The sequence below is a fragment of the Agelaius phoeniceus genome, chromosome 10 (assembly GCF_051311805.1).
Source record: "Agelaius phoeniceus isolate bAgePho1 chromosome 10, bAgePho1.hap1, whole genome shotgun sequence".
NCBI lineage: Eukaryota > Metazoa > Chordata > Aves > Passeriformes > Icteridae > Agelaius > Agelaius phoeniceus.
The window spans coordinates 10,144,112-10,288,290 of record NC_135274.1 but is presented as its reverse complement, the minus strand read 5'-3'; the positions used below and the strand labels follow the sequence as shown (position 1 = coordinate 10,288,290).

Here is a 144,179-nt window from a genome sequence, read left to right as displayed (position 1 = left end):
CCTCCCAAGCAAAGCAAATGCTTTTGAAGGAACACCTTGTGCAGCCTGCATTCCTGTAGCAGCAGGCAGGGTGAGGAAGGTTGGGTTTGGTGTTGTGTCATTCACAGGTCACTACTGACATACTCTGCAATTTATTATTGCTGCAAGTCATGCTGAGGCTGCAGTCAGGTCATGTCCCTGCAGCTCATTTACCTTCAGCACTAACATCAAAAGGTGCTTTGGGAAATCTTTCCCCACAGCCCTTTTCCTCTGACTGCTGCTATTGCACTTGCTCAGGTGACTGATGTGACATTGCCACCTGTGCTCCCAGTGCCCTCTCTCACCCCAGCATGTCAGTTCTGACAGACACTGACTGAAAAGGGGCTGTGCTCAGGAGGGGATGAATCTGAGGTTGCTGGACGTGCTCTCAGAAGAGGGCAGACATTCAGGGGAAGGAGAGAGCAATTCCTCTGCAAGGGCTGAGCACCCCAGAGTGAGGATCCCAGGCACCCCAGCCCTGCTGGCAGTCCTGGCAGTGTCTGTGCAGCCCAGCTTACACAGCTGGGCCCTGCCTGGAGCTATGAAAGGGCCTTTTTTCCCTTGGTTGGTTGGCTGGTTGTTTTACTTTCAGATCACTTCACAAACAGGAAATGAAGAGGACATCAAACAAAAGGGCAAGCAGAGCTCCACACATTTCACTGCTCAGGCTGGGAAACTCAGAGTGAGTTCTACTGAGGGCTGGGAGTTCCAGGGCTTGTGCATCCCTAGCTGTGACCTGCTTCTTCTCAGCTCTTCTCTTTTATACTGAGACCATGAAAGGACTTTTTGTTTAACCAGCATGGGGAATCCTTTGTTTCAGCTGCCCAAAAGCCAGACAACTACTTAATTTAAAACATAAATGGAAAGAGAAGAAAGCAAAAGAGAGTTAATGAGAGAAATACAGCCTTCACTGCCTCTGGGGACCACGACAACAGGTAATTTTCAGAATACTGCTCCCATTGCAATTAGGAGCCCAAACCAACTGAAGATTTTCTGCAATTTAGGACAGAGATCAGATTTAAGGACGTGTGTTCATCTTGGGTTACTTTGGAAAGGATATTTCTGTAACAAGCCCCAGGAATCCACACAAGCCACTGATGTTTCCCCTGCACCTCTCTCACTAACCCAACTTTCTAACAGTGCAGTCAGACAGACTTGGAAACCAGCGAAGAAGAAAAGGCAGTGCTCACACAAATGCCAGACCAACTGGAAATGAGATGGGTCATAAACATCAAGAAAAATCTGTTCCCAGGAGATCTCAGCAGTCCCACAATTTCCTATTGCTCCCTACATTTCAGACTCACAGCATGCAACATGCAATAATGCTGATGAAAGGAGCTGATACAAGCCCTGCCTGTCTGTGGTGCCCTGAGCAGACAGGCATGTCCCTGTATGCCAACACTGGCACTCCATGCTAGGAAATTGCTTTCCCTTCTCCAGTTCTGTTTTCCCATTCTGAAACCAATGTAAGGTCACAAGCACATTTGTTAATGTAGGGAAAAGCAGAGTGCATGGAAATATATTCTTACTTTTCAGACTGGTTGCCACATCTTTTGAATTAGTTTTAAATTTCAAGTTAAGGTTAGTGATTAAACAAACCAGTCCTATTGCAAGTGCACCATCTTAAATTCTATTAAATTAATAAAGATATATTTAACATTATTGCTTAGTCATAAATATATATATTTGCATTTTAAACACATAAAGTACAATTCCATGGCAGGACTGCATTAATGTTCATCACCATCAGAGTAAAAAGCAGAGTAGGGTGTGATGCCAGGCTTTAGTCTTCTCTTCTACCTGAACTGCAGCATGTGGAGCCAGAATTTGGGACAAGCTTTTCTAAACTTCTGAGCAGTAAATACAGTAACAGCATCTCTGAGAACAGGGGCAAACATGAGCCCAGAGTAAATACAGCACAGCAGATGGGCAACAGAGAGTATGCACAGCCTTACCTGTGCTTATTAACAACACCAGAAAACTTCAAGGGTGCTTTTAGAAGGCCTGGAACACCCCAGGCTGCAGAGCTGATGCTTCCTTGGATGTGTTCAGCTCTCCCTTCTCTGAACACAGGCTGGCTTTCCAATCCAGCTCCATGTCAGGGTGGCCAAGGCCCCTGGGTGTGGGCAAAAGCAGACTTTGCCTCACTGGACAAGATGTGTAGCCTCTGTAGCACAAGAACACAACAAAGATTTCTGAAAAGCCTTTGTTATGCTGCTCCATCCTCATGGCAATGTGGCTGGAGCAGACAGCCCTTCTTTACAATCCATTATGTGCTCCAGGCTAGTTATCAATGTCACAGCATTTGTGACATCCCTGAGGGATTCTGCAGCACTCAGACTAGTAATGAGGGGAACTGGGAACAGAAAAATGATACATCTGAGAAATAGATCCCAGTTAATATTTGTTCTGGGCTTGATAAACCATAATATACACTACAGAAAGCACTGAAGTTAGAGATCACAGTGCTGACCTCCCCAGTAAATCATATGTAATATTTGATAGCCTAAAGATCAATAACCTAAGTTCACAGATCTATACCATTATTAATTATTTCTTACAGGGTTTTGATTAAGCATTCAGATCTGTCATCAGCATAAATGATGGACAAAACCACATTATACCACAGCATTCTTGCCTGTGAATGGTATTTGCCTTCAATGGAGCCAAGCCTGAGCCCAAGCTCTGATGTCTCTCTCTGGTAGTACAGTTTTAGGTTTGAATCTGATGAAGATTTCTTCAGGTGAGTAACCCTCTTAAAATTAATGGAGTTACTTAACTCAGTAGAGAAGGATACTTAATACATAGTCCTGGTTGGCAGGACTATGGGACAGCCCCTGTGAATGTCCCCATCTCCTCTGTTCAATGTCAGGTGGAACAATTATTAGAATTTAAAGGAAAATAAGGCCAATCCTCCAGTATGAGCTCTTGGTGGTGTAAGTAAACTAATTAGGTATAACTGACGTTTCTTTGGCAGACAAAGCCCAAGAGTACAGAATTTGAAAGTCTTTTTGCTGGTCTGGCTTATTTCACTCAACAGAACTGGTGAACTTTAATAGCAAATGCACTTTCCCTTCAGTAAAAGATGGGTCTACACAAGGACTGTTTTGTTAGCATGGCTGTGCTGGCAAATCTCTCAGCAGGGACTGAGCTCCACAGAACTGCAGAGGAAGGCCAAAGTTCAGAGTCATAAACCAGAAACCACCGGGTACCAGCTGAGACCTGAGTGTGCTTTTGACCTTAGACAACAGCTTTAACATCTTTTACTGCAGCTTAAACTGGCTTGTATTTCTGTGAACTAAGTAAACATTCACAGGTAACCTGTGAATACTGCATTGTAACTTATTGAACCAAAGTGAAGTGGCCCAAGCACCTGTGGAGCAGTCAGGGGAAGGGAATACTGATCTTCCCTCTTCTCAAACCTGACACAAAACCCAAAAAACTCAACACTAGCACGTTCTGACGCTGACTGAAGTACAAGTTCCATTCTCCATCACTCCAGTGTCCATCACTCACCACATCGTCAGAGCAAGAGGGTTTTGCCTTTTGTTGGGGGATTTTAAGCCAAAGCTCTTGGAGCCTACATTTGGTCTGATTTGCAATGCCAGATCTGATTGTAACTCTCAGATGATGAGACTGAGTCTTCCCCAATGTTTGTATCTAACCAAGCAGACTGAAGACAATCAATAAAGCAGAGATCATCTCAATAAAAGTTTGTATACATTTCATTAAGTCATTTAAGTGCATCTGTAAGTAACTGCATGAACAGCTTCCAAGTGGAGCACTGTGAAACTCCATAGCAACACTAATGACATCAGGGAAAAGAATGAGCCTTTGAAAAAACAGAAAGCTGGAGAGGTCATGGCTTTCAGCCACACTTGATCCCTCAACATTCAACATAAAACATCCTGTTAATTCCCTCAGCTGGTGAAGAACCGAATACAGGAGATGGGGGTGATGCTCTCCTCCACACTGATGCCATTTTTAACCACACAACTGCTTGGGCTCTTCACCTGTGGTAACTCTTGGAAAAATCCTGGGCAAGGCCTTGGCTGGCTCCTCTTAGAAGCAGTGATTAGGACAGCCAGTAACAATGGTCAAAGAAAACACAGTATGTGATGTTGGAAACAAATTCCTACTCCAGAGAATCACTCTGTGCAAAAGCTCTTTTCATACAACAGCACCAATTATTTCAGAGTTCAAAGCCACAGCTTTGAACTTTAGGGGGAAAAAACCCACCCAAACATCTTTAAATCCCTCCTGGCTCTTGTCATCTTCACATCTGTAGCACGAGCACCTTCTGCCCTGTATGGTGCAGGTATCACCTCACAGCTGTGTGAAAGCTCTGGTTGGGTCCAGATGTGCAGAGCAACTGAGAGGATGCGGATTCCCAGGATGAAGCAAGGCCCAAGCTCTGGGCAGCCCGAGGCTGTTTGCTCTTGTGTGGACAGCAGAAAGAAGGATGTGCATAACCCAGCCTTCCCTGGGCTGCAGGTGGGCTTGGGAGGGAGCCCTTGGGTGGCTGCTTTGCAGGGAAGATGAGGGCCCTACACTGCACTGCAACACACAGGGAAGCACAGAGGATTGAAGTGTCACTGCTGTGGACTGGGGATGACAAACCCAAAGTATTCAGAGCACAAGGGACAGAGTGTGCACAACAGGCACTGTGCTCCAGCCAGCTCAGGAAAGGAGAGAACAACTCAGCCAGGAAAACACTCTGAAAAATCCTTCAGACATTTGAAACAGTGCTTACTATTTTTAATATCTGCATTTCAGATTTTCCTGGGGTTATTGTTATTCCTATCCTTTAACAAGTAGAAAGAGACATGGAAGAGCTAAGATATTTCCTGATCTATTTTGTTTGCCTTTAGATAAATAAACCTGCAAACGTTTCAAAAGATGCTCTGAGTTCTGTTTCCAATACACATGACCCACGTCATTTCCTCTCAGAAATATCTTTGTGGGAATGCTCAACCAGTTCTTGTGTTGACATCCATAATAGTCAACTTCTGATTTCAAATTAAAGCAGTCAAGCACCAGCACTTCTGCACATGGCTGGGCCTCATTGGCATGTGGGGGACACTTCTAAAGTCACTGCTCTAAATTCACATCCTTCTCTTCTGCAGGTTGTGATACTTTCCTGCATTACTGGAGCCCCTTACAGACATTGTTTTGCCCTGATGTAGAAAATCCCAGAGTACAGACTGAGTTCTGTTGGCAAAAGAGTTTTCCTGGTGGCTCTTTTTGCCTCAGAACAAACAAGTAGCAACAGCACAAGTGATTGTGATCTTCGGGACTGATTTCATTCGAATGGAGTAAGTACAACAACAGCAGCAAAGCAAAAAGCTCTTTTAACCCCTTGCCAGCTGGATGCAAAGAATCAATTCCAGCTTTTTCTGCATTGCAACACCTTCCAAGTGGCTTTCCCAAGACCCCCACAGTTAACAGCCAGTGCAATCCTCAGCCCAGCAATAAAGCTAACATTGCTCATCAGAGCCATCACCCAAAGGTTATGGAACAAACACCCACCCCTCCCTTCATCCTGCCTTCTACTGATGTTAAAAAAGCCCTTATCACCTTGGAAAGAGAGCCAGCATGCAGGATTTGAAGTGTGGATCCTGCAGGCTGAAAGGCTGCTGTTCAATGTCTTTCTGTTATTCCATGGCATGTCAAAGGAGGGGATGCAAGGCCATTGGTCCATTACATTTTAGCTACTGACAGCTTGACTGAAGAAACCAGGCTCTATTGCAATGGAATGCTACCTGCTTCTGTTCAGTACAATACCAGGTTTGATATATATTGGGATCATTTTCCTTTATAAGAGAAGGATTCCTTCATAAAGGACAGAAAAAAAACCCCAAAAACCCAAACCCTCACTTCTAATTTGAAGAGTCTGAGTGTTTTGGCGTTTTTTAAAGTCTTCTATAAAACAAAAGCTGGGGAGGAAAGGTCTCTAGTGCTCATAGGACGTGAAGGTAACCTTCAAAATGTGAGTCAAATATAACCTGTGCAGTAACGCCTACTTGAGTTGCAAAGAGCTCGAAGCAACAACACATTAACTGTCCAGTTCTGCTTCTAGAATAATTATCCACACCAGCTATTTCACTGCTCAGCCAAGACAGGTAAAAGGAACATGGTCATTACTCCAGGGATCTGTAAAATACAGTGTTGTCAACCTCAAATACTGAAAACTCCCACATCAATTCCCCTTCCCCAAAAAGACAAAGGACCAAGTAAAAGAATTTAAATTAAATTCTTGTGGGTATTGTTTTATGCCTTTATAATTTCATATCTCTTGTGTACACTGAGGCCAAAGTTTCAGGCTTTTATCCACATTCAGAAATGTAAGAAAAAAAAATTAAAGTCATAATGTAGCCATTTGGCTTTTAAGGGCAGAGAGAAATGCATCATTCTTAAGCTCACATTTAACCCATGAGAGAGCTGACAAGGTCAGCAGCCACATGTGACCAGTCTCTCTTTTCTGGTGCTGAAGACAGCAGATTCTGATGGATCAGCCTTACATCAGCATATGATAAACTGGTCCTGAAAGGTTAAAGCCTTCTGAAGAAAGGTGAGCATGTTTTCATGGCTCCATTTATACATCACATTTATTCACTTACTCTGGTAAAGACTCACCCCTTTAGCCCAGTCTGTTAAAGATGAAATCATTACTGTAAGTCATCACCTCCTCCTTCACACCAAAGGACCTCATTCTTGTCACCATATATTTATGTTGCTGAAAACCAATGACAAATGTGTTCTGTGTGAATAAATCTAAAATGCAGTCCTGATAACAGTGTAGGGAGAAATATAATCACCACAACACAAAAGAGAACCACCCCACTAGTCCATGAGACAATGCAATGAAGAAGCCCATTTCCAAGATCACTTCAATGAGAAATAAAAACCAAGCCTGTCAAAACACAGATTGCACCTCTTAGCCTTTCAGCCCAAGGGAATGAATGCCAGAAATAAATAGCAAAAGCAGAAGTGCCAGCAACCACAGGCATATTACAGGCTGCTTTTAAAGGCAAGCTTTGATCCTGTGGTGGTGTGGGGAGATGAGGATGGGTGGGCTCCCATTTCTGAAGTACCACATGGTGCAAGCTTCCTTTGCTCTAAGCAAGCTCCAGATTTGTGTCCAGCACAACCCACTGCATTGCTCAGGAGAAGGAAGAGAATTGTACAGGTTTCCCCCAATTCTCCCCCAAAGTGCCTTTTGCCTCAGAGAGACCCTTGAATCCACAAACACAAGCAAGGGCAAGGCAGTCTTTTTGGTTCCTCTGCAAGATTTCCTCCAAGTCAGAGCCTGTTTTAATTTCCTTCACAATAAAACAATATATGTCTGTCCCTAGTTACTAGGAGTTTAGGAAAGGGAGAGGCAGAAGTGCAAGACGCCTTACAAGCAATGCTCTGAGCAATGTTCCTTACTATCCTTCTGTAGCATCAGACATTCATTAAAAAAGTCTTGGCTGTTCTCTCTTCCTTGTTAATAAAGCTGTGTGGAGCTGTAGAGTCCTGCTCCAGGCACAATCCCTACTACAGATCATCTTTATTGAATTCAGTTCCATTCAGTACTTATATTTTCTTTGCACAAGGACTCCTGCAACTTCCAACCCAAAACTTGTTGTAGCATTTGTAACATTGTGGGTCTCTTTTCCCTTTCCTGAGTTATCCAAGTTCAAGTTGGACAGACTTGAGACACTTCCTATCTGGTTGCAAATTGTCATGTGTTCTCCATTGGAACAGATCCCAGTGGAAAAATTTTAGCTGGGATTCAACAGCCTGTTGCAATTTCCCCTTGATTTTATGGCCAAAAAGATGAAGGAACCAAGCTCTTCTATTTTTCCACAAAGGCTTCTTACCATTGGGACTGTGCTCATCATTAAAACAACAGCAGTGCAGTAAAGGCCTTTGAGGCTCACAGAAATTCATTTTAAACTAACCAGGAGTGGAGAAGACTGCTGCAGAAAAGCTGCCACCACTGCCTTCCTGTCCCTGTGCATTCCTTCTGCCAAACCTTTGCACAATCCTTGAAGAGAAGGGAGCCATAGGCCAGGCTGTCACCATCCTGGCAGAGCCCTCCTGCCCACCCTCTCCCACAGCAATGGGAGCTGTTGGCTTCTTCTCAGACCCCAGACACCAAAGCTGTGCTCACAGCAAGAGCTGGATTCTGCCTCAAGCACCAGCTCTAACTAAAAAGGAAAGTAAAGAGCACATTACCCTGCTGTTTCACAGAGAACCAAGGCTAGCACAATATATCATCTCTAGATGAAATGTTTGCAACCAGCAGATCCATCCATCTTCCCTGGGTGCAGTCATTTTTGCCAGTCTTACTTGTGTTGGTAAAAAGGGGCAGCAAAGAGCCTTTTATCTGAAAGCACGTTTCCCAGGAGATCAAAAGTATATTCTTTAGTTTTCAAATCTTCCCTCTTTATCCTCACAGTTCCCATATAGGGGAAAAAAATGGCAAAATGTTAGTGAGAGTATATATAAATCACACCAACCCCTGATCCTCTTATCCAGTAACCATAACACATCATACATTGAAAGTCTTTCTCTGAGAGAGTAAAATAAATTACATTTTCCTTGCCAGCATACTGAACCTTATGTTGGTTATTGTAAATTACTGAAAGCACAAAGGTATAGTCTTTTTGTGCTCTTCTTGGAATATGGAATATGAACATCAAAGGCAGCAGTTATCAGAAACTGCTCTTTCTCTGCCTCTGCTTTTGACAATGGGCTGAGCTTCTTCTAGCCATTACCAAGTTAAAAGAAACAGAATTAGACAAACCATTAGAAAAAACAATTGTTACCAAAAATAACAAATTATCTGTGGTATAAATATCACCATAACCAAATAGTCAGCATTCAAACAATTAATTATAGCATAAAAGCATAGACTATCAAAAAAAAGAGGTGAAAAAAAGATATATTCCTTATAATTTTTTTCAACATTCAAGTTTTTTAAAATGCTACCACCTCTACAGCTGTTGAAAGGAATCATTGCTATCACCAAAATTTCATTTTTAAACAGTAGAAGATCATCCTTTTGCATGTGACAACTTTAGCCAATGTGCCATAATCATCCTAGCCTAATTTTTTTGCCAGTCAGTTTTCAGAGTCAAGGTGAGCTTGGCTCTTACTCTGAAAAAGGACACAGCAAGACACAGAGTTTTTTATCTAGGCATTCTAGAACAAAATTGCACTTTTTTGCATTCTTTACCACAACTTAAGAATTTGTCTCTTTTTTAACTTAAGAATTTGTCTCTTTTTAATAAGAAAAATATCACAAGCATCACCACCACATGCATTTGTCCCATTCAAACTCACAAATCTATTTTAATTCCAGGGGTAACACAAAGCTGCCCACAGCTGTACCCCACCTATAGCTCTAGGGTGGCCTCAGAAATGATGCTCCTGACTTGTACCACTTGGACTCAGGTAAGAAAGCAAAGCAACCCAAAGTTACTTCATTAATTAACTTGTATGGATTTTCTGTAACAGAACAGAGGATGCTTGCGGGTTTCCTGAGCAGCTGTACTTTCACTTGCAGGTCTCAATCTTTTCCCAACAGATTAATTAGAGCCAGTGATAGCCGAGATTCTCCATCACATTAAAACCTTGCCTTCTTTCAAGCAACCTACATGACTCATCAGCTCAATAATTACAACAAACAAACCAAATTTCCCATCTGTCTCACTCTAGGTAGAGCCCACTTAACATCAGTGCCTGCAGATGCTGCTTTGGACACGCTGCAGATGCTGGAGGAATGAGGAGCCACAGCCACCCTGATCTCGTGGTGCAGAGTGGGACTGCTCCCTTCACTCCCTGTGCACTCCACAGGGAGAGAGCAGATAGGAAAGTCAGTCAAATGGGAAGAGAATATTGCTTCTCCTTATCAAGAAGGCATTTTAATTATGTTTCTCAGTTTTAAAATGCACCATGATGACTTTGTTTTATAAATGCTATGGAGCCTGAGGCACACATTTGTATTACAGTTGAGTGCTTTTATTGCATATTGTATTTTTAATTGTTCCTTAGAAGATCAAGCATCTTTCCACTGAGAAATCTAATACATTATTATTATTATTTCTGATTCCACAATTATTTGGATCACTGTGGTGCATGTCAGCCACATGACTCCTGTGTATCTTTCTTTTTCTTCCTCTCTCAAAGGATTCAGTTGTTTGGATTATGCAATCATTTTGTTAATACCAGGACAGATGGCCACAATGAAAACACACAGGGTACTCTCTCTGATAGATACTTGCCAATATCAACAGGAAAGAACAGAATTAAATTCATGAACTTAAGAGAGAAAGCACAAACTTTTTCTTGAGCAGCAAATGGCACAATGCTTTAATGTACAGAGAAACAGCTACTGCCTGTCCACAGATATGCAGGTTGAGAAACTTGAATAATTCAAAACAGGGTCTGAAGTGACCTGCAGAGGTCATATCACAGAGAGTGCAAATGTCCTGTTTGTCACAAATGGCACAAGGCCAGGTGTGGAGAGGATGCAGGATAAGAATCCAGTGCTTTGGCACCCACAAGCTTTCCTGGCACCAAAGCTAAACTGTCACCTTCCTGCTGCAATTGAAACCCACACCTCTCACTCTGCCTGCCCACTATTTATTCACCTAATTCTTCAGTCTGGAAAACTCTTCCTTTATCTGCCTGCTGCCAGCTCTAAAGCAGGACAAACCAAGCACCTGTGATTTACCTCCAGCAGCACCATCAGTAACATCCAATGACTTTGGCACCAAGCCTGTAACTGCTGGGGGAGCTGGGGGCACACACAGCTAAACACACATGTCCCACCATGTGCTCTGAGCAGGGGAGAAGGTTTCCTACCCAGGAATCCAGATTTCAGCTTGAAAACTTGCAGATTTGGCTGCTAAACTCACCAGACCCCAGTTGCTGAAAGGAAGTCTAAGACATCTGGAAAATTTCCATCCTCCTGCTACTGCCTGTTCCCATGACGTCGTTGCTAGCTCTCAACCAAGAGAGAGGACTCTCAGATGTCACTCAGTAACACCAGGAAATCCATCTCTCTCCACACACAAAGGGCTTTTGCATGTGAGAACCTTAGCCAGAAAGTTCCACAGAAAGAGCTTGTGGCACAGAAGGTCACTAAGGAGCAAGGAGATTTAACAAGAGAATGCCCCCAACCAATGAAAAAAATTCTTTTAAAGATTAAAAAAAACTAAACATTAAAACATCTGACACTTTTTTACCAGCAAAATGATGTTAAATAAGACACTGCTGACACAAGAAAGCTAGATGAAGGAAAAAGACAATTTGCTTTCTTAAGCATATGGTCTCAGACACCTGGTAAAATTTTGTTAGAGCTTGGTAAATCCAGAAGCCTCAAAATAATTAATTAGAGCAAAGTATGAGAGGAGAGTTGGGCATCATTGCTAGAGAACCATGTATTTCTTTAAACCAAGTGACAAAGACCAGATCCTGCTCAAGCCAATATTCCTTGTCTTTACAATCAAAATGCAGACTCCTACACTAAGCAGACACTCCACCAAAGCTTACACCTCTATATTCTGTGAGCCTAAACCTCAAGATGAGACATGCTATTTCCAATACCTCCAAAATCTCAATTTAGATGTGTCTGGTTTCCAGCCTAGGGCTCACACACCCTTGCAAGAGCACTAGGATACAGTATTGGCTCATATGTCTGCATTGCTCTCAGGCAGAAATGGGAAATACATATTTGGGCCTAATGGAAGCAAGCCAACATTGTATAAGTTATCATTCAGGGAACTGTCTTTGCACTTTTGTCTTCAAAGTTTTTCCTTGTACTCATTAGCAGTTAAAGCAGAAGGATAAAGAGGAAACTCTACCTCAATTTCTTTATTAGCTGGATCAAGATGTGCATACATTCTTCTGCAACCATATTTCAAGGAAAAAATCTTCAGCTGTAAATAGCAAAAGGTAGGTTGGGTATGGTGGGATACACAACAAGGACCCCTTTGCAAATATGATTGTACATCCCACATATACATCCAAGACCCAATGTAAAAACTGTTTTTTGTCTGAACCTAAAGTAGGACAAGGGAATAAGTCTGTGTTCATTGAAGTGAAGCACATTAACGAATGTCAGCTTTTCATGAACCTGACCTTCTACTGGAGAAATTTAGACACTGGCTTTTGCTATCCAGAAATAAGGTAGATTTTGGAGAACAAGTGAAACTAACTTCTGGAAATATCTGGGTTGATCAACACCTTTCCTCTGAGAAACTGGGAACAATGAAGGCTGTGTCCATCTCAGCAGATATCTTTCAGAACAGAATTCTAGATAACGCTGTGGTAAACTGATACAGAGAAAGGTAAAGTCCTGAATTTACATACCATGCTCTCAAAAGAGCTCAGGCAACTTCCCAACAGATCTGAAGTACTTGTCCTGTGCTGATTTAGTTCCAAGCAAGATTATTTTTTCCCATATTGCCATTTTAAAACAGGGGGTTTTATACTAATTTCCATGCCTTTACAAAGAAAATGTCACAAACTAAAACTTAAGTAACCTTGAGAAAGAATCATTCCGAGTCCTCATTTCAGTACTTGCGTTCCCTCACTTATTCTAGCTGTCACCCCATTGTTTGGTTCATTTTTCATTAAAAATGGTTTTGACAAATGCACATTTGTAGTGAAAACAGTTGCAAAAAAGAACACAGCAGTATTTTTATTCATAATAGTTCTAAAGACTATTGAATAAAACAGAAGGATGACACTTCATGTGAGTTTATTTACTCCATCTGACTTAGAAGTATTATCTTCGAGTTCTTTAGTGGAAGCACATGAAAAATTAAGACAATGGATGTGACTAGCAGTGATACTTTTCCTAAATGGAGCACTTCATCACAGCTGTTGAGCACTGGCAGAATCCCACTCATTTCATTTGCACAAGCAACTCCAAACTCTTCCATCATACACATGAAAACTGCCATAAGGCTTTACCACACACCCACAACACCACTGCTGGCAGTAGAAGTGCAATTTCCTGCTGATCACACAATGTTTTCTCCCTCAAATCTATCAAGTGAAGCTTCCCATAAAAGTACTTTCTAGCACTGGGTCTCATCTCCCTTCAGCAAGTTATAAGTAGGGCAAAATGAAGATGCATTTCCCACGTAAATTAAAATTGTTCTTATGATTGCAATATTTGTGTCCCCAAGAGAAGAAGAGTGTTTGAGGTGGGTGGATAAACAAATATTCTAATCACATTCTTCTGAATGCTGCAATTTGATTTCAACATCAGTTAAATTTTTTCCTTTTTAATTTCTCCTCTTAGCTCAGTGGGAACTATAAAAAAAAAACCAACAGAAACATGTCCTTGTAACTTACTGCTTTTCGATCTGTTATGATTTATTTGCATGTTTATTTTCCTTGTTATAACGATTGGCTTAATGTATTTTCCTTTTTTTATTCCTGTTTTCACAGTGCATTTCAGGGATCAGCTCCACTTGATTTCTAGCTGCTGAGTGATTAACCCAGGGGGAGCCCATCTGGGTTACATTCCCTCGTGCTTCCAGCTCCACTGGCTGTATTTGCACCATGCTGCCAGGCTGGGTTCCAGCTGCTCACCCCAGAGCTCTGGTGGTGAGGAAGATGGGCTCAGGTTCACGTGGCTCTGTGCTGGGAGAACACCGAGCACAGGTCACAGCTGCTCTGGACATGGGTCAGGCCCCACATCCTCCCTGAATCTGCCTCTGGGCCAGCTTCATGCAGCCAGGGAAGGACAGAATAGTCAGCTTTCCAGAAGATACCAAGATCTGGAGTGTGGGAAGGGTGAGGAGGCTGTCCATGGGACACAGCATGCAGGCTAAAATCCACCTCAGCAGCTGCTTGGTGGAAATGCCTCAAGGATGCTGCAAGAAACCACCTGCTTTTCTGGTTTACCAAGCTATCTTCATTGATTCCAGGGGACTAAATGCAAAGGGACTAAGGAAAAAAAAGCCTTTAGGAAAATTAAAGAAAAAGTCTTAAAGCAGGGTTGTCACTGTCATATTTTCTGAAAAATCCTCTTTGCCCAGGATTTCTCTCCTGGGAAGCTGAGAAGCCTCAGAGAAAAAGGAAAACAATATTATCCCATTTGCTTCTCCTGTGTTTTGCTGCTTTGGAATGTGGTTGGAGATTGTTTATCCAACAGGTGCTTGTTTCATTGTAATTGTGAATTGTTTTAACTTAAAGACCAATCACAGTCAGGCTGTGTCTGGACTCTAGGAGGAGTCATGAGTTTCTCATTATCATTCTTTTAGCATTCTGTCTCTATCCTTTCTCTATTCTTTAGTATAGTTTAGTATAGCATTCTTTAATATAATATAATGTATTAGCCTTCTAAGAACATGGAGTCAGATTCAATCATTTCCTCCCTTCATCCAGGGGACCCTGAAAGTACCACACTGTCAACATGCATCCATTGTGCATGCTGCACTTACATGAGGGAAGTGCTAAGGGGTTAATTTGTGAATATTAAAGTCATTAAAACAGCAGCTCTGGAATTATCTTCCTATGTAGTGGAGTACTTTAAATAACATCCCTTTTGCGTGGGCAATTGTCACTTCCTGCAGTGACATGTTCATAGCTTTTAGTGGCAGCAGAGGCAATCTCTGAAGTCCTTTAACTAACAGGGCTCTATTCATTTATTGGATTCATGGCTTAGCCATGCAATTGTTTACATTCTACAAAAAAAAAAAAACATTACATTTTGCCATCTACAGAATCCAAGTGTCTGATGTCTTCCTAGTGTTTCCCTCTATCAGTCAGTGATAGAAAAAACTCAAGAGAATTTGAGTGGAGCAGGGTCCTGGATCAGAGCTGGAGAGAAGGCAGCCAAGGGAGAGAAGTAAAGGAGCAGTGGGACATGGGGGGACTGTGTGACACTACTGCTTGTAGCAAGGTTTACAAGGTTTGGAAGAGAAGAACTCCTAAAAAAACTACTTTGGGGACCATGGGAATGCCAGTAAGAGCAGCAGTCCAAGGAGAGCAAGACCAAAACTACAGAAATTAACTGAGACAAAAGCACTCGAATCATCAGAGGTAAATGCACAGTAAATAAGCAATAAGTAATGCTAAGGTGACAGTTCACTCTGCATATTTATATTTCTCTTCACTTCGTATTCACAGAGCTCTTTGAAATGCAGGAGTAAGTTTCTGGGAGGCTTAAAGGATTTAGCCATCTAGCTAAAATAAACAAAACACTCCTGTCTACTGGAGAAGCAGTAGATAAGCCTAGTTACAAGAAATGCTTTAACTAGTTGTTACAAAAAGAAAAACAATCTAATAGAAACAACAAAAAAACCTCAAACCCCAAGCCCAATTAAAAAAAACAAACAGCAACAAAAACAAAAAAACAAAAAAACAAAAAAACAACCCAAACCCTAACATTCATCTGTGCCTTCCTTGTTAATTTTAAGTATGTGACTGTTGCTGCCACTCCACCTGTTCTGTGGGGCTTGGTGTCCCAACAGCAGAAAAGAAACACTTGAAAGATGGAAACACAAGAAGGACTTGGGAGAAACCATTGAAAAGGGTATTTCTGATTATTCAAGCTGTCCCTTGCAGTCACTTTCTTTGTGCTCTTGCTCCTGGAAATGATCAGCTGCAGCTTTGAAACACACAGGAGTGCTCAACATCAAACAGCCAGACCACATGGACACGTCCCAGATATTACCACATCGCTATATTACACAAAAAGTCAAAAAAGTTTATTGCCCCTCCTCACTTAGACCATTATCTCTGCCCTCCATGTTTCCAAAAAAGGGTTGGTGGAAAAGATTAGCTGTGCCAAAAATATTCCTCATCCAGAAAATACAGAAGAGAGCAGACAATCCCCACTTGATATTTTTGCTTGCTATGAGCTTGCAAGTATCTGAAATTTTAGATGGCAAAAACCCAAGAGATATTTGGAAATTAATCAATACAATGAATTCCTCACATGAGAAGGTTGAAGAATGGGGAGAAATAGATGCTATATAAGCAGAGCCAAGAGAATAATGACCTGGATGAGGTAGAAGTCTCTCCTGTACTTCTGTGAACAGATTATTTGCTGCACTATTGCCTGGTCTCTAACAGAAGGAACACATCTATTCTTCAAAATTGTGCCTAGGAGTATGAAGAAAAACCATAATGGGCAAGGCCCACATGATAGTGATTGGAACTTCCCATTCTGAAGTATGAGGAGGCTCCAAGCACACAGGCAGATTTCATTATTTCATTTCCCCTGCCATATCTGAGCTGTGCCTAGTTCTCTCTTTTGTGTAAAAGAACAAAAATGTCCATTTGAAACACACTAATATTTGAAGACATTGTCTCTGCAATGTTTAAGGGCACACAGAATGAAATCTGGATGCAAGCCTGTTTTACAGTGGCAAAATCATTCACTAGGAAATGTCCATTCCTCACCTGAGCATTGCCTGGGCTGCTCACCCATGCTCTGACCTGCAGTTCTGTGTGGGCAGCCTTGTGCAGCTGCTCTGCTTTCTCAACATGTCTGAAAGCTCCACTTGCTAACAGACCTTTGACAGCTTGCACACATTCCTTTTTTGAGGCAATGGAAGGACAATTTATTTTCAAGACACATAGTTATCCACCTTCCCCCTGGCCATTCTCCCAGAGGTCACCCAATAATTCCATTTCAACACAATGTGTTTGCATGCTGGCCTTATCTAAAAGTTCTCCCTGTGTGTTTTAAAGACCTGTTTTCTGTGGTTACTGAAATTGGGCAAGTGTCACATGAGTGACTGAAGAAAGCAAGCAGTGCACAAAGCCAAGGAAGAGTGACATTCAGACTGGTTGTGTACACTCTTTTAAGGTATTCATCCTAAATACACACCTCTGTCAGTTATTTACTAATCTCATCTCCACTAGGATCTGTTTACAAAGCTCTAAACATAAAGAAATGCAGTAAGTTCCCATTTCCCAAGCAGAGGATAAGAACTTGTGTTGTTTTCTCCTTGAAATGGAATACTAGGAATGAATGTTACAGCCCTTCAAAATGTTTTTGACATGACATTTTTCATTAAGTAAAATGGTATTTAATGACATCTGGAGTTCAGTTCAGGTAGGTATCTAGGATCTCAACTGAAGTCACAAAGATCCCAAATTTTAAAAAAGTCTGACTTGAGAATCTGAAAATGGATGTTTCAACAGCTCTACTTCACAGACAGAAAAGGTTTGATCTGGTTCCAGTGGGGAATTTCAAAACCTTAGAGGCTGCTGCAAGACAGAATTTCTTGTTGCTCAGCCAGCTCTTGTTAGCATAGTCATAATAACCATAATCAGAGATTTATGTAGTCTTTCATCCCTATAGAACTTAAAGCAGTTTGCAAGTGACTGTAATCATAAAAAGCATGTATGAAACAGGCACACTCATACTCCCCACCAAGTTAAAGAGGTTAGTCTGCACTGAAGTATGACAGCTGTTGAAGAAACTGCAGAGTTATGGTTTAAGAATAAGTGTGAGGTAAATACAGCAACTAATTGAACAGCAAGAGGGATTTAAGTAAGCAACCTAAAATTATTATAACTGAATTTAGCTATAAGATGAAAGCAAGCAAGCAGGTTTTACTGAGAGGGTTTGCAAAATGTGCATAATTTTTTGTCTCAATAAAGGCTCCTCCCACCTGTGGTTGCCCCTGAAAGCCCAGTTTTAGTCCCTAAGCTAAGTACCATGAGCCTGCTTTCACCTGATGCAGCAAAACCAGAGTCAGACATGTTTGTGAACAAAGTTTACCAGTGTCTAGAGAAGCTACTACATCACTGCAAACAGCTTCTCCAAGACCACCAAACCAGAAGTGGAATGTCATGGGAAATCATTTACATACTACTGGATTAAAAAACAAAAAAAATGATTCCAATCTGTGCAGTTACATGCACAAAATTTGAGGCACACTTATCACATCTATAAAGTTAAGAATAGAAGATGAAGACAGTTGACATGATTCCAAATAGGCCAAAAAGGCATTTCTCATTCACACAATTTTAGAAGCTCCACATGCCAATCTCAAACCGCTTGGGGCTTAAATTCATAAAATATTCCTGTGATATGCTTTAAAGGTGACTGTGTCAAAGAGCAAAGCAGAAAGCTCTGACAGGGAAGAAATTTCCAGGAGTTTCCTGAGACAAGCTCAGCAGAACACATGGCTGCTGAAGGAGAGTTTCTGCTGAGGGAAAACCAGCTACCTCTGTTAAAAGCAAAGACAAGAAACTTGTGCAGTTCTGCACTGGAGAAATACTCACTAAATGCAAAGAACACTGACAGAAACCTTGCCATTATCATGGCTGTGGGATGTCATTATCACTGCAGTGAATGCTTGTGCACCAAAGGCAAAAGAGACCAAAAAAAGTAGTGTAAATATTGTAGGATTGTTGAATGAGATGCTGCTCTTCAAATTCAAACAGATTCAATCAGAAATAAAACTATTTTTTCTTTTTGAAGAATGATTGATCGAATCTTCTCACATCAGGTTTAATTGCAATTATGAAGTCATACGTAAACTAATAAATAAAAGCTACTAAAAAGACTAATTATGTCGACATTTTAGCCCTTTTTGTTATACATATCTGTTTTGCTATACCAGAATAAATGGGACAAATCAGTTTGATTTGACCATCTCCTCATGTCCTCAACCGAAGTGGAATTTTTGAGATATTTAAAAGCTTATCAAACAGTGGGGTCATTACAGAGACAAGAAGCCCCTTTTGCTCCCTAACTGAGCCTTCAAGGTATCTCTTGGCAGGCCTGAGCCCCTCCTGGGGGGCTGTTCTCTGTGCCCCTTGCCATGCAGTCTGGGTCCAAAGGACACCAGTTTGCCATGGTTTCCTCATAGCCTACTTTGCTAAACATAACCAGCAAAGATTAGTGTGATCCAGGTGTGCTTGGACTCACTCAAAATCATCACACACCTGAAATGGAGTGAAAATGAAACAGCTTAACCAAAACTGAGTCCTGACAGAACTGGTAATCTGTGAACCCAAGCAGGTTCTGGAGAAGGGTTCCTAGGCAAAAAGGGAGCACAGAGTATAGCAAAGGGATTTCAAAGTTCTTGATACAACTTAAAGGAAAAGAGAAATTGAACAAAGGACCTGAACAAAATTTAAAATGCTTCTTTTTTCAATGAAAGGCCTCTCAGAGAAAGGAGCACAAGCATGCCTCTGCTCATGAAATGATGCTCTCTCTCTCCCTGTGGTCTCTCCCATATGAAGTTGGGAAGATCCAACATCAATTGTGGAGCCTGCCTAGTGTTCCTCATTAGGTTCTTAAGAAGTCCTTGCTATGAAATCCCCAAGGGAAAATGAATAAGGCTGGGTTTGGGCACACAGAAAAATTGAATTGAAATGGGTATTTCTGTGGTGGACAACGAGGCCTCTTTGACTGCAGTGAAGTTCTGTTCATGGTACACCCTGCAGACTATACCAAACCCTTTCCAGATATCTCAGCAAAGACTGGCTAGAAAAAAATGGCATTGTGCCACTAGGGAGCTGAAGACAGCTGGGCTAGCAAGGTGATGGAGCTGGCCTTAACACTGATAACAATTTCTGTTGCTTTGTCTTCAAAAGCACTGTAGCTTGTCTGTTCACATCTGAGGAAAGGTCTCTCTTCTGTTCTTCCTGCAACTCCTGTGGCACTGTCCTTGTCCACAAAAGCAGAGGGATCTCTGTCAGACAACAAAGCTCTTGCTGGTCCCACAGACCAGGTCAAACCCCAGTTCCATGGACACACAGGAATGCCAGGAAGCACAAGGAACCCAATGGAACGTGGACTTAAGGCTTCACAGTCTTGGGGGCTTGACTTTTAAACTTGACAAAGTTAAGACAGCACTTAAAAGGACTGACCCCTAGAGAATTTGTTCAAGTTTCATGAACACTTCAGCTTATATGAATTAACTTCTACTGAATATTTTGCCCACAGAAAAACATGTAGTCCAGGCACTGTTAAAGCTCCATCCAAAGCACTTCCAATGTCATTTATTATTCTCTTTCAACTAATGGGTACTAGAGCTACATAGTAACTCTTGAGAACAGGAGAAACTTACCCCTTTGCCTGAGGAATGGGCATCAAAACAAGCTCACTGCCTTTCCCTCACTGACAGACAACTTGCCCCCAATTTCAAATCCCTACTGAAGCCTGAGCTTCAAGTGTGGAAAGAAAATAAAACAAGAACACCCCTATTAAAGGAAGACTTCAGGGAGAACCTGTGTTGGAGTCCTGGATGCTGAGCATTTTAGACTTTCTGTGCATACAGACTCTAACTGTAACTGGCCTTGGAACAAAAATGGGACATGAGGACATTCACCCTCCACGGGCTGCCACAGTGATATTTCTGACTTTACAGCTACTTATTTTCAGAGCAGCTTTTCCAGTTTTGCATCTTAATGTGGGGTGAATGTGGGTTTGGCTTTTACTTCATTAGAGATTTTGCTCTTCTGTCAAAAGAATAAAAAAAGCAGTAAAAAGAAATAACAACCCCCAGTCTAATTTTGATTTCAAGGCTGCCTTCAGACTTGTTTTACATAGGGTTTATGATGCAGCATTAAACTTTGTTTGGACAAGAATCCTATCCTTGCAACAATAAAGAACTCTGCAGTAGACCCTACGTACTCTTCCCTGTGGAAATGTTAACACCCAAGTAGTTTCCACCCTGATCATTCTGTTTTCTTCCTATTTCTTTCTATTTTCCAATGCACCAGTGCACAGTGAATAGTACACAGGAATCTGTCTCCTTGCCAGTAGATAAGTGAATTATAATCACCCTCAACAAATAAAGCAGCCTAAATTTAGGTGCATAAACACAAACTTGCAGTGAAGTAATTGACTTGCAAGCTACAAGACCAAGATTAAACAAGCTACAAGATTAAACAATAAACAGAAGAGAATGCATGGTTGTGAAAATGATTTCTTTAAAAGCTTAAAAAGGATTTGGGCTGAGTTGGAAACAGTGATTCTCATGTGAAAATCTTAATTAGTTTGTAAAAGTGTCCTTATTTAGACTTGCTATATCCTAAGAACTTCTCTTTGTGATTTTTTTTTCTTTTTTAAACTAGAAAACATTAAATGGTAATTTTTTACAATGGTGTGGAAGATTAAGATGGCAGTTCTATAACTGCACTCTCTTTGGCTGGATAAGTAGTTTTCCATCTCAGGATTTTTTTTCCCTGCTCACAAAAAGACTTCTTCACAGTTGAAAATAATAAGTCAAATATAATACAAGACAATACAACATAAGGCAAATATAATACATCTCCTGCAAGGCTACATATTTCAAAAAATTTTTAGGTTGCCTAGTTTGATAAAAATGTGTCAGAATTGCAAACCTGTTCCCCTAGAGGAGAAAGTCAGGTATCACTCAACAAAATACATGTATATTCAAGACTTCTTCATTGTTTTTTCCATGGTATTTAGATTTAAAACAGATTAAAATCTTAAACCTAAAATGAGGCAATTAGGAGAGTCCAGGTGAATCATAGCTGTTCTTTAATTTGAAGGTCCAGGTGAGTCATTACTTTTTATAAATTTCCTGATTGCTAAGCTCCCCAACATACAGATAAGCACCCTGGAATAATTATGAATAACAGCAGAAGCACAGGAGAAATATCACCCACTTGTGTCTGAGCTGAGGGAAAAAAATAAGGTTCCTGACAAAACCACCCCCAGCACAATGCAGAATGGCTGGAGGTTCTTTAATAATACTATTGGGTGTGATTTGAGTTCAGATGAAGGCAGGAGAGGAAAAAAAATCAAAATATTAAATAGAAAACAATTTTCTTTACAGACTTACTCCATCTTGTGTGTGTATATGGGTTTTTCCCTGGCAGTCTTTTAACACAATCCTGTTCTTCACATTGTCTGGTTGGAATTACATTCAAAAGTCTTTAAACCAAACAGTGCATATGAACTAAAATTATTAAACCTTCTCTATTATTGCTGCTTATACTATATATGAGTATCCTATGTCTGCTACAAGAATAAAAATGTCTTTTCTTTGCACACAGTAAGTTCTTTATCCACCCTAACATCTCCATGATTCAGGGACAGGGCTTGGGGTGTCCAAACAATGACAAGCCCTTGATTTCATGCTCCACTTCAGCTGATTTAGGCTGTATCACTGTGTGTCAGACCTGCAGCTCATCCATGTGAATTCCATGAAGCCAAACCACTTTAGGACCTGACAGTCTTGGTTATTTTTCCCTTCACATCAGTGCTACAGTATGGAATTAACTACCAGGGCAGTAGTACTGAATTCTATCCTTTTCTGCTTAATATTGCATAGCAAGGGACTGGTCTCTGATTGCAACATTAACCACAATTTCACACAATGAGGATGTGCAGAGCTTAAAGACACTGCTTGCTGTTGCTTGAACCTCACATGGCACTGAGGAGATGCAATAACCTTCAATTGCCTTGTGCTAATAAACAATTTAACAACAACAACAAAAAAAGCTAAAGAAAAGCCCATACCTGGCCTAGCCAAAAGAAGCACAAAGAGCACCATGCTGTAAGCAGCTGTAAGAAATGTAAATATTCTGTGCAGAAAAGCGCTGCCCTCTGGCTCTGCTGCAGGATGACAGATGCCCAGGAGTGCCCCTGCCAGGATCCTGACAGGCTCTCCTGAGTCAGGGGCAGAGATCAGCTGGGCAGGGGGGCACAGGCTGGGGCACCCTGGGGCCTCTTGCTGCCTCCACTGACTGTGTGTGGGACCAGGAATTCCTGCCTCAAGGCTCAGCACCTCCCTCAAGGCAGCCCAGGCAGTTCTCCTTCCCCACTGGCAGACACTGAAATGATCCTGCTCAGAGCCAGCCCAGAGCTGCTTCACTGCAGCTCTCTTGGTGCTGAGCTCTGTCCCATCTGACTCACTCAGCACTATGCAGATCTCAAAGATAGCTGAGAAACCAAAAGATGAGATTTTTAACCCTTTCAACTTTTCTTCCCCAGAACCCTGTACACAGAAACACCCGAGTCTGCAGGGAGCAGTGCAGACAAACAGAACCATTATCAGCTGGCCATGAGCACAGATCCCCTGCCCTGAGCACGAGGTGGGTGCAGAGCTCTGACAACAAAGCACCCACAGCACAGGGGAGCAGCACTGAGACCCTCATCTGCTTCCTGACTAAAGGAAATCACAGACAGGGGTGCAGAGAGTCCAGAGAATTGTATTAACCTTAATAAGACCCCTCTCTAAATATATTAAATGATCTCCTGTTCTTAGAGAAAGCAGCTTTGAATTTCTAAGCCAGCTGCTGTATATACTCCAGGGAATAGAGCCACATATACATTTGCAGAGCTGAGTCTCAGCACAGCACTTTTCTGTCTGGGGGGACTCAGCAGTTAAAAGGCAATCAAAATGCAGAGTCCCAAGGAGCAGTGTGGAAAGGAGCATTGTCACCTGGCAGGTGGCCTCCTGCAGGACAGCTGATGTACCAAGCAGTGTTCTCTGCATGAGCACGTGAGGATGATGGAGATGGAACAGAGGAGGGGAAGAAAAAGCTGCAGCTTGTGATCAAGTCATTGTAAATCACTGCTTCACACTGAGAAAAAAACCACATGGATTAGAACATGCCAATATTTTGTTGTAGGGATCAGACCAGCATAACATCAAAGCTCTACAGCAAAGACTTGGTCCTGTTTCTCTGAAATGCCTGTGCTTTCCTTCCCCCCTTCTCCCTTCCTTCTGATGTTCTTTTCCAATGCATGCAAAAAACCAGAGGCATCCACAGAGAGCCTGCTTATCTCAAAGCCTGACTGTCTTCTGCCCAGAATGATACCAGAGCCCTAGACAATCTCTGTGGCAGCTGTGGAGCAGAACATCTAAAGATATCAGCAGAAGGAGGTGAACTGAGGTTGTATAGACATGGTTATAAGAAAGTAAAGTATTCAGCAATCATTGATTTCTATCATGAACTCTTGCCTAACTTTCATCCTATTTCCTACTTGCAAACTTGCCACTCTTCAGAGAGGGTAATTAACATCATTTTATTGTGGGGAAACGGAGAAACAAAGCAAGAAAAAGATTTGTCCATAATAATCCAAAAGACCCAGAACCTGGCCCTTTGGATAAATGTAGACAGGTACCCCAGCAATGCTCTGGGTCTCTGTGCACTGCCAGACCCAGTGCCCCCAGCAGCCACACCACAGGGCTCCACTGCCACCAGAGAAGGATGAAAGCAGCTCCTCAGGAGCTGCAGGGCAACCACGTGGCCACCTCCAACACAACACACCCCAAGTAAGCAAATATTGCAAATAATACCCAATTAAAGGAGAAGAAAGTTAAAAAGAAAAGAAAAAAGAAGTGACATTTTCCTCCACTTGTTGCCAGCCAAGGGCTGCTGTTCACCCAGGTAAAAGTATTACTTATGTCTACAGGATGGTAGAAATATACTTTATTATTAGCAGTTGCTGAGAGGCAGCTGTGTAAACTTTCTCCTGATTCCTGCTGGTGGGTTGAGCAACAATTTGATTTACTACATTCAGATTTCCTTTTGGTTGTTCACTCCATTACATATACACATCAGAGGACACCACAGAGAAATTCTGGCCCATCTTCAGTTTAAACTACTAATGTAATACTTTGACTCATCCATCTCTCACACTATAAATGTTTTGTTAATATGATACAGTACTCAAGATGAGGATAAATCATGGCTGTAAAAAGAATTTGCTTTCCACTTCCAGAAGCACCCTTTGAGTACCCACATAGAATATTGACCTATGACACAATGAAAGCCTAATAAAAACTAATTTAATAAATGCAAATCTATTAATACACCCAGCCAAAATATGGAATGAGGACATTCACCTTCTCCTTAGTTTTTTCATTGTGCCAGGGACAGAACAGGGGATTAAGGCTATGATTACTTTTCTTCTGGTCTCTATACCAGCTCATTTCACCAAAGGGACACTGAGACTTTAAACACTCTTGGAATAATAATCATCAACTGATTATTAGTGATTTAAATACAAAATTGAAGCAGTAGCAAACCACTGAAAAGCTCAAGCCACTATTCAAAGCTCAGTCTGTGTCCATTCTGAACTGAATCAAAAAAGACAGCTGGTTCTGGGACCAATTCAAGATAGTTTGGCCTAAAATGGAGCTGGAAGTAGGACCTGGCTTGCTAACAAAGCAATTTTTTTTTCAAGAATAAATTGTAGAAAATTTTCCAAAACTTCTGCATGCATTGCTAGAATAGCTGAATTGCTCTAAACCATTTCTATTATTAACAAACTTTCATTAGTTTCAGAAAACAAAATACTTTCCAAGGTATTTAACAACTATATGTATATATGAGAGAAAAATATTTGTCCCCCCTTAGATACTTATTATCCAATCATAAGCTAAATTTCCCTCCCCAAGTTCCCTTCCTGAGTAGTGTAATTTTTCTGCAAGAAAGGAAAATACTGGTGCCTGATCACAAGTTGGGATCTTGATAACAGCAGAAGTCAGCATTAAATCATCTGAAAGCAGTTCAAGTGACCCAGGTTCAACATATTCATTAAAGATTTATATAAAGCCATCTGCATTAAAACCCTGAGCCAAAGGTTCCATTACACTGGAAAAAACCCAAAATGTGAGTTTGATGAAAGTTACTGCAGAAAAGCAATTTGAATGATTGCTTAGGAGCAGTGAATGTGGGTCCTTTCAGACCCCAGGTAACACCCTGAGCTAGGAATACCTGCAGTATTTGCAGCCTAGAATAAATAAAAAGAACCTGGTGGATTACAATTTAGGCACCTTGGATTAATTTTAAGAACACCTATATTCATACAAAATTATTACAACATCAATTTGTTACAAAAGTAATTATATATGTTAGTTTGCTTATTTAGTATGTTGATTGCTTAAGAAGTCTGAAATGTTTTTAGCTCTTTGGAAAAACCAGCAGTAAACTTTCAGCTCAAGCTTCAACTTAGGCATCAAAATGCTACAGGCTAACATGTCCTGCAAATTACCCAGCCCACTGTGCATATGCTGAACCAGTGCTTTCCAAACCATCAAAGTCTTCACAAGATCAGCCCAACGAGCTGATCTCACCCACATCAAAGATTTGGAAAGAACTTTGCACCCCATAGATCAGCTCAAATTGTGCTTTCAGCCAGAAGACAGGCTCCTTTTCAGTCTAAATAGGAGAAAAGTAAACTCAGTCTTAACTCTGGAAATGTTTCCACTAATACTGGGTTCCTTCTGCTCCCTAAAAGGCAAAAGAACTTAATCTGTGTTTAAAGAATGCAGAGTACAGAATTTTTGAGCAGCCTCTTGAGGCAGGTGCACTTTCACAATAAATCTGTAGTGGTCCAGCCAAAGAGGAACCCCATCCTCTTGTGGCCCTGTGTTCTTCTGTCACTGCTGTGGCTTGGGACAGCTAAACCCTGCTCCTTGAGCTCCTTTAGCAGGGTGCTCACTTCTAAACTCACAGGGAGCTGTCTTCCCAGCCAGGATCTCAAGTCACCCAACAGTCACATATTCAACTCAGGGATCTTTTGAGCTCAGCTAAAGCTGAATCAGCTTCTTTGATGAAGTCCATGCTACAAATGCCAAGTCTCTGAGGAAATGGAGTACTGGTTTTGGCACTGAAAGTAAGGTCTTTAAATTATATTCTGCGTGGCTGCTACATAGGGAAAAAGTCAGGTTTAGCTCTGTCAGCATAAAGTCTTCTAAGTAGATGAGTCTCCAATTAGAGAAGGATAGAAATCATTTGTTCTGAATCTAAACATGCTTGGGCTTTGGATCACACTGATTGGAAATTAGTGCCTCAGATTTATTTCCAGTTAAATTAGGCTAACTAAATTCCACAATTCATGATGTTTATTCTTTCCAGATCTACATACAGTCAGCAAACAGCTACTTAAAAATTTCCAAGTAGCTCTGCTGTATTTGTGATTGCCTTCTGCAGCTCAGAACCATAAAAGGTACAATACACAATTTTTTCCTCTTTCTAGTTCTCTTTGTTTTCCTCTCTTTTTGGCAGATGTCAAATAAAGGGATTTTATCTTTCTGTTGCTTTTCCTCATTTTTCAGCTGCATCTCTGATCTCATCACAATTAGCTAGAGTGTTCCTCTGCCTCCACACAGCACAAACAACAGGGCAGACCCAGCAGGAACCAAACAGCATTAGCAACAAGCTCTTTTAAATGTACTAAGAGATAAGGTCTTACCTGCTGCAGAAGTCTCCTCTGAGGGCACTGCTGGTTAGAAGGGGGGTGAAATCCTGCCCCTCCAGAAGTCCTCTCAGCAGACTCAGCCAGCCATTAACTGCACTGCCATTGGAACACAGGATTTGTGAGTGGCAGAGCCTGTGTGGACACAGACCAGCTCACCCCAGCTCCAGCCTACCTGCAATTCCACACTCCTCAGTCACAAACCATGCCCCCTGCAGGGACATCTCCAATGTAGGGGCAAGATGAGGGTTTTTTCCCACAGGAGGATCTCTTTTCACAGGATGACACAACTATCAAGTTGCATTGCCTTCTTTGCCTACAATAAGAATGGCAGAAGCAAAAATTGGTCTCTGAATTGCAACTTAAATGATGAGGTTTTCCCTCCTTTATTTTTTTTTAATTTATAGCTTTATTCAGAGAGAGAGGATCTTCAGCTCATCCTTCAACTTCAGCTGCTTGAAAAGAGATGCCAGAGGTCACTGAATGACCCTTAACTTGCTCTGTCCCCTTTAGGCAGAAGGATTATCTATGGCTTAGCTGAACTCTAGGTAGGGAGCTGAAATGGATTGCAAAAGATCCTGTGCAAATCCTGTAGGGACAGGTGGGTTCAGAAGCATTAACCTGTTAATCCAATGAAAAGGAAGGGTCTATATTCATTACACATGCAATCAAACAATATAATTAAGCTTATTTTAAAGGAATGGCTGATTTGTGAAATGAAGGATATGAATTTGTATGTCAAATGTACAGTTGCCCTCCCACAAATATAAGTCTGAACTAATGGGTTGTTTCACACCTACTGAGTTGTAGAGGACAGGAGAGAAGGGCTATATTTATTGCTGCTCACACCCACACCAATTTATGGCCACAGCTCTTTTCCAACAGCATCAGCTATGTTTTGGTCCAGGATAGATAGCCAGAAGAAACATGAAGTCAAAATCAACCAGAGCTGAATATAAACATGTGTTCACAAGTGTCTGATCAAATTTATGATTTTCAATAATATGTGCCTAGATTCAAGTCTGTTTTACTGGGAGAATGCAAAGTAAATACTGAATTGTTTAAACTATTTTTATTTTCCATGACCTCTAATATTGCTGCACTGCAAAATAGGCTCTCAAAATTAATGATTTCACCACACAGGAATCTGAAAGATTTTTACCTCCTTTCTGGGTTCCTATATTTCAATGTTTATACACTTCATAATCTTTCCAGTGGCAAAAATAGTTATCCCCACTATAAATACCTTTACCTGTGATATTTGCATCTGTATTATTATTTTATTATAATAGAGAGAAACTAAGGAAGAGTAAAATTGCTTGTAAGTACATCTACAGAGAATAAATCCTGTTGTGGAGGGATTTTGCAATGTGCTGGATCCAGGTTTTGTTCTGACTGGAAATTCTCCAAAGGAATGTTTTTCCATAGGAAAATGCTGATTCATCAAAACCCAAGCATTTAGCAGTAGAAAAGGCCAACTGCAGTGGAAATCTATCTTCCAGTGGAAATCTGCCCAGGCTCCTGCCAGCTTGCCTGAGGCACTGTGATGCACAGATGGGAAACCAAAGCATCCCAAAACTAAAAATAAGAGGTCTGACATGGAGATAAGACCATGGAAGACTCATTAGCTCCTGTTGCCAGTGTCCTACATTTCCAAGGTTTCTCATTCTAATTCAGTTCACCTGGAGGATTGCTGGGCTGGCAGAGGAGGATCCAGGGTCATGAAAAGGCAGATGCCTCTCATCCCCAGGGCCAGGATGCCCACTGCTCTTCCCCCATTTGTCAGCCAAGATGACAGAGCTTTGTTTTATGAGAACACTTTAAAACCCACAAAGGTCACATGAAGCACAAAACATATAATTACCACTTCTTCTGGCAAAAAAAAATATATTATCTAAACTTTCTTTTGTCCCAAAAACCACTTCTAGCTCACTAAAGCCTTACATGGAATTATAATGTCTTCTACAATACTCCTATTAAGGCATTCAGAGCCATTCCCTTCACCATTTAATGCTTAAAAGGGCCAGAGAAGCATCTTCTCCCCAAGCTGAAGAATATTTGGTATTTTTGTCAAGTGAGAAAATTTTATTAAATATTAAAGAGTCATTAAAATACATTGAATTGCAAATATAGGCCAGTTTACCCCAAACATTCCCAAAATATATCTGGGAACTGCAGGTGCTAAGACCCTGAAATGGGCCATGAACTTGCCACCCACAATTCCCCACGTGCACAGAGGAACACTTCTGCACCTCACTGCTCCTGGGAATGCTGGTGCACTCACTCTCAACCACAAAAGAAAGAGCAAGACTCCATTCCACATTCCAGCTTGGAGCTCACAGCCTGGGTAACTTGTGGGATGAATCTCCAGGGAAGCTCATGACAAGCCAGCTCCCAAATGCTAGCTGACTCTGCTACTGTGGACACAAGCCCATGGCCAATGGTTGCACCAAAGGATGATCTCACCTTGCTGATGAGCACAGAAATGCCCAAAGCTGGGGCTGAGATGTGCCAGGCAGAGCCCAGGTGAGAACACACCTGGTCAGCATATTGCCACCAGCAGCCTCCCCTGTATCTCATCAGCTCTTCCCAAGCATGAGCACCTCTCAGGGCATCACAGGCTGGGCTGTGGGCATTGCTCCCTGCTCCACAGGGAAGGAATGAACGTTTCTCAGCACACCAAGAAATCCAGTTCTATCTTCCCACTTTATTTAATTTGGACAATTCTATTCAGAGCCTGAGCCAGCAGCAACAAGGGCTTGACTACAGGAGTGCCAAGTGGCTGATGCTCAACATAAACAAGCCAGAGAATGCAAACTCCTTCAGGAGCAGCATTGCTGTTATGGGAGTTCTTAAATCAGTGACAACTTTAGGTATCTGTAAGACAGGTGTTCAGTGCAGATTTTTGGAAGTGGAGTTGACTGCTTGCTGCATAAATCATCTTGCAGGGAGCATGTGACTCTGGTGCCTCAAAATTCAAACCAGCTGCCCACCAGCCCTGGGGGCCACAGGATAAGTTTAAACTTTCAAAATGAAACTTAAATTCCAATACCAATGAAGGAAGGCACATTATTGAATAACAGAGACTTACTACAAAAATTGCTGTTTCTGCCTTGTTTTGTGATTGGATAGTGTTTTATCATTTGTGTGCACTAAAAGATGTAACAATGGGAATTACCGTATTGGAGTTGCATGTGGTTAATAATTCACTAGCCTTTACTTGGGAAAGTACCCCCCAAATGCACAACTGAGCATACAGCTGAGATGTTGGCTAGAAAACACCAGCAGGCTCATTATATATCAGAGTTACTACATACAGTGTCAAACTTACTCCAGGATCTACAACTTCTAGTGTGGCATTCAAAATACAGGGCCTTAATCAATGGTTCCTCCTTTTCCTTTGCACCTCTGTCTTATGGCAGGCTTTTGTGCCTGCCCTTTTCCAGGGTTCTGATCCTGGTCTTTCCACCCAGACCTCAAAGACATTCTCTTAAGGCTACCTCACAAGGGCTAGAGCAGAGTACTTTGGAGATTTTAAGACACTGAAAGTTCAGACCCACAGGGTGGCCATTATATGAAGAATCACAGCCTGACTGTAACAAAAAAAATCTACCAGTGCAATGGCATGAATCCTTTCAAATGAAATCACACTCCCTCTATGGCCACAAGGGATTCCTCCAGGAAAACCTCCTCCTCTACAATCTTCACCATACTGTCTAAAAAGGAGGGAACCCTTATATTTGCTCAGCTGTAGTGATTCTCTGTGAAACTCCTCAGTGGAAGCCAAAGGATGATGGGGATTATAGAGAAAAGGAACAGTTCAAAGACTCAGGAAATCTTAACATAATTTTGTGCAGCCAGAACTGTGCAGTGAAAACAGACCTCTGCTTTCAGAAAACCATAGGACCTTTCACGAGAGTTACTTGCTACTGATCTCTACTAAGAACACTGCTGAGCACAAAATTCTGGGAGATGAAAGGGACAAGAGTCTAATAAAATCATTATGTAGGATTTCCACTGCTCTCTTCTAAACTGGCCTTATATCAGAAAGTTTGACCTTTGGGGAATTGCTTCTTGGAACAACTCGTCCTGGAGCACACAGGGGAGAGGATGTTCTGACCCTTGTCCTGAAAACACTCAAGCCTGGTCTGGCACAGCTCAAGAAGCAGCTCTAGGGGGGCAGCTAGTGACAATTACCAGCACAGAATCCATGCAATAGCCCTGAGGAACAAATTGCTGGGGACAGGGGCAACATATCAAAGGAATGGTCAATCTAGTAGAGTGACACCAAACTCTAGAAAGAAGAATTTTTTTCAAACTTGACCTTGTTAAAGGCACCCTAAAATGAAAATCTGCAAATAGAGGTATATAGCAAAGATGTTGCTCTTGCTTTGTTTGAATAAAAAAATCTAGCCTGAGAAAAGAGAAATCCAACTCACACCCCTCAGTAGCCTTAAGTAAACTAGGAGCAAGAAACAAATGCACTGAAATGAAGGCCAAAGTATTCCACATGATTCACAGTCAGTGATCAGAAGGATGTGACTATGATAAAATTAAAGAATTAAATTAATTTCCCTCTATTCCCATAAAGTCACAAGTGCTGGTATCTCCTCTGCTTGTTCTGCTAGATTTTCCAGAATGTGGGAGAGTGGAGCTTGGTCTAACCAGCCAGAGAGTGGCACAGACAAAAAGTGGTCTAGCAGATACTTTAAGGCATAAATGAACTTAAAAAGAACATTAAATGAATTGGTTATCAATAAGTTTATGAACCATAAGTGTACAGTTTGAAAATACGTAGTGTTGTGTATAAGAAAACAGTTTGTTTTCTAAACAGTGAAATTTTGTGCAAAAAGTAAAGGACAAGAAAGGAAATTCCTCAGTAAATAAAGCTGTGTTATTGCTATCTGTTAGAGGGTTCCTTGTGTCTTCCTTTGGAGACTGAGATGGTCCTACCCTTTGAGACAGGGAGCTTAGGTGTGACTACAAGTACCTGTGCAGAGACATGCACCCAGCAGCAGCACCTACCAGCACAGCAGAAGGCAAAAAGCCACACTGTGTTGCAAATTCATGCAGGATGTTATGGGACATGGCTCCAGGCTTCTCAAGGCTCCAAGTGTCTCTGCTGAGTACAAGGTACATTGATGAGTACAAGGTACATTGATGTCTTGAGCTACCTTCATAATCACCTTCCTCCATAACCTTTTCCTACAGCATCTTCCCTTCTTTAAAGGTTCATTTGCCCACATCCAAAGGCTGCTCTAATACCACACATCTGTACAACCTTGAATCCAATTTCCATAAAAGCAGGGAAGGTGTGAGAAGCAGGGCTTGTGCTTTCACTTTGCTTTGACTTCACCTGACCTTGGACCTGTCTAGTCCCCAGACTTGTCTGGTGATCACTGGACTCTCCTCTGGACCGGGGTATTCTCCCTGGATGTGCTGCTCCCTCTCTCAGGATGAGCCTTGTCAGAGGGGCTGCTGTCTGCCTGCCACCCCAGCTGCCACCCCCAGCTCCCTGGCACCCATGACATTGCACCACATTTAATTTAAATGGCATTCCCAGCACCTCCTGAGCTGTACCTGTGTGCAGCTCATGTGAACAGCCCAGCACTGAGCATCTGTTAGATCAGTATTTTAAATTCACTGCTAAAAGTCCCAATGCTGCAGAGTTGCTTCATCTTGGGAAAACTAGGGAGAGCTGGACTGATGTTCATGTTGTGATGGAAAGTTTTTTTGGCTGACTTTGTGGGGGGTGGTTTCCATCCCTTTGTGGAGCCATGGTTTATTTTGTTTCTTGTTTTGTTTCTTGACAGTTTGCCAGCATTCTCTGGGATAGATTATTCCTCAGCATTTTCTGAATCTCTGTCAGTACAGTCCAACACTTCCTCCTCCCAGCTCTCATACATGCAATGACTCAGCCCTGGCTCTCACTTTCCCTTTGCTGAACTTTGTGACAATTTTTTCAGCTGCATTGCTGTGTGGCCAGAAGAAGTATGTATAAAGTGTGCCAAAAAGGCATTTCAAACAACAGAAAGAAAAAGCAAGAAAGCTACTTTTTTCTCTTGCATTAGAATATATCTGCATTTTGTGTCTCAAATCTATGCATATAGGGACACTCACATTTATCTGTGCAGGACAGGAGTGACATCTAAGATGCTCAGCAGTTGCTAATCCTGCAGAAACATTTACTCAGAAGAGTTTTGAATAACAATTTCTTGTTTCGTGGGCCTCATGTCATATTATCATCAGAAGGCACTGACAAGATACATCTGAGATTTGAAAAAGTTGAATGATGAAATGAGCTGCAGTGGTGGAGTAGTGGACATATAAAGCAGGTTAAAACAAAAAGTCTCTTTGAATTACAGTCATAGAATGGGTTGCAATCAAACAACCCATTATTGTTTACTAAACTCAAGGATGACAGAATTAATGTCTACAGCTTCATAGAGAAATAGCACAAGGAGACAGTGATGTCCCCAGCCAAAAGGAAAGGATGGAATAGCTGGAGTACCTATGAGGCACTCTAAGGTAACTTCCAGTTGGCCTTTGAATGGACAGAAGTAGATAATGTTCTTGTTCACATAAGCTTAATTCTATTTTTCCCAATTCCATTCCAGTTAAAACATACAAGGAAGGAAAACTCTTAATGAACAGGGCACTGTGAGGGTCAGGGAAAGCAATACAGGTACATGAAATCCTCAATCCCTGGCATTACCCAATCCCCAGTGAAAACCCACATTTAAAAAAACCCCTCTGTACTGCACCATGTCACTGCATGTTTACTGTGAGCTTGATGCCCCAGTGTTTCTGAACCTATGGAACAATTAATTCTTCTGTGAAAGGGGCCTGGAGCACCATTAAATTCCAAACTGAAGTCTTGATTCAGGCTTACTAGAATAGCCTGAACTTTTTACAAGTTTCAAAATTTAGTGAGAAACTTATCAAATACTTCTACTTAGTTGATAAGCTGTGCACATATTTTTCCACTCTCAGGCTAGCTTTGTTACAGTTGTGCTCTGCTACAATATTTTATCCAGTTGCTGAATAACAATAACTTATATTGAACTCCCAGGCAGAGCTCTGTCTCTTTTGATTTCATGTGAACCCTCAAACACACAGATCAAGCCTTTGCCTTGGCATAAGGGCTGGAGTGGTTTTGCTTATCTAAGAATTGTTGTACCATTGCTGCTGGCCAAGGGATCCACCTCTGCTGGATTCCTTTGGACTTAGCTCTCATGTAAAACTTGACCAGCATTCAGATTCCTAATTCAATGAAGACTTGTTCATAACAACTCCTCCTCCTCTCACCATTTTTCAAGGTGGCAGTCAGCCACCTTCCCTGGGAGGGATGTGCTGTTGACATGGCCATTCCTTAGGATGCCACTTATAGAACAGTGCCATCTCTGTGGTGACACCAGCCTCCTGCCTTCCTGGCCGTAGCAGCATGGTGTGTGAAACCTGCATCCTCCAGGAAACCATGGCTCCAGCTCTAGCAATGCCCTACTTGGCAATTCAAGCTAGAGATGGGCCTGAGCTAAAACTGTGCTCAGATGCACGTGTTCTCTGAAGATCATGCCTCTTAGTATGTACATAAACCACTGCCAGGTTGTTTATGTACATAACACAACTTAAAAACCACAATGGTTCCCTTCTACCTCCAGAACTGCTCCCAGCTTGACAGAATCCAGTTCTGTGCCATGCTTTAGGCTGCTCAGCCTTGAAAACAATAACTTTTTCATTAGTGCATATTTATCTATCCTTCAGGTTAGCTGTAGGGAAGGGTGGGAAATGTGGAGGCAGGAGAGTCTTTCATCCACTATTTTACTGTCAAATAGTTTATAAACCAATAAATAGAGATTCTTCTCCTGCCTGCTAACATTCAAAGAAGTTAAACTATTTAAAATAAACAAACAGGGAGAAAAGTAGAAGCAACTCCCTCCCATTCTGGCAGCTAGTGAACAAACAAGCTCACACTGTCCTTGTTGTGACTAAATGGTATGGTTTCTGTCTCCTTCCTATCTACACTAATAATCTTGAATGGAGCAAAAAGAAGAGTTTCAAGAAACTATGATGTTTATATCAAAATGCCTTGCTCTTGGTAAAGCATGTTTGTTTTAATAACCAGTTATTTCAATAAACTTCAGCATTACATAGAAGCTTTCTGATTTCCTTAAATTATGATTTAAGGCATTCTGTACAGTGATAGCACTGTAAATCATGGTTTAGGAAAGATAAGTTTGTGTTTGTTAAGCTAGGAATGAGCTCATTCACACTGGACAGGACTCTCTAAACCTTGCCTGATTTTAGGAGTTTAATAATATTTGAGACTCCTAAAATCCCAAGTGCCCTGAGCACAAGGGCACAGGTGAGAGGCTGACATAGGGAGCCAGCTGAGCTGGCAGAGTCCATTTTTCCCCAGTTCTGCCCCATTGCCAGCCCAGCCAAGGGATGAGGCAGCAGGGGGAAGGAGGAAGATGACTGGGACCAGAGGAATGTGTTAACTATATAGAGGGCACAACAAGAAGAGATGTTTGTGCTGTGACATCAGAGCTGCTGAAAGGACACTTAGCACTCAGGGTGGGAATTTGAGCTCACATGAGGAATTAGCTCTGACTCCCAGGTTACTCACTAGGAGTGCTTTGGGTATACTATTATCTGCAGCTTTAAGGGACTTGGTCTCTTTGTTTTTAAAAACCTGATGTATCTTTACAATTACTATTTGATGATATGAAGGGGAAGCAGAACAAGAAGAGGGAACTAGATATCTATTAGACCATGTGTACAAAATGGTGCTATATCAGGGAAATTATTTTTCTTTATCTAGTGGAATAACATTAAGCTAATTTTCTCTCAGTTCTGCATAAAAGATCTGAACTACAGCTTAGGTGACTATTCCAGGAAAGATCATCATCATTTTTTAGACACAACAAAAGAGGGAAAGACTATTATGTTTTATTCAGGCACAAAAAGGTTAGAAAATGAAACTCACTAAAAATTTACAATTTGCTGTATAAGATGAATAAATCACCAAGTAAAATAACACAAAGTCTATTATTCTTCTGGGATAAAATTGAACCAACTTGACATTTTTACTGAGGAAAGGGGAGGTTTTTGCAAAGAGTGCACCATTTCTATTCTACTCCACAGATTTCTGTAAGGAATCAGAAACTGCAAGAGTTTTTCTCCAGTACAGTGGGTAGCTGAACTCATCCTGATGGGTGTTGCTGTCTGGTTCATTAACTTTATACTATTCTGTTTCAGAAGTTACTAACAGCCTTTAAGACTTTCACGTAGGCAAAGCATCACTGGTACATCATTCTGCTTTGTAAGGGGACAGCTCAATTTCTCACATATATTTTAAATGGAATTCCTATCACATACAAGCTGGGAGACCACTTTCAGTGGTCTTTGAGTTACAAAAACTCAAAGAACAGTTGAAAATCTGAATTGCAGTCTGTCTTTTCTGATTTTGAATGTGAGTTTTTCAAACTTGGCAGTAAAGAGAACATTCAAGTGGCTGGTTTTCTCAGCCTTAGCAGATCACAAGAGTGTGAAGCATCAAAGAAAGCCTTTCTCAGAGGCCTGTAGGGATATAAAGGGATATTGACTTCAGGTAATCTAGAGAGGCATCTTCCCATGTAATGTTTGTTATAACAAATGGGAAGGATTGCATGGCTCCTGAAACAATCAAAAGCATTTTGCATTTATTTGTAAACCCTCCCTAAAGACAGATATTTATCTGATCTTAAGTTCCCCTCTCATTATCTCTTTCTCCACAGCAAGATCACAGAGTTCCCCAGTAGTAAACATTTGTTCTGAGGATGGGAATCCACCATCAACTTGCCCATGCTGGGTGACTTTGCTGACTGAAAAAGCCAGGAAAATTGGAATAAATCACTGTGATGGCTTGCCATCCTCTTTTAGTGGCAAAGAACCATAAATTTTACTTTGCTGTGTAGCTGACATGAGAACTGGCAGCAGAGTTGCAGTGAAAGCCCTCTGCAGATACACTGAGCCCCACTGCCATGGGCATGGTCAACAGAGAAAGGCTGGAGAAACCACAATGAGGAGCTCTTCTGGAAATTTCAAGTTACAGCAAATATGGGAGCCCCAGGAACTCTTACTTCATGGCCAAAGCTGTAATTTAATGTTCAGACTGAATTCATTGCACTGTGCATTGGGGAGACAATGTGGTCTGGAGGTTACAGAGGAGGGCTGGGAACCACAAGTATCCTCTTGGGACTCGATCCAAAATGAGCTGCTCACTGCGTGACTCGAAGGAAGTCACTTAATCTGATTTCTGTATGCCTTAGTCAATTTAGATATAAAACTGGATAGAAAGCAGAACAAAGCTAAAATTTCCTGTTGCTTCAGTTAGACCTTATCTATGCAGAGTAAATGAGTTCTTTTGACATAATTCATCATGGAAAGGAATATCAGAAGAAAGGTGACCTAGAAACAGTCTGGTTTGTTAACAAGAAGCAAAACCAGGCACAAAGAGAAGGAGCATTTTCAAATTTTGAAGAAGTGTACAAAAACAGTACAACAAACACTATACTGCTCACAGTGCCTGCAGAGAGGGACTTTTGGATAGGAAAAAAAGTCTGAGGAGCCTTAGTGGCATTTTGTCATCCATTCATGAGCAATCAGAGTGGCTTTGTTGGTGCTGAGAAGAGGGTGCTCATTTGGAGTAATTTGATCAAGAGCTTGCAGTGTCCACTTGTGAGAGAGAAGCAGAGAGCATTCAAAGCTGTAAGTAGATGCCTTGCTGTCCTGGTGGTCTGTGGAAGAGGACAGAATAGTCCCACAGGGTCACACAGTGTCCAAAGGCATTCACAGCCAAGCAAGTGGATCTCTGTAAACTCTGCTGCCAGTTTGAATGTCCATTATTTTCTTTCTGTAGCCAGAACCAGGGTATTAGAGTTCTGGCTTTATCACACTCAGGGCTGTCTAAAATCTGTTAATCTGTTTCAGCTCTGAACATAAATGATCATGAAAGAGAAGTGAACTCCCCTCAGGATGGAGAGTTAGATAACTATATGATTTTAAGGCAAACAAACAAAGTAACCAACCTTGGCTACCCACAAAGTACATACTGAAGCCTGGATCCGTATTTCAGAATGTTCTGAAAGTTTAAAGAGTTTTGCATGGAAAACTACTGAAAGAGAGGTGTGCAGCCACTATTCCAAATACAAATTCAAGAAGCAAAGACAAGCAGAGGAATTTTGTGCAGATCCCTGTTTGATACAGGAAGGATTCTGAACCCATCAAAGTATAGCAATAGTTAATTATCAGATGGAGATTTTAACCCCTGGATTTTCATATATGAAATTATTCTTTATATATATGCATCTTATTTCTCAGGAATACAGGCTCCACATTAGAGTAACATGGCCTGCCTGTGAATAGAGGGCATAACAGTAAAGCTGTGGTGACTAACAGAGAGATATTGCATTTGGAAAGCCTGCAGGAGCCCAGCCATCATCCAAGGAAATTTTACTCAAATTAAGAATCCTGGACAGAGCTTGAAATATACCAAATCACGCAGTTCATCTAACCCAATATTCTCTGAAAGCTGCACCAGGATCCAACCAAATTGGATTGATCCAATAGGATCCAATGGCCATACATTGAGCAAAAAAAAAAGTCTTAGTTACAGCAAGATTTCCCCTCTCTTAATATGCAACATACTGTCAACTAATACCAAAAACTGTATGATATATTTTAATTGCATTGTTACTATTTGCATGTTAATTGCTTTAAAGCATATTCTTTAATATTGCCTTTAAAAGTCATGTCAAATGAATACGATGGGAAAACATTCTGCAATAAGCTTGCATTCTCCCTCTGCTCACAAATGGCTTATAAAATTCAACAGTAACATTTTGGCAATCAGAACTATTTACATAGGAGACAGATGACTAGGCATGGGAAAGCAGCTTTTGTTCACATCAAAGGACCACATACAAATTCTCACATGGTACTCTCATTTTAAAAAATCCTCATTTTTATTTACAGAGAAAAGAGATTGAGCAACTTGATAAAAACATGAATGGTGAGAAGTACAGTATGTTGAAAGAGGGAGAATGCTGCATTGCTTGTATAGCATAAGGAAAAATTGTCTTATTGCATCATATAGGAAAGTGTCTCAGAGTTCAACCTGGGGACACAAAAGCATGGCTCCTGCACCATGTGCACTCTGTAAATGTCCTGCAGCACAAAGGAACTTGCTCAGTGATATTTCTTATTTTAACTACCTGGTTACAGCTATCTCTTGTAACTGCTGCCTCACATCAATAGCTTTTCTCACTACAAAAAACTCCCCAGTTTATATAAGGAACAAAATTGGGCATAGAAACCTACTTTTATATGTTTGGGGAAAATTATCCCAATAGGGTATATTGTATTTAAGAAATTTTTTCCACAAGCAGCTCTCAGCTCTAAAGTTACTACTTCACACCATGGCCACTCCAGCTTGACTGAAGAATTTTAGGAACCTAGTTTCAATTACCATGTTATATCACATGAGTGCTTTTGGTGCTGAATAAAAGAACCTATACCATACTACCTGACCATACAAATACTTGCACATGATAAAAAACTTTACTACTTTTTTCCCCCTCCCTCAATGGCTGCTGGGGGTTTTTTTAATGAATTTGGTCCTCCCAACTTCAACATGAATTCTATCAATTTTTAAACACCAAAATAATTTTTTTAATAACAGAAAAATGTAGTTGGTCGTGCACAAATTGTGAACCACTGAGATACATTGGCAATTAGTGAGCAATGACTGTTCAAAAGCCCAAGGCATCTCAACAATATGCTGCCATTTCTGCATGTGCATGCACATACACATTATGTAAACACAGGGTGTTTAATCCAGAAATGGGCACTGAAGCTCTTAGAAGCTCCAAGCTTGCCTTCAGACTGCCCACAGCGTGTACCCAAAATGTAAAAGGCTATTTTACTTGTGCAATGGGGACTGTGCTCAACATATTCATTCCTTGGGCATGGTGGAGCTATCTACAGTAAAGGCCAGAGTTTGTTTTCTCTGGAGTCAGACATCTGTCAGAAACAGCCAGAGACCATCTAGAAAACTCCCCCAGGAATGCAGGATCATCACAAGGCTCCTTCTCTCCTATTTTGACCACTTTTGTCATTATTCCTTTTTTAACACGGTTGCGTAGCAATGTGTGTTTAACAAGCACAAACACAGCCATGACACTTCACATCATTGATGTTTCCCTTCAGGGAGAGGATGACAGGCACCCTGTCATGTGCCAGATGGTGGTTACATTATTTAACATTCCACTGGAAGACCCTGAGATATTCCCACATATGGCAGGAGAAGCTTTGAAGGGAAGCGTTCCTACCCTGTGAAATGAAGGAGGCAGACACCATTACTTCCTGCAAGACCACTCATTTTCCCTTCCCTGCATCTGGTGAAGTCCTGTGTGCTCTTTCCAGCTAACAAACCAGAGCACATCAGTCCTGGAGAACTGACTTGAAGGGACTGACAGCTCAGACCTCTTGCCCACTGGATTGGCAAATTCCCTGTGGTTATTGTTGGCCTGGTGTGCATCTTTTCCAGCTATTCAAGCACAGTGTGAGCCTACAGAGCTCCAGACAGTGCAGAGTGCCTGATGGCAGCAGCTCTAATCACTGACCACCTGCAGCACACAAAGCTACAGCTCACTCACTAACCCATTGGCAATAGTCATTTCTACCCACTATTGTACCAACTGTAAAACATCTCAAGTTTAAAATTAACCTGTGGCTTTAAATGCCACATAGATGGTTGCTTCAGACAATTTGACCTTCTCTGGTCAGGGATGAGGGACTTGTGGATGGGAGGAGCATTTCTAATACTAAACATGAATTTAGAAGTAATTCAATCAAATTGTTTACCAAAGGAAGAGATGTTTACTGTACAGTCAATACTACTTGATCTTAGAGAAGAACAGACTGTAAGGAAGGAGATTAAATGGCTCATTAAAAGTTTTAATATGCTTTTTTTTTTCTATTCCCAGGGAATAAAAATTTCTCTCATTTTATGAGTGAAACTCAAAGTTCTGGACATGCATAGTTCTTTCTTTGGTGCTAAACCTTTTTTTTTAGGTGCAGGCTACTGATCTGGGAAATAAACTTTCTACCTTTATTGCATAGATATAGGCATCTGGAAACAGTCAAAGAGTATCTCAATTCCTGATAAACTAAATCCTCAAAAGTGCCCTTTTCCCAGGTACAATTGGAGTAACAAGGTACAACTGTGCTATAGAATCACTTTTGTCAGATAGAAAATGCTTTTATATGCAGGTCACTTACTTGCAGAGCAGCTTTGACTAGAAAAATGTTTGGAGAGGATGGGATGCTAAACTTGCCTTTTCCATATTGGTTGTGGCTGGAAGCTCCAAGGATTAACCAGACCATTCCACCACCTTATAAGGGACCATGTTTAACTTCTTCAGCAGACAGAGGGGATCTGAAATCCAAAGAAGCTTTCCCAAACATTTTAAAGTATTCCACAGTTCCCTCAGCCCTTCCCCTAAGGGCTGTGTTAGTTTATATAACTTACTCAGAAAAGCAAAGAGCTGAGGGGTTAAGGAGGTGCAATGTATGGTTTGAACTCAATTCAGAAGAATTGTGAGCTGAATGGGTTGGATGAAAGGGAATAGCAGCTCCATTTAACATGTCCACAACCACCAAGGCAGAACAATTGTCTTAATTTATTCCTTATTTCAGAAGTGTTTTCAGTTGAGACCTCTGGTTCGAAAAGAAACATTTTCATTTTCATTTTGGCAAATAAAAAGCAATACATTTTAAATCTAATCTAAGAAATCTTTCTAGCTGTTGAATTCAAAGACTGTTAGCACAAATCAGAATGCCCTTTACTTGTCTGAGATTGTTTAATGTGCACCAGTAGCAGGACAAACTTTTCTTAACCCTCAGCAGTTATTCACCACGAGGAAAGGAGCTTTAATAGAAACCTAAGTTTGCTGTTGCTCTCTTTGCCTGGCCTGCATGGTGAATACTGCTGTCTTCCAAGACCAGCATTGGAGCAGTCTGGGATCTTGCAAGTCAGGTTGAGGATTTTTAAATCCAGACATAAAGCCTGATACAATGTGAAACTCAGTACATTACTGAAAAAAAAAAAAGGGAGATGCATTCAAATTCAGTGTTGAATGATGAGCAGGGTCAAGATTCTTGTTTCCTCTAAAATGTCATAAACCTCTGCAGTTTTGGCATGACACCCTTCAGCAGTGCAGTGCAGCAGCCTGGTTCCCTTGGCTCCCACACAGGTGCAATAAAGCCTGTATGGCAGCAGAAACCTTTTCCTGGCTGAGATAGACAAGTTTATGACAAAGCAACCTACTCTTTACCTTTTATCAAAGATTTGTGTGTAACAAATTACAATCCAAAGGTTCTCCTAAACAGAGTGAAAGGTTTCAAAGTTTCAGCATAGTAAATACCATTTGTCACCCTCTCACTCAGTGAAAACATTTTATGCAAGAGCTAACCAAAATAAAAAACCTGCAGCCAGGAAAACAAGTGTTAAATCATGCTGACAGTCTTGTCAATTTTACATATTTTCACTGGAAACAAAGGCACTAGCTACTTATTAAATTGTACTTTAAAATATGTTAGCATGCTAAATAAGCAGCGCAGCCTAAGATAAATAAGATATAAATAGTTACTAGGATAGTCTTGCATCATTTATTATTTTTATTGATTCTTTTTTTTTTCCTGACAGCTACTTAGATCTGTTTGTTTCTTCACTTCTTTTTAAATTTCTTCCTAAGAAGAAACACTTATTTCTTGGGTAATTGCAAAGAGAGATTTGAAGAAATTTGCTGACAACCAGATACCAGGAGGCCTTGTGTGAAAATCTTTGCTCACTTCTGTCTTAAACTATTTAAAAATAGTGAAAATATAAGTATTGATTAAGAGCAGGACTCACAATTCTCCTGAGTGACAGTGGGAGTCTTGGAGTAACCAGGGTCCTGTGACACTTTCTGAAGTGCACAGAAAACCCTCAGTTTGTTTCCAATTCCAGCTTCACCTTGATTATAGGAGTGACTTCAGTCACCCTAAACATGGATTTGGCCATACTGCTGGTTCTGGCTTTGGAAAATACATCTCAGGGTTTTCCTCAGTAGATTAAGCAGTTCCTCACATGAAGAAGAGTTAAGCTGAGGAACTCCACTGTGGGATATCATGAATGCTAAAAGTTTACAAGTGTTTAAGGGAAAACTGCATGTGTTCATGAGAGGGAGATCTATTGAGTGTTACCAAATACAAAGGAGCTCTGTTGGCTCAGGAAACCTCCAAGCTGGAAATGGGAGCCTGTGAGAGCATTCACAGGGAAATTGTGCTCATTAGTTCTGCTCCCACATTCTCTCCTAGCCAGGCACCCATTTTCAGTCACCATCAGAGAAGATGCTGGCCTGGGTAGGTCTTTGGAATGAAATGAAGGTTCTTATGGTATTGTTTCCTGTAGATTGGGATTCCTTCACTTGCTGTTTTCTTCAGCTGTTGCTCACTGCTCTTGTGCACTGCCTCAGGAGCTGCTTTCCTCACAGAGGCTTCTGCACTGAACTGCTGGATCTGAGATGACATTGGGAGTATAATGACAACAGCACATGATCAAACTGCTTTACAGACCTTTACACAAGCTCCAACCATGAAATAACAAAAAGCAGTACCAGCAGAGCCTATTCCTGATCTCTACTTCCACCACTCTGTAAAACACAAAATTATTCATGTGTCTTTCCAAGCCTGCAGAGAATTCAGCTACCTGATAATGAACAATTGAGCTGCACAATGCCTACCATAACAGCTAGACTTGTTGTTCTGCACAGTACTTCAGTTCATCATGCAATTTTCATTACTATCACTGTAATTCTGTATAAGCATGGAAGCTCTGTCTAGCTATCCCTGGCAAAACACACTGTTCCATTCATTTCCCAACAACAATTGTTTATTTCTTCTTCTTAATAACATCAGCTGCTTTCAGCTCTGTTGAGCAATGTAAATTAGTTATTCTACACTAGAAAGTGAGTGAACAAATTGGCCTTGCTCACAATAGCTTCTCAAGCAGGAGCCATTTGCCAGAGATCATAAGATGAGCAGCTAATTGTGCCTCTGGAATGCTTTTCACATCCTCCACTATGGAAGTAGTCTTTCTGTTTTATTTAGCTGACAAGCACTACCAGAACTTTCCCTGGAGTGGAGGTGGGCTGAGCTTCAAGACAGTGATCTGAGCTTTCTCACAAGCTCAGGTGTTTTGCAATCTTAGATTTTGTTTGTTTCCTTTGCAGACATTGAAGTCAGCTTCAAAATTTCAAACTTGATATGCAGTATTTATCACATTTCAGGCTGAGCATGATGTTTCTGAAGCATTTTGAGACACCAGAATTTTAAGTGACATGTTTTCTAGGGATGAACACAAATCTTTCTGCTGCTGGAGATCAGTGTATTTTAAACTGTTACAGAAATCACAGAGAAGAGATGCTCCCATCCATGCCACATGGTCTCTCTTGTTTGAAGCACTATTCCTTTATAGACTCTGCCTACAGCACCCACCCAAAGTAGAGGTTAAGCCCAGCCACAATGATAAGTGACCACAGAATGGTGCCAAGGATTAGAGAGGCCACAAACACTGACAAGATAAAGAAACTTTGGCTACCTCTGTGATTACTGGATGAAATCCATGGTGGCATAATACAGAATTTTAAATAAGCTTAGAAATAACCTCAGAAAACACATGAAATGTGATTCTTAAGCACAGGACAGAGCTCAAGCTGGATTGCTGAAAAGTTGCTCTTTGATGACCACATTACTGTCAATTCCAATAACATTACAAGAGAGAAAACAGGTCAGAATTCCACCACAAGAATATTAAATTTTCTGAAAGAAATTTCAGAAAAATGGTTAATCTTAGTTAAAAGAAAATTTAAAACAGCAGCTACAAGAGCAGGGCAATTGCATGCAGCAGGGAAATAACTCAAAACATTACATAAAGACTCTCAATTCACAGCCATCTGAGGGAAGAAAACTCCAAAAGCAGCAATAAGAACAACAGAGTGGTTAAACTTCTGAGGAAGGACAGATATCTGAAGATATATTTTAAAAAATTAGAAAATGTGGAAGATCTGGCTAGATGGAGAACGCAGGAAAAGGAATTAATTCTGTCAAGTTAAAGGTAAAAGCACATTAAAAAAATATTTTCACTGTTGGCATAAAGTACAACTTGCTGTAGGTATAAAGACTACTAATAAAAAAGCTTTTACAAAAGTACTGGAAGCCAGGAGCCTGCCAGAAAGTTCCTGAAACCAACAGATCACACAGACATAAACACTTGAGCAGATAAGCCCGTTTCAGAAACACCACTGAATTCTTTCCATGTGTGTGCAGCACAGGGAGGTCAGGCAGGTTCACCTGCTGGGCCAGGCTGCCAAGGAGTCAGGCTGAGGAGCTGCCTCCAGCCCAAGGGTCCAAGAGCAGCTTTTTCCCTGCTCTGGAACAGGAGCTGCAGCAATTGCCAGGAGCAGGGAGGGCTCACCCAGGAGTTCCAAGGGACCCAAGTGTCAGATTTTGCCAGGATATTACAGTGCACAGCCTGTCATGTAAGTCTTCCTCACTTGCAGAGGGGTGGAGTGGGCAAACACCTCCCAGCTCTGCAAAATGGATCAAGGCTGCTCTTGCAAACGAGAGACCAAAGAATTTAACTGCTTATGTAAGGCAGTAAAATATTTACTGCATGTCAGAATCAGTAGATACTGGGAGAAACGTGATTTAATGAGGAAGAGCCAATGAGCCTTCCAAGCACAGTGATGCCTAGGAAAGCTATCAGAATGCTTTGAGAATTGATCAGTGTGATCAATAAAGTGACTCAGTGTGCTATGATTTCCCCCCAAAGATACTGACACAGTATCTGAATGTTCTTGAAGCCACTACTCTTCTGTGGACTCTCTGATTTTGCTCTAGGATAAAGCACTGTCTTTAAAGAATTACTGAGTTCAAATGACAGAAACAAGGGTTTAATTTTCAGATTGAAATACATCTTAAGAGGGGTACTCCAAAAACCTATACTGAGACATGTGCTACTCAACATTCTCTTAATCTGAAAAGGCCAAACAGGGATAGAAACAGAGCAAGAGAGTTTGCCAATCATAAAAACAGGCAGGAAAAATCCCCAAAATTAAATCCCCATTCTGGACAGTTAAAACTTAAACTGAATTATGAAGCTTCCCAGTATTTGATAATTAGCTCATTAAATGAAAATAGAATTTATTGTCAATAAAAAGAGAGTAATGCACATGGGGAAAAGCAGCCTTAACTATTCCTGTGTGGTGATGATCTGATTTTGCCATTCATATTCACATCTATTACCCAAATATTGCTGCAGGTAACACCTAAAATAGCAGATAAATTGTCAGAAAGTTGCTAAAAATACCCAATCTAGTGATACAAATTATTTTGACATGAAGAGGTAAGAAAATGTGCTCTAGTCAAAACCCATTGTTCAGATGTTACACAATATGTTTAATTCAATATTTTCTTTTACTGGTCGCTATCTATCTGAAAAAGACAACAGAAGAATTAGAAAAGGAATTGGAGGGCATGCTGAGGAAAGGATCACCTAATAAATGACAGAGGGGTGTTGTTTTGGTTTTTAAATTTTTTTTTGTTGGTGCTGTTTTGGTGGGTGCACTGTTGACTTCACCAGGACTCAGATTTTATTTATTTTCATGAAGGAGGTAAAGGAATGGATGTCTTTATGCATGTAGAAAAAGATTTTCTGAGAGGTTCTCTGCAGTATAGAAAGCAGTGCATTTCATCAGAGATCTCCATCTTTCATGCACAAATTTCACCTCACACAGCACAGTGCCAAAAGCAGGCACTGTGCACCAGTTTGCACCAAACAAACCAACTCCTGGAACATTTTGGTGTAAATAAACAAAGCAGTGCATGATACCAAGCAAAACAAAACTAAAAAAAACCCAAAACAAAACAAAAACAAAACAAAGAAACATAAAAACAGAACTCCCCCAGAAAATCTTAGAACTCACAGAAGCACAGCCCACAAAAGCTCTGGTTTCCTGAAAGCTCAGTATTTCTAATTTATAAGCATCTTTGGACAAGAAACAAACAAGAAAATACTAAGTAGGGGAAAGGGAACACAGTCTTAATTTTGGAAAAACACAGTAGAGAGCTTTCCTCAAATAACTTGGCAGCAGGATTTCCAGCTGTCCACAGGCACATCACAGCCCAGCCTCACCAAATCCCACTTGGAGGAGCCCCAGTCCATGCAACTCCTCCAGGCCCCAAGACAGCCATTGGATCACCACCAAACTCAGCAGAGAAAAATCAGGTTTATTATGGTCCTCAGAGACTATCCCAGCTTCATTGCCACCCTCTCTCATACAGGAGCTCAGTGCTCAGTAATTTGAGAAAAATCTCAGGTGCTTGCAGCCAAATCGTTTCTTCTCTCAAGTCTCTCAGCAAACCCCACCTCATCCATGCAGGTACAGCAAATCCTGGGTCACAGGCAGCTCCTCTTCTCATGACTTTCTGTAAAGCATCACTTTTCCACACCACAAATAGAGAAATCAAAATGCAGCAGAGCCTCTCAAGTGAATCCTTTTGTTAGATTCCATTTAACCTAGTCTGCAAACACCAAAGTAACAGAGGCCTTTTGCCAGCTCTTTGGCACAGGTTTATCTTCTGTCCAAAGCTGGTTACAGCCAGCTCTCCTTCACCACCATGCTCACTACTGGCAAAGTGGGATTACACATCAGTCACCACTCACACCCTTTGCAGAAGGTACTTGCTGTGCCTTTGACTCAGCCAAAAGCAGGGGGAAAATCCCACAAAATATTTCCTTTACAAAGATTCCTTTCCAATTCCTATATTATATGGTATAAATTATTTTTTGATCCAAAAAAATTCCAACAACCAAAAACACCTTAGTGGAGAAAATTATGTGTACCTACGGTCAAAGATCAAGCCACATCAGCTGGAAAATTTGAATATGATGAATTGGAGGTTAAACACTTAATTCAACACACCAGGAGATGCAGCTCTTGAATTTGAGACAAATACAAAATGGAACTGCCTGACAAACAAACAACACAAGTATCTTTTCCCTTCACCTTCAACATGCAGTGGGAAGATGGACAGAAGAAAGGAGATGTCCATTTTCCTCTCAAAGCACCCTTTGTATGCAAACCATGTCTCAAGGTACAGGAGAAGTTTGCTAAGTTTCACCTTGCTAAGGAAAACAACCTGCAATTTAGATATTCTTTTAAATAAGCATCATTCTTTGTCAAATAATTGGAGAGGAAATCTCTCTCAGAGATGCTGTATAAGCAAAAGCTATAAAAAGTAGAAACTTCTAGGGTTTGTTTTGCTTCCAAAAGAAAACTGAGATTGGTAATTTCAGTTAGAGCTCAGCAAGCAGAGCCTTTCAGTGTTAACTCAGATAATTTCTGTGCTGGTGGTGCAGCCAGGCTCCCTTTGCAGGAAGATCAGCTGAAAGCTGCAGTCCCAGTCACAAACTGAGCCAGTCCACACAGACAAAGGGATATTCCTTTTCCAGAGAATATCCCTCAGCAGGAACAAGGGGTATTTACCCAGGGGAACTTCATAAAGGCCAGCAGTACTGCAGATTTCCTCAACCCAATTCCAAGGGATGGATCCAAGGGCTCCTGGGAGGGCTGCCCCAGCCTGGGAGGGTGGCACAGCCAGCATTGAACCTGCTCACTCCCTTGCTGTGCTCCCAGCAACACCATGCTGAGTATTCAAATTGTATAGAAAATTAAAGCCATGTATTGAATTCTCTTTCCAAAGATGGCAGATCCAATTACTCATCTGTTTTTTACTTCCACAGCTGCTCACCAAGTGTCTAACCAGAGCACAGATGAATGTTAAGCTACCAACTTAAACATTTTCCATATGGGACCCAATTACGTGGCTTGGATTCTTTTAGTTTGAAGCTGAATATTTGAATATTTTTAGGTCTTTTTAGGAATAGCACACAGGAAATAAAACCTAATTTCCTCAAAAGTGAGGATAAAAAGCAGTCTAATAGTCACCTGCTACAATGAATCTGCACAGTTGATCATCACTAATGTGTATGAAAACAGGAAAAAATTGGACTCTCAGGAGTCCCCTCTGTGTTGCCTGCTGCTGTCAAATACATAAAAACACCACTACCATATGGAGATTGCAAAATTCCTGTGTTCACTCATGCTTAAGCCTGTTCAAACATTTTTTTTCTGAATTTCCCATTTTTAGATATCAAAGTAGATTTTTTCTGAAAATTCTGAGAAAACTTCTTTCAGCTGTTTCAGAAACATGAGAGTTAAAACCCTGTTTAAAAAAACCAATAACCCACCAAAGAAACAGCCCCCCTCCACCAAAACAAATCAAACCCACCCTCAAAAATCCTCCTTTTAAATGACAGTGGATAAAACAGCAGCAGCATCAACAACTGAAATATCTCACATACCATTCAGTTATTACTTTTTTTTTATTTATTACTTTTTACTTTATTTATTACCATTCAGTTATTACTAATTATTATTTAATTTTATGGTAAAATTTTAGCACGTTTGCTGTGCTGGGCCTCACACATTGGATATATGTCTCAGAGAATCTGCTGGTTGGGGATACAAGAATGGAAAATTCATCTGGCAGCATAAAGCATGCTGCAGGATTAGCAGAAACCCCACCAAGCTCAGTTTATTCACTGTATTAGCAAACCAGGAGGTGAGATGAGCTGCCTTCTTTGTGAGGAGGGCTGGCAGAGGACACTGGAAATGGCTTTTATTGGCTTGGCTTTCTGTACACCTAGAGCAGCCAGACTTTCACAGGGCAGAGAGCTGCAGGAGGACACTGGCTTCCTTGGAATATACCAGGGAGAATCCCCAGCAGCACTGCACACTCAGGGTCAGGTCAAAGATCCCTCTAATCTGCTGCTTTCCCCCAGAGCAGCTGGGATGCCTAGAGAAAGCAGCACAAGTACACAATAATATTTCCCAAGTGTATCCTCCCAGCTCTGAACTTCCTCAGCCAGAGACTGTATCTGCTGCTCAGGAGCCTTGGGTGGAATTTTTTTCTTCCATTGATTTGTGTCATAATGGTTTGAAACATTTGGCTTTCAAAACATCCTGTGGCCAGGCATGCCACCATTTAATTATGTTTCTATGGAAAAAAAAGTAAGGGGGGTTTTGTTTGTCTTAAACTTGTCAGCTGGTTATTTCATTATGTCCTCATAGACCCTGTGTCATGAGAAATGTTGAATATGCCTTCACTGGCCACCTTTTCCTATCTCTGAGTTTATCAGCTGCCATGGGCTGCCTTTCCCCCCTCTACCTCACAGCATATCTTCCAAGTTAAAGGAATGCCACCATTTCCTACATCTTCACAGAAACTTCTGAACACCCTGAGAAGTTCTAAACTGCACAGACTAAGTGAGACAAAAAAAAAATCAAAAAACAACCCACAACACTATGAAGATGCTCTCTCTCTTATTTTTCCTAATTTTATTTTTCTGCCTTTTATATTATTGCCAACCACCATGGGAAACTAGAACTAGTGCTTTACTCTTAACTCAATCTCTGTGAAGAACTTTGGGTGTGTGGTTTGGGTTTTTTGCTTGTTTTGGGTTTATGTTTTTGTTTGGTTAGGGTTTTTAAGAAGTCCTAGTACTCTAACATAAGCCAGATGGAGAATTAGCTCCTTAATCATTGAGACCTCACAAAAACATCATAGATGTGAGGCATGGCTTTTTTGTGCAAATCTCTCCTCTTCAGCATGTCTATATGACTACTAATTCTATTGTTTATTATAATTGCTTCATAGTTTTCTCCTGTAGAAAGTCATCCTTACCCAAATTAATCTTGCCAGATTCCCTTAAGAATCAGCATCAATTTTCCATCTGCTATTCCTTTGGCACCAAAGCTAATTTAACTCATATATTATGCACCACAGTTAGCAGCTCAGTAAGTTCTGTTTGACTACCTTCAGAACACCCAGGCTACACTGCTCAGCTTTGAATATTTGTTACTGCCCATTTTTATGGATTTGTTACAAGGACTTCTTCTGACACCACAATCCCTCTCTGAGAAATAGTTCAAGTCAGCTAGACCAATCCCACCAGCACACACATGTAAGGGTGGATACTGCCCTACAGAAAAGGCTCCGTGCCACAATGATGTATTCTGCAATTAGAACACAGTATTTACCTCAGAAGTGTAAATGCCAAATTTGGAAAGAGTCAGAGACCCTCACCTTCACCCACACCAACATTAATGCTGATGTCATTTATAACTCACCACAGGAAATTTCCAAGCTGACTGGCAGAACTTTTTGCTAGTTCTATAAAAGTGTGCTATAAAAGCCTGAAGACTAAACATTACATTAAGCTGTAAGCAATACCTCCTAGAATCACATTAGTTGAGGCTAGGGAAAGTACAGAATGCCAAGACTGAATGAATACCTTCCAAAGATAAGCAAACAACAAAGTGCTTTGTCCTCGGGGCCCTTGTTGTTTTGTAAAAGATTGCTAGCAAAGCCAAAAACCACATGCTTTCAGGTTTAAGCTTATGTATGCAAGTCTTCCAATATGAAAGCAATGTTTCTTAAGGTTATATAATGAAGGTTATTTGAGAAAAAGGAAAGAAATAATAAATTGAGCTATTTGCACATGCACCCTTCTTTTCTTTGGCCTCATTCTTTCCACTACTTCACATTTGAGTTCCTCCTGCTTATAATCATATCCCAAGATTGTTTCTTTAGCTTAGTTGTAAGTTTTGGTTAGAAAGAACCAGCCCAAACAGAACAACAGTGCTTATTGCAGAGTCTCAATGAAGTGTTCCTGTCACAGCTCCTGTTTTCCCAAAAGATGCTCCAGTTTCACACTCCAGCTTGGAGCTGTTGCTGCCATTTAGCTGATGTTTTGGACCTTCACTAAAACTGATGCCTGAGTTACTCTGGCAGCTCTCACACCTCTGCTGGACAGGCATGGCCCTCAGCTCTGTATTTGTATGAGACTATGACAAAACCAATAAGGACAGCCTAGCTAACAAACCATACTTCATTATCTAGAAGCCAAAAAGACAAATGGGACTCATCCCTTAATTGACATCCTTGTTCTCCCGACATCATGGGATCCCTGCAGCACAAAGCAAAACCCTTTCAAGGCCTGCCCCTATGACTGTGGTGCCCAGTGCTTTAGAGGAAGGTGACAGGAAGGGCAGAAAAGAATGAATTGCCAACACTGAATAATTCCCTCTTAATACATCACCTTAAGGATCACAAGCAGAAAAGCAAAATGTAAATCCCCACACAAACAAACCCCCAAACTATCTCCATATGTAGGAAATCACATAATTTCACTAAATCTAAAAGTCTGAACCCTTGTTGAGAACAACTTTTCTCTTGAGTGAAATGGCATTTGTTTGCTCAAAGGAGAGACTGGAAAAAAGGAGGATTTCACATCCTCTGACTTATTTTGTCAGGTTGAATTTGATCTTACCCACATCATCTTTTCAGACAGAGAACACCAAGAGCTCCAAGGGAAAGGAAATCAGACAGTTCATGAGAAGAAATAAGATCCTTTGAACACAAATATCACTGAATATCCCATGCTATCAGGCATGTGCATGTGCTAGAAGTGTTTACCATCCTCAGCCTGATGCAGTTTCTATCTACATTGCTTCTGCTGAAGGAGCACCATTGCTACCTTAATTCATACACTCCCACTGTCTTTTCCCAGTGGGTTTCTAAAACCTAGAGCCCCAAATAAATTGCTTTGTCAGAATTTTCAAAAAACCCAGAGTTAAAGCAACTCAGCACTGGCCAACACCCCACCTGCAAGCCAAATCCCTCTCCTCCATCAGCAGGGAGAGAAACACAACAATGGGAGTACAGAGTGCAACAACCCAGCCAGGCTTGGTCCTTCTCACATCCCTGGCCTGGAGGCTCAAATTTGACTCTGAGCATCACAACAAGAAGAGCTGCCACCTTACAGCTCTGCAGGGACCAGCTGGCTCTGAAGGGGTGGTCAGGTCATTGCTTCAGTGATGTGCATTCCCATAACACGTGCAATGCACATCCCTGTCCCTTCCTGGGGAAACTGGGGGTTGGGACAGGAACTGAGCAAGTGAGGGAAAACTTCAAATATCTTTCCATTTCCAAAAAAAAAAAAGAAAAAAAAAATCACATCACAGCTCTTTTCATTTGCATTAATACTACAGGTGGGTCCAGATTCTTTTCTCCCCATCACCTGTGTTTGGTGGCACCTGCCTTTCTGTAAACCTGTGAAAGGCCAGACTGTTTGGAAGTCATGGTTTCCTGACAGAATTATTCATTTACAAAGCCAGTAACAGCTTGCAAGCCTCTGGCTGATCTGAGCAGTGTGTGCACAAACTACTTTTTCTCATGGAGATACAATTTTACTGCCTCCCATCTGCTGAACCTGCAGCCTCTCTGAGAGTGACACCAAATGTTATCATTCTGTGTTTCCATGCATATCAGCTCAAGGCTTTCAACTACCAAGTTCTGCTCACTTTAGCTGTACAACAGGAAGAATAAATATCTCTTTCAACTTTTGCAGAAGAAAAGGATAAAAAATATTATTTGCAGAATAAAAGGATATAAACTGCATTAGCAGATAATAATCCCTTTAAAGTCTAAGTGCGATTATCACACTATGATCATCCAAGACATTTGAGCAGCTTAAAACATCAGTAATGCAATATCTTGTTAAAATTTTGTAAATATTTTAATAAGCTTTTTCTGTGTAAGTAGTTATTTTCCCCCTAGGTAAGGTATGTGTGTAAAGCTTAGGAAGATGATAATATCAGGCTGTTACCTGATAGACCAGAAAAGCCATCTAGCACAGTATCTCCAAGAATACCCTGGAATGGATGCTTACAGAGAGGAATAAAATCAGGGGAGCACAGGATAAGGCTTGCCCACAACATTCTCTCAGCATCCTGACATGTTGCTCAGCACCTTTGGCAGCAGGAGACACAGTGGTCAGTTTGATTATTTCAAATCCTAACAAAGCTGTGATTACAAGAATAAATACAGGCAATGTGCCTCTAGGAAAGTGGGATTGTGCCCAAAAATGAGAGAAAACTACGAATTCAGGTGGAGCACCAAGACCTGCACAGGATGAGTAGTTCCCAGACTGCAAAGTCCTGATGGTAGCTCCCACTTCAGAGAGGAAAACATGCCAAGCAGGGCTGTGCTGCCATTGCACAGAAAGGTTCAGGGAACAGGGAGGTGACAACAGCAGCAGATAATTGACAGAATCACATCTAGCACACCTTGATGGCAGCTTACACCTGCAGGGACTCGTGGGGTGGCACCATGCTCTCTCTCAGAGCAGCACAGAGAACTCCTTTCACCTCCACAGACTGCTCCAGTGCCATGGCAACATGAGCAATAAATGGAAAGCAAGATAATATGAACTTTGAGCAGAATTTGCCATTTTCATAATCTATTATTTAAAAAATGGCTTTGAGAATTTTTTTGCATTTTTTTGGAGCCTCTTCTGTCAGTAATTTATTAGATTCTGAGATTAGTGCTTGCCTTCACATCACTTTTCACAGACAGTTCCCCAGGTAATAATTATTTTATTATTATTTTATTCTTTATATAAAAAAAACCTTTGGCAGGTCTTTTCCCAGGCAACTTGTCCCATACCTCTTATAAAAGCACTGCCCAAAGCCCAATCCACTGCTGATAACTGTTCTTTGCAACTTTTCCCTCAAATTCCAGGTGGCAGCTGCTGCCATGAGACAAAGTCATGATTAGGAAGAAATGCAACAGGAAGGACCCATTATTATGCTCTATAGCTTCCAAGGAACAGATAAAAATAAAAACATGCATTTCTTTCCACCTTCAGTTTGTCAGCCTCAGGGTTCTCTGCTCATTGGGCTCCAGAAGACTTTTGCCTCTAATCCCTCCCAAAGCCAGGGAATAGGACTCAAGAAACTCATGTTCTGGGACAGAACCAATGCTCTCCCAGATGATGATGTTCCACATGAAAGAACAAAGCAGCACTCTGGAATTGCCACCCTGGTGCTCAGCTCACCCTGTCTGCTCTTTGGTGTAACCTTCCCTGCTGTCAGAGGTTCTGTTCTTGCACCACAGGGCCCCACACACACAGAGGGGTGAGCACATGTGTGTAGAAATGGGTATATAAATGATATAACTGAAATCCTGGGGCATCTGTCACTGACTCCTCTTCTTAGAGCATTTAATTGCCTTTTAAAGAGAGTTTTGAAATATATGCCCACAAATCTTCTGCCCAGGTTTAGTGATGATAGCAGGGCCTGTCAGTGAAAGGGAACTCTTATCATTGAGTTTGCACACCTTTCTGGCTTTGCAGGAAAAAAACCCCACAACATAAAAGGGAACCAAATCACAAAAAAATCCTCCACATTTAGGTTCCTCTTCAGTTTCTGAAAGCTGGACCTAGCCTAGTGCAGCTGTGGAGCAGGGTGATTGTGCCTGTGCTGTGATAAAAGTGGTTTGGGGTGGCAATGAGACAAGGCCAATAGAACAGAAATGGTCAGTAGGGTTGGTTTAACAGGAAATGAAAAGGATTCATTTGGGACCTTGGGATAAGCTTGAGAACTGTGAACAGCAGAGTCAACCCATGAGTTTTCAGACAGGACCTGTGACATCATCAAGCTTTTTGGGGTTTGCAGAAGGCTGTTAATGACTTGATTAAGAAAACTGCTTCTCCTGGAGCTCCACCTCCTTGCTCTTCCACAGTTCAGTGGCACTACAGCTGGAGCAAAGCCCAGAGATGTGAGCACACCACATGAGAGGATTTAGCCAAAGCAAGGACTGAAGAAGTGAGTTCCAGAGCTCAGAACTGTGAGCTCCTGCTGCAGAAACAGCAGGCTCTGATCCATGTGCACACATCCTCTGTGAGCTGGGCACAGCTGGGGAGTCACAGCACAGAGCCCACCCACACACTGCTCCTGGGTCACCCAGCAAGACTGTGGGACTAAGGAGGAGCACAGCACTCCAAAGTGCTCTCTCAGCTCAGCTTTCCAAGCCTGGCTGTGCACAAAGAGCTCACTGCCATGCAAAGCACCAGAAACTTCCCAGCCACCCCAGGCAAGCCAGCAGAATTGAAGCTCCATGGTCTCCTAGACCTGACTCACCTTTAACAAGCTACCAGGGTGAGCCCTTTAACTCCCTCTGAGCAGCTCACAAGATGGAGGGCACATTTTCCTGCTGTGTTAAAGGCATCTACAGACAAACTTCCCTAAGACTGAATAGGACTATGAATTGGAAAAGCTCTTGTCCCACAAAGATCAGTCATTACATGCTAAGGTACCACAACAGATCTTGCCCTACTTACAAATTCCTCCACCAGAAAAACCTGAGAGCTTTCTTACTACAAAAGATATTCCAGGTTACATAAAATTAAATTATTTTTGAAAAATCACAAATGTGAGCTAGAGGAAGGAATCAAAAACACACTTGCCAGGCACAGAGGCAGTACTTAAAGTAACATCTTCCTGCTTTCCAACTTCAGAGAGCAAAGAGGAGAGCTCTAGGAAAGGAGCTCAAAGTTCTGGGTGTCACAGCACATGTCACAGTTGAGATAGCCACCAGACAATTTCAGAAAGCTCAACCCACCTAGAGCAGCACCATACCTCATCAGAAGGCTTCAGGAATCTGCCCATACACAGTAACACCATGGCACTTCAGAAGGCTGCAAGCAACTGCCCTCCTTGCTCTGTAGCCCAGCCTTTTATCCCCTCCTGTTGATGCCCTGCACCTGTGTGCCCTCTGCTCCCTTTGGTGGTTGGGCAGTGCCCCTGGGCACTCCATGGCTCAGTGCTGTCAGTGCTGCTCACCTGCTGCTCACAGCTGTAGCCCATTGGGGATCAGGCTCCCACAGCCCCATCCCAATCACCACACCTGAGGGCACTAATAAACTTAATTACCCTGACTGGCCTCACCCACCCCTGCCTCCATGGCCCAGATCTCCTTTGCAGCCTGGGTCTGGCACAGCAGTCCCAGAGCACACTGCAAGGACAAGCCCCAGCTGGCCTGGGCTGCCCCAGGACCTGAGCACAGCACCCACAGCCTGCCCAGAGCTGTACAAGGACTGGTGGGCCCAGCCAGGGCTGCACTGGGCAGCCCCAGGATCCTGGAAGGAGAAAAGCAGCTGTGGCCCCTAGAGGAAAAAAGTAAAGGATGTCACCTTTTGATATTGTCTCTGAGCCTTGTGCTTCAGCCAAACTCTTCTGCTGAGATCAAGCTCATTAAATTTCTCCTTTGACTATCTTGTTATTCTAGGCTTCTCTTGAATTAAAAAAGAATAAAGAAATTTTGTGCAGTCTTTGTGATGCAGCTGTGCATGGCTTGTCCAACAGGGTCTGTACTTTTATTGAGACAGGAATATTTGCCTCAGAGTGCTAGCAGGTGAATGCATTTAGTGAGCTTTGGTACCTCTGCATGCTGTGGGACTGGAGACTGTGCATGGTCTGGCAGCTCATAAGACAAATCCTGTGTGCTTACTCACTGAATTGATGAGAATTATATCCAGTGCAAGCTGCTGCACTGTTGCTTTTCTCTTGTAGATATTTGTTTAGAGATAAATCCTGGAACTGCTGATTGTGCTGGCTCCTGCATTCGCTGTCAACCAGCAACCAAGGAAAGCTGTGCATTCAATTACAGATGCAAACCCAGAATATTACACATTTCCCTTCAAATATCAGCACATCCTTAATATACACAGGAATTAGAGCTCAATGGCTGAGCATTAACCTGCAGCAAATCTGAGGCAGCAAGCACCAAATACCAATTCCTGCAGAGAATTCAGGCACACAGGGAATGATTAGGCACCTGCTACTTCCACCAAGGCTAAAACTGCTTGGTGCTTTCCTCAAGGACAGTCATGTGCCAAATACCCAACTGATGAGCTCTGGCCCACCTGAGTGTGTCAGTGAGCTGCTCCATGGTCCTGTTTGCTTCACACCCCACTCGGGGCTGCTCTCCTTCCCCACTATGATATTGTGCAGCCACACCCTGGAGGAATGCAAATCCTCCTCACATCTGCTTGTGAAGGTTCTCTTCAGTCTCTGCAACCCCTGCCACGTGTTCAGCTGTTGGCTGCATGGATCAGGGAGGCTGGGGGAGAAAGGCACCAACACAGAGATGTTACTGCACCACTGTTAGCTGCCCCATCAGCTAACTGGAAACAACTGTAGAGATGCAGCTGAAATTCAAGCTTTCTTATAGGTTATGCCAAGTATTTTCATCCTTCCTGACTCTGAATGGAATTTTATTTTTTCCACTGAAAACAGGTGTATAAGGAAATGAGCAGAGAATATTGTGATTCATCCTGAACTGATCCAAAAGACTGTGCTTGTGGGTTTGTTTTCTGTAGGATTTTACCCCTGACATTCTGCCCACTGCACCTTCCCCAGTACTATCAGCTGCTAAGAAAAAGACAGGACATATATATTCTCATCAAAATCTAAGGTCTGTTTCCAGTTAAGGGTGCAGTAAAACAGCATGTCATTTATAAAATCAGATGGAAAAACCCAAAGAGCAATTTAAAGACAGGCTGGTTTCTTCTCAGAGAAATAAATGTCAGCCTAGCTCCACTTTTTCTTCTATGCTTAGGACAGACTGAGGAGGAAAGAGGTCAGATGGTCCTTTCTGTCTCATGAGCTGCATATTTCCCTTATGCTTGCACTATGAGAGTCAGTTGTAGCTGGCAGCCCTTTAACAAGCACCCTGAATTAGATAGTGGGACCCAGTTATTGCTTTCAGGTTGTTTTTAGGTATGAACACAGTTAGCAAAGAGCTTCCTATCATCCATTGCCTGCCTGACTCATGACCCCCAGACCACAGCCCAGATTACTTTGTCTCAGCTCTCTGTTTACCACATCTCTTCTCCCAGCCTGCAAGCTCTCAGTTGAGTTGCTTGGTTTGTATCCCCTCATTTAGCAGCTGCAAATGAGCCCCCATTTGACAGATTCATGTGAATAACTGCTTTTAGTCAAAAAGATTATTTACAAATTTAAGTTGATGTTTCCACACCAAAAACTAAATCAACATGGCTTTTACTTGAAACACAGTTGTTTCAACAAAGTATTTGCTTCTTAAACAGCAAAGGAAATGATAGGATATTTAATTCCCTGATTAAATCCAAGGAGCAATGGATCCAGACTGACTTCTACCTATGCCCTGAGAGAATCCACATCTCTTATGGGAGCACTATGGCTGCCAAGCTACAGGATAAACAAATCTCATCTTCGTGTTTTTGTACAATTTTATACCAGTTACAGTCAGAGCAGATTATATAGCAGAAATTCAATATATTCTTGCCTCCGCATAGTCAGTAACCACCATACTAGGGAGTATTTGTCATTTCCTTCTCTCTGGCTCAGGGAATACATATTTTATACTGTGGGGACACAGGTTCAGTGGGACATACTGTGGGTGTGCTGCCCTTTCTTCCTAACATACTCAAAAGTGCTGGCAATTCAGTGGGAATGGATTACCCAGCTCCACCCAAGCATGGACTGAAACTGTATGAGGGATTCCCAGTTTCTGGCAAATGCATTAACCCCTGAGTTTAGTGAAAAGGAAAAATTAATCCACTCCCAGAAAAAAAAAATTAAATCCCAGGAGGAACTACTCAGAAAATTTGACCTGAATTCATAAATAGTTTTGGGATGACCTAAATACCATTTTCCCAACAAACTTACTATTCACCAGATTTTTTTCCTTCTGACTTTGCAGGCCAGTTGGCTCATTTGAGGTCCCTCACTATAGGCATTAGACAACAAACAAGATTTTCTTTATATACAGCTTGGATAGAAAGGAATTCCCTATGGGATTCTTTAGTCCACACTTGAAAATCTGCAGTCTGGTTTTCTAGAGTGACCATCACCACAAAGTAATCAGTGTGAGGAACACAGCAGACAAAATGGCCACAGTCATCCTGAAGAATGACATTCTCCCAAGTTAAAGGTCACAAAATGCCTGACAGAGTTGCCCTTTTCATAAGTCACTGGAAATATTAAAACTCCTGAGAAAAGAGGATGACACAGTATCAACCTCAGATACAAAGCAAAATGAAAGGGCAGCTAATTAGAGGCTTCACAAATATCAACAAGGCACAGCTAGAGCAGAGCTTAGCCTGGGGGGAGGAAATGCTTTCTGATTTTCCTGTGATGAAGACCACAGCTGTGGTCACCACCAAGGACTGCTCATGTCCCACTGGCCCCTCCATGGACACAGCCACCAGGAACAGGTGTTCCCTGAATCTCTTCCCAATCATTTTGTACCTTCACAAGGCAGCTCTGCAAAGGCTGAGGAGATGTCAGAGCCTTTGTGTTAAAGCTGCAGCAAAGACAAGGCAGCCATGGGGTAAGCTTGGCACATTCTCCCCAGCCTGCTCAGTGCTGGACATGGATGCTCTCAGCTAATGGGGCCTGACAGGCTGAGCAGCCAGGGACATTAGTCAGACTGGGATGTGTAATTAAACCATAAAGTGCATCCTGACAGGGCTGCTGGGGACTAATCACAGGCCTTGGGGGATGAAAGAGCATAAAGCTGTGAGCAGCAGCACCTCAGAGGTGTGATTAAGGAGGAGCTCACAGGGTTTGTTATTCCTCTGGCCAGCCTGGTGCTGATGGACCAGGGCAGGGAATTCTCACAGAATTCTTTCAGAGATCCCTGTGGGGCTGCTATTGAACTGCAGAGGCCCTGCCTTGGGCTGTGCCCCACAGAGACCTCCCAGAGATGCCCCATCCGTGGGGCTGCAAGCCCTCTGCAGCCCCTCACTGGGCTGCATGCCACTTGCTGCCCTTGCTGGAGGCAGGAATCCTCCTCATTTTAAGGCTTTTATCACCTGACAGCTTCTTCTGAGAGTCAATAAGTGCAATCAAGAGATTTTTCCAATAACTTCCAGTTGCTCCATGCACATGAACTAAACAGCCAGAGGGCTGCACAGAAACACTGAGTTAAGGCAATTGTGTGGCCATAGCTCATGTCTGCCCCATCTCTGCAAGATTTTTCTTCATCCATCCCCGACAGACTGAAGGGAAGGTGGAAGGGGGCGTTGGGGCACCCCAGGTCCCAGCTTGCCCCATGAGGGTCAGAGCTCAGTGTCAGGGCACCTGTTTCCTGTGCAGCTGATCCAGGGCACAGTGGGCATAAAAATGCAAAACAAGCATCCATGAATGGCAGAATAAAAACAGGCTGTGTGTTAACCTGTCCCCAGGGACACCTGTGACTGAAGGTGAGAAATCTGGTGTGAATTGGACCAAAAACCCAACAGATTCAGGGTGAGGAGACCCCACTGACATGCCTGGAAACCTGGAGGATCCGGGGCCTCTTTTGAGGCCATTTATAGGGGAACCCCACTGCTGCAAGGAGCCAAGAACAAACCTGCACCTTTACTGGGTTGAGAAGAAATATGGAAAGCTAAAGAAACAGGATTTATTTTAATACTTTAATTCTACTTCTACTATGGTATACAGAAAGTGACCCATGGTGCTGAGAAGGGCAGAGGAGCCCATGGAAACTGAAGTACTGGGAGAAGGTTCTGGATCAAAGCTAATGGAGCAAATGATGATATGTGTGAGGATGAGCTGTCCTAACAAATCTTCAGAGCTTCTTTTTTAAAGCTCCACCAAAGGAACCCCTTGTCTGAGCCAGCTGTGTTTTTACAGCTCCAGCATTCCCTGTTTGGCTCTCTCTGGGCTTTAACATGCAGATCCCATGGCAGCACAGGCAGAGAGGCAACTTCAGCCAACTTTGAGTAACCAGGGTTGCAGTAATTGTCCATGTACTGCTAACCTCCCAATGCTTGGCATACTTATGAAGCCACTATTTCCACACACAGAAGATATCCCCAGTGATGAATCCTGTGAAAGAGATGAGGGGTAGAAGGGCTGGGGGCTGCAGCTGCCATTAGAACAGGGTGCTGCTTTCACTGGGCTCAGCTGGTAACTTGGAGCCCAGTTAGGGCTTTCCCTAGGGCTTGGTAGCACAGTCCCTTTTCTAAAGCCATACTGAATGGAACAGTTTGGCCTTCAGATGCAACAATAGCTTACGTGCAGGACTCCCTAAAAGCACAGGTCCCCGGGGAGGAGCGTGAGGAGTCTACAGGAATGAGCTGGCTGTGGCCCCAAGCGGCCCAGCAGAATCCTGCAATCCCTTCCAGACCAAAGAGAGGAGTTAATCATTTTCCAGGCAGTGCTTCAAATTGGATCACTGGGGATATCTGTGAGGATTCCAAAAGCAATGTTCCTGATGGCCATTAATGTGTTCCCAGTGACGTACAAGATGCACATGCACACCAACAAAGCAGAGGTTAGCCTGGAAAAAGCCCGGCTCATGAGAAAAGGTGCACTTACAGTAAACTTCATGGCAAGGGACTCATCCATTTCCAGCACAAATAATGAACTCCCACTGCCCTTCCACGTGTGCTCCCAGCAAGGGGTGAGGGAGCTGGATGCAGGGCATGTGTACAGCCCAGCTTCCAGCCTTGAAAACTCCAAGGGGCCACTCTCTGTTTCCATAACACTTTTTACATGCTTACTTTTATGGGTCTCTTGATGACAATCTAAATCCTGCCTGTTCTTCAATAAACCATTAATCTTCCAGATAGAGTTCAGGGAAGTTGCTGTGTAGCAATAAAATGCATGTTTCCAGAGCCCAGAGGGAACAAAAAGGGAAAAAAAACCAACGTGAAAGGGAGAGACATTGTTTCTGAAAGACAAATTCCTGGCTTGCAGGGGTTGGGGGGCACGTAGGGTTATGTCCCCAAACCCTGCCTGGAACCTGTCCCTCCCCTCACCACACCCTGATGCTGCTTTGAGTGTAACATCTGTGAGAAGGTCCACCCTCCAACATCCCTATCAGTGTAAGGAAGGGGCTGCTGACCTCTCTGCCTCCCATCCTCGTGGCCCAGGAGCCTTTTGTGAGCAGTGCCAGCTGGGACTGTGCTTTAGTGAGCAGACACCAGCTGGGGAGTGTCAGTGACCATCACTGCCCCTGCTGGGAATGCCTTGGAGTCGTGGGGAGAAGGCTCCACCATTCCCCACCAGCCAGGGACTTCAGCAGCCTCCTCCCATCACCCAGTTTACAGACCTACTGCTGCTTGTGCAGAATGAAGCATAAATATCTCCTCTTTGTCTTCAAACTGCTTCCTGCAGTGTGCTGAGGGAGCCAGCCTCACAGAGCCAGTGGCACAAAAGCCACCAAGTCCCCACACCAAGGCTGGTCAGCCCTGTCCTGGATTTGCATTTGAACTGGTGACCCACAGCAGAAGTTACAAATTCTGTGCCCCACTTTATAACAGGAGCAATGAGCACAATCCCTTGTGCTTCCAGGCCCCTATAAAATTGATGGTAACCATATGTCAGTGCGTGGAGCTGGTAGGAAAGCACGTACTACACTACTCAAAAGAGATGGTAGCAGTCAACATTAAAGAGTGCCAAGGAGTAGAAAAAAATCAGATTCAACCTGACTTAAGTGCCTTAAGCTATGTCTTTCATGCAGTAAAGAAAAAGAAGGCAAGGATAGGCCTGAAAAAATAATTTCCCTGGGCTATGGTCCTTTAGAAAAATGGTAGAAAAGGGAGAAAAAATAGGCACATCAAGAACACACATACAGATATAAGTGCAATTATTGGACTCTCTCAGTTCAAACTGACCCAGCTCTCAACAGAAAAAGAGGGAAAATCACTGTCTGTCTAGACATCATAAATAAATAAAGGACTCAAAAAGTCTGCTACTATTACCCTCAACTCCTGGGTTTCTGATATTTCCCTGGCACACATGTATCTCACAAATATTCCTATACAGGACACTTTTAGTCCCAAAGTATTGTCTATTCTATATGAATGTTTAGTACTCTTCTTTTCACATGAATATAATGTTCTTGTTGTTCCTGATGATAGCACTTCACATGACAAACTAAAGGTCATGGAAGAAAAGTTGTGGAAAAAATTCTTTTTACTGACAGAAGAAATGCTGGGATCTATTGAATGCTCTTCGTGAATTTTATAATGAAACTAATGCATAATGCACTGTGTAAATGCCCACATAAACAGTAAGTAAAGTACCTATAGATCACTTGAAGCAACAAAAGCCTTGAGGAGCCTCCTCTAAGGCAGCATTTTACTTGCCACTGCAGGATGGTGAAGGTCAGCCCTTTCAGCAGGCATTTGCACCTCTCTGCAGAAATGAGCTGCATGATTATTTTAATCTGCTCTTGAATTCTTGATGAATACAGGAGAAAAAAATCTTTACAGTGAGCATCCATCTGAGATACATGTCCTGGCCAAAGAGCAGCTAATTAGATATGACTGAAGTTAATTATGCCTAACACTGAGCAGATAGACCCCGAGAAAGAGAATGTGACAGAGCTTTCGCTGCTGTTTCCTCCAGTGGAGGCACAAGGGGCTGTTTCTCAGTAAACATGGGTAGGTGCTGCCATCACATCACCCACTGGCCTCAGTATGATTTCTTAGATTATGCTTACCCCTGTAACCAAAGCAAACAGCATCCTTTTGGTGTAAGCAGCATCCTTTTGGTGGAAATCCTGTGCAGCTGATGAAAATTAACCCGTATGCACTCCATGCACACCCCTCAAATTTCCACAGTGCTTTCATGCAGTGATGAGTGAGGAAAGTCAGGCCTGGAGAAATGTCTGAGTGGTGCCTGGGCTTTGAGCAGAGCCAGCCCTGCTCTGTGCTCCTGCCAGGAGTGTGTCCCTGTTTGCCACTGCAGGGCTTGCAGGCTGGGGAGCAATCGCTGACACAGTGGCAGCTGCAATGGGTCCTTTTGTGGCATCAGGTGTTTGTAGGGAAAACAATGGGATGGGTCTTGAGTTAAGGCCTGGAAAGAGGCACCACAGGGGCTCTCCTGTGCTGTGTTCAAGGCAGCCTGTGTGCTGCTGTGTCACTCCATACCTATTGTTGAAAAATAGGAGCAGCATTGGTTTTTCTCTTCCCCTCTCTTCTCCTTACAGGAAACCTTGTTCAATCAGTTTGTCCTGACCTGAGGAAGGAGAAGGGGGATGTACATCTTTAGAGGTACACAGTTTATATTTCCTCCTGAGGAGAAGGAAAGAGTGAGCTTTTGTGCATTGGCTAGGGTGGAATTCAAAACCACTTGTCTGTGTCACATCCTCTCACCTGCAGTGTTTAGCTGATGTTTTCATTGCTGGGATGAGACACAGCTGTCCCAGGGAGGGCTAGGCTGGGGACCAGCCCCACAGCAGGCTGCTCCAGGGCCAGCATTCATGGGTAAGCTGCAGGGCTTGGAGGCATCACACAATAGCTCCATCTAAACAGCTGGAGTTCACACCAGAGGAAATTCTTCAATTCTTTAATTGCTTCCTTTTCTAAGGACAAACAACTCTTCTGCCTTTTCTCACTTTCCATCAGAGCTCAGCACTCTGAAATTCTCAGTGTAGTTATCTTCACATCAGCCTTAGGCAGGGAAGGTGTGCTCTCCTTTAAAGTTTATAAAAGGGAGTCTTATCCAAAGCAGGTAATTTTCCAGAGTACCACAATGAACCTCGAGCTGAGGGGGGAACTGAATTTAGTCTCCCATATCCCAGAACTACTGCCCTGCTCTCCAGCTCTCAACAAAGCACAAAACCCTGTCACACAGCTCCTGAGGAGGGATGAGCTGACAATTCCAACTACTAGAAATTAACATTTGTTGCCAGTGGCTACTGTTGCATCTAGCATTATTAAGGAGGGCAAAAAAATTTGTTGTTTCTAAGTGGGCATGGGTTTTGTTTTTATACCATATCTTTCATCTAAAATTCACAAGCCTTTCATATCTATCAGAAACATCTCATATTTTCACAGACAGCAATATAAGTAGGTTCATATGATAATCAAGAGAAGCATGGGCAGTTGAACAGATTACTGAGGGATAGAGCTGGGAACAGTCTGTAATGCATCATCCAATTGCCTTTTTTATCCTTTTTTAATCACTTATTTGTGTGGCAAAAGTCTCAGTCTAACCTGACCTAACACAAACTAAAACCCTACCCAAACCAAACCAAATTAAACTTTGAAAAAGTGCTGCTCATTGATTTTTTGAATATTTTCCATTTTCTTGCCTGGTTGAGCTGGTTACAGAAGTGTCAATGCACCAAGAAGGTGCAGCTATTTTTGGCTGTACACTGTAGGACCTGCACAGATGTGTGAAAATTGAAAAAATACAGAAGTAAATCAACCAAATACATAGAGGCAAATATAATCAGTGTGTGAAAACCAATAGCCTAAACAATGTTACCAACTTTCTTACCTCTTAGATCCAGCTGTTAACTCAGGAAGAAATCATCTTCCCACTAGGACAAGATCTAAAAAGATTACAACATGACCATGGTAAGTCAACACAAACAGAAGAGCATGGTCCAGATTTGCCACAACTGCACCTGGCACATCCAACTACTCTGGGCTGCACCCACTTTGAGCACCTCTGAGCATTTTTATTCACAGTAGGTCCTGGAGCCAGCCCATGGACACAGGCCACATGTGGCCATCTTCTCCTTTCCTCTCCAAGGGGATATGCATGAGGTATAGCACTGCCAAGAAATGGGAGCCTAATTGCTGTGTTCTTTTAAAGAAGAATGCATTAGTTAAAAAAATCACCTCCATTCAGTCAAATTACAGTCAATTATCATGGCCTTCAAGCCAAGACCTATTAGCTCTGAATCTAACTTTAATCAGTTACTGAAGCACACTGGAAATGTCATTCATTTTGGAAAAAACAGATATTATTACCTTTTACTCCTTAGTAGTCAAAAGGATTTTGAAACAAGATTAATGGGAGCAATTTTTTTCCTTCTGTCTGTAGCTTTTGAAGATTAACAACACTTCTTTTACTGCAGAATAATAGTTACCTGGCAGTCTAGGGTCACTGGGCTGTCTTCAAGGCATCATTGCATTCACTTGCACAGGCAACTTTTATAGCCAAAATAGATTTTTTTCCCCCTAATGTCATCAAAATACTGATTTGGACAAAGACAAACCCCTTAGGACAAAGAAAATACTGAAATACAAGAAGCTGCTGGAACAAGTTACCTTTTTGATCCATGCAGCAGAGCTGTAATTTACATTTGGTTCTGTTTTTCCTCCTTATCTCCAGTGCTGTCAGAAGTTCCTTGATTCATTGTGGTGGCAATGGAAGCCCTGAAGCCCAAGGCAGCAGTGGTAAATGGGAGATGTTTGGGACTGACCCCAGGACACCAGTGTGGCCCAGGACAGGGCAGGGCTGCAGCCAAACACAGCCTTGCTCATGGGCAGCTTCAGGTCCACAGGAGCTTGTAACCAGGCCCCAGAATTATTTAATAGGGAGCCTGATTGGTGGGAAAGCAAGCAGATGTAACTTTTTAGCAATCTGATTTTTGAAACAACCTCAAATTACCCCATGCATACAGGTCTTAACCAGTGCTGGTGAATCTGTACTTGCAGCTCAACAGATTTAGGGAAGCTCAAAGTTGCCTCTAAACATTTACACCTTTCTTAGGGAGGCAGATTCTGAAAACCTCCTCTCTCTGTAATACTGGGAATGACAGAGCAGCAGTGAGACCCAGGGTCAAAGCTTGTGACAAAGCCAGTGGAAATCCAGTGGGATCAGAGATCTGTGTCAGATACTCGTCCATGACCTCAACCCTACCCCACTCAATTTGCTACACTGCAAATCTAACTCTGAAACCCAAAATGAAGACACATCCAGAGGCTGAATAAGCACCACAAGTTTCCATAGCAGTTTTGCAGCCTCCCCAGCACCCCAGGTCTTTGCAGAAGGGGATCCCTGTGGCCCTGCTGGCACTCACTCACACCCTGAGTGTGCTGGCTGCCAACAGGGACCAAAGGTGGATGGGGAGCACCAGGCCCAGCCCTGCAGCCAGCCCATGATGCTGCAGGACTGCAAAGCTCAAGGAATCATTTCAAAAAGAGGCTCAGAAAAGGATCCTGCAGGAATTGTGCCCAGTCTCGTTACTGGAAATCTATTTGACGTAGTGAACAAACATGGAGACTTTTCCAGGAAATGTGTTTCTTTATTTAAATAAAATTAGTGCCAGTAGAAGCAATAAACTTTAAATACATGAGACAATTATATACAACTCGATGTTAGGAATTATATACATCAGTTTTTTACAGATACAAATACATTTATACCAAAAGTAAAGGACGAAGGAGAAAGCAATGGAAAATGTGACAACTTGTACATGTCAGTCTCATTTGGAAAGTTTCAGGATTCAAGTGATTCCAGGCAAAGTGCCAAACTTAATTTGGCTCCTTTCAAACTTAAAACAGCCCCTTTTAGAGTAAATCTACCAAAAAGCTTTATATGGTCTGATCCAAAGTTCAGTGAAGCCAATGGAAAAACTCCCACTGCCTTCGTGTGCCCCAATCAGCCTTAGGAGCACAATGGAGCCTTTGTTCTGCTGTGCTCAGACAGACAGAGATCCCTGATCCTGCATCCATTAACCCTCTGAGCCCTCCCCGGAGCCAGCAGCACTGCACACTCTGGCTGCAGTTCATCTCTGCCCTTCTGCATTCATGTTTTTCGAGCTGTCTCTCAAGCTCTAATGCCAGTGGATAAATCACAGAGCTATTTTAGTGCAGGAAATATGTGGAGACATTTTGCAAATATTTTGCTGTGCAATGCTTTAGACTCAGGCTCTTCAGCCCTCATGCTTCGAAACTAATCAAAACACTGTAATAAGTTATTATAAAATATAAGGTATGATTGAAATATTAATTTTCTTCTTTGTATTAATTTTTACTTCTTGTAAAAGTGCAATAATTTAGCAACAAATTTCATGAGCATTTGAAAAATGTCACAGTACCATTAAACTGGGGGAGGGGGAAGTCTGTGGTGGTTTGAAAAACTAGTTACTAACAGCTTTATAGAAATGCATGTGTCACATGAGAGCTGATTAAAAAAAAGATGTAACACAATGCTTACCTACACCGGCTTAAATAGAGCAGAAAGTCTAAATTCTTTAATGATGTAAATGGGTACAATTTTACTGACCTCAAGCAGAGAATTTAACTCCAACAGAGAAACACAAAATCTTGTGCTGGTCCCTGTCTCAGCTGCTGATTTCAGTGGGGCCAGGAATTCACCCTTGCTAGGTTAAATTCCATTCAGAATTCCACCTCTTTTTGAAGGGGGCGTAACAGAGCAGCATCTGTTGGAGCCTTTCTGCGTCTTACAGCCTGTAACAAAGATCTTTTAACCTCTCCTTTAACGTACAGATCTTTGCCTTTAGCGACCAAAGGTACACGTCTTTAAAAAACACAAAAGCAAAAAATGAAACCACCTTTCCTGTTAGTAACTGAGTCACAGGCTGGATTGCAGCAGAAGGTGGTGAACCTGACCCAGCCAGTGCTTGAATAACTTCAGCAAAGACACAGAGAAGTGTCATGGGTCTGGAGCCAGGCTCTACAAACTGCACAGGAACTCAGTGCCTCTTTATTTCTGCCTTGTCTTTCAATCTTTCTGTACCTAAAGCCAGTCTCCAGCCATGCTGCAATCTCCCTTCAAGTACAGCATCAACAAATTTTCAGCTTTTGAGGCCTCATTGAGCAAATGTGCTGCTGGCTGTGGTTTGTCATAAGAAAAACACAGTAAGAGTATTTCTAGTCCATCACAGCTTTGTGTGAATGAGCATTACGCATCATCTTTAAGAACCAGGCAATTGCATGAGGGTAACTTCCCCAAACATTTCCCAGATATTTACAGAATTCTGAAATATGCAGAGACATGCCAGTAATAATTACCTCGTTAGAAAATACATATATATTCACCATGTTCTTAGCTTTCATAGTAAGAAATAATAATGGAAAAAATAAAATTAAGCAACCCAATAATGTGCAAGTCACACTTTAAAGTTGGGTACCACTGCTTCCTTGTCCTGCCAGCTCTCAGGAACACCTTGGGCCCAGGAGCACAGATACCTGTTCAGAGTTCATTGGAGAGCAGAAAAGCAGAGCCACAAGTTCTTGGTGGGAGCTCCACTCACACTTTGGCAGCTGATCAGGGGAGCCCTGCGAGTGCTAGGAGTTCTTCTGGAGGTTTTCCACAGAGCCCTCGCTGCTCTCGTTGAGGGGCGTTTCTGACACTTCCCCCAGCTCAGAATCCAGCACTTCCTCCTGGATGGTGAAGTGCACGTCTGGGGAGGAGGACTCGGAGCTCACGCTGCTGCCTTCCATGGAGCAGATGGCGCAGGACAGGGAGGGCACCATGCTCTCCTGCAGCATGTTCAGCATCGTGGGGATCTGCACGGATCTCAGCCCTGCCACGGCTGGTAGAGGCTTCACAGCTTCCCCCCACTCCCTCTCCTCATCTTTGTAGAGCAGAAGCAAATGGGATGACTTCTCTTTTCTTTTGGATTTCATGTAGCCAAGCATTATTCCTATCAGGAAGATCCCGTAGAAGGACATGACAATCAGAATGTAAAAATACTCATTGCTGTTGTTCTTCTCTGCGCTGGGGGATTCAGCATCAAGCATAGCTTGGGTCACATTTGCATGGTCCATCTTCAGCATGGAAAGAGTTTTACCAGAGCTAAGCCTAGAGGAGAATGTAAATGGATATGTAAGATCAAACTTCAGAGCAAAGTTGTAAAAGAAACACCTGGAAAAGTTTACCCCAAACTCTTCCTTATTCCTCGTAATTATAAGCTTGCAAACCCCACACCTGATTCAAGATCTCAGTCTATTATACCTCTGCATTAGTACTGTCAGTGAATGAACTCTTATTCAGATACAGAAAACATTAAAAGAAAGAAAACACATAATATTAAATTATCTTGAATTCAATGCTGAATTATAAAACCCCAATCCATATGATTAAAAAAAGAAAACAATATAGAAATTCTCTGCTAGGCACTTAAATATAGTTTTGTACTACTTGATCATGTTTCCACGGTGGGGGAAAGTTAGAAGTATTATTTTGTTCAGTGATGTAGGAAAAAAAAATAATCAAAAAGCAACTTACGCCAGTATGCAAATAATTCCTCCTTTTGCAAAGCTCAAGAGACCTTTCCTCTACCAAATGCTGGGTGTTCTGAAAACTTTCCTCTGCTGCAGTTGGAATAAATAGCTCTCAAGAAATGTTTCATCACGTGTTTTAGAGGCACAGTTTATAATAGTTTTGTGTTGGAGTCAACAGATGAACTTGAAGGATTGCAGTTCAACCCACTGAACTCTTAACAGCTGTGAAAAGAAAAAGACTTGGGAATTCAGAATTTACTCTTTACTAACCAGTTCCACACTGGCTTTTTCAGCCTGTGAATCTGCTCCTTTAACATCCCAGTTGCTAAATCTGACCTCTTGCCCTGAGAGCTGATACACAGAATGGAAAACCTGCAGATTGTTATTCTGTGTTTGTCATAACATATAGAAAAATATACATGTGAATTTTATAGCAGACACTACCAAGTTATTTACATGTCTGCTATACAGAGATTTCTCTAAAGAGACAGAGGAGGAAACAAGTTATTTTGTTTGGTCAGTACTAGTGGCAAAGCTTTGGAGAGTGTGTGCAGAACAAAGTGGTGACTTTCAACTCACGCTGCAGCTCCACTTTGCCACAAGGTGAGGGGCTGGGGAGAGCTGGGCCCTGAGTCTGGAGTGAGTTTTGGGTGGATGGGTGCTGGTGCTGCCTAACTTTGGGCATCAAAGCAGCAACTGTGGGGTCTTGATTCTCCACATCATCACTGGAAGGGTGCAGACTCCTCCAGGGAGCAACTTGGAGCTCCTGAAGTGTGCAGCTGCATTTTGCCTCCCTAGAAGCAGCTAAGAGTTAATGCTGTGTGCAGGATATTATGCCTAAATAAAGGCCTGGGCCACTGAGTTAATGATGATTTAAGCACAAAGGGACCTTAGCAGCTCCTGGGCAGAGGGAAGCTCTCTGAGCCACTGCTGCAGGCTGCTGGGCAGAGCAGGACACCTCGCAGCCCACTGGGGAGTTTGGGTGCAGCCTGGGTTGCAGGGCCCACAGAGTTCCCAGTCATCAGCTCCGTGGCACAGGAGGCTCTGAGACCCCCTTCAACACGTAAGCAACAGCCCAGGCCATGGGAAGAAGGAGGCCCAGCTTGCACCTTGGGGATTTCATTTCCTTATCCTCTCCATCCCCGTTCCTCACACACAAAGCCCAATTAGTCAGGGCCCACATGTGAATGTCACCCCTTCTGCAAAGCTTCAAGGATGTTTATGTAACAGAACACTCCACTTCCAGAAAGCAGTGGACTGGTGCTGGAGTTTCCCAACGGTAGGTCTGGGGTTTTTTTCCCTGCAGTCACTTTTGGATTCTTTGCATAGACAGCAAATTCTTTTCCAAACTCTGCCCTTACAATCCCTCTGAGGTAAAGGCAGAGAGGATTAACTTCTCTTCACATGTAAGAAAAGGCAAGAGAGAGAAGTTAAGCAACTTTAGATGTAGCTGAGCATTCGAGAAAAGACAGGATTGCATCTGTGTTTGGAACCAGCATTTTCCATCATTTCTCTGAACGACTACAGAAAGAAAGGAAAAAATTACATTAGCCAGATTGCCCTCTCTGCACCTTAAAATAGAGGATCCTCCCCTTAGGATGTTGGTTTTATCTCCCTGTGCATTCCCATGTGATAGCTCAGGAGCTGTTGATGTTGGGCTAACGTCTACTGGGATTTCATCTGACAAAATCTGTCTGCAGCACCAGCTTGCCAAGTCTGAATTCTTCTTCCCTGTTCCCGACAAATTACCGAGCAGGCAACAAGAGCACATCAACTGTAGGCTAAAGCAGAACCCAGAGCAAGTCTCTGGATTTTCTAGCTAACTTTAGGGAATATTTACTTCACAACTTTCTCAGCTCCATGTGATATCTGCTCTCCCCATTCAGCTCTGGAAATTTGGGGGTTGAAAAATTAAAGACAACATGTCAGATTTTAGCAACACCTTCTCATGCAGGACTTTCACAGACTTGTGAGGAAGTGCCTTGCATTGTTGGGTCAATGAAAACTGGTTCAGTACAAGGAAAAATCCTTTCTCTCTGCCCATGAAACCCTCTTGGAAGTTGCTTGATCCCAGGAACAAAACCAACTAAAGCCTGTCATCAGTGTCACCCCTCACCTGGACACAAAGGCACAGCCAGGGGCACAGACAGCCCTGGGCTCCCAGCAGAGCAGGGGCAGACCAGCTCTTCTGCAGGCACCTGCATGTGCAAACAGACTCCTTTATTTGCTCCAAACCCTTGGGTTCTTCATGTAGGGGAAACTGTACAAAATTACCAAGAAGAACTGGAGCACCTAACTGGAATACAGGAATACTGCTGTATTGCATAGATTTATGCAATTCCCCAAAAGTTTAACTGAAAGATGACTGGGTTGCATAATTCTGCAGAGTTATTGACGAAAACTCTTTGCAACTATGTTTACTTTGGCTAGTTGATGACAGCTCTTCTCCATCTGTTAGCCCCTGGTTCTTAAAAACAGTTTAATTTTAAAAAGGCCTGCAAGGAATTCCTGAGCCTTCTATAGACTTGAAGAGGAGGGATAGAAAGACATTGGGAATTATCACCTGAAAAACCTATGCCACTTGCTTACTGATGCCATCAGTCAGCTTTCTCAAGCTGTACTCTGTAGAAACTATATTTTTTGTCTAAACACAAGACCTACAAAATTAAAAACTGGAGCTTTAGTTTGTGTTTCAAAACTATATTTGCTGAAAATTATATTGTAAAGCCATTGATCACAGCAAAAATTTTGCCTAATTTGAAATAACTTATTTTAAAGTTAAGCTTGCTAGCTACTTCTTTTTTGATGTCTCTTTCTTTCTTCCTTTCAGACCAATTATTTTCCTCAAACTCCAGAGAATTTTCCCTTAAATTTCACGTACACATCTCTTATGCTTTCAGCAATTGCCACTCACCTGTTCCTCTCCACCTTCTTTGCACCCGTCCCAAACAAGGCTATAACATTTAAGAATAATCCTTGTGCTGCTGCTACCACCTTCCATATTCCCCCTTTGGAAAACATTCAGGCCAATAAAGCAGAGCAACAGCCAGGCACTCCAACAATGAAAAGGTCACAACATAGTTGTTGATGCCAGATTTTTTTTCTCAAGGTCCCTGTCTCCTAGAGAGCCTTTTGTGGCAGCAACCTCCGTCACCAAAGGACGCAAACGTTGAGGCTCGAGGCATCCCACGGGGCAGGAATTCACAACATGGCTTAAGGGATCATATAATGTGAGCCCTTTCTCCAAATAAAAATTTGAGGACAGTCAGAAAACTGAACAAAGACAGAATCTATTATGAAGACAACATGAAACCTCCTTAGAGACCCAGATGACTCTGCAGGCTGCCATGGAAAATATATGCCTAACCCTTCATTACGGGCATAGTCCGTGCTCTGATGCTGCATTTCTCTTTCTTGCCCCAGTTAGTGAGCTAATAAGAATAAAGACACCAAACAACTGTTAAAGGGCCAGCTCCTGTGGGAAGCTGAGCCTGTTTGATGAGTGTTTGCTGACAGGACCACTCTAAAGAATACCCAAGAATGTGCTTTTTTAGAGTTATCATCTGAAAAAAAAAGAAAAGAGAAACAGGAAGCACAGAGGAGTTGGGTTTTTTTCTTCCTGAACATTTAATGGAAGTAAATGTTTGATAATTTACTGCTAGAGGAAAAAGGAAAGGAGAGTTTTGCCATGCAAGTATTATTTTTGATTTACACCTTCCAGACACTACATTTGGCAAAGGACAACCAACCAATGGTGATCAAACAGATGATCAATATATTTTACTCATACATATTACTTCAATTAAAGTTGGAGCTGCTTTTGATACCATAAAGGAAGACATGATAAGATAGATGTTTGTGGTCCTTATCTGGTCTTGCATTTAAGGATGTGCCACTCTGAGATGTTCACACTGACTTTGAGTCCTGCTGCAAAACACACACTTCACTGAGCACCTGAGCCTAAGCCCCCTAAAGTTACTGGCACTGCCTCTCCTAAAACAAACATCAGCAGCTGCTCCTTTCGAGTCCTGTGCAGCTCAGTGAAGCCTGTGAGCGTGCTGGAATAAAAGCTCATTCAAAAGCAGCAGTACACACACCCCCAGAGCAGGCAGTGAGGGGCAGAAGCAGCACAAGCCCCATGCCTCCTCACTGTTAAGTGCAATAACAGGATGAAATTTATGACCTTTACTATGTGCTCTTCATGCCTCCATGCCTCATCAGTTCAGCCACTTAAGCACAATTAATCTGATAATACCTACAAATTTCTTGTGCTGGGAGGCACAGCAGGGTAGCACCACCCAAAAAGGCAACAACCACTGTGGCCACAGGCACCAGGGCTGGGCTGGCATCTGAGCCACTGGCACATGGCTCCAGGTTCAGTGTCATTTTCCATCACTCTCCCTTATTTTTCATACTGCAGAAATAGATGACATTCTTCATAAACTTGACATGAGCAATTTCTAGAGGAAGATGGCAATTTCCTCACTGTCATCCATAATATGCTGTGTTGCCATCTGGATGCTAAATGGGAGTAATGGTCTGATCTGTTATTAACTATAAAAAACTTAGTAAAATGCTACAGCTCTGCCTTGTTACCTTACACCCTTCACTAGGGAAAACATGCAAATATAACTCCAGAAGAATCATGCATCAGCCTCCTTTCCAACTTCAGACTTTAGTTTGCTTTAATTTGAATTTTGTTTAACCTTTATAGCAGATCCATATTCATGAAATCTGAAATTTTTCATGACTTCTCTGCACACAGGGTAGCAAAAAAAAAATTTAATTAATAGAAGCAAATACAGGATTTAGCAGCATCTCACAGGTGACCATCTGCACTCACAGTCTCAGCTCTAGCAGTGGCAAGAGATTTCCCAGAAGCCAAGTCTGGAGTGTGCAATTGCTCTCCAAGCACACAAAGATCTGTAAAGGCAAATGGTTTCAGATTCTGAGAGATGACAAGCAACAGAAAACTTCAATGATATCTGTAATAACAGTTCAGACTAAATTTAGCATTTACTGTAAGGCATGTTTTGTGAGAGTCTTGGAATTTTGGAGAAGCATTCCTTTTCAACCTCTAAATTGAATTTCAGAAAGCTAGGAGTGACTGGGAAAAGAGTTCAAACAGGTAACTCTCATGATAGCAATAACCAGAAATTACATTAAAAAATTACAAACTTTTCAGTGGTTAATGTGAGAATCTGATTTCAAAGTCATCACAGCCTCAATTCTGTTTCCTGTATCTAAGACAGATTACAAAGTTATTTTATCAACATAGCTTTCCATGCAATAAAATGAAACCTATACTTCACATTATCCTACCCTTTTCTTTTGATGTGGCACAGTGAGTGTAGTGATGCTTGATTTGAAAATACTTTTTTTTCTTTTTCCTTTACTTTTTCTTCTGCCAAATATAATTATCTGTTGGATGCACTACCTTTAAAAACAAAATTAACTCAAAGCTTACTTTGCTTTTGGAGTCAAGTAGTAGATTCAGCTGCTCTGTACAGCTCAACTGTGTTCAACATATTTGCTCTATTTGGATCCAAAACAGCAAGCAAAATACTAAATTCTGGATGCCACAAAAAAAAAAAAAAAAAAAAAAAAAAAAAAAAAAAAAAAATCAAAGAGCCTTTCAATGTGATTAGCAGTTCTTAGGAGAAATTCACTGGCAAACCCAAACACACAATTCTTTCTGTTTAGCAAAGAGAGTTCTTGCTCTCCCAGCTATGGTTCTTATTTAGGTCCATTCATTCTCCCTGAACAGCTTCTAGCCCTAATCTGCTCAGAATCAGCACTTTGATTCACATTAGTGAAGGCTTTTCAACAAAAAAATTTTAGATAGGGAGGTATGTATCAATATTTATAGAGCTTTTGAAAAATTCCTCTGCATGCAGCATGAAGATCTAAGATTTTTCTTATTTTCTTTTTTTTGTTTGTTAATTTTAAGACTTTCTACTACAAGAGAAATTCAGCAATGACAGTAATTGCTAAGCATAAGAAATAAAGGGGACAAAACCACTGAAAATATTCAAGTGCTCAACTTGAGCCCTCACCTGACTACAGGTCATAAACTAAAGACCATTGGAAAAGTTAAGAGCTGCTTGCCCAGCATAAGTAGAAAGCTGATGGAGGCACTGATAAACATCCAGCTGTCCAGTTAAACACAAGCAGAGATCACATAGGAAAGCATGCCAGGAAAAATTTTGTTAGAATGGGTTCCCAGCAGCTGGGACCCTGCTGCCCTCGTGAGTAGGAGCAGCCACACATCACCTGCCACCACTCAGAGAAGCTCCTGTCTCACCCTAGGTAATCTCTTCCTCCTCCTCAGTTCTGTGGGCTGTGGAGAAGCCCAGCATGGCATGGTAATTCTGCATTGAGCTGTTTAGAAACAATGATATTTGGAAGCCAAGGAGAGCAGGGGAGCAGGATCCTCTCCCATGAAATGAACAGGGCAAGGTTCACACATGCAGTGAGTTCACTTGCCCACGTTCAGAGGTGTAACCATTCTCAAAGCACTTCAGAGAATTTGAGAAGAAAAAGAGACAAAAACTTAATCATGAGGGAAACCACAGACTCTGAAATCAAGGAGACAGCTCTTGCTTAGTCCCACTAAGCCACAGCATTGTGGGTTTAATTTTCATACATCAAGGAACGGTGAAGACGTCAACATTTAACAATGCAAGCTCTTCCTCAGACATGCCCAGAGCCCTCCCTGAATCCAGCAGGATTTGGCTTCCAGCATGGTCTGTGTCTATTTTCCTGCCCTAAGGTTAAAATGCCTGCCAGTTCTAAGGGGTACTTCCTATCAAGTTCTAACACTGCTCTTGAAAACACAGCATTCAAAAGAGATTGGAAACAGAGGAGATCATCATGGCATTTACTACAAAAACACTTCTACCCTTTTAGGAACTCACACCATAAAGTAAAGACTACAACCTGAGTGTCACAGTGATCTTCCACCCTCCCAAGGACAGAAAACACATGCAGGGGGAGATTCACTCTCCTCTCCCAGAAACAGTGCAGGGCAGAGATGAAAGGAACAGTGAATGCTATCACAGTAGCACAAATCCAGCCCAGCCACAGCCAAAGCACTTGCAAGACCTTAGAGGAACAACCCACATTTTTTTTCATTGTTATTTCTTCCAATCCCACTAAATGAGATCACAAAGAAAGAAGCAGCCCTTCCTTGTTTCACAGCCATGTCAGGATAACATCCCAGGTCACTGCGACCTTCGGCGCTTGCAAGCTTTTCATTTTCACATGAGCTCCAGATGTTGAGCCCTCTCCCTCTGATATTCACTTTTCTACAACACCAGGCACTCCTCACCATGTGTGTTTGTAGCACTCCCTCTGAGTTTTGGTTGGGAAATCTCCCCGTTTAACTGTAGCTGTTACAGCAAGCATCCATTAATTTCAGCTCTCAACCCTGTTGACCTGAATCTTCATGGGATTTCAAATACAGCTTAGATTACATCACTGCTGTTCTCAACAGCAGTCCCTTTCCAGCTGAAGCAACCAAGATAGCACTTCAGTTTGATCTATTACATCTTGGCATCTGTTGACTGTATTCACTTTTTAAAGCATTCACTTTTTAAAATACTCAGAACAGCTATTTGTATTCTTGTTCCAAAAGTCTGCTTTGGAAACACAACAAAAGGAGCAAAATAGCAATCTGGGGTGTAAAGAGCAACAATAGGATGAGCCCCAGGTGTACAGCAGAGAGGACAGAAGGTATACAAAGAGGCAGCAACAGCACATGCATCCTCTCCAAAGGGAGGGGTTCTGCCAGGCAAGGAGGGAAAGCACTAAACTGTGTTTTCTGAACCTGAGGCTAAGATTTGTTCCTGTGTTTCAGTGTTTTGGTATTAGTCCTCATAGCCACAGCTGTGAGAGTGCAGGGAAAGGGTCCCTGAATGCATAATGTAGAGAATGGGCTGTGAGCAATGCAGGACCATGCCAGCTCTAACAGGACAGCATTTCTTTCTTCTTAACTGTTAGGAGAACTTCATTTCCTTCAGTTAACACAAGCAGTCCTGTTAACACAAGCTGGATTCAGCCTTGTGTGGACAAGAGATGGAGTCTGAATAATCTAATCCTCCACTACCAGGACCTTGGCTAATGTAACAGCCCCTGAACCCTCCCATACCTCCTGCATGAAAAACACTTGGGAGGAGCTGCACGGGAGCTGGGAAAGCCCAAGGAGAAGCCCTCCTGCCATCTCCTCAGCATTGCTGTGAGTGCCCCCCTGCAGATCAGGCACACCCAGGGGGTTGCACTGGCATCAAATGAACCAAGTGTGCAGCCCCTGGGAATCCCTGCCACATTCCTCATCCTGCTGGGTCTGTGCCCACAGCAGCCATGGCAAGCTGCCCCTGTGCCATGTGGGGGACAGAAACAGGACAGAGCACACACCCACAGTGCAACAAGGCTGATCAAAGGAATCCAAACTAAATTCCCAAATGGATTATTAAAAAATTATACCAAAGAAAAGAAATTTAGCAATAAAAAATACCTACTCTAGACAGGGTGGTTTACTCACAAATGATAAAAAAAACACCCAGAGGGAATGTATTTTTCAAATGCAATCTTTTATATCTCAGTGGGCAGACATGAAAAAAATTTGTTAAAGCAAAGATAACCATTGTTTTGATGGAATTGTGCTTTTAGAACTTAGAGGAAAACTCTCTCTTCCTCTCTTGGCTGCTTGTAACATGTGAATAATCAGCCCAAAGTAAACAACATGTGGTCTTGTGTGGTCTTTTCATATGAGGTTGGTATTTCACTTGAAACTAGGAAGTGACAGGAAGTGGGGAGTTCTGCACAGATACAGGAGACCTTGTGCTTTCCCAACAAGCTCTGGAAATGCAGTGTATTTGAAGAAAAAAAATCATTCCTGTTGCAGATGGGAAATACAAAAAAATTCCATCTAAACACATAGAATGAATAAATGTTTCTTTGAGTCACATAACTAAAGAATTTTGTGTAGCCTAACTTACAACATTTCCTGACTCCTTCACGAGCATTTCAATGCTCCAGAATCATGGAGTACCTGTCAATTCTTAAACTGCACTGTTAAAGGAGTTCCTGAAAGCAACATAACTGCTGCATTATTTGCAATATAGCTCTTGATGTGTGGTGGTTGCTGCCATAAATCACCCACCTGGGGAAGAGGAGCAGTGCCCTGGCAGCCAGAAAGGCTCAGCCCAGCAGGGGCTGTGCTCTCCTTGCAAGGAGTCCATCAGCTGCTTTCTTCAGCAGGGCTCCTGGAAGAATGATGAGTGTTTAACATCCTGCTGCCCACTTTCACAGCCACATGGGCTGTGGAAGGTTTGTGTTGGTTTTCAGAAGCACTGCTTGCTCACCCAGCCCCAGCATGCCCCAACTCCTCCTGCCCTGGCACGGGATGCGCTCAAAGCATCAACTCCCCGAGTTTTCCAGCTGCCTGCTCCCTTTCCCTGCCCCAAAACCTCTCTCACACAGGACCTACCCATACCCCCAGCACTCTCTCTGTGTGGTTTTGACCTCCAGTCCAGCTCAACCACAGCCCAGGAGGGGTTTGTTCCCTCCAGGCACCCCACAGGATTTGGCTGGGTCCCTGTGTCCCCCGGGCTCAGCTCTGTGCTCTGTGGAGTACAAGGACAAGAGGACACAGCCTGCTCTCCTACACAAAATCCTCCACTGTGAACTGAAATCCAAACTGGAAGCCATTGCTTTGAACACTGGCACTCACGTGGTCCTTGCCTTCATTTCTGGGCTTGCCACCTTCTGAGTTAAACATCCCACCACCTTCTCCCTCTGTGGCTCTTGTCGCCTTTGATTTCTCCCCAGTTATCTCATTTTCACAATCAGTCCTTCAAAAACCAGGTTGCCAGAGCATCTCCTTAAAAGCTCTCTAAAATCAACCTATTATCTTCGAGGGTGGGAAGTGAGATAGAAAAAAGATTTTAAATAACACTAAAATACTCTGAAAAAACACTCATGTGCACTCAGTACACATCCTTGCACTTGTCCATGCCTTCTGTGCCTTTTCTCTGACATTACTGGCTGTGAACACAATGTGTCACATCAAACCAAGTGGCTGTGTTTGTGCTGGGGCAGGACTGTGTTTTTCTGGAGCTAAATACCTCAGATTTTTCTGACCCTGAGATATCAATCACACCCCATACATTTGGGAAGCACTCTGGGCTGGGACAGCTCTGCAGGCTTCCAAGTGCTTTCCCAACACCTCCCTTCAAGGAAGAGCTGCCCAAAGCAGTTCCTTCCTTCCCCCCAAAAATGAACTCTCTCTGCCAGATTTCCCTGGGGTGCAGCTCAGCCCCTTGCTCCCCACACCACCAGCACTGGGGACATTCCAGGAATGCTTCCAACCATGGTCTGTGCTTCCAGCTCCTAACTCTGCCCCTTTTCCTGAGAGTTCACCCATGATTTAGTCAGAATTTCTCATTTTAAATAGTTGTTCATTTGAAAGCAGAGTGCATCTATTCTGGAAGGTTCCCTGCTCAGGTCCTCGTTGCTTAGTATATCCTATTAGGATTGGAACACAGACCAAGAAAATACTAATCTGAATTCATTTCCATTTGTAAATAACAGATTTAAATGAAAGAGTGAATGCAGATTTAACAGCATTAGGATTAGCTAGCAGAATAAGTAAAAAAAGAACCATGGGAAAAAACCTCACAAAAAATTAAAAGCCAGTTCTTTGGGATTAAGGAGTTTTGGCAATTAAGCTTTATGATTTGCTGCTGAACCAACCAACAAATCAAAATATGTCATTATTTTTTTCTAAACCCAAGAACTAACAAGGAAAAAAAAATAAACTCCATCAATGTTTTGGTCTATTATAAAGGCTTTTTTTTTTTTTCAATATCAGGATCTGAAGATTACTACAGACCATAACTAAAATGCAAACAGCACAAGCTTGCCAGTGATGAGCTGTGCCAGGGTGCAAGTTTGAGATGACAAGGGCAGAACCAACTTGTTCTGGACTCCTGCATGATGTGGGGGTGAATAAAACAGAATTAATCTCTTCCAGTTACAAGAAGGACTAAAAGCAGCTGCAGAGTCACTCAGAGAGGCACAAGTCAGAAATCCCTGAGGGTACCCCAACCCTTATCTGCAGGAGCAGCAGGCAGGACCTGCCTCTGCTGCAGCTCTCTCAGGAGGCAGGGCTGAGCTGAGAGGCATCACAGGATCCCAAATGTTCCCAGAAGGAAGCTCACAACCCCCAGCACACTTCATTTTAAGGAAAGAAAATATCTCTTTTATTACAGGCACTCAACCAGCACAGGCACAGCCTGGGAGCTTCTCAGTTCCAGAGGACACAGCAAACCCACACAGAGATCATTCCTCACTGAAGTTGCTGGGTTGGTTTGTTTTTCTGTAAGGTGAATCATACTCTGCCCTTTGGCTTTAATACCTACATCCTTTTCTAGAAAAGATCCCTACCACCTCAACTCTGCAAATTGCTTCATAACATCCCACTGATGTCAACAGCAACAAGGGCTGGTCACCTCTTCTCTGTGCCCCAGAACACCACAAATCTGCCCCTCTGCAGCCACCTCCAGGTCCCACAGGTCAGTGTTTGCTGGTCCTGGTACATCTCTGCCATGAGAACCCCCTCAAACACAGCTCACATGGACTCTCTTTGGTGTCCAACAAACCACAACAGGTTTCCAGCAGGTGGGAGCTGTGATAGATCCTGTCTCATCAGAAATCTCAGGGTAGGGAAGTTTAGATCACCACTAAAACACAAAGTTGGCTTTTTAGGTTTTTTGGTGTTTGGTTCATGTCTTTCTATCCTGCCCCCCATTACCCATTTCAGGGTCTGATGAAACTCAAAAAGGAAAGAAAAGAAAATGAAACACAGACATTAATTTGGGTACCCAGTGCTCAGACACTTCCAATAAATTGCCCTGTGCCTTGCTGTAATTGAGCTCAGGAAAGCAGCCCTTTTGCTAAATTACAGATATTAGAAGCCTTATGAGTAAAGTGATCCTAGGCTTTGCCCCCTAATTTATTAGCATTTTCATTTAATTTCTCTTATTTTACTCAACCTTTCATTTCAGAGCTGGTCAAGTTACAGCCACAGAGGTTCATCATCACATGGAAAAATCCACGTGCCAGGCCAGTGCCATGGACTGCAGCAGCACCTTGATGGCACTGGCTCCAGCAGGAGGGAGCTGCACGGCCCCAGCCCGGGTTGCCATGGCTACCAGCGATGCTCAGGGAGATGAGATTGCCATGGCACCGGCAGGAGAGGCCACCGGGGGCAGGGGACACACTCCTGATTCCAGATGCCATCGTTTTAATTAATAAGGGATTGTAATGGAGCCAACTGCACACAGGTAGTGCAGATTTCTGGGGCCATTTCTGTTGGACTAAACTTAGCGGAGGTTCTCATCCAGCTTTAAAAACAAGGGGCAAAACTGCACGAGTTTGTTCACAAAATAAATCACAGACAAAACATATTGGATTTCTATTGTTGCAACAATAAAGTGGGGTCAATTAATATGGACTAAACATAACAAAAAAACCAAATGAGGATCCCTCACATCTACATGAACTCCATATTACTTTCTAAAGATGAAAGGTGGAGGCTTCCACCCCAGGAGGCAGATACAGGGCAAGGAAAACCGAGCAAGCAGCAATTCCTCTGTACCAGGATTTTTAATCCTGGAAATTTGTGCACAACTGGGGGTGCTCAAAACTCACTCTGTGTGACTCACAGGCACTCCTGAGCAGGACCATGTTATCACCTGCCCCCATTTAATCAGATACCTTGCAGCACTGAGACACTCACCTCACACAGCTGAGCTGTTGCCAAGACACCATTCACACTTCTGGCTCCCATTAACATCAGCTAATAATCTTCTGCCCTGGGCTTTCAAAGCACTCCAGAAGGATCCAAGGCTGCTGTAAGAAAACAGAAAAGCTTCTTGCTCTTGCAAGCAGTCAAGTTAAGTTTAGCCCATGGCTTTTACATGCCTCAGATAACCAGGAAACCAGAAAAATAAAATCCTAAATCCATTACTTTAATCATCTGGGGATCTGAGTTGTGAATTTTGAATTACAACTTGCTAGGAGTTGGCAGGGGCAATTAAACTTTAAAAAGCAGACATGAGCACAGGTTCCCCTGCCTCCACCCGTTTCTCCCTCCAGTGCTAACAAGCTCTCTCTCCCTGCTTACATCCACAGCTGGGTCCCTCCTCCTTCCCTGGAAGCCCACAGCACAGCCCCAGCCCTGCTCAGCTGCTTTCCCATTTTGTTCAGAGCACAGAGGATTTGAGCAGAGGTGCAGAACTGTTCATCCTGAACAAAGCTTCTGGGATCAGCATCCCAGGGCTGGGGCTGGGGAAAGCCCTGCTGCACAGGCTGGCCAGCACTGCTGCTCCTCAGCATGGACAAGGGCAGGGAGGCAGAAAAACTCCAGCCAGCCTCATCTCACCCCATTATTTCCCTCTGACTGAAACAAACTGTTATCTTTGACCCTACTCTCCTCCTAGGATGCAATCACAGCACTTGTGAAATGCTGCTGCTTCTGCAACACTAAATCCTCAGTGGGGAAATCAGTTCCACGGATGTGAGTCTGAGCAAGAGCTGCAGACCCTGAGTAGGTGCCACGTTTGCAGGGCTGTGTGTGCCAGGCTCTGCACTGCTAACACTCAATCCATGCCTTTACCTCAGCAGGAAGGGAGCAGGGGCACAGGGAGATGGATGCCAAGGCTGCTGCAGGAAGCCAACAGAGCAGTAAATGTCCAAACTCCACTGTAGCAACCAGACTGTTCTTACCCTCAGGTAGGTTTGTGTCAGATCTTATTTCAGCTGAATTTGATATTAGCCTTCAGAACAGGTAAAACAGAGAAATCCTTACATCTATGAAAAAAAAATACAGGCAAATAAAAGAGGGATAAGAACCCCAAACCAACACACTTTGTTGAGGTTGTTGTGATGATACCTGGGTGTGAGAAGTGGAGATTTCTGACTTGCACCCTTCATTCTGTCGCTGGACATGTCACTGGCTCCAGGACTGAGAGGAAAACACGACTGGGTCATTGCCCAGCAGGAACACGACCTCCAGGGAGGTCAAGGCCTCTCCCTACAGCAGGAAAACTACAAAGGATAGATTCAGAAGAGATAAAGATTTTTTTATTCTGCTCTGCTATTGTGAAATAGACAGTCAAAATCCTTTCAAAAATAAATAAAATAGGACTGGGAAGATAATTCTTTACAATAATGAAAGGTATTGCTTTTTTCTTGATCCAAAATGTGAGGGAATCAGGTCAGAGCCATGGGTCTTTGCTCTTGTGGGAGATTCCCAAATTCACAGGAAAACAAATGTCGCTGCTGCTCACCAAGTCATCCTGCATCACCAAGGCATGCACGCAACTGCTGTTGTAACTGAGTCATTGAGGAGCTGCAAACATTTCCCACCATTTTCCTGTAAGGTTGTGGGGGTTTTTTGGTCTAGTGACTGAAAAAAAAAACAAAAAACAAAAAACAAGTCAGCACCAGCACAAAAATTTAAAATTACATTTTAAATATTACTTAAATTATATTTAAATAGTATAAATGTCTATTGCCATCCTTCACACCTTCTGTCAGCTGAGTTTTCTCACACTGCAGTTTCAGGGGATGAACACACTCAGACTGTGCCCCAAGATATTCACACAGCTGCTTTTTAAGGCTATCACATGGACCAGCAGAGAAGCAACAGAAGAGATTTTTTTTCTTTGAAACTACCAAAACCAACATTTCAGTTCATTAGCCAAGGAAATAAAATAAATTCAAGTAAATGATCCAGCCTCACATGGTCTGAGTTACTGATTCCCTCAGTGCTGCAGGAGCATTGCCCCCAGAGTGGCTGCAGTGACAAGGGGCTCTGTGACACTTGTGTGCTGATGTCCCCAGCAGCTGGGGACCCCTGGCTAAGGTGGGTGCAGCTGCAGGGGAGCCAGGCTGCTCCAGCCCCACCTCTGTAAACACCTCCTGAAGTGATGCCTGCTCACACCAAAAAACTCCTGAAAAAACTCTAGAATAAAACAGGTGAAGAGGAGGGATAATGAAGAGGGTTAAAGTTTCAATATACTTTAGAAAAAATTTTGACAAGACTTCTGTCAACTCAGTTAATACAGAAAGTCTTTCACTGCAGCAAACACGTGCTTCCAATTTAAAAATGATTTATAAATTAGGAGTAAGATACCAGATGTGGAGATGATGCAAGTATTTGAGATGCATCAATCTTTAAAGCTATTTCTCTCTGAAAACTATGAGAAAGGTCTTGGCAGCAAAATCAAAAAGTTTTTTAAAAGGGTGAAAGGATACTAATTGTTTATTAAGGGGAGCTGGGAAGAAAACCAAAGCAGGACTGGGGACAGTGGAAGCTGGGTATCATTTTCTGCAGCCTCTGCTGAAGGTTACCACAGTGTTCTTCACTGTATAAAGTCGGTGTTTAGGAGGAATGAGCTCAGTTCAGGGGCTGCTGTGGGGAGGGAAAGGCTCCGTTTGCCCGGCGGGGTTTGTGCAAGCCCCGCATGGGGCGGGCGGCTCTGCCCGGCCCCGCCGCAACCCCGCTGTACCAGGGCTGAACTGCGGGAGAGCATCGGGACAGGAGAGCACCCACTGCCAGCGCTGTCCATGGCACTGCCAGCGCTACCCATGGCACTGCCAGTGCTCCCATGGCACTGCCAGCGCTACCCATGGCACCCCAGTGCTCCCATGGCACCGCCAGCGCTATCCATGGCACTGCCAGTGTTACCCACGGCACTGCCAGTGCTCCCATGGCACTGCCAGCGCTATCCATGGCACCCCAGTGCTCCCATGGCACTGCCAGTGTTACCCACAGCACTGCCAGCGCTATCCACGGCACCCCAGTGCTCCCATGGCACCCAGTGCTCCCATGGCACTGCCAGCGCTATCCATGGCACTGCCAGCGCTATCCATGGCACCCCAGTGCTCCCATGGCACTGCCAGCGCTACCCATGGCACTGCCAGCGCTCCCATGGCACTGCCAGCGCTATCCATGGCACCCCAGTGCTCCCACGGCACCTCAGTGCTCCCATGGCACTGCCAGTGTTACCCATGGCACTGCCAGTGCTCCCACGGCACTGCCAGCGCTATCCATGGCACTGCCAGTGCTCCCATGGCACTGCCAGCACTATCCATGTCACTGCCAGTGCTCCCATGGCACTGCCAGCGCTATCCATGGCACTGCCAGCGCTATCCATGGCACTGCCAGTGCTCCCATGGCACTGCCAGCGCTATCCATGGCACTGCCAGTGCTCCCATGGCACTGCCAGCGCTATCCATGGCACTGCCAGTGTTACCCACGGCACTGCCAGTGCTCCCATGGCACTGCCAGCGCTATCCATGGCACTGCCAGCACTATCCATGGCACCCAGTGCTCCCATGGCACCCCAGTGCTCCCATGGCACTGCCAGCGCTATCCATGGCACTGCCAGCGCTATCCATGGCACACCCAGTGTTACCCATGGCACTCCCAGTGCTCCCATGGCACCCCGGCACTCCCATGGCACTGCCAGCGCTATCCATGGCACCCCAGTGCTCCCATGGCACTGCCAGCACTCCCCATGGCACTGCCAGCGCTATCCATGGCACTGCCAGCACTCCCATGGCACTCCCATGGCACTGCCTGCACTCCCATGGCACTGCCTGCGCTCCATGGCACTCCCATGGCACTCCCATGGCACTGCCTGCACTCCCATGGCACTGCCTGCACTCCATGGCACTCCCATGGCACTGCCTGCACTCCATGGCACTCCCATGGCACTCCCATGGCACTGCCAGCACTCCAGCTCTGGCAGACAAGGGAATCGCCAGAGACTCCCACAGGTACAGGCAGAAGAGAGCATGGAAGAGAAGGAACCACACAGTTCTTTAAAGATGTCTCACTGTAACAAAAATCTGAAAGAAGCCAGAGGCTGGCTGCAATCTCAGCCCTGAGAGGGGAAGAAGATGTGAAATGCTGTCAGCATGTGTTCCTAAAGAGACTTTCCAAGGCTTTGCTGCACTGAATCAGCACAGGATTCTTCAAACCACAATGGGCTAGAAATTTCTATCACAATAAAGCTGTTCTGAGTACTACTGGAGCTTTCTTGAAAAAGTAAATAAACAAAGACAAACAGATGGAAATAATTATAATTCGAATACTTGGAATTGTTGAAGTGCTGCTTTCAACTGTCCCAAATTAGTTTGGGCCCTAAAAACCCATCCAAACTTTTTCTAGCTAAAGCTAGAAAAGAGAAAATAAAATAAAATAAATAAATCCCTCCTGGCATAAAGAGGTGGGAGGTTCCTGGGCTCTGGCCCATCCCCACACACTCCAGGGAGCCCTGAGGAACAGCCTGGCACCCTGGGCACCCCCCACCTTCAGGAGGGACAAGCCCTGGGGGTGGCACAGCCAGGGAAGGGCCCAGCAGTTCAGGTGACTGACCAGGTGTTTCCTGGGGCACACAGGGGCCAGGACCATGGTCTAGCAAAGGAGAGGGGCAGCCAGTGCCCCCCAGCACAGAGGGGGACAGAGAAGGGGTGAAGGGGCAGCATCCTGGCACCAGGAGTGCATCCTGTGGCCAGTTAAACAGCCAGACATCACATGGCAATTCAGGACCTTGTTTAATTTTAACTGTGGAATATTTAGACTAATGGAAAAAGAAAGGTGTCAGGATAATGTAATTTTTTTTTTTTCTCTCCTTTTTTTAAATCAGGTTTTTCATTTCCCACTGAACTGGGGCTGCTACAGACCAAAAACACTGACTGCTCACAGCTCCTCAAGCCAGAGGCTGAGGACAGCAAATCTTTGCTTTCATGGCAGGCATTTCTCAAATGGAGTTCTTTCTCTCCACCAAATTAGCTCCCCCTTCCAGCAGGAGCACAAAGACAGGGTGGGTACTCACCTGCACAGTCCCTGAGCACAGGCTGCTGCAGGTGACACCTGGCAGGCACAGCCTCACTGCTCCAGCATTTCAGAAAAAATCCTATCTAGAAATCTCTGCCAGTCAAGACTTACAGAGAGCATCATGCCTCCTGTGGAAGCAATCCATTTTATCCACACCTTTTTGTAAATTCTGTAAAATAATTTTAAAAGACAAACCATCAGTTATGGAAAAAAAGCACACCAGAAAGATCTGATCAGCCTATGGTATAATGAAAAGTTACTGGCAGAAAATAAGTGATAGAAGGAAATGGAAAAATGGATAAAAACAAGTATCCCTTAGTAGCACTGGGAAAAATTCTGGGGAAAGTCCCAAATCTCATCTATTTATGAAAACATGAGGAAAATTACTGCAAAACACACACTTCCCATCAGCAACATGCTGCCTGCAACCAGACCTGCCACCTGCTAGTCCTGGAAAACCTCAGATAAGCTCAGAAAACCTCCATTGCTAAACACATGGAGGAATAACCATATGGGAGATACTTTCAAAGAGATATTTCAGAAGTTTATCAAGACTTCAAATAAAAATGAAAGAAATTTTTGACAGAAGTTTTAGCACGTTTTCCTTATAACATCCTTGGAGAGACATCAAACAGCTCAGCAGGAACCACCTCCCCCCAAAGCTCCATTCTGCACCAGGAAGGGACAACCCAAAACCTTCTGGCCCTAAATCTGCCCTGTTGCAGGCCACCCACACCATGTTTGCCTGTGCCTGTCAGCCTGGGAGTGCAGAGGCACAGGCACATGTCCCACTGGAGCTGCACTTAATCAGCAACTTCTCAACCCATTTTGATACAGAAATATATCAATAGGTACCAATCAACCCATTTTGATACAGAAATTACTCTTGAAAAGTCTCCCTTTATTTATTCTCCTATTGTTTTATAGCTCTTCTGCAGCTTTGGCAAGCAGGGGAGAAAGAGGATGTGATGCTGAACAGGCCACATTGCTCACTGGCATTCCAGCCCTTCTGCTAATTGTGTTCCACTGCTTTAGCTGGAACACACCAAGTCCTGAATTGCAACAAAATTGAGCAAAATCACCTCATTTCCAAGAAACCTGGCAGAAATACCTAGTGAATGTGTGTGAGATCCAGAGAACTGATGAAACATAAAATGCTTAATGAGTTTCAGTAAATAGCTTCCTTACAGCTTGTGAAACATCCACAGCCTATCTTCCAACTACACTGCAGAACAGGAACTATGCTTTCCAAATCATTCTTCAGTCTTTTAAGCTAGATGCTTAAGATTTAAAAACAGCTATGCAAATATGGTACTAGAAAATGTACCAAATATAGAGTTTGCTAAAAAATTCCTGATACAAATCTTATTTCAAAAAACTGAACTGTTTTTTGATCTGACCAGCATTATTAAGATAAATACAATTAATTTTATGGGAATTTGATAGTTTAATTTCTATTAATTATTTCATATTTCAAAATGATGCTTCTTTCTTCCTAACTTCTCTAGGAGCCTAAAGCAGCAGAAACTCAATGTAAATTTACTTTATGTAAGGAAACTCACTCAGTATAAGGGTCTACATCAAAATCTCACAATTTCAGAAGAATAAAGGTAAAGTTTGGCTCATTGCCAAACACTGCTGTGATTGCACATCAATGGGAAGCCATATAAATTTTCCACTGAAGTTTAACTCTTACATTCATAAAGTTGCCTCTTATCTGCAAATAATTACCAAACCAAAAACCAACCAACCTACCCAACTTTGCTACCAATAGAGGCATTGCAGTTCCAGAGAAAGAAATAAACACATGCAGTGCGTAATGCAGTGGGAAAGGGTACAGTGGAATACATGGAAATTCAGGAGCTGGGATTCAAATAAGGTACTTGGCTTTTCCTGCTGTTGCACTTGGCAAGGCTGAGCACCCCTGAAGTCTGATATAAAACATCTTTTTGACATTTCATGCACAACAGGCTCCTCTATCCTTTTGGGTACATGTGCTCCCAGGAAAGTGAACCCACCCAGCTCCAAGAGGGAAGCATTTGTGTTTGTTTGCATTTCTACCAACCACCTTGTCCTGGGGACCAGGCAGCATTTGGGGATGCCCACCAGGAGTACCTGTAGATGGAAGTGCCCTGATGGACAGCCCTGTGCGAGGTCTCTTGGATAAAGCCCAGCCTTGTTTGCACATAAAGCAGGAATTAAATGCTGAAGCCAGTCCATATAATGAAATCTGGAATTCAAACCACAGAGACACCACTTGCTAAAAGCCACAGGTACTACTTTAATTGTAGCTAGAGTAGAGAAAACACTTGCCAACACTCTCTGACATGTCCAGCCACCCACAGGTGGATCCATGCTGGCCAGCCTGGGCAGACACAGTCCCAGTGCCACCAGCTCTGCCCTCAGCTCCAGCTCTCCCACTGCTGCAGAGGCTGCCCTGGGAACACTCCCTCATTTCCCATTTATCACTGGCACCTTTCATCCCTAACAGAAACTCTTCTCCCACTGGCTGCCCAGCACAAAGTAAAGGCACATGTGTCCTCTGCTCCCTGGGTTGCTGAGGGCACACAAATCCCCTTTGCACCAACTGCAGGGAAAGGCAGAGCTCCCTTGCACAGCCCTGAACAGGAGGGCAGGGCACCCAGAGAGCAGCAGGGCCATGGCAGCACTGCCCAGCAGCTCCCTGGCACAGCAGGCAGGACAGGCACTGCTGAGCAGAGCTCAGGCCTGGCTCTCCTTTAACCTCCAGTGCCAGCAGAGAAATCCTACACACACAGAAATAACAACAGGGCTTAAAAAATATTTTAAAGTATTACAATTATTTTTTGAAAAATTACTCACCTTTTTAACTGAGAACTCCCTTTTCCTGCTGTCACCCCTGGATTTCTTGGTAGACAGGAAGAGCAACTCAGGTTTACAATGTTTTTATTTGTATTTCTAATGTATCTATTTTGGATCTCTCGCTCTCTATTTTATTGTATCTATGTTGTAGCCCCTCTAATGGCTACATTAACATATTTTCTGATATGGTTACACTTATCCTTCCTGAAAGTAGTTGCTATTATAAATACCTATTATAATAGTTCTGAACTTGTTTATTTCTCTTTACTAAAAAGAGCCCTAACAGCATTTTATTAGCTAAAAATGTCTAACAAAAGAAAACCAAAAAATCAGTTAAGGTGGATCACATTATCCAAAATAATGTGAAATAAGTTTTCAGTCTAAAACCCCCCAGGTATTTTTGAAAGAAAAAAAATAAACAACTAAGGATATAACTGAATCTAGAGGAAGCTGAAGCCTCCTCATGGCTGGTTAAAGGGATAAAGAAAAATATCAGCTACACAGCAAGGAGGGTTTGACATTTTGTGAGTACTATGAATGACCCTGGGCATTTGGGGAACCTGTAAACAGAGACACAAAAAAGGGAAAAAGAGGCTTCTGCTGAGATGCCTCCAGGCTGGACTGTCACCAGCAATGGTTTGTGAGCTTGCAACCAAAATCTGAAATTTAAGTGCTCAAGATCTCTTAAGAAGTCCAATTGCAAGCATCTAGTATCTGACCCTTCAACACACAAACTTAAGGGAAATTACACACTAAATACAAGTCCTAGCACACTTGGATAGGAAAAAAAAAGTCATAAGCCTATAGCTTTACATCAGGTATTACCCACAGCCAGTGCTTTTAAAAGCAGGTAAATGGCAGATCATATGCAAATAAAAATTGGCCAAACACTATTATTTTTCCTGCAGTGAAAATCCAGGCTAACCTGGGTAATTCCTGCTCCTGCATTCAGTCCAAAATGGTCACATGTATTTGAAACACTCGACAATAACGAACACATTTCTATATTATCAACTCTGTACCACTGAAAAACTGGATGTACAGGACCCAATTTGTGAAATTAATTTTATTTTTGAAACATGATATCCAATTACAAATAAATAATTCATACAATATAACTCAGGGTATACAATGTTCAGGCAGTTCATAGTAACAACCAAGATCACATTGAAAATGAGTTTACATTAAATAACCCATTACAACAATATACAATTGGTCATTCAATTCATGTTTCAGCCTGGTCCAAGGTGTAGGCAAGTTGAAAATTGTTCCTCTTACCAGTAAAGAAACAGATGTACACTATTTTATACCGAGTCCAAAGTAGTTAATACACCACAGTAATAAAAATTAAAAATGCTGCATTGCATCGCCTAAATGTAGTTTTAGTACAGAATAAAAAGGTTGTGAATTTTAGCAGGACAAAGGTTATTGCAAAGGAGTTTTATGTCCTATAGCAATTTCTGCATAAACTTACCAGCTTTTCAGGGTGTTCCTAATGCAGGGTTTGGATTCCACACCCTTCTCTGCATGCTGTCTGTAAAGCAGTGGGATGTAGGGACCTGCTGTGTTCTCAGCTCCAGTCACACATTGCTGTTCACTGCCAGTCCAGCAGGATCTGTCCCTGCTCAGCTCCAGCTCCCCTCTGAGGTGTGCTCCTGCCTCTGGCAGACCTGCAGCAGCAGCAAACTCACACTGTCTTTGCTGACATGCAACTTTTGAATGTCTCACCTACCCAAGAAACCCTATGCTTTGTAAAGAGCACTTACATCTAGATTGAATGATAGCCTAAAGTCCTGGAAATATTTTAAAGAATTGTGAAATTTAAAGGATATTCACAGCATCCCTGGAATTTCTTGGTCAACCATTTTATTAATGAAATACATAGGATTTTTCACAAGAGAGTAAGTAGTTACAATTTTCAACAATTCAGAGACCTGATAAGTTTTTATTTACAAAACTTTTGTTAAAAATCCCCCTTTCTTTTGGGGGCCCTTCAGGTGAGGTATATGCCCCTTTCTCTTAGTTTGAACTCGGATTGTTTAAAGTTTGCAGCTCTTCCCATTACAGATCCCCCATGTGATAGAGAGCACCCCTCCCAAACACCTCTCAGCTCCTGCAACTGCCCACAGCCCCTGGGACACTGCAGTGCACCCAGCAGGTACTTTTGTACTTTTGTTCTTGTAACTCAGGGCATGGGAAGACACAGACCAACAAAAAACAAACAAAACAAACAAAAAAAAATTATGGAGGAGATTCGAGCAAGTGCATCTCTGCAGGGCTGGAACAAATCCCTCCAAAGCTGTTCTTGTGCTCAGCAATGCAGGAGTGGCAGCCAGAAGGACCTGGCAGCCCAGAGGAGCAGGGGAGGGAGCCCCACACCTGAGCTGGAGCTTGACTGAACGTCCCATCACAGCCCCCAGCACAGGTGGCCTCAGTGGGACATGGAGGTACTCTCAATCCAGCAGGAGTGGAATCTCTCTTCTGCTATAAATCAAAAGAAAAAACCCCACACTCATCACAAAGATTTTTAAAAAGTCTCTCCATCTCCAGCACTGAGACTAAACTTAATGAACTGCTTTGTTTTTTCACATTCTGTAGAAGAAATAAATGTCCACAATGGATCTTAATGCCTAATGAAAGAGAAACTATATATATCATATCCATTTTAAACATAAAAAAACCTGAACTGTAAAATCAAATGTACAGTTAGACTGCAACCCCATCTTGTGACTGGATTGAAAAAAGAAAATAAAACTATTTCCAAACTATTTTAAAAGTTTCCTTTATGCGATTTCTCAAAAGGGGATTTAAACCCTTAGCAGAACAAAATACTAACTGCAGATTTGTTTAACCAAAAGCAGATTTGTTTTCTTAAATCTGCTGCACAATGCACCAAGTGATATAATACATAGTACTTGAGCAATTTATTATTTTTCACTAAAAATCACAAAAATATTTGAACAATGTACAGTCTGTGCTGAGTTCTATTTAAGAACATGTTGATGGAGCACAGATAGAAATTGAAGTGTTAGTAATGTCTAATACATGGTGTGACACTTCCCTACAGCCTTGGCAATTTTTCCACATTTGGATTCTTCAGTCATTTTTCAACATTTGTCTTATCTCTATTTGTTACAAGGTTTTCATTCATGATCTGGATATCTAAAGGCAATAATCTCAAAAATATGGTTCTGATTTCTTTTTGTTGCTTCTATTTCCATTTGATTACTTACACCAAAATTTACCAAATGTTGACATTTTGTCATGCAGCAGCAGGGGAAATCCATAATTAGCACAAACCACCTCATCATTTCATCAGGGAACCTGCCTGCTAACCTTCAACTCTTATGAATCTGCTTTCTATAATCAATGGAGAGCATTAGTTAAAAAAAATATTTCAGAGGTTTATAAAATGAGAATTTGCACATCAAATACCTCCCAAAACCTCATGTCACAAAGACAATCAGCAGGAACTCCCTCTCCCAAACCAAGCTTCAGCATTGCTATGTGCTACCATAGCAGGGCACTAAGTAAGCATCAGGACCTTGAGTTTTAGTACTACAAGTAAATGATACACAAGAGAGTGATCTCCAAATTAAAACCATTTTAGTATTTGCTTCATCACCAAAAGTTGACTGATGTATGCCTTTTCACATTCTCATGTAACCCTGAATATTCTTTCCAGAAATATTTTGAAAATAAAATTCACATCTGAAACAAATCTGAACGCTCTTACTCAACGTGAAAAGAGCCCCCATATTTTTTCAAACAATACCCATGAATCTCTATTGAAACAGAAATTGAGACTCTTTCCCAAAGTAAGAATTAGATGTAACATACCAAGCAACATAAATAACTCTGGCTGACAAATGCTTCAAATAACTGTTTTTAAAGCAAAAAGTACAACACAAAAGAACAGAGAATCAAAGGGAGATTTTTAATGGCACAAAGGGCAGCTAGGCACTGTGTGAGCTGAGAACATAACTGTCATTATGACTTTAAAAATCCCCCCAGGAAGATTTGGGTTGCAGCTAGGGCAGGGGTCTTGCCAAACCTTAATAAACAACAAAAGAGGAAATCCACTGTAATGTCCAGACCTAATGAGAAAAGACAAAGGTTGCTACAGTCCCTCTGTTAAAAGGACACAGTCAAGCTTGTAAAGTATAAGGTGAAATTAATGATGAGAGTTCATATTAGCACTACACAATTCAGCTCTGGATGAAATGGTCACAAGCTATTTTAAAAAGGAGTTTCTGTATCTGAGAGATTATTCCTAGGTTTAACTTCTGCTGTGTTAATAGCATCTTCTGTATTAAAGGAGCTTTAACTAACACCTGCAAGAGTACCTGCCTTGAGGCAGAGCTGTGCCACGACCATCCTTCCATTATTTTCAGATAAAAATAAAAGTAACCATTAGGCACATATTGAAGGTGCATTACACAAGCTGGAATGTCAAACATTTTCTCCCTCAGATTTACACAGAAAAATAGCACAGCAGCAAATAACCTGGTCCTCTGTTCAACAATTACCTTGTTACAGGCATTTTCAATGTACATAATGTCACAACATCAATACCTTCTTATCTTTAAATAATTAGGTAAAAAAAGGCCCCCAGTATAACCATTTCTTATATAGCCAAGTTCTCTCTATATACATCCAAATTTGAAAGATACAAATAAAACATTATACAGGATTTATAAATGTTTAAAAACTTGAGGCTTCAGAATCATGGTTTCCCAAAAAGACCTGGGAAAATCCACAGACTGACAAGGTAGCAGAGAAAACTGGAGAAAAGGAGACACACAAATTTGCTGCCATAACATTTTACTAAACTCGCCAGTCATCGTGGTGATGTCATTAGAAAGAGCAGTTTAAGCTGGAAATGAGGAGTGGTGGTTTTGTGTGTTGATCTCAAGTGTTGGGTTGAGACAGGCAATTCAAGTATTTGCTGTTTGATCCCGGCTCAGCAGAGCAGCAGTGGGCAGGGCTTATTTGACGTTGGTGCCGTACATGCGCTCAATGTCCGGCTGGTAGAACGCCGTCAGCTCCTTGCGCTTCAGCTTGAACGCGTCCGTCACCAGACCAGTCTCTGGCGTCCAGGGATCTGGGCTCAATCGGATCTTCACTGGGATTTCAAACTTCTCCAGGTTTGCTGTCAAAAGAAATATTTTTAATGCAGAACCTAAAATAAATGGAGCCGTTTTCCTGAAGTTAAGCACAAAACGTGACCCAAATGAAGAAGTGCTCCTCCAACCCCCCCATGGTTGGTTTGACCACCTCTGGGGTCACAAGCAGAAGGACAGAATCTGCTAGTACTTGTTTGTCCCATTTCCACAGAAATACTGGAATACAGCCCAGCTGTTCAGGTGTCTCTGCAGCTCCCTAACTTCCATGCACTTCCTCAGTGCATGGAAATGATATCCTCAAGACAAACTCTGTCAGAATTCAGGACATCCCTCTGGCTGCCCTGGATGGCTCAAACCCCTGCCAGGGGGCTCAGAGACCTTGGCACAGAACCCAAGGCACCTGTGACTTTGATTATGACCCATGGAAAAAATTGCCAACTTTATATGAGGATCTGCAAGCCACAAAAGTCTAAATAGAATAATAGTTTGTCACGGGGAGAAAAATAGATTTTTGGGGTTTTTAGAATGGAGGTTCAGGAGGCAAGATAAAGGAATCTGGGTGTGTCCAGTCTTTCTCCTTCTTCCTGGCCTCCACCTTCTGCCATGATGGGGGCACTTTTGGATTGGTTTAAGTAGAAACTCACTATCTAACATAGATGATAGGTATTGGGAAGTTACTGTGAACAATGCACACAGTTTTTAGTATAAAAAGATAACACTGCCCTGAGGGTGGCCAGTGTTCCTCTGTCTGACCTGCTGAACAGACCTCAGCAGGCCAGAGAAAGAATTTTACAGATAAGAAACAATAAACAACCTTGAGAACGAGAACAGAAGAGTTCTGACTCCTTCTTGGACTGCTGGGCTGGGAAAAGAGACTTTCTAACACATCTCAGGGTCACTCTGACCAGCAGAAGGTCTGAGAAAACTCTATCAGTATCATGGTACTCATCATCTGGAGAGAAAACCTTAAAACCCATACTACTTAGGTTAGAAAAAATGGGGGAGTTTGTTTTTTCCTCATAGCTGTAAATTGATCAAGGGAATTCAGTTCATATGGGAGCTCTTCCCTGTACTGAAAGAGAGCAGTGCTCTCCATGCTACACCTTCAGCACAAAACACTATCATTTGCAACAATTCCTGCTGTGGTTTCAGATATAAGAAAATAAAATAACTAAGAAAAGTAGCCAACAGATAGCAATGATAAAAAAATACTCTCCTTTCAAGTTGAATTTCAAAAATATACACAAATGTATATTTATCACATGCAACCTGCCATTTTTAGATTTTCCTGCCCCCTTTTCTCCCTTTGACATTAGATTACTAGTTCTGGGTTTTCAGGGTTTTTTTGCAATTTATCACTAAAATCCATAGTATTTAGAAGTAAAGCCTGTGATACCAACATGAAAACCAAAACCAAATATAAAATAACATCAAAATCATTGAATCAAATACTACCTTTCATCAAATTTTAAAAGTACTTAATTCTGTTTAGAATAATGTTACACAAAAAATGAAAGCAACTTTTACATGCTCCCCATCACAGCAGCTTCTGAGAATGACTTTGGCCATGTGCTCCATACAGTGAAGAAAAGCAGACTAGAGAGGTGGGGCAAGGAAAGAGCAGCTGCAGTGTTGAGACTGCACTCATGGCAGGAGGGTGTTTAACATATTCACAAGCAATATGGAGAAAATATTAATATTAACAAGCAGAGATTGTTGGAAGCATGTAGTTATCCAGGGTAAAAAGGATGAGGACAAAGGGCAAAGAGGGACAGAAGGACATTATGATGCTGCAAAACAGCAGGCAACATCCATTGCAGGAAAGTGCACAGAGATGAGTATGGAAAATTCTATACCCCTGATGATCATTCAAAAAAATCATTCTGTGGCCATAACTGACAGTGTTATGAAAAAAGCCCAGTGCTCAGAAATGGCCAAAAGCAAGGCAGAAATTATTATAAGGAACAAACAAAATATCCCTGTGCCACTGCTTCATTCTGCACCAGAACAGCCTGACAGAGTATGGCCAATTAGCATGAAAAGGATACTGAGGGGGAAGAATAATCCACACTGCCAGAATCACAACCAGCACTGGCACTGTTCACTGCCCCTCCCAGAGCAGAGCTCAGCAGAGTCAGCCTGAGCTGGCAGATGGAAGGCTGGGACAAACAAGGCATTTCTTCACACAAACAGGCCAAGAAGCTACAAACTCCCATGAGATACTGTGGACACTGGTACAGAGTATCTGAGTAGTTTTCAAATGTGGCTTCAAATGAGAAGTTAATGCAAGGAAAGTCTTCTGAATATTACTAACTACAAAGATGCTGCTTTGGTTTTGGAAATCCTTCAGATGCAAGGTCAAGCCAGGAGAGCCCCTGTCACCATGGCTTTATTTCAATTCTGCACTGGTATGTAGCATGCAAGACTGTCTCATACCTAATGCATATTTAATGATTATGGATCTATAGCTGGCCCACACTGGTTTTGGACCAGCAGCAAGGCCAACAAAATACTACAGAACATCTTAAAGAACACACATACACACATATACAGAGAACTGGACTTGTAAAGCTTCACTGGTTTTATATTCTTTCCTCAGCTATGGGCGACAGTAAAAGAAGCTGCATGTAACAAAAGGACTGGCCCAATTAATGTTTTGTTGTTGGGGGTTTTTGTATGAAAATCTTACTTCATAAGAAATGAATATACACAACCAAGGGAATATTTTAGGGCCTATGCATACCTATTTCACAGACATTGCAGTCCACAGGATTGATACCATCTACCCAGGCACTCACCTGCCACAGCAGCCTCAGCTAGCACCTTCAGAACCTCTTTTTCCATCTCAGGACTGTTGCAGATCTCTTCCCAGGTTCCTTTAAATCCTTTCTTTCGGGCTAGTTCTGCGAGCTCCTTTTGATTTGGCACAACAAATCCAATGACATAAGAATGGAAACTGAGAAGCACAATGTACTTTAGTATGAATTTGGCAAAGTAAACAACTCTTCAAAAAATAACATTTCAAGTTCGGGGCTTTACACTTCATACAGAGATATTGCTCTTAACAGCTGGCTTTTGTTCACCTGATAATCCTCCTGAAATAGCACACAAATTACCTCTGCCTGCTTAAAAGTAAGTAGAAAGAGAAGCTACTTACCTTACAGCAACTGGATTGCTTCAAGGTGTGCTGTCCATATGCATATTCCACTGTGTCTCATGCCCAAAGCTTTGGGAAGCAGCACCCACACGATGCCTCTGCTCATGTTTGGCAGCCCGGAACGGAGCCTGGTGTGAGGCCTCCCTACCTCAGATTCCTCTCAACTGCAGAGTCCAGTTACTGTAGAGGAGTAGAGGACTGCAGTGAAGAGGGGTTGGACAGCAGGTTGTGGAATGAGCATATGCACAACACATCTCAAAGGATGCCTGCTTCTGTAAGGGAAGTGACTTCTCTTTCTCTTTCCAGTGATTGTCCATACACTCACTCTACTGTTGGCACTCTTTGCTCCTGACAAGCCAGAACATAGAAAGATGTGATCTCAAAGTCTTTGGGCCCTGAAGCACAATTCACTCTGAAATAGGTATTCAAAGCTTTTCTGATGGTGTAAAGTTTAGGTAAAACGTGCACAGAACCTCAGACAGCAACTTGACACACTGTAACAAAGCAGATCACAGAGCCAGAGTTGAAAGTGATCGCAGAAGAGCTCCTAATCAATTCACCTGCCCTGAAGCAGGGTCAGATACATCTAACAGATGTTTGTCTACATCTTGCTAAACATCAGCAAGCCCTAATGCCAACACTTCTTCACTCATAGCATAGACAGGCTGCTGCTGATGGCAACTCCTGTCTCTTCCTCTTTGAAATTGACCTCACAATTGTCACTTGTCCCTCTCTTTTCCACAGAATTTCCTTTCATTCACAGATTTTCCTTGTCACCTTTTTAGTCTTGCTTCCTTTCTTAGGTTTATTTAGACATATCAGCAGTGCCCTTTCCTCCCAATTCACACCATCACAGGTCTCTGCCCAGACATTGTAATTTTTTTTCCTGGACTCTTTTCATGAAGTCCATCTCTTCAGATGGGCTATGTGTGGAACTCAGACCCCTTAATACTGGTTAGAGCAAAGAGATCATTGTGCATTTTGTAGGCAATACATCTGATTATGCCTTTTACCTTCTTATAACAGCATGGCACTTGTGGACTCATGTCAGCTCCTACAGAATTGCTACCAGCTGGTAGTTCTCACCCTTAACTTCTGCACTTTATTTAGCTGTAAGTATAATCTGCAACTCCTCTCTTTCAACTTACTGCTATTTTCAAGCAAATCTCCATCTAGCCAAGCTTGCTCTGAATTCTTATCCTATCCTCCACTGTGGCTTTGGTTCCCTCTCATCTTAACTATCTACAGAATTATTAAATCTTTTCAACTCTCACCAGACAGATCATTAACACAAAATATGGAAACTCAGCCCTAGCATGCAGATTACTGTGCTATATCCTTTTAGGTTTTCAAGATAATTTTAAAATACTACCTCTAAATATGCTTTTGGTTAATGCACATTGCAATTTTCTCCTTTTTTACTAGCAGAAATCATAATGGGCATCTGACAGGAGTTGAGAAGACTGCACCAGAGTCCATTATAAACACAGACTTCCCTGGCAGCATCATCACAAGCTTTGCCTGCCAGCTCAAAACCATTCTCACTTTTCTCTTCCTGAAAATGTATTAAAGGATGATTTCAGATTAGCCTCACAATCACTACTGCTTGCATCTCACCTTCTGCCTTTGCCCCTGCCCCATTTTCCCTCTGCACACTCATGCTGTACTCTGCACTGAACCCGTGTAACTTTGCCTCCATGCTGTGTATGCACTGTGTGTGAAGGCACCTGGGACACTTCCATTCCTGCTTCCTCTAGTCTTTTAACATGCTCAAGATCATGTCCTGCAGTATCACCAGTGTCTCCAGGGATAAACAGCACACAGAAGTAATCAGTTGGCTGGGTAAGCATCAAACTTCCAGTTCATCTAAAATTCAGCCCCTTCAGTAGAAGTGTACTTGTTTTGGACAACCAGGTTCATCCAATTGTTTTTTTCTTGGAAAGAACACCTTGCAGCTCTCAGGTCCTGGTACATGTAGTTTTCATTCTGTGCCACAAAGTTCAATCTTCACTTGTTGCAGTTCAAATGCTAAAGCACTGTTTTGTCTTGAGAGGCATCCTGAAGGCACATCTTCCCTCTCGAGCAGTCACTGCCCTGTTGCTGCTCCTTATGCTGATCCTTTGTATTTGGTACCTTTGTCTTGGAAGTGATTTTCAGTGGAAATTTTCAGACTTTGGTCCTCAAGACCTCCTTAGTCATCTATTTTACAATGAAAGATTTTGCCAAAATATCAGTCCTACACTAGGACAGCCTCATTCCCTTGCTGTGCTTATGGTTCTATGCACGTATGGCTCTCAGACCTGTGGTCAGAAACATATTTCATGGCACTACACATAGATACCACTGTTTCTATTCTGTAAAGCCTGGTCCTTATCTCCTTCAGATTACTGAGGACCTCCTCAGATTCTTTGCCATGTTTGCTCATTCCTCAGGTAACCGAGCTACTTCTTTTCCTGACCTGATGCTTGAAACCCACTTTGTGTGTCTTGGATGGGTGAAGTGTTGATAAAGCAGTAGGAGTCTCCCCTGACAGAGCTCTAATCACCATTCCTTTCAGCAAATATTTTTATTCCTTATCTCACTTATTTTGTCTGAAGTCAATACAGCTTTTGAAGTAGCAATATCACACAAACAATTTTGATTCCCTACTGCCATGGTCAGAGGAGCTTTGCACCCTAAAATCGAAGGTCAAATCAGATATTAAACCCATTTGTACAAGTCTGCCCTCCTTGTCCTTTTGCATGTGGGAGACAGAACAGCTACAAATAAAGGACTCCTCCTGCATACAAGATCACCCAGACAAAGTATAAGGAGAGACAGGATCCAAGAAAGGTCACAGGCACTGTTACAAAACCTCTCTGAGCTCACACGGCTGAGGTGGGCCCATGGCCACAATGAAATGTGCATATGGACAATCATTCAGGGACTCTATCATGTGGCTACTCAGGCCACATCACACATGTAACAGTATTAACAAAGTACAGCAGCAACAGAAAAACCAATCGGGAATGTCTTGTCTTGTTTGTCCTTGGTCTGGACTCTTGCTTGTAAATTACCTTTAAAAATTGCTCAAAGGTTTTCCTGTTTTTAACTAATAGACAAGACATTGTCTAGCAAAGTCAAGTGTCTGGTTGGCAAGTGTATTTTAGCTTCCAATGTTATGTTGGCCTGGCAAAATTAACACAAAAATTTGGTAGCACAAGTCCAATAGTGAACTGCAATCCTAGAAGAGAAGAAATCACACTTAGGAAGCTCTTTCTCCACAGATTACAGAGGGTGCTTGGAACAGCTGCAGCTTCAGGCTGTCAAAGCCAGCAGATGTGAGACTCACACAGTGAGTCCAAACCACAAATAAAGCTTAAAAGAATGGAAATTTCCTCAGCATTGGCTGGCCCAATGCATGCCAGCCTACTGATCCAAAACTGTCAAAACTGCAGATACAGAATGACCACACAAACCCCCCCAAAATTACAGAGAACCAGGTGAACAAACCAGAAGTTAACTGTTTTATTTATTACCACTGAGCAATTCTCTGGTATGCTTATCCTGGCTTCTTTCAAAGTAAAGTGGGGCTTTTTGGGACACAATGGGAGTCAGAATATTTCTGATCATTCAGAAGCTCCAAAATAACTTTCCAAACATCAGTGTCAAATGTCAACAGGAAACAAAGACCACCTGAAGTATATTTATATGGGTAAGAGCTAAGAAACTCTAGAAATAGAAACTTAAGACATGTTTGAGCCCTTATCACCTCATTTATTAGTACACATATAAAGCAAATAGAAATGACATTTGATTGTCATTTATTGTGTGTTTGCACAGTGTTTAGATTGTGGTTTTTCTCAAGCTTCAAGGTGGTGTACTGCAGGGATAAAGAAAAGTAACTTTAATTCACAAGGCAACTACTGGGATATTGGTGTTTTTTTCTCCCACCTTCCTCTGAAGTACCACAGTACTTCCTCTGAAGGACAGATGACAACTAAACACAGCAAGGAACAAGGTGTCCTAGGGCTTCTAAAGGTAACAATCTCAAAGTGCTTGAGTGATGCCTGTAATTAATGCAATAGAGCTCAGCTGCTTTTCAGATTGGGGAAGGGGAAATGTAAGACTCATCATTGGTATTTCCCAATAAATGATGACAACAAATGAGAAAGGAAAAATAAAAATGGATTTCAGATCTTTTAGTTTTGATAGAGAGTTATTCCATTGTATTATAAGTAAAAGCCTTTTTTTTAGCTGATTAAAAAAATTCTACACATTGAGCAGCAATAAAATTTGTTTCAAGAGGACAAAGAACAGAGCAGTGACAAAGTATAAGCTGCTCTTACCTGCTTGCATATGCACAAATATTATCCACCAGTGGGAGATTCTTCAGAGCTGCTTCCACTTTGCCAAGAGAAACATACTCTCCTGCCTGCAGTTTTACAAGATCCTTTTTGCGATCTATCGAGGAAGAAAGGAATTAAGTGTTAATTACAGAATAGAAAACTCTGAAACGTTGATTTTACAGTTTCTGAAATGCTTATTTAAATATCCAAACTGATTCATGTTTGGTGAATGTACCAGAAACCTTTAATGTTAGGTTTCTAGAATGCATTTTATCAGTCTGTCTGTCCCAACAAAATTAGGGATGTTACAATTCCATGCATTTTCTGCCTTCAGAACAGCATTTCCTATATGACAGCACCATCATGTGCATGGAAGACAAATAGGACTATGCAAAAGCCACTGTTAGCCAGGAGCACACATTTTGTGCTGTCTGGCCCAGAACCATAAGGCAGGATAAGCACCACTTGGTGGCATTATGTTATTTATTTCAGGCTAAATCCATATTTAAAGAGAATTGTTCACCTTTTACTTTAAAAACAACACTAGGAACAAAAATTACACCCAAATTACTTGAGGTTATTGAACACAACAGTACAAAATGATTCAATATAAGGCAGCTTACTTACTCAGTTAGCTTGCATTTAACTCCCTAATTGCTACCCAGTCTCACCAACTTAGGGACTCAATGTTAAGGCTGTTTCAAAGTGAACCAAGATTCAGCTTTTAAAGCACACAAACAAGTTTAAATCAACATATCAGAACTTCCTTGGGATATACAGGAAGGCTTTAGATTGCATGACAAGATATGGAGGTTTTTTCATTACTGTATTTCACAGTCCTGAAAGATATGTGTGTATATGAATATCTATACATACACATGTCACTTGAATTTATTAACTCACCAATAATTTTTAGACATCCATCATGATGAAACTCCCCAATGTCTCCAGTATGGAGCCACCTCTGCCCATTTTCATCAACAGTGAAATCTTGTTTGGTTCGTGCTTCATTTTTGTAGTAGCCCACAGTCACATTCTGCCCTCCAATAAGGATCTCACCTCTAGGATATGGTTTATCAGTGTTGTAATATCCACCTAGAAGGATGGGGAGTTTTATTAAGTTTATGAGAATGAAAACATATTCCAAAGCAAAAATTTGTGCCATCCTTCTGGCAGTAGTAAGTAATGTGCTTTATCAGTCTCATACAGGCTCAAATAAAACCAAATAATTTTGCCTCATAGTTTAGAGAATAAAAAATCCATAAGGTTTTGCATTAGTCCACAACACACTTGAGTATTATGTATTTCTACTCTACAGTACATAAAAGCCTGCAGTGAAAGGAAACACCCAAACGCATTTCAAAATTTATTATATGTATTTTATAATGTATCCATTAAGCCTCTATTCTAAATGCCAATTTTAATGACTTTAAGAATATGATGAAGATTATTTTAAAATAATTTCTTAATGGACATTGAAGGTATCATGCATACTACCTAGTCAAAATGCCACTTGCATTGATAGCTTCTGTCTGGATATTTCCCTGTTTTGAAAATACTGAGGAATTTATTTTACATTTCTTCTCCCCAAGAGCAAACTTTTATAGGCAAAAGTAGCATTTAAAATGCAAACAGCCAAGAAATAGTCTTTAATTACTGCTACAGAGCAAAGCCCAATAGAAAAACACAGTTCTTACAAACACATTACAATTAAATCATAAGCAGGAATTCTCACCTTCTTCCCAGTTCATTAACTTGATTTCACAACAGACCAAAGGTGCTCCCACTCTTCCAGTAGTGTAGTCCCAAACTAGAATTTAAATGAGTGCATGTTCAGAAAAACAAAAAACCAAAGATGGCTAGAAAAAACCAAACTTTTATTGCCGTGCATCCTCAGTGAAAATTAACTGCTATTTATTTCTAAACTTGAATTCACAGAACCAAACCTCCAAGAAAACCCAATGGATTTATCAAGAGAACACAGATAAAATTCTTATCCCTCTAGGAGAGTAGATGGCTGTATTGACAGATACCCTCAGTATCTAAAAGGCAACTGAAACCATTAGGTTCTGTTATATGAAATTAAAATCTGGTGCAGGAAGATTTTAATTCCTGACATCTCAATATACTCAACAAAATCTGACAATTATTATTAAATTGATGTGGTAAGTACAACAACGCCAAGATCCCGTTCACGCTAGAATGGGCGGCTCTACCACTCATTTTACACGTGGGTCACCTGCTTGAGCACAATGCATCCAAATCAGCACTGCCACTGTTTGATGCATTTTTGGGAACATGCAGGATACCCTGATGCATTTTTGGGAACACCTGATTGTAGGATACCCTGATGACGTTGGTGGTACCAGCAAAGGAGCAGGCAGGCAGGGCTGAGCGCGGGTGCCGGTGCCCAAGGGCCTGTGGTGCCACCCACCTTCAGTGACGGTGCCAGCCCTGAGGACAACACTGCCACTCACCTTCAGTGATGGTGCCAGCCCCAGCAGACTCAGTGAGGCCGTAGCCCTGCCCCACAGGGCAGCAGAAGCAGATGTTCATGAAGCGCTGCGTGGCCGCCGAGAGCGGGGCGCCGCCGCACAGCAGCACGCGGATCTTCCCGCCCAGCAGCATCCGCACCTTGCGGAAGATAAGGCTGAAAGGGAAAAGGGCATCTTGGAGCTTCAAAACAAAGCAATAGAGAACCTAGTCTTGGATGTGAACTGAGTTTCCACTGTCTTCAAATACACTTTTATGACTTCCAAGGAAAGCCTTGAAGGAGCACACTGAAGTTTTCAGAAATACAGGCACAGATTTCTAAGATGGTTTCCATGTTCTGGTTTGAAGATGGGTTAAATGTTTGTGAACACAGATTTAATGAGGCAGTATAGCTGCATGATTTTCTCCTAAAAATACTTTAAATTGTATAAATTTTGCAAATACATTATCTTTTACTCTCATGGAAACCCAGAGTTAGACTCAATGGTCCTGTGGGTTCTTTCCAATTTGAATATATATACCATTGCTCCCTTCTGCAAAAATGTGTAGTCTACGGTTTTCTGTAGGAATAAACTTCTCATCTTACCCAAAAATGGTATAAATCAATAAATAAATGTAAATTTTCTATCAGTTTCAAGTTAAAGAACACTCAAATTGTATCAGTAATTGTATCAGTATTAAAATCCATCACACAAACTCCTGATTTGTTGTTTCAATTTACACTCAAGTACAGATTTGTTCATAAAATGAAGAAAAACACAAGAAAACCAAATACTGCTCCCGTGGTAAGACTTTGACTTTTTTAGTGCCATTACACAGGAAGTTAACATTACCTGTCACAGAGTGGGGTAGTGTAACCTTTGGAAATCTGTTCCATTTTGTAGTTGTAGGCCAATATAAATAGATTCCTCTGGAAACTGGTCATTTCATTCACTTTATTCATGACATTTTTGTAAATTCGATCCATAATTTCCTAGTTATATAAAAAGATGAACTTTATCTCAAAGAAACAGAAATCCAGCAAAAAGAAAACACAATCTAGAAATTCAATTGAGCTTCAGGTGACAACTCCACTCCCAGGTTCCCTCCTCTTCCCTTGCTAAAAGACAGCAAGATGTTCATGGAAAGGAGGAAAGTAAAATCTGGGCAGGAGCAGCAGTTAACCCCAGCTGCCAACTCTATTCCACTCTTTCACTGCAACAAACTAGAAATTACTAATTAAAATGGGAATTGGATCTCTCTAGCTATCTTAACTTGGAAAGAGTTTGATATCATGATTGTTTATCTTCAACATACAAACAAATACCAAAATTATTTTAAGGCAGCTTAACATCAAAGATGCTACCTTTTCTATTTAAGTGGTAATGGTATTGATTTTGTTGCTAAAAATTGAATTATAAATTATATTTTAAAAAAGGTTTGAAAAAATCATTCATCCTTCAGTTACTTACCGGAACTGCTGCCATTAGGGTTGGCTTAAGTGTAGTAACATCCCCTTTGCTTCCTTTCTTTATTTTAGAAGACTAAAGTGAAGAACAAGTTTACTAGCAGACACATTCAAGATCTTTAACAGCAGAAACACTTTTTTTACTGTTTTTAAAGAAATATTACAAAGATATAAGTAATTTTTTTTTAAATTTCCTTTTTACTTTTCTGTAAGGACTTACAACATACCTGGTCAGCCAGTGTCTGAGGGGAAGAGTAACCGATGCGGCACCCGTGAGACAGACACACAAGCTCAGCACTCAGCTCCAGAACATGGGCAAGGGGCAGGTACCCAATATAAATATCCTTTTCCCTGAAAAGAATTTATTTTAAAATATAGCTTTATGCTGCATCTCCAGAGTCCTCAGATGCATCATTAAGCCAAATTCATGCAAAGTTTACTGCAGAAATGAGAAAGTAGAAAATGCCTTTGATCTTGAGAGCATATTTCAAATCACGTGGGTTTTGTTTCAAAAGTTGCATACTACACACTGTAGGTTTAGGCATGAAAAAAGGGTGATGGTTACTCTGGTTACTCATCCCAAGACAATTAACCATGTGTTATGGTTGCAAAGGCAACTCATGGATGAGTGGATGAGATTAAAAACGGCTCAACACAGAAAGAAGCCACAGGATTTAAACATTAACCAAGGCAAGCACTGCTTAGGGAGGCCTTCAACCACTCTAGTGCAAGTGGCCTCACAGGTTTTTGTGTCCTGGCCTTGCCCACATACCAAAGAGGAGAGAACAAAGAGCACATGAAGTAGTATCATGTCACTTAGTGCAGTGCTGGAAGATGCTCAGGTGCCAGTGCACAGTACAGCCACAGCAATATAAAACAGTTCATATTTTACACAGTAATTAATCTAAAATTAAATGCAACTACATGACTTCTTTACTTGCTGGTCAGTAACAGTTGGTACCCACCCCAGATTTGGGATCCTCTCAGCCATTCCAGTTATCCCAGCAATTATGTTGCAATGGGAGATCATAACTCCTTTGGGAATTCCTGTGGATCCACTTGTGTACATGATCACTGCGATATCCGAGGGCACAGGCCTGGACGGCTGCTTGTTTCCTGCAAGTTGTTAAAAAATAGGATGTGTGGAGAGCCTCTCAGGCTGGGAGATCTGACACACTGACACATTTCAGCAGTGCTGCAATACAGCACCACAGGTCTCATGCTATTACATTTTGCTTTTGCTTAAAAAAGATTGTGGTCAAGCTTAAGTGCCTCCACAAAGAGCTGGAACTCTGCACTAGCTGAGCAATACTTTGACTGATTGACCTTATCCACCACAACAGTTTTCCTATTATTTTTCCCCTGCTCCTGCAGTGGAGAGAAAAACAGGCAGAGCTTTGTCTTGTCCAAAGCACCACTGAGCATCCCTGCCTGGGAAGGTTCACTGCCCTGCTTCCACCCCCTGTGCCTCACGTGCTCCCTGGCAGGGAACAACACACTGCCTCATTTGCAACACCTGCAGCAAAGCACTGCTGAGGTCCCATCTCCATAAATATTTAAAAGAAGTTCAACAGCTTTAATTGGATTAAAGTGCTTTTTAAATACTTGTGCTGAGAGCAAAAAAATACAAAAACTACTGTGCTTACTCAGAGGATACTGCATCCCACACAGTGCATGAGGCACAGTGCACACACTGAATGAGAAGCAAGAAAGCAACATTTAATAATTTTCCACTCACTGAATCCTGCCTATCCTGCACAATGAACAACACAGAGGAAAAGAAATATAAGCAATAGCTCATCTACTTAATATTAATTGGACATGCTTGACCATAAACAATTCATGATAGTGTTTCACAGTTTATGAATGGTTAACTTGACAAAGATAATGTTTCTTTATTGTAGTGCAGAGTATGTGATATTTAAAAATTAAATGCCTTTTTACATAGCACATAGATTAAAAAATTTCACGGAGCTAATGAATTACAGCCAAGATTTTTCTGCTGGCGTTGTATTAAACTGCTTTGGTAGTACATGAAACTGGTATATCAAATAGGGAAATGCATCTTCCAAAGAAATTGAGAGGTCATGATGTTTGGAGCAAATCTGCCATTCCCCTGAATGTCAAAATCAGATGGACTGACCACCCCCCACTCCTAAAATACAATCCAACATTCCTGAGCCTGCAGTAGTTAAGAGATTCTGAAAACACAAAGGATAAGAACAAAAGAAAGCAATTACTTAATATATTGAAATTCCTTAAAATATCAGGATGGGCAGCCCTTCAGAGCCAAGAATAAAAATTTCTTAAGATTACAATTAAAATAAGTACTAAAATTCTGAATTAGAGTTCTAAAAATATTACATAGACCAGAAATAGATTTCAATGAATTTACACAGAATTATGCTTTCAGAAATGTAATAAGTGACCAAGTTCTATCAGATTCAAATGACTATTTTACATTTTGCTATCTGTGAATTTTACAAAACTTAATGGCAATAAATTACTGATTTCCTTTGTTATAAAATACACAATGATTTTCCTTCTGTGCCCTGAATAACCTGGTTTAAATGTGTCTGATCATAAGAATGCTTTTTAAGTTTCTATCCTGAATTAATTGCTTATCCTAAAAACCGCCCTTCAACCTGTGACACTTGATTGTGGAGTCAAGTTTTTACTCTGTTGAAAAACAAAAAGCAAACTTACACTCCAAAATCCAACCACCCACAATGAAAATAAAACAAAAAACAAAAAGAAAAAAACCAAAACAAAAACCCACACGGATTTTATTTAAAGGAAAAGGACATAAGAAAAGATTAAATCTGCAGAATTTTGAAATCTGCAGTTTCTTCAAGTTTACTCAACAGGGTCAAACTAGGGCACCAAAAGAGATGGTCTGCAGAGGAAGAACCTACCAGTGTCTGCCTTGGCCCCCATGGCTTGCACAGATGCCATGGTGTGAACAATGACCCCCTTGGGGAACTCTGACCACGTTGTGGGTTTGCCATCCACTGTAATTATGTGTCGCAGGAGTGGAACTTGAGAAACAATTTCCTGTGAAAATGAAAAATAGGTTCAGAAATTAAAAATTATTTTATGTCAGAAAGTAAAAAAAAACCAAAAAAAAAACCCAAAAGCCTCCATGCTATCTGCTGTATACTCTTTAAAAAGCATTAATATAAAACATCTCAGAATTTTAAAGGATAAACCTGCCAAGCTCAAATAGCTCCAAAGCTCAAAGCTTTCCAATTTTAAGTCCAAAAACTTCTCCAAACATTTGCTGATTTGTATTTTATTTCATGAGAACCCCACAAATAAGACTGCAGTGATTTGTAGACATTGACTTTCCCTTCCCATAGAACACAGAAAAATTGGTGATACTGAGCTCACAATAATTCTTAGGCTGCTCCTTGGTTATTATGCTATTTAAAATAAGCAACAGCTAGCAAAAATATTGCAAATTACTAGCTAAGCATTTCAAGAAAAACAGGAGTTCAAAGACATTAATCAGTGTTCTCATGGAAGAAGAGATTGTCACCTATAGCAGAGCAAATACATTCTCTCACTGCAAGCTGAAATAAATGTGCATGGCATAGATACTGTCATTGTAGTAACTTCTTTTTAAAGTTTGGGAAATTATCATTCAAATTTCCACAGCAGCACAGTTTCTCATTAAAAAAATTTCCTTAACTGAAAGGTCCAGTTTCCCCAAAACACACAGTGATGAAACTCATGCAGATTAGTTGTTCCAATTGGGTATTCCACCAGGGTCAGTAAGTCAAAAAAGTTCTTTGACTGTGCTAATGTTTAGTGAGCTTTTTCTCCCCCTGCATGGAAAAACAGCTCTAACTCTTTAAACACCCATCTTTAGATGTAAAAACCATTCTCTGCTGGGAAAACATCTGATAATAAGCCAGGAGCATGATCACAGTTAGCTCTTGATACATTTTTCTGCTCTTCCCATTGTTACATTTATAGGCACTAAATCCACCCAGAAACCACGGCAGTTTCTTGTAAAGGTGTTTTTCCAGGCACCACTCCAGCTCTGCAATACTGCAAATTGCTCATTCTCCAGTCACTGAGCTGCCTAAAACCCACTAAAAGCAAACTACCACTTTCTGTACATGAACAGAGATACATAAATCTTCTTCCAAAAGTGTCTGCCTTATGGAAAGGCAATAAATCATTGCTCTGTACAATGGAACCAGACCATTTAACAATAGTGAACAGACACACTGCAAAGAGATAGCCAAGGAACAGCTTTCTCACCTTCAATTTTGTTTGCATCAGCTCTTTACTAGTAATGATGGTGGTCACCTCTGTTTCATTGAGCCCATGAACTATGGCTGGGCCTCCCAGCGTGGCGTACAGAGTAACAACTGAAACACAAAACAGGGCAAATGGTCAGTCCCTGGGTTACCTTTTCAAGTGTAGTTTACAAAAAAGAACTGAGATTAATCTACTCCAACTTAGGCAACACAGTAAAAATATTTGTCAACTCAAAGATGGGACAGTTTTACATTTAAAAAGCCTCTTAACATCTGGATTTAAATACAGTGTGATCTTCAGTTACTCCCAGAAGGAATAATGAACAACCATTCTCTATGCGACTGTTTATTCTTTTCCAAGGTCTAATTAGAGGTCCCAAAACCACATCACCTTATGAAATTCTCTGAATCTACTCTCATACTGTCACTGCTTTTACCATTTGAAAAATAGGCAAACCTTCTCAGTTTAATAATCACTGTGTTATATTCCTCTTGCACACAGGAAAGAAACAGCTTTCATCCATGTGACTCCTCTTTCCAGAATTCACATCCTCTGTTACTAACCTTTTACAATTGACTGCTAATAACAAATTATTACAGCATGGCAATATGTGTCATCAGCAGAGAATTCTCACACAGAAACAAATCTGTGACTAGCTTGTTCTGCCATCTATTTAAAATAATGTAATAAAGGTTTACTCATCACAGTCATTAGACCTTGAATTGACATCATGATAATCATACCGAATAGCAAGAAAGAAAATATTTACAAAATTGACTATAAGAAAAATTGTTTCCTGTTTGTAAGGTCAGCTCATTAGTGAGCAGGTTACAAAATGATTAAATGTTATTTTAAAGGTGATAATATGAAATTTCCTGGAATTTTCAATGGAATTGAATGACAAGAGACCAAAAGAGACCAAGGAAGAAAAAGGCAGCTAAAAATTGAAGAGAAGTATTGCAGAAAAAAAAAAAATCTATTTTCCAAGCACAACACTAAACAAGGACATCTCATAAAAGCTCTGAGGTCAATCATTACAGTCCATAATTATAGTATTCTTGATGGGAGTTTTGTCACATCAGGTATCTGAATATCTTCTGCTTTTTGGTCTGTATATAGCTAAATATTTAAAGAACGTAACTATGAAAATAAGACAGCCCACTGTACATTAGGACTGTAATCACTGCAGCAAAGATTAAAAATGAAATAAAGTTCTGTTGTATTCTAAGGTTTTTGTTTTAATATTTCAAATCCAAGGAGTTACTAACCCAAAACAACTCAAAAGCAGTCTTCCACAGAAAAGTAAATAGTTGACCTCTACTTATTTTTTTCTTGTTAAAACAGCCCATCATAGTTCAGAACTGTTGCAGGGCAAATGCACATGCACTGTGTTTTCTTTAATTTGGTGGGAGCAAAGTCCAGAAGAGTGCCTCTCCTCGTTCCCACGAGCTCTCTCTCCTTACTGCAGTGACCCCTGCTATGTAAACATGTAGCAGAAATTCAGCTGCCCCGAGCCAAGGAGCAGAACTGAGCTGACAACAGCGCCCAGAAGGCAGAGCAGCATCTGGGGAACAACCACGGGGTATTTAATTACTCATCTGCAAATAAGTACATTAAGACACTCAGAGCCATAGGACAGAGCCAACGGGAAAGAGAGACCACTTATATGATGGTGCACTGATGTCATGGACAGAGCAAACTGAGCAATGACTCAAATCTGAAATTCTCCCTTCTGCACACTGGCACCTAAAACTTTTTCGGGCAAATCTGAAAGTTTTGATAGCTTTCTCTCTCCTCATTCTCTTGAAAATGTACTGAGAAGGGATTATTTTGTATTCACCTTTATACAGGCAACAGTGCAAGTGTATCTTTGTTATCTGACCAAAGGCTTGAAAAAAGAAAATCCCTAACAACACTCAATTTGCCAGCTTGTGGAAAAAGACAAAATTTTACCCTAAAGAAACAAACAGACTTTTTACAATTTATTTCAAGGTAACTGGAATGTTAAACCAAGTACTTCAGCACCCATCATACGTCAAGAATAAAAAGCAAAATGCACCTTTAAAAACTTCAGCCAAAATTACTTCTGACAAAACCACTTCTGCTCAAGCATGATTGAAAAATGAAACCTCTCCTATTCCACCATTTGGCTATGCACTTTTGTGTTTTATCTGCCTACTCTAGTGAAGAGCTGTTCACACACATGAAGAGGTACTCAGGAAGAAAATCTGTTTTCATGCTAGTACTACTTCTTCTGTCTCTGATATAGCAATCCCACTCCACCTCCTGCAAATATAAGACTTAGAGAACTTCAGAAAAAGACACATTTAAAATCAAGCAAGTATTTCTAACTATAAAATAACTTGTTTGTGCAAGTAATCCATAACAAACATCATTTTCCTCATTTTAATTCTGTAGTGCAAAATGCATTCTCTCCAACACTACGTACAAAGCAGATGAACCTGTTCTGTTGACACCAGCTCTGGGCCCACTCCATCAGACTGAACACATCTCACATTTGGAAACCATGCCCCAACACCCCCACAGCAGCTGGCTGGTACCAACCCTACACACTGAAAAATGCTAACATAAGCCATTTAGCAATGTCTTGCCACTATTACTGTTTCAACATCATCTGAATCTCCCAATTTGTCCTGCAAGCTGCCTGTGAACACTGCACAGCTCTCTCCTCATCTGCCAGCACAAGTCAGCCAAGTTCACAGAAGATGACACAGCTTAGCTGCTGCACACCACGTCAGAGTGTGTGCCGAGGCACGTCGCAGCAAGGGGATTTAACCTCTAATCCAGCAAACCCAAAAACACACACCATTCTGCTCACAACATCCAGCCCCTAGCTCAGATTTCCCCCCCTCAAATTACAAATCTCCCCAGGATTTGTAAATGTGCTTCAACTCCAAAGGAAAAAAATTATTCAAGCCCTTGCATTTTATTCCCAGGACGGCCACTAGGAATCTGACAGATCCCAAAAGTGTTAAAAGGGAACTGGCACAGAGACATGTAGTTTAAAAGCAGCACAGGCATCTTATGTGAGAAGAGTCAGTGCTGTTCTCTGCTCTGGTTGGAAGGCCAGTAGCATTTACTTACTGAGGAAGCAACCAAAACCATCACCAATTTAGGTGGGTGGGAAGGCACCTGCAAAGATCACACACCATCCACTGCAGCAGAGTGCTCAGAGCCATGGCCAGTCTGGGCTTTATGGCTCTCCAAGGATGAAGATTTCACAACCACATCTTATTGAAAGGGTAAATGTAGCACAGGAGGGAAAGGCCAAAGCCTGTGAGGAACAGCAGTTTCTGGCATGCTCTGAGGGACAAGATGTGTCCCCCTGAGAGCATTACAGAACAGAGCCAGGCTGGGCTTAGTTAGGTAAAGGACATTAAGGAGTGATGATGAAACAGACATTTGAACAGCTATAGCACACTGAAACCAGCATTCAGTACATTCCTGACCAAGAAAAAAAGGCCCAACCAAAATCAAAATTGAAGAACTGACAAAATATCCAGATAAAACAAAACTTGCAGGCACAGATGAAGGTTTGACGTCAACTCCTGAAACTGAGTCAATGAATTCATGTGTGATTTTTGTTTGTTTGTTTTCAGAAACTTGGGAATCTGTACTGATTTGAGATGAAAAGAAAATAAACCTCTCACAAATTCATTGAGCAAACTATACTTACCAAAACCATTCTTCCCATCTGCCAACAGACAGAGGTTTCCCTAGTCACCAAAGCAAAAGGCTACAAAGTGCACAGTTCCCACATTATGCAGCATTTTTTAATTTGAAAACTTTATTGCTCTATATAAAACCTAAATAAAGTTTTCTTAGTACATAAAGCAAAGCAAGAAAGAGTTTCATTTTCAGATTGTGAGGCTGAAAGCCATAAAACCTTCAGGGAAGACAGGTACTCACGCTGGTAGTTGCACATAAAGCAGGCCTGGGCTGCAATCATCCACTCAGCTCTGGTCTCACAGAAGATAGCAATGTTAGTCTTTGGCTGCTGACCCAAGACTGCTAAGCCATTTCCAAAATTAACAGCTTTAATGTACACATCTTCATAAGAAAGCCAGGTATACTTGCCAAGGATGACCTAACAAGAACAATAAAATCAATTTAGAAAATGAAAATCCTTAAGACATGTCCTACAACATCTTCACCCATGTGAAGAATCCACAGATGTTTGAGTGACACATGCTTGAATTGTAACTGCAGTTTATTCAAGATAAAGATGACACTTTTTCTTGCCAAAAGCTACAGGGCCTGTGGAAGTTCCAACATAAATACCATATCACAGTGCAGTATCTCCATGCATGTTACTACCTCAGTTTCTCTTTTCACAGAAGGGAAAGCAATTCTACACAAACACAACACTCAGATATTCATTTAAGAAAAAAAAAAAAACTTGAAAAGGGAAACTGGAATCCAAAAAGCAGTATATCCATGGGCCCTCAGTCAGAAATTGTGAAATCCCTTTCCCTTTGTTCTGAAACAAATGTCAAGGGGATGAGCAGTAATATTTTTGCCTTTTTTTTACTGTTAAACAAAAACGGGACAGAAGACAGGATAGGAAATGACTGACAAACCTCAGTTCTGAGAAGTCATGTAGAATATATTATGCAATCTCACTTTTCCATATGGGAAAGCTGGTGCACAGTAAAACTGGATTCGAATTTACAGGTTTCTGTGTGCACTTGCACCTTGCAGTACTATTCCCTTACTGATTGATAGGGTATTTCTTTGAGACCAACCTAGAAATTTTCATATGTAGATATAGTGAAGATGAAGATGTTTTATACTGAAAATCTATGCTTTGAATTATTATATCCTCCCCATCTATTTATATAAGCACACTGACAATTCCGAAAACAATTTACTAATCAAGTATTTCAAACAGGTTCTTTACAAAGCATTAGTAATAAATGCAAGCAAACACTACAAAAAACTAGAAAAGCTCCTTCATTCTTTTTTCTATATTTCATTCATCAATGGGAACTAAATTTCAAACTTTGGGCTGTCAAATCTAACAATTTTTGACATGTAACTACATTTCTAATGAGTTTGTATTTCCACATCTGCTTCTTTAATAAAACATATTTAAAAATCTCTCTCAAACTCTAATAGAAGAATAAATTTTAGTAGATTTCCTTTGTCAAGACACTTTTTCAAACTGTTTTATAGTTAAAATTAGTTGTAACAATGCATTTTACCTACTACAGCTTCACTGCATACTGCTCATTAACCTACTTGTTTAGTAGGGCAAACAGGTACATGTGCAGCTGCTTGGAATTTCACAAATGTCTTTATGGGAAAAAATAATTTAACATGCCCAACAAACAACATTTGTCAACGACAGCAATATATAGCAATTCTACCAGAAAATACAGATTTCTCACACAAATATCTGCTCAGTTTTTCCTGGTTTGTTTCCAGAAGCTCTGTTTCAGTGGCAAACAGGCTGTTTCAAAACCCAAAACCTGGGAGTCCCTTTTTGTTTCAACACACCAGGATATTTCTGGTGTGGAAAACTCTCACTGCTTCCAAAAAAAAATTGCACCTCTTCCTGTCCATCCAAATTTTGGTAATTTGGAATTTAAATTCCAATTTGGGATTTTTTTTTCCCAAAGGCAGTATTTTTGGCAGACGGGGAATTTCTTGACAAGCTCATCAGCTGCAAACAATTTATAGCAGTGACTTGGGCAATACCCTTTCCCTCATTATACTCTGCCTACAGTGTAGCCTCAGGAAAACTGCTCACAAATAATTAGGCCAAGAAATACAAGCAGATTCTTGTTACTGTTTCTGGTAAGCTTGCCAATCCATAAGAGGTTTTAGTAATTTCCACCACTCTCACTGAACTGGGGAACATAAATCAGTAATTGGCCAAAAATTAATCTCTCCAAATAATACTTGTGATTCTGCTTTTTTCCCCTTTTTTTATTCTCTTAAATAATTCATCTTAAACTTGTTGATATGTAGTGAAAGATCACTCATTGGTGCTTTCTTTTCTTAAAAAGGAAAAATCCTTTTTAAGGATGTGTAGCACCATTGGCTGTAGCTATTTATATAAAAATACATTTCTGAAGAACACTGATGTGAGAACAGGTAAGACCTTTTTCAATGCAGCAATTTTGAGTTTTACTTTCCTACTGCCATCCATATATTCCAATTCCAGTGTTCCTTCCCCATGCCCAGTGTTTTTTCTCTATTCTCTCCCTATGACATTTACATTATACACACATGAGTGAATAACAGCTACTCATATATACACATTACTAAACTGGCTCCAAGTCCCTTCCTCCAGCATTTCTCTACCAGCTTCCTCTGCAGGACACAGAGCAGGTTACAGTTTGCAGGACACAGAGCAGGTTACAGTTTGCAGGACACAGAGCAGGTTACAGTTTATCTCACACCCCTCATATTGGAGGGTGTCTCCAAACCCATTTCCCTTCTTGGCCTTGCCCTCAGTAGCTTTTGCTGACATTTTCCAATGTACAGGCAAGAAAGACAAGGAGCTACTGGAGAAAGTGCAGTGGATGCCACAAAGATGATGAGGGGTCTGGAGCATCTCCCTTGCAAGGAGAGACTGCAGGAGCTGGGCCTGGTTAGTCTGGAGAAGAGAAGACTGAGGAGATCTCATCAATGCATACAAAAATCTCAAAGGGGTGCCAAGAGCATGGTGCCAGGCTCCCTTCAAGAGTTCCTAGTGATGGGACAAGGAGCAATGGCCATGAACTAAAACATAAGAAATTCCACTTTAACACGAAGAACAACTTCTTGACATTGAGGGTGGAGAGCCCTGGAGCAGCTGCCCAGGGAAGGGGTGGAGTCTCCCTCTGGAGACATCCCAAACCCACCTGGACACATTCCTGTGCCACCTGCTCTGAGTCACCCTGCCTGGGCAGGACTGGATGATCTCCAGAGATCCCTTCCAACCCTAACAATTCTGTGATTCTGCTTCTGCTGCCAACAGATAAGACTAGCATGAGGCACCAAAATCCTTTAAACATTCACACATGTTTAACTTAACTTTCAGAGCTTATTTCTGCTTGGTAAATAATGGAAAGAGAATAACTGTCCAAGAGCTTGGGCAGAAGGGCCCAAGAAGTGAGTTTGAGCAGAGATGGAAGAGCCCCACAGAGCGAGAGCAGGCAGCAGGACCTGCAGTGCTGGAGTTTTCCCTGGAACCACAGCATTCCATGGGAGAACGCTGCCCTCTCGTGCTCCAGCATTCCACTGCAGCCTGAGTCACACTGGCACACAAACACCAGAACTATCCAGACTCTGTTAGTATTTGGAAATCCAGAGAAGCAGAGACTAAACACATAGCTAGCATTTCTTTTGCCTGGATTTTAGAAACATATTAAAATTTTTAGTGCAAAGGTGAAATAAAACCTTCTTAATAAAGCTGCAGGCTCATGTAGAGTCATTAAACTACCTGATCACAGTTACTTTTGAAGGTCTTCCTAAAAGTACTTTATAAGACTTAAATAATATTGACCATGATTTGGAAACCAGTGATCATGAATTAAATACATCTTCCTGTACAAGTTTATTAAAAATAATACAAAGGAGGTTATTTAAAATGCCCACTTTTGGCCTTTTTCACATGAACACATGGATTGCAGATAAATATATCTGAAAACCCCACCCTAACATACCACTTACCTAGCAATCTATGGTTTTCAACATCTTAAGTGACTCTCTCAGTGCTCAATGATTTGGCATGGCAAGAACCTTCACTTTAAGCTTCAGTATCAGCAATAATGAGTAAAATTCTGAATTCCCAGAACTGCCCATGTGCTTGCTGTTGCACCCAAGTCTCTCAGGCTTCAGATGCATCACCTTCCCCAACAAAGCTGTGTTTTCTTCTCCCCACTATGTCTTATTTATTATGCTCCCAGTAATTCTGTTCTTGGTTAGCAACACTTTATAAAGCTGAGCAAGACAAACAAACAAACTACCCCCCAAACAAACAGACATTTCCTCATAAAATAAACCAATGAAAAAACACACGCACAAAGCCAAATCCACATACCAACATAGATCAAAGCAAGCACCTGATGACATAACCTACAACTAAGATGACACAAAATAATGAGGCTCATCTTTTGGGCATTATAAAATTTCTGCTGTGGTTAAATTAAGTCCCTTTGCCAATTAATTACATCTTAATCTCAGAGGTATTTTCAACATTATTTATCCTGACTTAAATGCATGGTTTATGAAATTAATATTAGGTATGCATGTTATTGGAGAAGGAAATGGCAGAGTACAATATAGAAGGAAATAGAATAACTAACCATTTATGAATTACTATGAAATGTAACAAGTGCATAAGCATTTGTATTTTAGTCACATCCATGAATTTCTGCTACTTTGGAATCTGCACAAAAACATTTTTGCAACAATACGCTATCATAAAAATTTTAAAAATTACAGATTATCTGAGCATTGTTTTGCAAGAAATTAATGGAATATCTGATCTTAAAGATGTTAAGAAGCTCTAAATAATTTTAGCTGCAAGTGCAAGGAGACTTACTTTTCCCAATAATCAAAAGCCGAATATTTTACCTTTTTTTTGATATATATATATATATATATATATATATATATATATATATAAAATATAAAAATATATTGCAACTCCTGTAAGGTCTAGAAATAGCATGCATTATACATAAGAATTAAACTTGTTGTGCACCTTTTTGAAGGACTGCACCAAACCTCAGCAAGCTGGCTTTGTGCTAAAGGGAACCAGGCAATAAAAGGTGCCTGGAATGAAAGAAATCAAAATAAGAGAACCCTGACATTTAGAATCAACAAGGTATCTTGTGAAACATTCTGATTTTCCTCACTTGCTAACACATGCCATGAGACCTTAAGAAACAATGTATTCCCTATCAGGAAAAAAAAAACCAAAAAAAAACTAAATGGTCTTGTGTGATAATGCCACAACTTGGAACAAAGTAACAGGAGATTAAGTATGGCAATTGACCACAATGAACCCTTGTGTCCAGCTTAGACAAAATTACCTAACTTGGGTAATTTCTAAGCCTAAATACTCACAAACAAGTAATTTAAGTGGATCAACACAAAGCATCCTTCAGATTTCCAATATTCACAACGCTTTGCTTGCATAATGGAAAAGGCTAAAACTCCTAAGTCCTTAAGTCTTACATTCAAAATTATGATTAAAAAACAGGGCACATGTTTTTTATGTAAAAAACAGGGCAGCCAAAATTCTGATCTGTGCTCAGAAGCCATTCTTTGTTCAACATGAACTTTCTGTTTCTTTATAGAATAATGAGGCAGCAAAATGTGCATCAAGCACACATCCTTCATACTGCAAAACTACCTCCACAGCTAAGGGCAAGTTTCACTAACAATGAAGTTTGTAGAAAGATTTTAACAGAACTGAACTTTGCCATATATTGTGGTATTAACCAAATTTGATTTTAAATATCTATCAGACTTAAAACTAGCAGCATGAAGAGAAATTTTGTCCATCTGCACAGAAACTAATCTTAACTAAAAATTATCTATTGTGGATTTAATAACTTCTAATACAGAAATGCAGAACTTTAACAAACAGAGATGCACAAATATGAACATTCTGTTGAAATATTCTGCCCTTCTTCAGGCAGAAGTGCATTTTTCAATGTGTCTGAACAAATACAAAGCAGCAAATGACAATAGTCTTGAACATAATACACTATAAAAAGTCAGTCCCTTGAAACAACAGAGCTGCTGTCAAACACTGAAATCACATCTCCCACACACATCAGGATTACAGATTAGCAGAGTGGTTCACCTTAAAGGAGACTCAAAGAAAAAAAGACTCTTCAATCAAATCCGAGCAATCTTTTTACAAACAAAAAATTCATTTAAGTCCTGAATTCCCTGGACAGAACAGCAAATCCTTAAATCACAACTAAGGCTGTGTTGCAAAGGCACATCTGAGTACTGGCATCCAGTATTTCTGTATATTTATCTGATGACAGTTCAGAATAACACAAAGGGAGACTTTTTAAAATTCACTTAAAAAAGAAACCTTTAAAACTACTTACATCACCAGCTGAATATTAAAAACAAATACCTAAAACATACTTGTGTTTTTTCTTTGACTGAAACCATAAATAGGCTATCTATTCAAGAGTGCAAAAAGGTTTATATTTGGCTTAAATGCCAAGTATTGAAAGATTGGGAATTTAATTTCTTTTCACAGCTACTGAATCTAAGCAGAGAAATTTATTTTTTCCCCAGCTTTGCTTTACTGGACTAGAAGTGCTGTGTAAAAAAGTAAACATACTTTGGAAAAAAACTCTTGAAGGCAGACTGCAAGAAGACTTACCTTTTTAAAAACTTTTCCTGATGGCTGAATTTCATCTTCCTCTTTCAGAATTTCGCGTGTTCCCAAGAGTTTTTTGTCCTTATATTTCGTTTTAGCATATTTAAAAACTTTGTCGAGTGTATCACACCCAGGATATAAAACTGAAGCTAAGCAATGCAGACTGTTCACAGATCTGTATGCACCCCCAGGCTTGTTATTCACAGGCCTGGCTTTAACCTGCTTGGCTTTTGCTATAGCCTGCTTTGATCCTGAAAGGATGTACCATGGAATGTATGTTACAAGGGAGTACACCAGGACTATGAAGTTTATAAACTGTAAAAGAATAGGGTTGATGTTATGCTTCAACTTCATTTTGGCCGCTTGAGAATGTTACAAGAGACAGTTTGGAAACATGGATCAGCTAGACAGGGGTCCAAAAAGATCTGAAAAGAGAAAAGAAAAAAGAAAGGGTTAGTAGTAAACTATCACTGTTGGCAGAAGGTATTTTTACACATGGTATTACAATCCATATCCCAGTAGGTGTCTTTATGCAGGAGTTAGAAGTCTAAACCCCACACAAAAATGAAAGCAGACACAGGAGGTGGAACTGTTCCACTCCCCTTTAGCAGACTGCAGTACAATGACATATGCATCTCAGGTATTTATCTGAAAGTGTTTTGTGATTATACAATTTAAAAGATCCTCTTCAACATCAGAGCACCTCCATGTGCACCTTCACTAGGAAGGAACCCCTATGACCTCTGACTGTGAACAATCAAGCCCTAGGAGCACAGGCAATGTCACTCTGCACATGGGAACCCCAGCTATTAAGGATGTTGAAATGTTTCCCAAGTGCTGGACACACTGGGACAGCCACCTGAGAGAAGGAAAGCTGTGTATGTGACAGAACTTTGCTGCTTTATTCCTAGGCACTTCCCATCAGTCCTATGATTTCAGTCTCAGAACCAGTATCCAATGAGCCCACTTGTACCAATAAACATGAGCTAAGTAATATTGGGTAAATACCAGAAAAGAGCTTATAAATATCCCCAAATTCCTGGCAACAGCAGAATGCAGAGATGTGTAACTTTTTCCAGAGTCCTTAATGATGCCAGGATATTCACTTTGTCTTTTTTAAAAGCATAATTTACTATATCTAATGACTACAATGATGATGCAACTTTCTAATGTATTCTACTGTTGAGTCATGAAATTATGCAATTTGTCTAAAAGATTAAAAAGGTAAATCAACAAAATAACTGAAATCCTTATGGAAATCAGGGATGGTTGCCATAATGGCTAAAGATGAATTTCTGCAACAGTCCATGAGCCACTAGCTGAAAAACAATGTTTTGTACATAATAAACTACAAATGCATTTCACTCAGTTAACCTTTCAAACACATTGATACAACTTATTAAAAGCAGTGTCATAAATCAAGCAACTAATAATAATGTATACATAAGCTGCACAGCTTTTGACAATTCTAAATTAATTTTTATTCATGAGATGCATTATTCTGTGCTGATGTCTTACACTCTTAGACTTTTCCTCCATTAACTCTCTGAAATCCCTAATAAACAGAAATTTGAGTTAAAAAAGTAATTTTTAAATCATATAAGATCTTTCAGTAGCAATGGAAAGAAGCCTTGCTTCATTAATCCTAGATCTGCAGTCCTTTTGGGACTGGATCAACCCAGCATCCTTCACTTCTAGGATGAGATTCATTCCATCTTTCCCTGAAACACAAAACTTCCTAAAACTCCAAGCAAAAACATTTCATGATCATATTTTTCCCTAACAAGCTGCTGTAATCTCACTGTTAACAAACTGCCTGTAATGATGCAGTGAAGGAACCAAACAACATCAAAGTCTGTTCTGCAGAGCACCCTGAGACACAAACTCAAATAAACCACAGGAGCTCTTCACAGTAGGAAATCACTGCAACAAGCAGCAGTGGAGGAAAGATTTAAAATATTTAAAAAATTAAATGGAAGTGCATATATTTTAATTTTCAGATCAAAGGCAAAAAGCAATGACAAATAGAAAACAAACTTAAATAGGCTAAAGGGCAAATTCAGTAATCTCTTGAAGAGATTTATGTTCTTAGGGTGCCACTGAAGGATACTTAATGAAAATAATCATGAGCCAGCCAATCAGCTACTGCAGGCCAGAAAAATTATACTGTTGTTGATAGCAGCACAGAACAAGATGTTTAAAAGCTGAATCCAGAGTACACACAGCAAGAGTTTGCCCATTTTTAAAAAATTTTTATGTTGTACTATTATTTCTCCTGGCACAGTTCAGGAGATGAACATCTTTTTTCTCCTTATAAAGCTGGAGAACTTCTCTCTGCCTAAAAAGTAGAAACAGAATTTAACCAAACACTGCTACATATGATAATTAAAGCAACTCATTTAATACCTTTAGGCAAACTGTTCTTCAAAGAAACTCCCTATCTGACACACAGTCAAAGCTGTTCAAATAATATTTTCTCTAGGTTTCATAACCTTCCTTGGTTAGAGAGGCACTGAACCCTTCCAGAACAGCAGCCTCCCATTTCATTTTGCAGTCAGTTATCCCAACAGCTTTATTCTCTCCTCAGAAGGAGAGAGGAACCTTTTTCACTATTTCTATGCTAACCATGCCAAGGTGCCATATCAAGTTCCTCTTCTGGCTCATCCTTGCATAATAACCCCCAAACCTGGAAATCTTTGCTTTGAATTGCAAACATAAACTGTGCTTTGCTCATCATTTTATAAAAAGCTGCATTGCAAGGAAGGGTCTAAGGAACACTCCAACAGACTAAAGGGAAATGTCTTGGACTGCCCCTTGGCTCAGAAAAGCAAGCATCCTATTCTAGAACTCTGCTCTGATGTACATCTCTTAAATTGCTAACTATTTCAGTTACTCCTTCACAAAAGTGAGGCTATTACCAGTCATCTATTGAAAAGTTTATTTTAAAAATTAAGACAATTTTTTTCACTCAAAATGTAATGTTTTTACGATTCAAAATTATCTTTTGCAAGTGAAGTTTTTTCTCTTACAAACAGAGTAAGAGTCCATTTTTCTCCTTCAAAAAATCTTATAATTATGAGATAGCACACTTTAGCAAGAGAGACAGCTCAGGTGCCAATGTCTTAAGAATTTGGCAATGGATTGAAGACTGTGATATTTACAGAGAATCCATGCTTGTAACTAATTGTAATTACCATTGTAATTGGACATTGGAAAAGTGCAATGCCTTTTGGAACAAGAAAGAAAAATATATTCCAGTCCTTTCATTAGAAGAATAAGCTCCAGGATCTTTGTAGGGTGATGGTTCTAAGGAGAGCTGAGCCATGACACCAGGTTCCTGGGTGGCACTATAAAGGCTCCCCCTCTTTCCTTGTGTAACTGAAGAACAGAAGCTGCATTTTAACTCATCATTCTGTTTATTTGTTTGCTATGTTGTTGAAGAGGAAAACACCAGGTAAGAAAAGGAGATGCAGTTTAAAATGCCTTTGTGCCCCACAGATTTATAACTGCCATTCCCAGGAGAACATCAAAGTCAGCTAGGTGGATCACTAAACATTCAATTAAAAAACCATTTTGATGACAGTGTAGAAGCAAAACTCTACCCTGACTTGAGGCTGGAGTGCTAGATGTAAGGCAATTATGTTTTACAGCAAGCAAAACCAATGCAGCTGAACATGACAGTACATTTTGTCTTGGCTTTTCTTCCTTATACAAAAGGTCATTTAACCTCCATTAAGAAAACTACTTTAATGACAATGTAAAAGAACAACACTGTTTACATTAAGATACAATGGTTGCTCATGCATTCTTCTCTGTAACAATTATTATTTCAAAATGTATGCTATTTTTAAAACTCAAAATGAAAATACAGCATTAAAAATCAACCTGCAGAACTAATCTAAAAATTAGAAGTTTTAGTGAAATTTTCAAGGTTATATCAAATCTGGAAGATGTAAAAGGGAAGCAATATTTGCTGTTTAATATTCTGCCTTAAAAAAAAATAGTACCCAACAAAAACAAAACTTTGAAAGATTTAGTGAAATACTATACATGGTTTTAACATGTAATTGAAGTACAATATGTTCTACTTTTTAATTTTGGAAGCAGATGACTGCCTCTGACCATAAAAAGAGTGTAAGCAAACCCATCATTTTGGGGCAGGGAACAGAAAGCAGAGGACATGATCCTAAGCAGTTTTTGCAAGTATGAGACTATGGCACAGTGAGAAAGTTCACTGCATTTTCAGCACTGGAATTTTGTTCTTAGGTAGCTCCTGCTTAATCACTGACAAATAAAAACACATGACATGTGGTAATATTCTAACTCAGTGGTTTGGTCTGCAGATTAGCTGTAAACACTCAGGTTCTTACAGAACATGAGTCCATCCTGGTTTCACATAATCCTGCAGGGGTTTTTGAGGATTCAGTGCTGAGACTCTGACTAGTGATGCAGGAAAGGCTGGGAGGTGAAATCCTGGATGAAAGGACTGCTAATTTATACAAGAATATAACTTAGAGAAAATCCACTCAAGCAAAGGGCTCTGGACATGCATAAGAGATGTTCACTTACATGTAATTCATGTTTAGTCTGGTAGTCAGCAAATGGGAAAGAGCAAGACCATAAATTAAGTTTGACACACTTTTTCAATAGCAGAAAGAAGCAGCAACCAGCACACTCATTCATGAGTCTGGAGAAATAAACCAGTACTTTTCAGGACTGATCCTTCTTAATACATAATCAGTGATTTGGCCTGATATACTACTTATACTAATACTGTTATACCCTTTAGTTTCAGAAGAAAACTTTTGTTAGATGACAAAGAAAAAATCCTTCAAGGAATGTGTTTACTAATTGACCTGCTTATAACAATTACACGACAATAAAAGCATGAATTAACAAGAAAAAAAGGAACCTTATGCAACTTCTCATCGTGGCAGGTACAGGTACAAGAGCTGATACAAGATGTTCCAGTCTCAGTTTACTCAACAGGAGCTGTCACAGGCAACTGCATGAAATCTAAAAATGGAAAATTCCCATTAAATATGGCAATTATAAAACGCATCCTCCATTTTTTTCCACTCGTATTTTATAATAAATAAAAACCTTTTTCTCATCTGATACTGCACTGTATCACCTCAGAGAGCCCAGGCCCACTGCAAGTTAACACAAAGCCAGATGTGACACCCAGCACAGCCACTGCTCAGACCTGAGTCCTGTACAATCAAGGTGGCTGCAGCAGCTTTGGGTGAACTCAGGAGCTCATGGGACTCGTCTCCCTGAGAAATTCTAACTCCCCAGTGCCTTTCAGTGTACACTGAACCATTCTGTACATTCTACCATCTGGGGCAGGAAAAAACCAGACCTATCTTTGTGTATCCACCCACACAGAGAATGCACTTCAGCCTGAGTAATAAAATATTCTTGAACACTTTATAAAAAGACTTAATAAAATAGTAATCATTGTATTTATTGATTTTGCTCTACTATACGTTAAAGTATTATTTATTGTCCTTTGCAGAAAGAAGTCTTGAAAACCTGTGCCAGCAAATCACATTTAAAATAGGCAAATGTAAACATTTTGTACCTATTACTTTTCTGCAAACATTACTATTTACACAGTTCTTAAAGATAATCTTTTTCAGTTTCAGTGGATTAACTATTTGCTGCTTGAGGTGAGCACCCAGGGTGCTCACTGCCCTGGTTTTTGACTTCCATGGCTTCACACACTCCAACCCAGAAGCTCCAAGACACTCTTTCAAAATAACCCCATTTTCGTCAACAATTTATAGTAGTAGAAATACATATTAAATTTCTCTTATCGGTGAATCTTGCAAAAAAAAAAACCACCCTGATTTATTAACATTCACTGAAAGGATAAAAAGGTTATTCACTGGGTTAGGCTTTAACAGACAAAATAACAGAGTATCTTCATGTACTGCCCAATCTCTTCATTACAGAATATAACAATAGGAGTTCTCAAGACAATGTAACAAAGCCCTTAATACTTCTAACTGCACCAAAAAATAGCCTATATTAGTTTACATCTGGACTTCAAAAGTAACACTAACCCTGAAGAGGCAAGCTTTTACTACATCTGGAATTCACTCAAGAGCTGTCAGTATTTGCTAGCACTCAGCAAGTAAGCCTTTCTTTTATAAAAAAGAGACCAAAAAGAAAGAAATCCCCATCACTGATTTAAAAATGCTCATGCAGTCATCTATATAAAAATAAGAAGGCAAACCAAATGTGCACAACAGCCAATGCTTCACAAGGCAACTCCCTGGACTGTGAAGCAAGGAGGGCCTGAGGCAAAGAACAGGGCACAGGAGAATCCCAAACATGCACCTATCTAAGGGGAAGGTCTCTTTTGCAATATGGGTTTAAGGGACAGTTCTGTTTGAAAACAGATGCTCTTCACAGGTACATCACAGGTGTTTTCACATATTTCTTGAAACAGAGAGGATAGAAATCCCAGCAAGCCCTACTGAATGCTGGAAATGGATGCTTTGGGTCCCTGAAGAGGAGCTGGTCCTCAGCACATCCTCCCAAACTGGAAGCAACAGCAATGTGGGCACAAGGACACACCTCACCTCCCCAGCTGACCCTTCACTGCTTCCCACAAGCCTCTCCTCCCACCACCTTCTGCATTCCCTGAGCTCTGCTGCCCTGGCACTGCCTGTGGGAGCTGTGCTGCTCTCCAGGCCATCCTGGCACACCCCTCTCTCCCAGGCCCTGTGCTTTCCACACAAGTGCACACGCTGTCCTTGTCCCCTGCTTGCCGATTTTCCAGCCTCTGACCCCTCCCAGTTACCTTTTCCTGGCTGCTACCTGGGTCCCAGCATCACTTCTAGCACAAGGGAGACCTTCCATGAGCCTCCCAAACATCCCCAAAACCCTTCTCCAGGCAGATCTGGACCCTGTTACAAACAGGAGTGCCTCTCTGCAGTCAGGCTGGGAACAGGTCCCTGGCTCTGTCCCAAAGGACATCTGCTTTCAACAGGGAGGAACAGCACTGCTCAGCACTGACCCCCAGGAGCCCCCATCCCCTGGGAACACAGCCAGCAGGACCTTCCTCAACAGCTCCACATCACCACACAGGGCATGGAACAGGCATGGAACAGCCTCTGCTACAGAAAGATCTAGAAGAGGATTGCATGGCTGTAACACAGGTGAGCACTCAGCCAGAGGTTCTCCTGAAACTCTTTCAAGCACACAAGAATGAAACTGATTCCCACATCAGCTGCAGCCCCTGATGTCTCACTCCCAGTCCTGGACAGGAGACAACCTGTCTCTCATGGACTTTGCCCTCCCTGCTGCTCCACATTCTGTGAACTGCTGTGGTCTCACACAGAAAGAGGGATGGTGGGAGACCAGAATTGCTATTGATTATGTCTCTGCTCTCAAAAGGAAGCAGATCTTCAGGACTTTGAGAGAATAAACACTCTCTGAAAGGACACGTCAGGCAACTCTGAGCTACCTTATTGAGATCATCTGTAGGCTCCAGCTGTGAGCCACCTCTAGCACAAGCCTGGGTGAACCCTAAGGCTCTTTAAATGCCTCCCCTCACTCTGCCAGGGAGCACAAGGCTGGCAGATGGCCAGAGCCAGCACAGCACTCCCACTCCTGCTTCCACAACTCAACCCACTCAAGGCTTCAGCATAAGCACATCCACAACTCAGCTCCAGTCCCGAGGGAACCTCAGGCACTGCTCTGCAGGAGAGCAGCTCTGAACAGCCCAGGGGGCACACAGAGCAGCAGGGAACAGGCACCATGACCTGGAACAAACCAGCTCCCAGGTAGGATTTAACAGACTGCTGGGGCAGCAAAGGGTGTGCATGAACTGCACAGCCCGAGGCTGTGATTTCAGCGTGGCTCAGGCAGATTTAACGCTGGGCTGCTAATAAAAACAGACTGTTCATCTCCAAAAGGTAATTCCACTCTTGCCCTCCATTGTACCAACACACAGCTGCCTGTGTGGCTAGGAGTGAGTCAGATTAGCTTGTTGATCCAGTTTAAACCCTCTCCTTCTCACGGTGGATGGTGGATTTTCCTTTGTATCAACTTCGGTTTGAACCTACCATGAGTCACTGCAATCACCTAAATCAACAGAAAATTAGCACTACAAAAGATGTTATTCTTCTGCTATGGCAAACTGAGTAACCATGAACTGACAGGAGTTACTGACAAGGCAAAACCTGAGAGGAGAGAGAGGGAAGGAGCCTGGCAGGGGAGCTGCACATGAAATCCCACTGGGCTGTGGATGAAGCAGGCTCAGCACAGGGCCAGCAGGACACCCTGTGACACGGGAGTCACAGCACAGGGATTAACCTGCTGCTCTCCTACTCATGATCTCACTGCTTACTTCTACAGGAGCTCAGCCCTGGGGGCTTCAAGTGCTACAAGCTTAAATACCTTTAAACTTTGGGTATGGGCTAATATACATCCTATAAATACAAAGGGATTTAATTTATGTCCTTCACATGTCAATGCTACGTTTGTAAAATTATACACCTGTTTCCTTAGGAAGCAGCCAGAAGGTATGTTATTAGGATTAATAAATGATTATGTCCTTGTTAAACACCAAGATACTACAAAGGTAGGAATCACATAAACCAAAGAAGTCCTTCTACCCTAGAGAGACACTCTCTATGGTATTAAGTAAATTTTGATACAAAGGAAGAAGTTTTATTATCTAGAAAAGATTCCTTTTCCTCTTAGTAGATTAATTTACATCAAGTGGAAAAAAAAATCACACCTAGTGTTGGCAGACACCAGGGAGACAAATGCAGAAACACAGAACTAAACTAGATAGAAGGAACTGATGCTTCTTGAGGGCACAGAACTGTGCTTTCTCTAAAACAAAGCCTTAGCATATCCAGTTATTCTAAAAAGTTAATGGTAAGTGGGTATTAAAAACTTCTATTTGACATCAGCCTCTTTTAGGTACACCCAAGCCTCACTGTCTGCAATATCACTGCACACTGCAGGACAGCAAGGGCCCACCTCTGTACATTTCTCCTCTGCTTCCTAACAAAACAGGGTGACATTTACAAGAGACTGAAAGCTAAAGTGACATCACAAAGCAGACAAACAAAACAGACAAACAGATTTATTTCCCCCACAAAAAAACCACAGGACTCCAACGCACAGTCTGACTGCATGGGCTACAAACTCAAGTTTAAACCTTTGTTCCAGGTGAAAAATAAAACTGAATCAAAGTGAGTTCAACACTAACAAGCTCCAGGAACAATAATGAAACACTCCTAAAGCTACCTTGACCCACAACATGAACACCCTTCCAATAAAATCAAGTAAAAATGCAAAACCTCATTGTAAAACAACATCTTAGATTTTATCTATTTAAAACATTTTAAAACTTATTTTCCTTAAATAAGGGTTTTTTTAACTTATCCAAGACAGTTTAGATATTTAGTGGATTGACAAACACATCTTTATTAATAAAAACAATAAAACACAGCTCTAATGTGACAACTTCATCAGCAAACCTGAAAGCACTTCCCAGAAAGAATTTTGCTGAAAACACATCCTTAAAATCATGTAACAAAGTAACAGCTATGCCAGAACACAATCCAGCGCTGCTCCATCTTTCATCTCCTTCCCCTCCCACTACATACATGACACTTCAGGGCAAACAAGTGGCTTAACTCATTTCAGGCACTTTACCAGACACTGTCAATACACTGCTTCCATTCCTCTTCACAAGCAATTATTAGAGCATTTAAGAAATGCATTTAATATCAAACTAAATTAAATGTTTTCATGTTTGTGACAGAGAACAAAAAGAAACTAATGGATAAAGTACCTTGCTAGTGGAGAAGGCCTCAGAGGAACTTTGGTATCTGCCAATTCACTGTTAAAGAGAGATGGAACCACCAATTTCCCCAGCATACTGCTGGATTTTCGAACCACAGACACAAATTAAACGTGGAAGAGTACATCAACAAGAAAATCAAGACCACGGCACATACAGAATGAAAAAAGTCTGCATAAAAATAAGCCAGAAGCTTCAGCAGTAACCTTTGCCTACTGAAGAAGTGGTGTAACAGCCGAGTTATCACTGCCAGCTTATCACTCCAAATTCCTACAGTCGTTTTCCGGCTCGTTTAGGTCAATTGCCCTAAGTGCTTCCACTGGGAGGCAGACTCTGCTCTCCATCCCGATCCAAGGGACTCACCAGAAGGGCTTCACGTGCTGTTTTCTACTACAAAACACAGCCTAAGATCAGCTCTCCAATTTCTGGGAAATCTGAAATGCTAGGGCATGAACAGTTCTGGCTTGTTTGGTTCTTAGAAAACAGAACAAAAATAGATGGTCTACTGCCATACATTCAATGTGGTTTGTACTGCACCTAGTTATGTATTCATTAGATCAGAACCAAAAAAAATTTAACAAAACAATCCCACATATTTTTAACTGTAAAGGTGCTTTGGGATTTTCTTCTCCAGCAGAAGCTATACATGCAGAAAATTGTTCTTATTTATTTTTAGATGAATTTGATTTCATGTAGTGCCACAGTAAAAATTATAACCCATTATCCTATCTATTCAATTAACTTTGGCCAGGTCCAAAATCTGGTAAGCCTGTATATTTATGTTGTCTTTGCCTTCTTTCTTTAACATTTCTTCTCTATTTGATGGGATTTTGTTAGGGGTAACTGTTGACCCTGATGCTGGCTCATTCCCTGGTGTGCAGTGTCAATTCACACACCAAGATGAGATATTTAATTTCTTTATTCTCGTTTGCACAAAGTAGGGATCTAGGTGTAAACCCCACAAAGTCAGCAAAACTTGACACTAGTTAAACCAAGGGAATCAGTGTTACAAACACACAGCCCTCTCACTACCTAGTACTCAAACCCCTATTCACAGTTATCTCTCTCACCACTCCTTGCTCATTAGTGCACATGCCCAGCCCTTCTCTGCACTGGAGTCAGGGTCTGATTTCAGTAGGTGGGCATGGGTGGGTGGCCATGAACCCCCCTCCAGAATCCCCTTTGCCCAGTTACTGCTCAGTCCTGCTGACTTCACTCCTGGTGGCTCTTGTCCAGACAGCCCTCTCATCTTGGACTGTGTTCCCCTTCCCTCCAAACAGAAGATGAGCCAAGCCTACAAGTCCCTACAGGTTTCACAATGCAATTGCTTCATCAGAACTGCCTTACCTATAGCTACTAATTAACATCAAAACAGCTGCACAGTTTGGTTCAAATCTTGAGGGACTTGATAACCTTACACCAGAAGCTCCTGAAAAACAAGTAGTAGATGAATACTCAGGTCACAAAACAAATCTGAGAGAGCAAAACAGAAGATATAGACTTCACAGGAAAAAGTGTGAAAATTCCAAGTCTTTAGGCAAACTTCTCACAAGAAAAATATCAATGAACAATACAATAAGAGAATTTTACAATACATTTCAAAGCAAGAATGATATCCACAGCATGATCTAAGTTATCAAAGTGATAAAGTGGGATGTTTCACCATTTAATTTGAAAGGCTAAATGACATTAGTTGGTGACATTTTTAATACACTTTCTCTTTTGAAGGATAAATACATCCTCAGGTTCCAATTACTTGGGGCTTTGTTAGATTTGGTTTGGTTTGTTATTTTTTTTAAACATCATCATTGTGTCCAGTCATCCACAGTGATTTACTACCAAAATAAATGGAATTAAGTAGATCCCACAAAAATATCTACTTTTCTCACACCCCACACTTTCCACTGTAGTGCCCCAAACTCCAGAACAGGAACAACCCCTCTCCTCTGGCCTGCAATGGAAGTCACAAGTCCTTCAGAAAGGATCACCACCTTATTAAGGCAAGGCTGCTGCTCCTAACCCATGTGCATGGTTCAGATTGTGTTATCCAATATTCATCTTGGTACAATGAAGAGATCCCCCTCAAGCCACACAGCAGAAAAACAACAGGAGTGCAAGTTATAAAAATCACAGCCCTAGCAAATCTTATCTCAAACCAATACTCACACAAGATTCATTGGGAGTTTCAGAGTTTGTAGACTGAATCTCTCTGTAAGGACTAAGCAAGACATCTCAAAAGCAGTGCTTCACTCCAGCAGCAATATAAATGCAAAAAATAACCTGTGGAGCTTTTCCTGAGCACAAATACAAGAGAGAAACGAAATTTGCACTAAGTTCTGGGAATATGTAATTTTCACTTCTGTTAACTTTACCTCTGCCACAGGTTATAAACCTATTCTCAAAACCAGAGTTATCTGTTTCTTAGATTGCTTACAGTGGTGTCTGTGAAACCCCACATCCTAAACACCCGGGTTTACAGATTACTAAGCCTGACTCTTAAACTGGTTTAACAGAAATACTTTGCTTAAGATTGGGGTATATGTCCAAATGCAACTATTGTCCTGCAATGGCCACAAACTGCCTCCCTCCTAGTATTATTTAGGATCTTAATGCTAAAAAATTACTTCATTTATTTAACTTCAGATTTCAAAAAACTCCAACTAAACCAAACCAATTTATAAGACACCAGAAATGCTGCACACACAATCGGTAGAAATGGGACTTCAACAAATAATTCCTATGGATACAAGCATAGCACCATAAACACCAAATTGCCCAAAAGAACTGGAAAGCCTGGAAACCATGGCCAAACCATTGACCAACCAAGCACTTGATGAAATCTGGGGAAAACTACCAGAGAAGATGATTTTGGCTGCTAATGCTTTGGCCTCACTCCTCCATCTATTTATGGACAGACAGCACATTTTGCATTCAACAAGTTGTGGGGTGACTGATGGGAAGTCACAAAAGGCTGAGCTACAGAAAGACAAGTAGGCTGTTTCTCTGCTAACTGCTTTGTATGGTTTTTATTTCCCTTGGCTGCTCCAAAGTTCCAGGGACAGTGGGGACTATGGTACTACAAAATAAAGAAACAGCCAAGGAAAAGAAAATACTTCAAATTCAGTGTTTTCCTAAAGTGCTACTTGATCTAGATTTTTTTATCTATACTGCTTGGAGAAAAATTACTCTTGTTCAAAATCCAGCACTATAATTTATTTAAACATGGCATAAAGAAGTCTACCCTGCTTATTTGAGTCATCATTCTATTTTCTAGCTTTAGAAATAACAGAGTATCAGGACAACCTCTCTCCATCACACTGGAACAAATATCCTTTTCTCTCTTTTTATCACTCTTCCTTTTGCAAGCAAAGCAAGGCAGGATCAGTCATGAACACGCTCAACAATTGCATAACTCAAAGCAAACAGGGAACAAGGTCTCATTAAATTAGAAGCCATTTTATTCTCTGAGAAGAAGCATTACACAAGTGTGGTTCTCAGCTCCCAGCCCTTATGCGTCACCCTTAAAAACAAAACTTACAAACACAGGTGGTGACAATCAGAGGACAATATCCAGTGCCCACAGATAGGTTCAGAATGGGATGAAGGTGAGGAAGGAACTCCTCATCCTCCCAGGAGACCACTCAAGTCAGTGGTTCAGAATCAGTACACAAATACTGTGTAGGTAGAGGGAGGTTTGGGTAGAAGAGAATCCTGTTTTTCTCTTCAGGGAAATCAAACACACCCTTAGACTCTCATTATGTAAACATGACCAAAATGGAGCTACGTGGCTGGGTAGAGCCTTCACTGCTAACTTTCAAAAGCACTGACCTTTTTTAAAAAGAAAGGTGCCACAGTAGCAACACCATTTGTAGAAATTTAGTGAATATTCTCAGGAAAAATTATTTTGTCTGTCTTATACAGATGTCAGCATTACATTAATACAATCTGACAAGCTGGAAGTCCAGAATAGACTATTAAATATTTCTAGAAGAAGAATATAAATATTTCAATGTTTCATGAGCCACTAGCATTTCAAACAAGAGAAATACATCTTGCTTTAAAAAAAAAAAACCCAAAGAATCAGGAAATATTAAGCTAATGATGTAATTAAAATATATGCAGTTTCAACCACTGTACTCTTAGAATCTGTTATCTTAGATGTATACATCTAAGATGTTACAGATGCACAAAAAAACAAGTCAGGGTAGCAGCTGTGTCAGCCCTTTCACAAGCTGACCTGGCCACAACTGCATTTGTGACTGTGTAACACAGGATTTGGGCAGAAGACTATTTTTTTTCTTAACTATAACTGATTTTATTAGTAAATTAAAGATTTAATTTTTTTTGAGTGCCTGTCTTACCTAGCTTTCCTGATCAAAAACCCTCACCCCCCCTTCCAACACCCACTAACAGCCTTGGTGACCTGGACATTCACACATGAGCACACAGCCCTGCTGGGAAGTGGATTTGTACCTTGTTCTTGAAAGTACTGGATGTTACCACGTTAAGCCTTTTGTGCAGATTGTAAGAAAAGCAGGTAAGAATCTCCACAAGAACCCTCAAGAAAGGTGAAAAAATAAAATCTACACAGTTTTCAGCATTGCAGAATTGGAAAATGTTTTCTATGCATCTCAAAGTTAACCATTAGGAAAAGCATTTCTCTATTCACAGTTTCTCTAGAACAATACAGAGCAGCAATACTTCATCAGGACAATTAAACTGCAGCTGTAAATGCCTGGAAAGTTCTGTTACCAGAGCTCTACAAGTCATTTGTGGACTTATAATGGGACAGACCAAACCCAGTTTGCCACAAAGATCACCAAGCTCCCTGCCTGAGCACTCCTGGGACAGCTGTCTCCACCTCTCTTCAGCACTCACAAACAAAAATCCTGACAGAATCTGCAGACACAAAAAAGCAAATGTTTCTCTACATACCCACTTAAATCCTCCTGCAAGCCATCACCTCCTGCTTCTTCTGTTCCCTTCTGCCTTTCTCCATACCCGTACACTCAAAACCAACTACAGGTACTTCTTTACCAAACACAAATTACCAACTCATCTAAATTCTAAGTTAACCACAGATGCTCCACTTTCCAGTTCTTCATGGGTTCTCACAGAATGAGCTCATAAACATTGATTTTAATAATGGTTTGGTGAAACAACTGCAGACCACACTCAGCTTCACAGACTGTCTTCTCATACCGTCTTAACTTTGGTTGGTAGAAATTTTACTGCATGTCTGATTAACAGACCTTACATCAGCATGCACATTGATGTATGGCACTGCACCAATTGCTCAAGCAGCACAGCACCCATGGAAAACATTCCTGAGGATGGCCAAGGCTTCCCACATGTCTGAGCAGCCACCCTGAACAAAATGAGGGATGTTCCACACCCTGTCCTGGAGAGCAGTAAGGCAAAGGCAGAGTCTTGCCTCCAAAGATGCAGAAAAATTGTTTTTACACAGTATTCAGTTTGCAGTATCCTTATGAAGTTATCTCAGGAGAGAATGTTCTACACACACAGGAATGTCACACAGCAAATAGATGGGGACTGAATGCGGCAGTACTGTACTAGTGCCGCTCTGCTGCTTCAGCAAGTCACTTCTAATCTTCACTATCCATTTTCCCCTTCCAGGGCTCATACTGGTTTCATCTAACAGATACAAGCATTCAAGGTAAGGATATTTACACAGCTCTAAAAAACAAAGCACTGGATTTCCAGTTTTATAGTGCAATGGGAGAAGATTTGCAGTTTGTTCTTGCTGTTTTCACTATCAACAGTGAAAATCCATAAGCCAGTAACTTCAATAATCTTATCTTCCCTGCTTTTCAGGAAACTCACCCGACTGAGAAGCCAGCTTGTCCCATTTCAGATATGGTAATTAACTAGCACATTTTTGTAATTAACAAGGCTCTTGAACACTGAGGCAAAGACACTGTCCCAATGCACAGGGGGTGACAAATTGCTACCTCCACCTCGAGGATTACAGACACCTGAAGTCAGCACCTTGACTTCCCACGAGCTGCAGGCTCACTTAAGGAAGCAGAGGACACGTGGGTGAGGATTCCTCCCCAGGAATCAGTAAAACACTCTTGCAAGATTCCAACCATTTTAAATTGTGAACAACTTTTCTCTAATTGATTCAGAAGGTAATACAGAATAAGATTTGAGTTTCCTTCAGAGTCACACTCTCCCCTTTTAGAATAGCCATTCAGGAGTTGTGTTTAGGATATAGCCTTGTCCACATGATTTCCTTCAACAGACTCAAACCATTAGATCCCAAACTGTATCTGAGTACGGAATCCTGAGAGCCCCTCAGGCTTTACTACATGGCAAGCCCTGATGTAGACCAGTCCCTCAGGATGAAGAGCAGGTTCTTCCAACCCTAACTGCATAATTAAACAAATAAAGTCCTGCCATTTGAGAGCTGCCTAGGACTGGCTTGAGTGCTTGCTATACTGCTCCAAACCTGACATGTAAACCTGCACTGCCAGACCATGCAGCCCTAAATAAGCTGGCTCACGACCTTCTACTGCAACTGCTCTGTTGGCAGACACTAGATAGAGCCATAGGATAATTCAGGTGGAAAAGGAAATCAGGGGGACTCTGGTTCAAGCTCAAAGCAGAGTCAGCTGTGAAATCACACCTGCTTTCTCAGGGCTTTATCCAGCTGGATTTTGAAAGCTTCCACAGAAGGAGCCTGCAGAAGCTCTCTGGGCTACCAAGTCCCACCACCTGACACACCTCAGGGTGAAAAATGCCTTATGGACACAGACCTCTGTGACTTCAATTCACACCTGCTGTCTCTGCTCTTCCCACTGTGCACCACTGTGAAGAACTTGGCTTCACTCTCTTGAAACCCTTCACACAGGCGCTAGAAGGGTCCCCCAAGCCTTTTCTTCTCCAGGCTCAACAACAGGCACAGTTCCTCTACTTCTCCTCACAACTCCAGCCAGTCTTGGCAGCTGTCCCCTGAACTCACTCCAGTTTATCGACATTTCCCCCGTCCCAGGGAGGGGAGCACACCTGGATGCTGTATTCTGGACAGGGTCTAACAAGTGCCAAATGGAATGGGATAATTGTCCCACCTGACCTACTGGCTGTGTTCAGCTCACTGGCCACCATGGCCCCAGAGCCTTCTCAGCTGGGCTGGCCCCAGAACAGGCTGTGCTGGTGCAGGGGTCACTCCTGACAGGGACAGAGCCAGGAAGCCCCCACCCACCCCTAAGGAGCTGCTTAAATGGTAAATTTGCTTAGTAATCGGCAGCAGATGAAACGGATCCAAACTGAAGCCAAGTCCTCTTAGTGTTAATGCACCTTACTTAGTAGGACTAAGTCGCCTCTTAGGGCCATATTCAGATGGCCTAAATTCCACATAAATCCTTCTGCCTCCTATTTCTTATTAGCTGGCTTTCAGGCAGCTCCCCACTCAGTGTCTTATGTAAATTCTCTGAATTGCTTTTCAGAAGCACCTAGAATTCTCCATTGACTGGGAAAAGGGACTTCAGTGGAATTCAGGCCACCTGAGCCTAGTTTTTAAGGTCCAAGTAACACTGCAGCATCAGACTGCATGATTTTTTTGGATTTGCCACCATGGCAGTAAGTAGCAGTTGGCTGTCAGGACGGGTTTAGTTACTCTCCCACTGGAACAAGTATTTTAAAAGAAAATTAGACTGCTAAACAATTCAGGACTCAGTTCTTCCTGCTACTTTCTGGGAATCTAATCCATAGCTGGATCTCCTTTAAAGAACACTTTATCCATAGTTCTTTTGAATTTTGTCCTGAGCCATGTGCTATGTTTGTTCCAGAAGTCTTGACAATCCATTCAAAAAAATTGGGTCTTTAGTATGACTCAATGGCTCAAACCATTCACTGTTCTACAGAAAGGAAGAATAAAAGCCCTACAATCAGCACTGAATGGGGGCTGGGGAAAACAGCAGCCTAAATGCTCACCAGATCAGCAAAAGCACACCATGCTTTAAGTCAAACATGAAGACAACTCCGCTAGTTCTTCAGAGATTCACAGTTTTACAATTAACACCATTCTGATTTTGTGAGGTTTTTGGCTAAACCACATCTTGGGTTTTGAGAAGTGTCAAAAGTGAGAAATTACTCACACCAGCACAGTCAGCTCAACAAGCCCTACTCAGTGTTCTTACATACTCAGGATTCTCCAAGCAAAAGAGATGGAGCAGGGAAGATGGGAACCACTCATAAACACTTCTGAAGAGGGGAACCTTCAGATTCTACACACCACAGTCCTCACACCTCTTTTTAGGCCATTAATAGTGCTGTTATCAAAGCCTCACAGCACTCAGGTGCACAGCTATGCAGAGTCTACCCCTTGTCCACAGCTGTAAGCCAGAGCTCTCTCAACACATCCCACCTCTGTGAAATATAAAAAATAAAACCGAGGCTGGAACTTATTACCTGCATCCTTACTTGAGTGGAATAGGACACTTGAAGATAGCACAAACATTCAGAACCAAGTGCCAGCTTATTGCAGGTCAGAGACTACTGTGGAACTAAGTCAGTGAGCCAAAAGGGACCAGATCCATACCACAAACTAACTTCATTATGAGTTTCAAAATTTTTCACCACACAGAGCAGCAGCTCCCTCAGACTGACTGAAGTTTGTCAGCCAGCCATCAACACTGAACAAACAAATGTTAAACCTGAACCTACCTCCCGTTCCTAGGGACCAACAATAATAAACACACTGAACAACTACAAACAAAAACAGATCTGTAAGTCACAATGCTTCGTTTCAGCCATTCCTGAGGCATAAAATCTACAGGTCAGGGAAGAATTACCAAGCTTAAAAACGTCTTTCCTTAACTTTTTAAAGCACGCAGAACAAATGGTATGAGAAGTGCTGCAGATAGTAATGAATACAAAGTCTTACGAATGCACTCAGATGATTACCTTCCTCTTAGGATACAGACCTGATAACACATCTATTATTTCATGCTTCTGGTTTTTTAGCCCCAGGAAGTAAAAATCATAAGCCACGGTGAATTTTTGCACAATGAGATAGCAATCCACTCTGGAGAAAGACTGTATCAAGAGCAGAATGTAACCAGTCAAAAATCACATTAAGGCTGTAGGTTTCATTCTATGTAGTTCTTTACATGATGCTTAAAACAATAACAAGACAAAAAAAAACCCCAAAAAAATTTCATGTGAACTCAAATTTTTGTATTTTGAGTAAAAATGACTGTCCTTACCCTTAACAGACTTTTTAAAGTAACCAAAATCTTTTATCATTGGTATTACTCTTTTTCATTAATGCTGTACTGATAACAACACTTGAAAACTAAGGCTACTCAAAAACAGGAATTTCATGTCTGGTGTTATCCAACCCATTTCATAGGCCAAAAAAAGTGCTAAACTACAGAATCTGATACTCCAAAACAAAATGCAGTAATCTTTTACAATAAATAAAAGATTACATACCAGCTGCTGTACATAATTAAATATTAGGGGGGGGAGGGCTTGTTTCTTCAGTAAGGTAAAAAAATGTAGTGGTTATAAACTATCTTACAAATATTTTTACTCTGTTACTGCCCTCATTTTTCCTGAGGTTACTGTTTTCTCATTTCCCAGAGATTCTGTATGAGTCCCAAACACTGAACTTCGTGCTATTTATGGCACTATCTGCAGAAGTATTTTAAGGGTACTGCTGTCCCTACGAGTGAAAGGTGCTCCTGTGCTATCCTTCCCGGGCGAGTCCTGGAAGGGAACGCACCTCAGCCTTAAATCCCGCATCAACCCCGGCAAACAGAGAGGCAAAGCTGAACCGAGAGCCGCAAATCCCGGCCCGCTCCTCCCGCGGCCCTGCCGCGTTCGCATCACCCGCGCCCACCGACCGCCAGCCGCACGCCGGGACCGCGGGGCCGCCGTGGCTCCCGGAGCCCGCTGCAGGCACACGGCGGGCACACGGCGTGTCACTACCGCCGGGAACCGGGCACCTGCCTCACGCCGCGCTCCCGCCACCGCCTCGGACGCCGGAGCCCGAACACAAAGCAGAGCAGAGAGCAAACCCGCGCCTGTTACCGGCTATTATCTCGCTAATTATCCGGAGCGCCGCTCCCGCGGGGGCGGCGCCGGTGCGCAGCCGCCGGCCCCGCCGGCAGCCGGGCCCATGGCGGCCCCGCCGGGCGGCTTCAGCACCCCCGCGGCCCGGATGGCCGCCGCACTCGCCCCCGCGGAGGCGGCGGGACGCCCGGCGGAGCCCCGCGGCACCGCACGGCCGGGCGGGCGCGCTCGTGGCGGCGCAGAGCCCCGCAGCCCGCCCCGGCCCGCGGCCCCGCACTCACCGGCCCCGGCCCGGGGACGCCGCGGCGGCACCGCCCGCTCCGCGCACCGCCCGAGTGCGCGCCCGCGCTCACCCGCGGCCGGGCCGCCCGCCGCCGCCGCGCGCGCTCATTCCGTATGCGCCACGGCGCCTCCTGGTTGGCCCGCGCCGGGTGGCGCGCGGGGCCGGGCTCCCGCGGAACGGGGTTACTACAGGTCACCGCGCCCGGGGGCGGGGCCGGCGGCCGGGGCCAATGGCTGGCGAGGGGCGGGGCCGCGTCAGCAGCGCGTCGTTCCGCGCTCGGCGGTGAGTGGCCCGTGCCGGTGCCGGTACCGGTACCGGTGTCCCCCTCACGGAACCTCCTCGTGGCCCTGGGCCCGTCGCTGACCGCGCTGGCCGGGGCGCGGTAAAGAATGCTTTCTGCCAAGTGTCCCGGTCAGAGCGAGCGACCGCGGCGGCGGCGGCGGCATGAGCGTGCCCCGGAGCCCCCGGCGCGGGTCGCTGTAAGAGCCGGGGCCGCGGCAAGGCCTGAGTTCGCTGTTCGGGCTTTGCCGGCTCTGAGGGTTTACCGGAGCGAGTCACCCGCGGCAGCTGCTGCAGGGGCTCCTGGGCTGCATCTCTGCTGGCAGAGATCGCTCATGGCGCATCCCCCGACCAGAGGTGGCCTCACCTGGAACGGTTTTGGTCGGTGCTGCCCAAGGCTGGGCTCCTCCTTAACAGTTCCTGAGGATCTTTTGTCAATATTGCCTCATCCAGGCCCTGCAAATGTTCCTGCAGAATTAGAGGCTTTCATTTAACCGGTGTAATACAATACTGAAACAAAACAAACGAGCACCTGCCAAAGAGCAGCGAAACAAAAACAACCAATGTGAAGAAGG

The 144,179-nt window shown here is 41.9% G+C and overlaps 2 protein-coding genes across 8 annotated transcripts; both read right to left on the bottom strand.

Moving 5' to 3' along the window:
- Positions 1-68,266: 68,266 nt before the first annotated feature.
- On the bottom strand, positions 68,267-84,372 carry KCNE4 (potassium voltage-gated channel subfamily E regulatory subunit 4). Its single transcript, XM_077183852.1, has 3 exons — positions 84,031-84,372; positions 71,233-71,450; positions 68,267-70,806 (listed from the first exon to the last, which is right to left on the bottom strand). The coding sequence occupies exon 3, from the start codon at positions 70,779-70,781 to the stop codon at positions 70,290-70,292; it is 492 nt and encodes a 163-aa protein (XP_077039967.1). The 5' UTR covers positions 70,782-70,806; positions 71,233-71,450; positions 84,031-84,372; the 3' UTR covers positions 68,267-70,289.
- An 8,662-nt stretch (positions 84,373-93,034) lies between these two features.
- On the bottom strand, positions 93,035-143,517 carry ACSL3 (acyl-CoA synthetase long chain family member 3). 7 transcript variants are annotated; one of them, XM_077183847.1, is made up of 17 exons: positions 143,324-143,487; positions 134,349-134,430; positions 128,082-128,185; positions 123,173-123,594; positions 116,734-116,911; positions 112,804-112,913; positions 111,450-111,588; positions 109,500-109,650; positions 108,762-108,885; positions 108,539-108,610; positions 107,921-108,060; positions 107,072-107,244; positions 106,330-106,404; positions 105,498-105,689; positions 104,595-104,709; positions 99,908-100,065; positions 93,035-97,135 (listed from the first exon to the last, which is right to left on the bottom strand). In XM_077183847.1, exons 4-17 carry the CDS (start codon positions 123,521-123,523, stop codon positions 96,972-96,974), a joined length of 2,142 nt encoding a protein of 713 aa, XP_077039962.1. In that variant the 5' UTR covers positions 123,524-123,594; positions 128,082-128,185; positions 134,349-134,430; positions 143,324-143,487; the 3' UTR covers positions 93,035-96,971. The 7 variants fall into 7 exon arrangements, 6 of the variants coding, with proteins under 6 accessions (XP_077039962.1, XP_077039963.1, XP_054495563.1 ...); XM_077183848.1 differs by lacking the exon at positions 134,349-134,430 and having other exon boundaries at positions 143,396-143,517; XM_054639588.2 differs by lacking the exon at positions 134,349-134,430.
- Between the last annotated feature and the right edge of the window lie 662 nt (positions 143,518-144,179).

Excerpts from the sequence above, each read along its gene's own strand:
- ACSL3 (XM_077183848.1), bottom strand. The coding sequence starts at position 123,523 with ATGAAGTTGAAGCATAACATCAACCCTATTCTTTTACAGTTTATAAAC. Across the intron at positions 108,061-108,538 it reads CCCTAATGGCAGCAGTTCCG|GAAATTATGGATCGAATTTA; the intron begins GTAAGTAACTGA and ends TTATATAACTAG. Across the intron at positions 100,066-104,594 it reads ATTTGTGCATATGCAAGCAG|TTTCCATTCTTATGTCATTG; the intron begins GTAAGAGCAGCT and ends TGTGCTTCTCAG.
- KCNE4 (XM_077183852.1), bottom strand. The coding sequence starts at position 70,781 with ATGCTGAAGATGGACCATGCAAATGTGACCCAAGCTATGCTTGATGCT.